Source organism: Crotalus tigris, unplaced genomic scaffold, assembly GCF_016545835.1.
Source record: "Crotalus tigris isolate CLP2741 ecotype Arizona unplaced genomic scaffold, ASM1654583v1 scf7180000019840.826796, whole genome shotgun sequence".
Taxonomy (NCBI): domain Eukaryota; kingdom Metazoa; phylum Chordata; class Lepidosauria; order Squamata; family Viperidae; genus Crotalus; species Crotalus tigris.
In genome coordinates, this window is record NW_024097735.1 from 18,094 (window position 1) to 151,156 (window position 133,063).

Genomic DNA, 133,063 nt, shown 5'->3' on the forward strand with positions numbered 1-133,063 from the left:
CAGGTGGATTGCCAATGGGTGCAAAGTAGTGGGCCAGATTTAATGCCTGTATTAAAGGATCCTTGAGAAAACCAGGTCGTCACTGGGAGACGAAAATGACTCGAATCAGAATCGGAATCAAATTAGAGCTGGAAGGGACCTTGGAGGTCTTCTAGTCCTGCCCCCTGCTCAGGCAGGAGACCCTATATACCATTTCAGACCAGTGGCTGTCCAGTGTCTTCTTTAAAACCTCCAGTGATGAAGCACCCGCCCACATCTGAAGGCAAAGCTGTTCCACTGGTTGATCCTCGCTGTTAGGAAGTTTCTCCTTAATTCCAGGTTGCTTCTCTCCTTGATTAGTTTCCATCCATTGTTTCTTGTCCTGCCGTTTAGTGCTTTGGAGAAGAAGCTTAATGGAACATAATCAATTGAAAACTCCTGTTGTGAACTCCACGTGGTGTCAGCAAGGGCGTCTGACTGGCAAATGCTCAACTCCACCCAGTTGCCCCCGACTCTAACCTGAATGAAGGGATTACATGGTTCTAAAAGGGAGTTCAGCTGAATCAATCGAAAACCCCGTTGAAAAGATCTGTGCGGTTGCCAGTTGGTTTTGTGTAGCTGCCAGCAGCCTGAAAACACAGCCAAGCCACAAATCCAGGCAGGGAATCTCAGCGTTTTGGCAAAGCTGCATCTCCTGCGGTCACGGTTCCGACAGATGAAATGCTTCAAAAGAACTTTGAGGCATCGTTTACCTTAAAGAATCTTTATTTTGAGTAGCACAACATCGGCACTGCATAATGGAAGTCAAAAACTAAATTCCCCTCCTCTGAATACATAGTATCAAAGCACAGTTCCCTCCTCCAATTAACTGTCATAAATCACATTCCCCAATTAGCCTGAAGTGCGGGCTTCCTCTCCAGTTCTCCAGCCAATTCCTTATCAACTCTGGTTACAATAACCTTGATTCTCACACTAGGTTTAGTGTTGCTATGTTTATCGCTCACATCCCCCCTCCCAGCATCATCTAACTCTAAAAGCAAAAGGTAAAAGATGGCTATATTTCCCTCTGTTGTCGATGCAAAAACATCTGATGTTAGCAGCGTTGACACCTGCCTTGTTATCTAATCGGAGCTGGGAAATCCAAGCGCTGAACGTGAGTCATTTTTCCAGCTAAGAAGGGGAATTTGGGTTGGTAGGGAGCCCCGAGGCCGTTCCCCGTGCCACGCTTGGCATGCAGCATGGCAAAAGTCTCTGCGTGCCTGTTGTGGCTTTGCATGGAATTTTACAGTGTGCAGGCTGGTGGAAGGTCCAAAGATCAGCTTTATCGGTGACTTTGCAGCTTCCTTATGGCCAACACAGCCACCCACTGAAACCGTTTTCAGAAAAACCCAGCAGTATTACTAGTCCTCGGCTTATGACTGTCATTGACCCTCAAAATTTTCCTTGCTAAGTGAGACGGTTGCTAAGCGGGTTTTTGCCCCATTTTACTACCTCCCATGCTCCAATTATCTTTTTTAAATAATATTTTATTAATTTTCCAATTTTACATTTAAAAAGCAACGTGGTGACTGGGTTAATCAATAGTTCAGTAACAAAATCTTTAGTGCAAATCTCAGGTTACAACATCAGATATTTCTTCTTTTTTTTCCTTAACCTTTATTGTCTCGTATTCAAGCTAGTACAGTTCTAATTACATCAACTCAATAAAGACACCATTATTACATTTATCAATAATTTTTAGCTTACACATATCTTAATTAGATTCAATCTTCATAAACAATCCATATTCTATTATTAATTTTTACCCAAGTTTTGATCCCTCATCAATATTCCAATTTAACCTTTGATATTTATAATTTTCATACTTTGGGTAACCAAGATTTCCTTTCTCTCACTTCATAACAAAATATAATATCCAAAATACACATTTTATCTATTTGAATGTAATCTTGTTCTATTCCCTAAAAGTTATCTATTTCCCACCATATTAAATCATCTACTTAATAATACAATGTCCCCTTTAATAAATCAAAACCATTATATATATATATATATATATATATATATTACCTGGGTTAATCAATAAATCAAGCATCTTCATAATAATTAATTTTCTTTTCGCTTTTAGCTCTAATGCCCCAATTGTTCAGCGAATCACCGCAGTTATGAAGTTAGCACAGGCACAATTGAGTCCCAAATTTACACCACTAAGTGAGACATTTATGATTTATGAGGTGAATTTTGCCCCAGTTAAATGAATTTTTGCAGTTGTTAAGTTCGTGACATGGTTGCTAAGTCCGATTTTCCCACTGACTTTGCGGGTCAGAAGGTCGCAAAAGGGGAGGACATGACCTTGGGACACTGCAGCCGACGTAAACGTGAGTCAGTTGCCAAGCATCTAAGCCAGTGGTTCTCAACCTTTTTAATGCTGCGACCCCCAACCGGTCATAAGTCGAGGTCTACTCAACCGGTCGTAAGTCGAGGACTACTCAACTGGTGCAGCACCGTTTGCAGAATGGGATTTTGGTGGGCTCAGCAGGGCAGAGACAGCCTGGACAATTCCTATTGGCTTTTGAAAGCCAATAGAATTAGACTCTATTCAAGAGAGTCTATTCTATTGGCTTTCAAAAGCCAATAGACTAAAAGGGAGTAGCACAGCTAAGGAAAAGGGGGAAAAAATGGCGGACTGCGTTGTTTGGCGACCCCCGTGAAATGGTCGTTTGACCCCAAATGGGGTCCCGACCCACAGGTTGAGAACCACTGATCTAAATTTTGATCACATGGTGGTGGGGAATGCTGCATGTTTGAAAAAACGGTCGTGTCGTGTCGTTTCTTTTCTCCAATGCTGTCGTAATTTGAACAGTCACTAAATGAACTGTAGTGAAGTCGAGGACAAGCTGTCCTTGCAGAGAGCCGTTTGTGATAACCAGGGCAGACCGTTTGAGCGACAGGAGAGTTACATTCATTTCCTGGTGGTGCTTCCTCCCCTCCCCCACCGTCTCCCCTACTCTATTTTCCAGGCTTTCGTGGAAGTAGAATCCCCAATAAGAGCTTCATGCTGAGCCAGAAGCAGGAGAGGACCCCAAAGGCTTAGATCTATTGCAGGGGTCCCCAATCTGTGGGCCGCAGCCCGTTAACAGGCCGCAGCCGCTTGGCAACTGGGCCACATGAAGGGATGGCCAGTACACGTGCACATGTGTATGCACTCAAATCCCCACACTTGTGCTAGCGCCCCCCTAAGTGTCCCACCAGCACTAGCACCGCCCGGAGCATCCCACCGGTGCTAGCGCTGCCCCATTTGCAGTACTCGCGACCGCACCCCATTTGCATGTGCGCATGCGCTCATGTGTGGCTGTTTGCATGTGCTTGCACACAGCCATTTGTGTGTGTGCATGCGCTCACATGTGGCCCATTTTTGCACACACACACGGGACTCGTTTTTGCGCACGCACGCAGCGGTGCCTGCCTCCCTTTTCAGGCCGCCAAATCAAAAAGTTTGATCTATTGTATGCAAAACTACATCTTCCACACCTAGTTACAGGGATCCTACAGGGAAGCAAATTACGCAGACAAAATCACACACACCCCTGCAAGAATCATCCCACCACCACCCCATGGAGCTCCCTCCCAGTAAGGATATCAAATATTAGCAGTCTGCTCACTATCCACCATCACAATGGTAAATTTCAGTATAGGTAGTCCTCAAAGTCCCAGCCAATTGCTTCTTGTCTGTTTTATTCAGGTGCTATCAACCAGCTGGCCTACCTTATAGGGTTGTTGTGAGAGGAATGGAATGAGAGCATTTTGACCCTGCAGAAATGGAGCTCAACCAAGGCCTAATTATGGTTTGTAGAAAGATGGAACCTGGTACTAACCGGCCACCAGTGCTTAAATAAATACCATACAGGTAGTCCTTGAACTTACGACCACAATTCAGCCCCCATTTTCTGCCGCTAAGTGAAACATTGGTTGAGTTTTGCCCCATTTGACGACCTTCCTTGCCGTGGTCGTTAAATGAATCATTGTTAGCTGTTAAATGAGTCACGCGGTTTGTTAAGCAAATTTGGCTTCCCTGTCCGCACTGCTCGTCAGAGGGTCGCAAAAGGGGATCACGTGACCCGGGGACACTGCGGCCGTCACAAATACGAGTCAGTTGCCAAGCGTCTGAATTTGGATCATGTGACCCTGGGGATGCTGCAACGGTCGTTAAGTGTGAAAGCTGGTCTTTATTGGAAAAGCATAACTTCGACACTTACATAGTCGAAGCCAAAAACTGGATTCCCCTCCCCTGAGCACATAGTATCAAAGGACAATTCCCTCCTCTGATGGACAGTCATAAATCACATTCTCCAATTAGTTTGAAATGCAGGCTCTCCCTCCAGTTCTCCAGCCTGCCAATTCTTATCATCTCTTATTTCATTAACCTTTGTTCACAGCTGGGTCCAGTTTTATTATGTCTAACTAAACCCCCATGCACATTCCTCCCCCCAGCACCATCTACCTGTAAAAGTAAAACATAAGAAGAAAATGGTTGCATCTCCAACTATTGTCAGAGCAAAAACATCCGATGTTAGCAGCGTTGACAACCGCTCTAACTTTGAACGGTCACTAAACGAACGGTAGTTAAGTCGAGGATTACCTGCATTGTTTTATTTGCATAATTTACAGTTAACACACTTAAAGCACTGGTTTGTTTAGATCAGTGTTTCTCAATCTGGCTGTTCTCCCCGGAGGGCCAGATTCAGTTCTGCCCAGATGGTGCTGGGTTGTGACTGGGTGTGACAAATCTTTAGTGAGGGAGACAAGCTTGCTCCTTCACATTAGAAGGCCTCCGGGGGGGGGGGGATGGGAAATCACTCCAAGCGTGGGCTGCCCATCTTCCAGCCTCAGTTTCTCCATCAGTAAATGGAGTCTCCTGGTTACTTCACGGACATGTCGGTCCTCTTTTGGGGGGGAAGCAGAAGGAAACTCCTTTTTTTTCCGACTGCCTCAGTCTGGGATTTTCTGATGGTCTCCCATTTCCTTTAATGCAGTGGTTCTCAACCTGTGGGTCGGGACCCCATTTGGGGTCAAATGACCATTTCACTGGGGTCACCAAACCATGCTGTCCGCCATTTTTTTCCCTTTTCCCTAGCTGTCCTACTCCCTCTTATTGGTGGCCACACCCACTTGGGGGTCACCGCAACATGGGGAACTGTATTATGGGGTCACGGCATTAGAAAGGTTGAGAATCACTGCTTTAATGTATGCTGAATAGTGTATATCTAAAGTGACAATAAAGTAAGTCAGTCTGTCTGTCTGTCTGTCAGTCTACCTACCTACCTACCTATCTATCTATCGGATGATGCCAGATTTTCTGTAACACCTGGAGCTTTGTGCTTCTAGAGCAAGTGGGATTGACTATTTTGGATGGATAGATAGATAAGATAGATAGATAGATAGATAGATAGATAGATAGATAGATAGATAGATAGGTGGGTAGATAGATAGATAGATAGATAGATAGATAGATAGATAGATAGATAGATAGATAGATAGATAGATAGATAGATAGATAGATGCAATTTATATCTATCCATTCATCCATCCATTCATCCATCCATCCATCCATCTATCCATCCATCTATCTATCTATCTTTTTATCTATCTATCTATCATCTATCTGTCTATCTATTGATCTATATCTAGCATCTGTCTCTCTATCTCTCTATCATTATCTATCTATCTATCTATCTATCTATCTATCTATCTATCTATCTATCTATCTATCTATCTATCTATCTATCGGATGATGCCAGATTTTGTGTAACACCTGGAGCTTTGTGCTTCCAGAGCAAGTGGGATTGACTATTTTGGATGGATAGATAGATAAGATAGATAGATAGATAGATAGATAGATAGATAGATAGATAGATAGATAGATAGATAGATAGATGGGTGGGTGGGTGGGTGGGTGGGTGGGTGGGTAGATAGATAGATAGATAGATAGATAGATAGATAGATAGATAGATAGATAGATAGATAGATAGATAGATAGATAGATTGATAGATAGATAGATGCAATTTATATCTATCCATTCATCCATCCATTCATCCATCCATCCATCCATCTATCCATCTATCTATCCATCCATCTATCTATCTATCTTTTTATCTATCTATCTATCATCTATCTGTCTATCTATCTATTGATCTATATCTAGCATCTATCTCTCTATCATTATCTATCTATCTATCTATCTATCTATCTATCTATCTATTGGATGATGCAGATTTTGTGTGACACCTGGAGCTTTGTGCTTCCAGACCGAGTGGGGTTGACTATTTTGGATAGATAGGTAGGTAGATAGGTAGGTAGGTAGGTAGGTAGGTAGGCAGGCAGGCAGGCAGGCAGACAGACAGACAGGCAGGCAGGCAGGCAGGCAGGCAGACAGACAGAGACAGGTAGGTAGGTAGGAGGTAGGTAGGTAGATAGATGTAATTTATATCTATCCATTCATTCATCCATCTATTGATCTATATGTAGCATCTATCTATCTATCTATCTATCTGTCTGTCTGTCTGTCTGTCTGTCTGTCTGTCTGTCTGTCTGTCTGTCTGTCTGTCTGTCTGCCTGCCTGCCTACCTACCTACCTACCTACCTCTTTCTATTTAGCTATCTAGCTATCTATCACTCTATCATCTCTCTTTTCTCTCTCACCTACCCTACCACCTATCTATCCCTCTCTTTTTCTCTCTCTGTCTCTCTCTCTATCCCTGCTTAGCTTTTCTCATGTTGCCCACCCCGGTGTTGCCGTAACCATTGCACACAAAAAATGGGAGCAGCTGTGACTGGCGGGCGATTGCTCAGCCAAGGTTTGCTTTTCAGGCCAGATTCAGCCTTGCAAGCAGAAAGCAAGCCCTTCAGGTCTCTTGAATTCAAACCGTCTGCCCGACGCAACTTCCTTCTTTGGCCGGCGAGCCCCCTTCCTCTCCGACGCCCCACCTTCCCTTCCTGCTGCAACGTTTGGGGGACCCTGGAGGCTGAACCCCCCCCCCTCCTCTCCTTCTGCAGAGCCACTCACCCCGGTGCTGATCTTGGTTACCCCGCGGTGGTCCATCGCGGCTCCTGTCCCCGAAGCGCTTCCGTGAAAACCCCGGCTTTGAGATCGAAAGTGATAGCGGAGATTCTCCGGGCGCAGCGCCTCCCGCGGACACCAGAGGGCGCCCCGACCTGTCAATCCGTCCCGGAAGAAGCGCCGCGACGGCTGGCGCAGAGCGGGCCTTGAACTACAGCCACTATTATCCCCAGCCGGTTAACCCCAAGGAAGGGAGCGGGGGAAGGGGGCTCGGCGTCGCTTCCCCACGCGCGGGGAATCCGCTTCAGGAAGCTGGCTCCCTGCCAAGGCGGCCTTTTAGAGGAAGGAAAGAAGGCTGAGCCAAGGAGCGCTTTCCAACCACTAGGAAATACTACACGCCTTGCTCCCTGCATAAGTGTACAGGTAGTCCTCGACTTACAACGGTTCGTTTAGTGACCTTTCAAAGTTACAAAGACACCGACAAAAGTGACTCATGCACCCTTTTTCACAGTTACCTTGCAGCATCCCCACGTTCAAAATTTGGACGTTGGGCCACCGGTTCATATTTATGATGGTCGCAGTTTCCCGGGGTCATGGGATCGTCTTTTGCCACCTTCTGACGAGCAAAGTCAAGGGAGGGGGGAGTCAGATTCTCTTAACAACCGGGTGACTAATTCACTTAACAGCTTTGGCAAAAAGGTCGTAAAATGGGGCAAAACTCACTTAAATGTCTCACTTAGCAGCATGAATTCTGGGATCAATTTTGGCTGTACGTCAAGGACTACCTGTACTGATATTAGATGATTGGCATCACCCCCGTGTCGGGCGTGCAGTATCTGGGATCCCTGCCAAGGATGTGAGCCAGCAATCAGCATCCGCTGCGTTCACATGACCCATGTACCCGATTGGCGATTTAACACTTTCTTAAAACAAGAGTTTGAATACGCTGAGCCCCCCCCCCCAAAGGACGAAGCTCAGTACAGCACCATACTTTGGCCTGGTTTGTGCACATGCAACCACAACATTAATGATCTTTACCCGACTTGTGTGAATGCGACCATGATGTAATTCTTGCTCACTTGGCAGAAGCTCATTCAGATTTGGCCTCCTTCTTGGGCAGGGGTGTCAAACTGCCGGCCCGCGGACCAGATGCTTCATAGCGAAACCACGCCCATCCCATTGCCGGCAATGGAAAAAAAGTCACGATACGTCACGTCACATCATGTAACATTGCGAGTTTGACACCCCTGTTTGGGGGGCTGGGTGAAAATGTAAACCTCCTGGCTACATTTCTCCATCCCACCCCTCCCAGTAGGTAATACATTACATTTCTCCTTTCTTTGTATAAGAGTAGATCCTTCTTTAGTCACAGATTTTATCTTCCTGGGCTCCAAGATGACTACAGATGGGGACTGCAGCTCTTCTGGATTAGTAAAAATAAATTGAGGGATGGGTTTTAATCACGTTTAAGAAGTTTAAGAAATTATGGCTAGGTATGGTGAAGAGAATAGATGGGGAAGAAATGGAGGTAGTGACAGATTTTATTTTTCTGGGCTCCAAGATCACCGCAGATGGGGACTGCAGCAAAGAAATTAAAAGATGCTTGCTCCTGGGGAGGAAAGCTATGGCAAATCTAGACAGCATACTAAAAAGCAGAGACATCACCCTGCCAACAAAAGTGGGTATAGTCCAGGCCATGGTTTTCCCAGTTGCAATGTATGGCTGTGAAAGTTGGACCATAAGAAAGGCTGAGCGCCAAAGAATTGAGGTCTTTGAACTATGGTGCTGGAGAAGACTCCTGCGAGTCCCCTGGACTGCAAGATGATCAAACCGGTCAGTCCTAAAGGAGATCAACCCTGACTGCTCTTTAGAAGGCCAGATCTTGAAGTTGAAACTCAAGTAATTTGGCCACCTGATGAGAAGGAAGGATTCACTGGAGAAGGGCCTAATGCTGGGAAAGATTGAGGGCAATTGAAGAAAGGGAGGACAGAGAATGAGATGGCTGGATGGAGTCACTGAAGCAATAGGCGTGAGCTTAAATGGACTCCAGAAGATGGTAGAGGACAGGAAGACCTGGAGGAATGTTGTCCATGGGGTCGCAATGGGTCGGACAGGCCTTCGTAACTAACAACAAAGCTCCCTCTTTTCTAGCAGGTTTTTTTTTTTTTTGCCTTCAAAAAGTATTGATTCCTGACGGCTACCAAGCCTAGTCTTTGCAGTTTTCCAGAAGTGGTTTGCCATTGTCTCCTTCCTAGGGCTGAGAGAGAGTGACTGGCCCAAGATTGCACAGCTGGCTTCCTATCTAAGGCTGGATTAGTCTTCAGAGTCTCCCACTTACTATCAGGTGCCTTAACCATTACATCAAACTGGTTCTAGGCAATTCTTTGGATCCTAACAAAGATCCTGTCTAACTGGCAACTGTGGTGAGGGGGAGGGGGCAGGGATGTCCTTGAGGTGCGGGCAAAAGAGTCAAAATGGCGGCCTCGCCTTTCAAAACTTTGCTTTTTTTCAACTGAGGCTTTTCCGTCTTTGAAGCCAAGGTGCTGCTTAGCTTTTGTTTTTTAAAGGCATCCCATCTAACTCTCCTGTTGATGCGGGAAGACAAGAGTGTCTCTGAGCGGCTACAGAGGGCATAGAAATTCCTTACCGAAGACTTGACCTGGAAAGTTAGGAGGAGGAGGAGGAGCAGCAGAAGGAACGTGTGACTTGGGGGGGGTGGCCAGCACACGCAAATAAGAGGGCGTGGATAGCGGGCCAAGATCTGATACATGTGGACACGTGTGTATGCGCAGGGGTAGGCAACCTTGGCTCTTTTATGACTCGTGGACTTCAATACCCAGAATTCCTGAGCCAGCCATGCTGAGGGGAAAGGGAGAGGTTTCCAAGCTGAGCCATGCTAGCTCAGGAATTCTGGGAGCTGAAGTCCACGAGTCATAAAAGAACCAAGGTTGCCTACCCCGATAGATTGTAGTCTATAGAAAAAGGGGGATTCCTTCCTTGGGTGTCATCACTAGAATACAGACAACAGAACGGTCCAATAAATTGGCCCGAAGAAATCCTCAAAGAATTTATTGCTTCCATATTGATTTAATAATCTATCAATTTGATGGACGGATGCCTGCTCTCCAGCTCTTTCCTTTCCTCACATTTGCGGTGTCCTTTCACAAGTCTTCCCCCTCCCGCTTCCTCTCCCTCTCCGCCTCTCCCCGTTTTTCCTCGACCGCATTCCCCCATCGCTTTCACTTTGCCCAACTTATTTTTTAGCGGGACGAAGCTACACCGGTTGAGCAACCGCCTGCCCGGAGCCAGACTTCCCTGGAAGTCGCCCAACATCTCCTCGCTCCTTCCGCCGCCTCTCTCCGCCTGCGGCTGCCCGCGTTTGTTTTCCCCGACTTTTTACTTTCACTTTCGGCTTCCGCGAAAGCAGCTGCTTGTAGCGAAGCGCCGCGGCTGGGGTGGTTTCCAGAGCCCGGCCGGGAGATGTGCCAAGACTCGCCTTCCGGTCCCCGCTGCCAGCGCCCTCCGTTCAGTTTGAGCCGGCTGCCGTCCGCGGAGGAGCTCTCTTAAATCCGTTTCTCGAGTTACTCGCCGACAGCTGCTTTCTCCACCGGCTTCGCGCCGCGGCTCTGCAAGCCGGGAAGCGCCCGGCGGCGGCTGGACTCCGCGAGAGAAGCGCCTCCAAGGGCCCGTAAGTCGGTTCTTAGCAAAGCCGCCCCTTCTTCCTTCCGCTTCGCTCCAATCTCTCTCTCCGTTGCTCTCATTTGTTTTCTTTCTTCCCTTTCTCGCCAGGGCTCCTTCCAGCACCGAGGCGCTGCTCGAGCGAGTTTGCGGCAAGCTCCCTTGGCCCGTCTAGAACCGGCGCGATGAAGCCGGGCATGTGGTCTTGGGTCGCCTTAGGGATGCTGCTGGATTTCCTGGCCCTCCACTTGGCTTGGAAGTGGAGGCCCTCGCCCTCGGGGAACCCCGTGGCTTTCTTGTGGGCCGTCGCCATGGGGCGCTGCGTGTCGCTCGCCCTCGCGGGGGGCACCCTCGCCCGCTCCGGAGAGGCCAAGCTTCCCTGGAAGCTGTTGCTGCAAGGCGCCTTGGTCCTCTCCTTCCAGATGCCCGGCTACGTCAGCCTGCAGTACCTCTACCAGCCGGAAGGGGGCGCCCTGGAGCTGGCCTACAGCTGGGGCAGGATTGAGGTCCTTGTCCTCAACTACCTGGTGTTGGGGTTGGGGATGCTGCTGTTCCATCTCCTCCTCCCTTCGGGGGCCACAGGAACGGAAAAGAGGACCTCGGCTTCCTTTGGGCGCCTCATCGCCTGCCTGAGGCCAGAGGTGCTGCGGTTTGTGGCCATCACGGGGCTTATAGTGATCTCCTGCATGGGTAAGTTGGACCTTTGGAGGGGGCCGATGTGATCCTTCCCCTCACTCTCACAATCAGCATAGAGTTTCAACAATATCTTATGTAGAGAGTCCTTGAATTACAGCAGGGATAGGCAACCTTGGCTCTTTTATGACTTGTGGACTTCAATTCCCAGAATTGGCTGGCTGGCTCAGGAATTCTGGGAGTTGAAGTCCACGAGTCATAAAAGAGCCAAGGTTGCCTACCCCTGGATTACAGCTATTCATTTGCGAACATTTGAAGTTGCAAATAGCACTGAAAAAAGTGACTTAGCAGTTGGTCCTCGCACTTACGACCATCGCAAAGTCAAAATTTGGGTGCGTGTCAACCAGACGTTGTGGGTGCTTCATCACTAGAGGTTTTTAAGAAGAGACTGGACAGCCACTTGTCTGAAATGGTATAGAGCAGGGTAGGCAACCTTGGCTCTTTTATGACTCGTGGACTTCAACTCCCAGAATTCCTAAGCCAGCATGGCTCAGCTTGGAAACCTCTCCCTTTCCCCTCAGCATGGCTGGCTCAGGAATTCTGGGAGTTGAAGTCCACGAGTCATAAAAAAGCCAAGGTTGCCTACCCCTGGTACAGGGTCTCCTGTATGAGCAGGGGGGCTGGACTAGAAGACATCCAAGGTCCCTTCTAGTTATGTGCTGATTCTGATTCTGATTCAGCCTGTATTAACAGTGACTGTAACATGCTGAGGTCATTTGATCATCATTTATAACCTTCCCAACCAGCAAAGTCAATAGCAGAAAAAAAGTCAATAGCAGAAGCAAGCTGGTAAAATCTGGTGCGACTCATTTAACTCATTTAACCACACCTTGCTTAAAAATGGAAATTCTGTTCGCTGTTGTGCTTGTAAGTCAAGGACTACCTATGTTAAGGATTTGTTGCAAGGAGACTCAAAAGAGTCAAAATGGCAGCAAACAATATATGATCAGAGTCCTGCCCTCTCCTTTTTTTATTTTTATTTTTTTTAAGAAAAGTTTATTGATTTTCTGGTTTTAGATTTAAATATTTAAAAAGCAACGTGGCGGCTGGGTTAATCGATAATTCAATAACATACAAGTATCTTTAGTACAGATCTCAAACTATTACATTAAATATTTCCTCTCTTTTCCCCTTAGTATTTACTGTCTCATGTTTAAACTAATACAATTCTTATTATATCAATAAAATAAAAATAACTTTCTTACATTTATCAATAATTTTTAGTTTAGACATATCCTAGTTATTTTAACATTCATTCTTTATAGACAGTCAGTGTCCTAATTAGTTTTTCCCGATTTTTAGTTTCCCATTTATATTTAAATTTAACATTTGGTATTTATAATTTCCAAGTTTTAAATAACCCCAATTCCTTTTATCTCTTTTCTTCTATTGATATTTAGGAATGTCCAAGAGTTGTGGGAAACTTGAAATGGGTTCTTTCAAAAAAGGGGGGGGGGCTAGAGAGCTAATGGAGTCTGAGGTGAAGGTAGAGGTGTCCTATTGTTGTTGTGTCTTTTTAGGCCCTCATCTTGATTTTTTTTCCCCCGTACTATAACAGATTTTGAATTTCTTTCGTTTTTATCTTGGTTGCCTAGGGCAGAGGCCCCCAACTTTTTGGGTACCAGGGACCAGTTACGTGGAGAGAGTTTTTTCCGTGGACCAGAGGGCGTGTGATTTTGTGTGCTGCCTGCATCCTCCGGATGGGGCTTTGCTTGTTTGTGTCGGCCCAGTTGCTGGCCTGCCGCAGCCCAGTACTGGTCCACGGACCGGGGGTTGGGGACCCCCGGCCTAAGCACATGAGCAGCCATATAAATGTGGCTTTATAAATAAGTAAATAAAATTTAGAAGTGGGATTTGGGAGAGAAAAGAAACAGCAAATTCCTATAGTCCCACTCGGAAGTAGCAAGCATATAAAAATGATTGCCCTCGGCAGAAATGTCTCATCAAAATGAGAAAAACATTGATTGTCTCATTCCAGCCCAAGCCCCGCCCCTTTCGCTCATGCACATGATGTCATTGTGCACCTACTTCCGTTGTGACAATGCATTGTTACTTTTAGGCCTTCACAACTGGTCACTTAATAACAGAATAACAGAGTTGGAAGAGACTGTGGAGATCTTCTAATCCAGGGATCCTCAACCCCTGGTACATGGACCAGTACCGGGCCGCAGCATCCCAAAATCCAGTCTGCACAAACAAGTGAAGCCCCATCCGCGGATGCAGGCAGCATACAAAACCACACTCCCTCCTGTCTGCAGAAAAACCTCTTTCCACCAACAGGTCTCTGGTGCCCAAAAGGTTGGGGGGGCACTGTATCTAGTCCAACCTCCTGTTCAAGTAGGACACCCTATACCAGGGGTATCAAACTGCCGCCCCGCGGGCTCGTGGTATCATACGGAGGCCACGCTCACCTCAGCTCCGATAATGCAAAAAAAGTCGCGATATTTCGTGACATGTCACATGACACGATGAGTTTGACACCCATGCCCTATGCCATTTCAGACAAGTGGTGGTCCAATCTCTTCTTTAAATACCCCAGTGATGGAGTACCCACAACTTCTGGAGGCAAGTTGTTCATGACTGTTTGAAGTTATGACAGATTCCCCCGAAATTATTCGCAACCCATCCTGGAAAATTACGATTGCCACCCGCGCACATGTGCACAGCCACACGACCGCATTTCAGGTGGTTGGCAACAAGCTTGCATTTACTGTGTTTCCCCAAAAATGACCCAACCAGAAAATAAACCCTAGCACGATTTTTCAGGATGCTCGTAATATAAGCCCCACCCCAAAAATAAACCCCAGTTAAGATCATCAGCCAGATGACTGTAGTACCGTATTTCCCTGAATATAAACCCTAACTGGAAAATAAGCCCTAATGCGCCTTTTTGAGCAAAAATTAATATAAGACCCAGACTTATTTTCAGCACAGGTACAACTGATTGCAGCATCCCATAGTCACATGTTTGTCATTTGCTACGTATTTTGCAGTTTTGGGGCAAAAAAAAGTCCCATTATATATCCTAGATTTCTACAACCCCACGGTTCATTTAATAACCACACGATTCACTTCACCATCATCAAAAATTGTCATGAAATCGAGAGGTCACATGATGACCCATCTAACGATCATGACTCGTGACCCAAATTCCTGTCTGAATTGTAGCGGTAAGTTTAGTATTTAATTCCTCCCCTCCGCTCTGCTTATGCTACGTGGGGATTTCTGAACATATGGAGGCGACTGTTCCCGGAATCCATAGCTGTTTATTTGTTTATTTTATGGAGGACTTTAATCCAAAACCCCAATAAAAAACAGCCAGAGTGAGTCGTGGCTGCGGAACTGGTTCTTACAATCGTGCAATAAAGATAATAGAAAATCGTTTTTCTCTTTTTACACTATGGAACATGAGAATCCACAAAAACACACCGTGATGGTGTGATCATTTTTTTTTACTTTTTTAAAACCACATTTTACATACATCCCTGCGCATAAAGGTAGTCCTTGACTTACGACCACAATTGAGTCCAAAATTTCTGTTGTTAAGTGAGACATTTGTTAAGTGAGTTTTGCCTCCTTCTACGACATTTCTTGCAGTTGTTAAGTTAGAAATCCGGTTGTTATAATGAATCTTGTTTCCCCATTGATTTTGCTGGTTAGAAGGCTGAAAAAGGGGATCAAGGAAGACCGTGGGGGTGCTGTCAAAGCTGTAACTGAAAAATGGTTCGTAAGTCAGGTTTTTTTTAGTGCTGTTGTAACTTTGAACGGGTCACTAAGTGAACCTTTGCAAATCGAGGAACCGTCTGTATATGCAGAAACTTGAAATAATGGTATTCGAAAGATAGCTTTTGTTGTGTTGAATGGAGAAAATGGTGCTTTTTTAGGCATAGCAAAACCAAAAATTCTTTTTTTTTAAGTTTTATTGATTTTCTAATTTTACATTTAAGTAGTAGTAGTAGTAGTAGTAGTAGTAGTAGTAGTAGTAGTAGTAGTAATAATAATAATAATAGGCGCCTTGGGTGCAATCCCAAAACAACTGGAGCACCACTTGAACACCATTGGCATTGACAAATTTGCCATTAGTCAATTGCAAAAGGCGGTCTTACTAGGAACTGCTTCCATCCTGTGACGATATATGTAATACCATCAAACATCCACATGTGCCTATTCCAGGTCCTGGGTAAGGACTCGATAGGTAGACCAAAATGCCAAATCCAGTCTGAACATCTGGCTGACTGTGTGATGATGATGATGATGATGATGATGATGATGATAATAATAATAAGTTGGAAGGGACCTTGGAGGTCATCTGGTCCAACCCCCTGCTCAGGCAGAAAGCCCTATACCATTTCAGACAAATGGCTGTCCAGTCTCTTCTTTAAAACTCAGTGTTGGAGCATTTACCATTTCTGGAGGCAGGTTGTTCCACTGGTTAATTGTTCTAACTATCAGGAAGTTTCCCCTTAGTTCTAGGTTGCTTCTCTCCTTGATTAGTTTCCATCCGTTGCTTCTTGTCCTGCCTTCAGACATTTTGGAGAAGAGCTTCACTCCATCAATAATACAACAACATACAAGTATCTTTAGTGCAAGTCTCAAGCTGTTACATTAAATTTTTCCTCTCTTTTCCCCTTAGTATTTACTGTTTCCTATTTAAACTAATACAATTCTGATTAAATCAATTAAATAAAAATGACGTTCTCACATTTATCAATTTTTGGCTTATACATATCTTTATTATTTTAATATTCAGTCTTTATAGACAATCAGTGTCCTAATTAGTTTTCCCCATTAATATTTAACTTAACATTTAATATTTCTAGTTTCCAAGTTTTAAGTAACCAAAATTCCCATTATCACAATACATCACAAAATCTAATATTCAGAATACACATCTTATCTATTTGAACATATTCTATTTCTCCCCATCTTACCTCAGCTAATTAATAAACGATATAACATTCTTATTTTCTATTAATTTCCAAACGTCTTGAATTAAGCAACTTTTCTCTCCTTTCAGCATCAAATACTTCCTCTCTTCTTCTCTTAATATCTATTATCTCACATTTAAGCTAATGCAGTTTTTATTATATCATCTAAGTAATTTATCGATATTACATTTATCGATATATTTTAGCTTAAGTATATCTTCATTAGCTTTACATTTAACCTCTATAAACAAATCGATATTCAAATTTAAGTTTTAATATTTATACTTCCAAATTTTAAAATAACCAAAGTTTTCTTTATCTCAGTTAATAACAAAATCTAGTGTTCAAAGTACGTACAGAAAATTCGAACACATGGCAGAAATCACTCAAGGAAAGGACACTTCTAACGGGTGTCTTTTTGTTTGCTGACTTGCAATCTTGCATGTTTGTAATGTGCCCTTTGCTATTTCTGACCTCATTCTCATCCGAGAATAGACTGGGGGGGGGGGGAAATGCTGGGGCATGCTTGTATAGACAGGCCTCGTTTCCACATTCCAAGGCATGGATGGTTGAAACGGAGCCAGAAACTTCGGGAACAGTAAAGGCAATTTGCTAAAATGGCTCTCGCGGAAAACGAGGACTTTATAAAGAATAATCCGGGTTTTGTAAAGCAAAAGAACTTTCCTACCAGATGAATCCACTTCAGGGCTTCTCTTCTCCGCTTTCTTTCAGAAAAGCCGTTTTAGTCAGCTGCCCTCCCAGCGTCTTTGTTTTAATTTTTCGGTTACTCCCCACCTCCTCTGAATGTGTCAATTCAAAAATGGACAGATGTCCTCTAATTGCGGGCATTTTTCCTGTACTGCATTACTTCTGAACGGTTTGCACAGAGTTATCTCCAATTTCCTTTTTATTTTCAACTGGAGTTTTGGGAATGTCATTTTAGATGTCACTAGGCCAGGCCTCCAATTTTTTTTTTTTTAATTATTTCAAAGTAACAATTATAAGCATCCAGGGGGGGGGGGATGGGATTTTTAACCAGGATTTATTTCTGCTTTTGTTGGGAAAAAGAAAGGAAATGGGATTTTAGTTTGAGCAAAATAAATTAATTAAAAATAGCAGTAAAAATGTTCAAGTATCCATGTCAGGCTGGCAGGAATTTACTTAACGTGGTGCACATTTCAAACAAGTATTTTTAAAATGCTTTGAGGCTCACAATGTGGATGAAGCCAGCAGAATTTTGTTATTAATTAGAGCAGCCTGTTACTTTTGACCCTGCTACTGCACAACACTGAACGCTGTAGTATAGTTGTTTTCAGCAGTCCACACAATTCATTCCTTAGTCTTTGCTTAATATTGTCTTCGTTCAGGATTGCTGGTTTTTTTGAATACTGTGTGGGTTGTTTATTCCGTTTGGGAACCAAGAATATCTCTCTCTCTCTCTCTCTCTCTCTCTCTCTCTCTCTCTCTCTCTCTCTCTCTCTCTCTCCCCTCTCTCTCTTTCCCCTCTCCCTCTCCCTCTCCCCCCCCCCCTCTTAAATTTAGAATAGCTGGTCTACAGGTTCCTGAATCTACTACCCTTCATTTCTCTAAGACCTCTTTTTCTTTCTTTCTTTCTTTCTTTCTTTCTTTCTTTCTTTCTTTCTCTTTCTTTCTTTCTTTCTTTTTTCTTTCTTTCTTTCTTTCTTTCTTTTTCTTTCTTTCTTTCTCTTCCTTCCTTCCTTCCTTCCAACTTTCTTTTCTTTCTCCCTTCCTCTCTCTCTCTTTGTCTCTCTGTCTCTCTCTCTACTCCCTCTCGCTCACACACATACACACATACACACAATCACTCAATCTCTGTCTTTCAGGGGAGATGGCAGTTCCATATTATACCGGGAAAGTGATGGACTTGCTCATAAGCAAGAAGGGAGCCTCGGCCTTCAAGGATGCTCTGTACATGATGACTTTTTTCACTCTGGCCAGGTATGATGGGGTTTGTTGTTGTTGTTTTTTCAATGCAAATTTGCACCAAACTATTTCTTGCCCATTTCTAACCACTGCGCAAATCAACCTGCGGTACGGTTGGAAATCAGCAAATTTTGCAATGCATTTTTAAGTCACAATAGCAGGGAAAGGTTGGATCACAAACGAATACATTTGGAAATGCCTCGTGTGTGTGTGTGTGTGTGTGTGTGTGTGTGTGTCTGTGTGTGTGTGTGTGTGTGTGGAGAGGGAGTGGGAGAGGAACAGTTTATCAGCGGGGTGCCCCATTAGACCAGGCAGAGAAGGCATACTATGGATACCATCTTCCAGGGACTTAATGTTTTATTTATTTAATTTAGTTATTAAATTTATATGCTGCCCATCTCGCTATTTAAAGTGACTCTGGATGTTTTACAATGCCGATGAACAATGTCCACCATTCAACTTCCTGAATTCTGCAGTCAGCAAGGTGGCAGGGGAATTCTGGGACTGGAAGTGATATACATAACTGAATGAAAGCTCTAATGAAATTTTGTGTTTTGAATCCTGGGTTTAAAATGAAGATGGCGTTTTTAGCCCTATGTATATAATACTTTATTGTTTAAAGTTTAGTCAAGTCCATGGTTTTCCCAGTTGCAAGGTATGACTGTGAAAGTTGGATCATAAGAAAGGCTGAGCGCCAAAGAATGGAGGCCTTTGAACTATGGTGCTGGAGAAGACTCCTGCGAGTCCCCTGGACTGCAAGGCGATCAAACCGGTCAGTCCTAGAGGAAATCAACCCCGACTGCTCTTTAGAAGGCCAGATCCTGAAGTTGAAACTCAAGTACTTTGGCCACCTAATGAGAAGGAAGGACTCACTGGAGAAGAGCCTAATGCTGGGAAAGATTGAGGGCAATAGAAGAAGGGGACGACAGAGAATGAGGTGGCTGGAGTCACTAAAGCAGCAGGCGTGAACTTAAATGGACTCCAGAAGATGGTAGAGGACAGGACGGCCTGGAGGAACGTTGTCCGTGGAGTCGCGATGGGTCGGACCTGACTTCGCAACTAACAACAACATACATAACTGTAGTTTTGTGTTTTGAGTCCTGGGTTTAAAATGATAGCTTTTTTCGCCCTTTATATATAATACTTGAGTATTGTTTAAAGTTAGTAAAATATCCAAACTAGAAAAAGTATTTTCTCCCTTTAGGGTTAAAAAAAAAAGAAATAATAGTAGATTCTCTTCATATGAATTATGATAAAGATGAATGAGTTAACAGAAGCATATATTATTCTCCACAGCAAAGAGAAGCAGATTGATTCTTTTATCCAAGGAAGAGAATATATCTAACCCTGTTTCTATTTTGAAATTGCTTCCACATTTTATGCTTGGAATTAAAAAAAAAATACATGAAACTTTGATTTTGGTTTTCCTAATGAGATAAGTTTATTTTTATAGAAATGGCTTGTACAGGCTGTTGTATAAAAATAAAAAAGTTGCGGTCATAACGTTGCTATCTTCTGTGCTAAAGAGAGTCGGACGTTGGTGCCTTTTTCTCGTCTTTTCCCTCTTTACACCATTTTTTTCCTTCTCCTCCTCCTACTTTTCTATTATTTTTTTGAATTCCTCTTCGTATTTTATATTTTGATGAGCCAATAAAACCAGGAGAGATTAAAAGAACATTTATCCTGAGGTAACGATCCCTGTGATGAATTTTGCATTTTGCGAAGTTTTGCAAAAAACGGTGACCCTGGGATTGAAAAAAAAAAAGGAAACCAAGGCTGTCGGGTCTTTTGATGGCAGCAGAGGATGAAATGTGTAATGGGGGAGGGGGGGAGATAGAGGAAAAGAGGTGAAAGGTGAAGCAGATAGGAGAAAAGAATGGAGAGAGCTAAAGATGGAGTCATGAAAGGTAACGGCTTTTCTGATTCCTCTCAGTGCTACAACGGAGTTTCTCTGCGACTTCCTGTACAATACAGTTATGAACCGATTTCACACCCGCTTCCAGGGCTCCGTCTTCAGGTCCGTCCTGCGCCAAGAGATCGGCTTCTTCAACGCTAACCGAACAGGTAGAGAATCCGCAATTCCCTTCATTGTTTCTCTACTTAGGACAGGGGTCGGCAACCTTGGCTCTTTTATGACTTGTGGACTTGACTCCCAAAATTCTGGGAGCCAAAGTTGCCGACCCCTGACTTAGGAACTGTCTTTCTGGTTCAACACCCACCCAACTCCCCAGGCTGCAAGCCAAAAATACAGGAATAAAAATGCTACCCCCTGAAACACTTCAGTAAATAATTTAAAGATACTGTGTGTTATAATACAATTCAGCTACTCTAGCTTTGAGTCAGGGCACAGACCTCTTTCAAAAGCAACTTGAAAGAAAAGGATTTTGCACATGTAACCGCTTTGAAGAATATCAGAAGCTGCTTTGTATCCCTTTTTTTTTCTTTTTTTCCGTTTTTTAAAAACTTTTTATTTCTTTCCTTGCCTTTTTGATTTCCCTTTGCTTTCTTTTTCTTTTTTCTCCTTTATTAGTTTGCATAAGTTTTTGTCTTCTTTTTTAAGCTTTGATAGTACCATATTTTTAAAAATACATTTTAAAAATCCTTTTTAAAAGGATACTCAGTGTTATACAGATCTTGCACGAAGGGGAATTGTCTTAGGGGAAAAAAAATTACTTCTCCCACTTCTACTACAGAGAGAACTGTATAGATTTTAAACTGCTTCCACTACCTGATCAATTAAAGTCTGAGCACTTGCAAGAAAAAAAGAAGGAGAGAGAGACGGAGAGGCAAACAGAGAGAGAGAGAGAAAGAAGAAAGAAAAATAAAAAGAAAGACAGAATAAAAGAAAGAATGAAAGGAAGGAAGAAGGGAGGAAGGAAGGAAGGAAAGGAAGGAAGGAAGGAAGGAAGGAAGGAAGGAAGAAAAAAGAGGGAGAGAGGGAGGAAGAAAAAGAAAAAAGAAGGGAGGGAGAGAGAGAACAAAGAAAGAGAAAGAAAAGAGAAAGAAAGGGAAGAAAGAAAGAGGGAGGAAGAAAGAAAAAAAGGAAGGAAGGAAAGAAGGATTTAGAGAAGGGGAGGGTAGTAGATTCAGGAACCTGTCACTTCTGGAAGTCTGTTCTAGGCCTTGGAGGCCAGGAGGAGGCCTCCTAGGCCTAAAACAGCGCACAGGAAGTGCGTTGATGTCACTGCCAGAAGCCCGTTCTAGGCCTCGGAGGCCCAGGCCTGCATTCATGCAGAGAACCGGATGTTAATGTATTTGAATCCCACCACTGGTCGAGTGATCTCTCCATTCTCAAAGTTGGTTCGGTCCCACAGATGGGTACCAAAAGAACAGGGGAGGTAAAGGCCGCAGCTGGTGTGGGCCTCCCCCAATTGACATCTTTTCCGATGGGCTTGTCCTGCTTGGCCTTCTCCTCAGGTGACATCTCTTCCCACATCTCGTCTGGCATCGATGCCATGAGCGAAGCCCTCTCGCACGATCTGAGCCTTTTGATGTGGTACCTGCTCCGAGGCGTCTGCTACTACGCCATGATGCTATGGATCTCTGTGCCTTTGACCTTCTTCATCACCGTAGCCCTGCTCTTCATCCTGCTGTTGCCAAAGCTCACGGGGAGCTACTACCAGGTGATCAAAGAGTGGGACGGTTCAAAGGTCCCTTCCAGCCCCGCTCGAGGGGTACTGCGGGGGAGAGGCCCAAGGGCCACTTCCCCAGAGGCCGCTGAGGAGAACTATTGCTTATTTCTTTTCTTTTTTTAAAAAAAAAATCTATTTTGTTGATTTTTTGGAATAACAATCTTTAGCACTTAGTAAACAACGTGTTGTCTGGGTTCATATATTTAACAACAAGCAATAATAATTAATTTCTTATGATTTCATAATCAACATACTAATTAGGAATACATTTCCTTGATCTTCTCTTCTTACAATAGCGTTCTCCTTTTACCAGCCTTGAGCCAATATAGTTCTTAGTACTTTTAATACATACAAAAATGAATATAAACATTTTTCTAGTATTTATGCGAATGATGATAACATCAATATATAGCATCTTTTCTAATCAGCTTATGTTACAGTTGCATTTGCAAAAAAACCAAAAACATCTTGTGTAAATCACTACAGGTCCTGTTTTCAGAATTTAAGCTTAATTTCCCCTTGGTGTTCAAAACATTTCTTATCGGTTGTAGTTTTCTCAGAATTGATTACATCTAAATATCCAAAACATTTCATTCACTTAAAATCATCCCAATATTTTTACATTTCCCATATCATAAAAAAAAATACTATACTACTTGTAAATCCTATCTTTCTTACTATGGAACCCATTCATATCCAAAATTTAACTATTCTTTTAACCACATTCAAACAAGTGTTTAGAAATGCTGCTTATTTCTACCAGCCTTTCCTGGGGACGAAAGCCCTAATGCATCTGGTGGGTGCTGAAGTGGGGAAAGATCCCTATTTAAAAGGGTTCTTTTTTTAATTGCTTTGTGAAGCCTTCTTGGAACTGTTGAAAGGACCGTGTTGTAGACTGGAGATAGATGATGTCGGATGCCTCCCCCTCTGTTGAGAGAGAGTAGTTCAATTTTGACATAGATGGCCTCTTTAATAAGTCAAAGAGGCTATTTATGTCAAAATTGAACAGCCCTCTCTCAACAGAGTGGGCGATATACAACATCAGTTATGTCCAGTCTACAGCACAGTCCTTTCAACAGTTTCAAGAAGATTCCACACCCATTTGCACTACTCAGGTGACCTTGGAGACACAGAGAAGCCTCCAGGTAACCGTAACAACTCGCTAAAAGAATGCAAGTGACCAGCTGTCTGCAAGGAGTATAAATCCTTCCATTCCCCAACATCCAGTCAGAACTGAAGAAGCTTCTTGGATGAGAAGCGAAACGTCTTCAAAGAAAAACAAGAAAGTCCCGTTGCCTCTGGAAAAAAGCATCTTTGGGATGGTTTCATTAATTTTCCCCTTGGCTCACTTCCAAAGTTGCAATAGAGTTGATTACAAAATTTGGGGGTTCAGATCGAACATCTTTAGCCTAATCCCATGGTGGCGAACCTATGGCACGCGTGTCAGAGGCGGCACTCGGAGCCTTCTCTGTGGGCACACGTGCCGTTGCCCCAGCCTTGCCTCCGCCTATGACCGCCTTCTCACCAGCAGGCTCCCTGGAGGAGAGTTGCCTCTGAGCATGGCCCATGCAGAGCAGCCACAGCCAAGGACATGGCAGCTTGGCAGTGTAGACAAGACTCATGCCCCAACGTGGACAGTTGATGCTGTGGGGCGTGGTCAGAGGGTGTGGCTGCCATGGCGCTGCTGGGTGCCTGGGTGATCTGTGGTGGGCCCTGGAGGCCATGAGTGGCCCTGTGGGCAGACAGGGTGGGGCGGAGCGGGGGCGGGGCAGGGGGTGGAGCAGGGACGGGGTCACTTTTGGGGCACTCGGTCTCTAAAAGGTTCGCCATCACTAACCTAATCCATTTAGGACATGCCTCTTTCTCTTTTCTCTCTCTCTCTCCTTCCAGAATTTGGCCATGCAGGTCCAGGAGTCCTTAGCCAAGGCTAACGAGGTCGCAATGGAGACCTTCCAGGCCATCTCCACCGTCCGCAGCTTTGCCAACGAGGACGGCGCGGCTCAGCGCTATGAAAAGAAGTTGGAAGAGACCTACCAGCTCAACAAGAAGGAGGCCGTGGCCTACGGTGCCTCCCTGGGGGTTCCTGAGGTAAAGATGCAGACCTGGGTGGGAGAGACTGAGAGAAATGCTTGGGGCTCCTTGGAGGGTGAGGTAGTGCGGGCTGCACAACTTCCGACACCCAAAGGATGATGCCAGATTTTATGTGACACCTGGAGCTTTGTGCCTCCAAAGCAAGTGGGGCTGACTATTTTGGATAGATTTAGATTTAGATCTACTGTCTGTCTGTCTGTCTGTCTACCTACCTACCTACCTACCACCTATCTGTCTGTCTATCATCTATCTATCTACCTACCTATCATCTATCTGTCTGTCTATCTATCTATCTATCATCTATATCATCTATATCTATCTATCCATCTATCCATCTATCTACCTATCATCCATCCATCTGTCTATCTGTCTATCAATCTATCTACCTACCTACCTACCTATCATCTATCTATATCTATCTATCATCCATCTATCTATCTATCTATCTATCTATCTATCTATCTATCTATCTATCTATCTATCTATCTATCATCTATCTACCTACCTACCTATCATCTATCTGTCTATCTATCTATCATCTATATCATCTATATCTACCTATCTACCTATCATCCATCCATCTGTCTGTCTGTTTATCTGTCTATCAATCTAAATACCTACCTATCTACTTACCTATCATCTATCTATATCTATCATCTTTCTATCATCTATCTATCTGTCTGTCTATCTGTCTGTCTATCTATCTATCTATCTATCTATCTATCTATCTATCTATCTATCTATCTATCTATCTATCTAATTTACCAGCTGCTCATTTCACTCTTGGGGGTGGGGGAAAAATATTCCAAAAGGAATGCGCCTTCACTTGGCCAACTAGAATTCCCTGGCCGATGAGGCCCGCATCATGCTTCCTCTGCTGTCCCAAGTGGGGTAGACCAATCCCGTGTTTGGGACCGGAGTGTCTGCAGCATTTGTTCAAAAATGTCAAAAGTGGTTCTGGTTGCCATCTTGACTTGTTTTACCACACTGACTGGACCTAGCAGTGAGGATTTAGTTAAGGCACTTACTTTCTCTCTTAAACCTACCGGGCTATGCTAAAATCTCTGGGCACTGTCTCTGATGTAGGGCAGGGGTCCCCAAACTTGGTAGCTTTAAGACTTGTGGACTTTAACACCCAGAATTCCTCAGCCAACATGGCTGGCTGAGGAATTCTGGGAGTTGAAGTCCACAACTCTTAAAGTTGCCAAGATTGGAGAACTCTGGTGTAGGGGATTAAGATACCGGGGTAGAAAAATTAGGAGACTGCAAGTGTTAGTCCTGTCTGAAGTCCCAGTTGGGCCAGTCCCTCTCTCTCAGCACTAAGAAGACGCAGGCAATGGCAAAGAAGACGTCTGGAGCTTGTTAGTTGCCAGGAATTAAAACTGACTCAAAGACACAAAAAAAATCTCAAAACTGTGGGAGCCTGGGAAGATATGGAAGCAGGCAGCATACTGACATACCGTATATTCCGGCGTATAAGACGACTTTTGAGAGCGTTGAAACAGCCTCCAAACTCGTGGGTCGTCTTATACGCCGAGTCGTCTTATATGCCGGAAATAAGGTAGTTTCTGGCGTATAAGACGACTTTCTAGGCATGCGACTCAACGTCGATCGTCTTATACGCCGGAAATAACGTAGTTTCCGGCATATAAGATGACTTTCTAGGCATGTGACGACTCGGCCGGTAGTTTCCGGCATGTAAGATGACTTTCTAGGCATGCGACTCGGCATCGATCGTCTTGCGACCTGGCATCGAACTCGGGGGTCGTCTTATATGCTGGGTTGCCCTATACACCAGAATATACGGTACCTTTGCTTCCCTGAGGACGTAGGAGAGAGTTTCACACTAATAAAGGAGAATATTGGTAGCTCAGGTTGAAATGAGGAGTCCCTGGTGCTCTCTGAGCTTGGTTGTTTTCTTGCAGACGTTTCATTACCCAACTGAGTAACATCATCCAGTCTAGTGATCAGTGCTAGTACTGATGACATCACCTAGTTGGGTAATGAAATGTCTTCAAGAAAACAACCCAGCTCAGAGAGCACCAAGGACCCCACAGTCCTCCTCCTCCACTATCTCCTCTACCACCTCCTCCTCCCTCTCCTCTCTGCACACCCCACTCCCTTCTAGTACTGATGACGTCACCTAGATGGGTAATGAAACGTCTGCAAGGAAACAACCCAGCTCAGAGAGCACCAAGGACCCCACAGTCCTCCTCCTCCACTATCTCCTCCACCACCTCCCTCTCCTCTCTGCACACCCAACATCCTTCCAGTACTGATGATGTCACCTAGTTGGGTAATGAAACGTCTGCAAGGAAACAGCCCAGCTCAGAGAGCACCGAGGAGTTTCATACTAATCCCCCCCCCTTTTTTTTCTCCTGCAGATCTTACAGCTGATCCTCAAAGTGGGGATTCTCTATTATGGGGGACACCTGGTCACTCAAGGGAAGTTGAGTGGTGGAGCTCTTGTTACCTTTGTCCTGCAGGAGAGTGAGCTGTCCACAGTGATGGAGGTAAGTTTTGTGACTGTGACTGGCCCAGCACCGGGGGAAGAAACCCGGCCTCGTGCCTGGAAGCAAGGAACGGTGTGAAGACCCTTCCTCAAAATATGTCCCACAACACCTGTTTCCTGTGTCTCCTAGGTCCTCATTAGGTCTTACCCCTCTGTGCAAAAAGCCGTAGGTTCATCAGAAAAGGCTTTTCAGTATATGGACCGGACACCCCAAATCAAGGCCTCGGGAACTTTGGCGCCCGCAAATTTAAAAGGACACATGAAGCTTGAAAACGTTTGGTTCTCCTACCCCAGCAATGGCAACTCTCCAGTCCTGAAGGTTGGTGATGGGGACTGGATTCTGAGAAGGGTGTGGGATCAAGAATGGATATGAGGAGAACTGCCTATGACCGAGTCCCTACTATCCTACGATCACTTAACTCTGTTACTGAATAACCCTGATAATCTGGGTTAGGCCAATTCACAACAGAATAACAGAACTGGAACAGACCGTGGAGATCTTCTAGTCCAGCGGTTCTCAACCTTTGTGTGACGGCGACCCCCGCGCGGCGCGGTGCGCATGCGCGGTGGCGCCCCCTGAGGGGGAAAATGGCGGATCACGTTGTTTGGCGACCCCCGTAAAATGGTCGTTTGACCCCAAATGGGGTCGCGACCCATAGGTTGAGAACCGCTGTTCTAGTCCAACACTCTGCTCAAGCAGGAGACCCTACAGCAGGGGTAGGCAATCTTGGCTCTTTTATGACTCGTGGACTTCAACTCCCAGAATTCCTGAGCCAGCCATGTTGACTGGCTCAGGAATTCTGGGAGTTGAAGTCCACGAGTCATAAAAGAGCCATGGTTGCCTACTCCTTGCCCTAGACCATTTCAAACCAATGGCTGTCCATTCTCTTCTTAAAAACTAGCGACGGAGCACCCACAACCTCTGGAGGCCAAGATGAAATTACAAACCAGTCAAATGGGTTGAATTCACGCAACTTAACTAAGCCAAGTTTAAAGGGAACCGAGGTTTTCATCTTGTGGGTCATACATTGACTCGGTCAAGGATGTTGTGTGAATGCAGCCAGAGAAAATCAGAATGTAGCTGAGGTCAGGAGATGAAACTCCAGTTATTTCTCTCCAGGAGAGTTGATGAAACCTGTATGGAAATCTGTAGGGCAGTGGTTCTCAACCTTTTTAATGCCGCGACCCCCAACCGGTCGTAAGTCAAGGACTACTCAACCAGTCGTAAGTCGAGGGCTACTCAACTGGTGCAGCACCGTTTGCAGAATGGGACTTTTGGCGGGCTCAGCAGGGCAGAGACAGCCTGGACAATCTCCTATTGGCTTTTGAAAGCCAATAGAATTAGACTCTATTCAAGAGAGTCTATTCTATTGGCTTTCAAAAGCCAATAGAATAAAAGGGAGTAGCACAGCTAAGGAAAAGGGGAAAAAAATGGCGGACTGGGTTGTTTGGCGACCCCCGTGAAATGGTCGTTTGACCCCAAATGGGGTCCCAACCCACAGGTTGAGAACCACTGCTGTAGGGTCTGTAAAAAAAATAAATAAATAAAGCTTCCTTAAAGGTGAACACAACTCATGGTGATTTTAAAGATGCATTTGTAGTGTTATCTTGGCAACCATATGGGATGTTTTGTCAATGTTCCAGTCCTAGTCTACAGCCCTTGGACTTCCTAGTAGTCTCCCGTCCAGGTATTGGCCAGAGCCAACCTAGATTAGCTTTTTGAGGTCACCCAAGTCTAACTTGGCTTAATGGGATTTAACTCAGTTTCAACGGTCAGAGATGCTCAGTGCCCAATCTGGGAGCCCAAGGCCATTTTGTAGTCTTATTCATCTCCGTGTTCAGATTCTAGCCAAATAATAATAATAATAATAGTAATAAAGTTGGAAGGGACCTTGGAGGTCATCTAGTCCAACCCCCTGCTCAGGCAGGAAACCCTACACCATTTAGGACAAATGGCTGTCCAGTCTCTTCTTAAAAACTTCCAGTGTTGGAGCATTTGCCGCTTCTGGAGGCAGGTTGTTCCACTGGCTAATTGTTCTAACTGTCAGGAAGTTTCTCCTTAGTTCTAGGTTGCTTCTCTCCTTGATTACTTTCCATCCGTTGCTTTTTGTCCTGCCTTCAGGCGCTTTGGAAAATAGCTTGACTCCCTCTACTTTGTGGCAGCCCCTGAGATATTGGAAGACTGCTATCATGTCCCTCCTTGTCCTGCTCTTCATTAAACTAGACATACCCAATTCCAGCAACCGTTCCTTATATGTTTTAGCCTCCAATTGACTCCGTCATCAGTGCTGGCCAAAGGAGAGAGCATCCAGCAATACATATCAAAGCCGAAGACTAACTTAGGAAGCAAAGGGGAAGGAGGGACAGATCTTAGTCGTCTCCTTGTTAATAGTTTCTGCTCAGAGAAAGAAATAAGCCAATAGGCAGCCCAGCAAAGGTGAAGAGAACTATTCAACGATGGGGGTCTACCGTGAGCTTGTTGCAATACTGTCCCATCCATCCCAGCCATTGCCGGAGCCAAAACTGCAGTCTGAAAGTGAAGTGTTAATACCATTTTACAATGCCTTGGTAATGCCACGCTTGGAATACTGCATCCAGTTTTGGTCACCACGATGTAAAAAAAGGTGTTGAGACTCTAGAAAGAGTACAGAGAAGAGCAACAAAGATGATTAGGGGACTGGAGGCTAAAACATACAAGAAACAGTTGCTGGAATTGGGTGTGTCTAGTTTAACGAAGAGAAGGACAAGGGGCGACATGATAGCAGTGTTCCAATATCTCAGGGGCTGCCACAAAGAAGAGGGAGTCAAGCTATTCTCCAAAACACCTGAAGGCAGGACAAGAAGCAACGGGTGGAAACTAATCAAGGAGAGAAGCAACCTAGAACTAAGGAGAAACTTCCTGACAGTGAGAACAATTAATCAGTGGAACAACCTGCCTCCAGAAGCAGTAAATGCTCCAACACTGGAAGTTTTTAAGAAGAGACTGGACAGCCATTTGTCCGAAATGGCGTAGGGTTTCCTGCCTAGCAGGGGGTTGGACTAGATGACCTCCAAGGTCCCTTCCAACTTTATTATTATCTCTTAAGTTGGATAGAATTGATACCCGGTGTTTCTCTTCTTCCAGGGAGTGTCTTTAGAGCTGATTCCTGGTACTGTGACTGCCTTGGTGGGCCCCTCTGGGTCCGGGAAGAGTACGGTGGTGGCCTTGCTCCAGAGGTTTTACGAGCCCAACCAAGGACAGGTGGTGCTGGACGACGAGAACTTGAGCGAATACGAGCATCACTTCCTGCATCAAAAGGTAAAGGATGCCATCTAGTAAAGGCAGGTGGCCGAGACAGGTGGTCCTCATTTTTACAACCATGACTGAGCCCAGCATTATTGCCACTAAGCAAGACAGTCCAGTAAGCTGCGCCCCATTTTATGACCTTTTTGCCACCATCGCTAAGTGAATCGTGCAATCATTAAGTAAACCGGGCTTACCCCCTTTGGCTTTGCTTTGGGTCGGTATATTCCGTGTTTCCCCGAAAATAAGACCCAGCTGGAAAATAAGCCCTAGCGCTCCTAATATAAGCCCCACCAAAAATAAGCCCCCAGTTCAGATAGTCAGCCAGCCAGACCGCATTTAGTACCGTATTTTCCCGAATGTAAGCCCTAGCCAGAAAATAAGCCCTAATGCATCTTGTGGAGCAAAAATTAATATAAGACCTGGACTTATTTTCAGGAAAACACGGTACGTGTATTTGTGTATGTGTATGTGTGTGTGTATGTATATGTGTGTGTGTGTGTGTGTGTGTGTGTGTGTGTATGTTTTCTGAGGTTTTCGCGGGTGTTTGTATGTAGGTCTTTGGTTATTCGGGTTTTCTCCCACGTAAAATTGGAAGTGTCTTGGCAACGTTTCAACAAAGTCCCATTCGTCATCTTCAGGCTGGTGTTTTCAGCTTTGTGCTTCGAGGAGCAAGTATGTATGTATGTATGTATGTATGTATATGCAGGGCTTTTTTGTCATAGAACAAGAATGGAGTTCCGGCACCTTTTTTGGATGGACTCTTGTATGGTAAGCAAGGCAGGTTGTATGACGTATGTGAGTTCCGGCACTTTTTTTTTTTTTTCAAAAAAACCCCACTGTGTATATGTATGTATGTATGTAGGTCATCTAGTCCAATCCTCTGCTCAGGCAGTAAAAAACGTTACTGAACTCCGGGATAAATATAAAGACAAACTGTTTTATTACTAAGCTTTCATCGGTCCTCTGCCAAAGGTTTGGCTAGCCTGCTTATATCGATCTCCTCATGAAACAAGTAATTGGTCCCTCCTCCCCTCGCCCCCCCAGTCTGTCTTATTGCTCCTACTTGCGTGGCATCTGCCTGTTCCGCTCGTATGCAGCTGCTCAATCACGGCAACAACTTAACTGAGACTACAAGACAAGAAAGTCCAGAGGATGATTCGGCAATGACGTTGAGCAGCTGCATACGAGTGGAACGGACAGAAAGAAGGAGGGCAGGCGGGGGGGGAGAAAAAGCGCCAGGATTTAAAAGCACACAGGCAGACGCGACGTCGGCAGAGGACCGTCGAAAGCTTAGTAATAAAACAGTTTGTTTTTATATTGATCCGGAGTTCAGTAATGTTTTCTATTGCTAGTATGAGTATACCTGGGATTCGAGTTTTTAAGATTATCAGAGACGTGTGTGTGTGTGTGTGTGTGTGTGTGTGTGTGTGTGTGTGTTTCTGTGCGTGTTTGTGCGTGGATGCTTGCATACCTATAGCATGTGTATATGTGTGGTACATATGTGTATAGCAGTGGTTCTCAACCTTTCTAATGCCGCGAGCCCATAATACAGTTCCCCATGTTATGGTGACCCCCAACCACTTATACATCACCGGGTGCCAGGGGCGTGGCCAAAGAAAAGGAGAAAAAATGGCGGACAGCCTTGTTTGGCGACCCCCATGAAATGGTCGTTCGACCCCAAATGGGGTCCCGACCCACAGGTTGAGAACCACTGGTGTATAGGTATATATATTTTTTCTTCCAAAAGCAGGCAACAGAATTTCATTTTTAATGTGGGCCAGTATGCTCATACTGATAGGAAAAAAATGAAGGTTATCTTACCTTGTCAGAACCTGGCTGGGAAGTTAAAAATGATGTCCACATGACCCCAGGACAGTGCAACTGTCATAAATACATCCCAGTTGCCAAGCACCTGAATTTTGATCACGTGACCATGGGGGGGATACCGCAGTGGTCACAAGTGTGAAAATTGGTCATAAGTCATTTTTCTTCAGTGCCATTGTAACAAATATTTGTAATTTGAGGACTTACTTATATTACAGTTTCCAAAGTTGGGGAAATGAGTGTTGCTTTGATTGGGATCGCCGTAAACTAGATAAAATAACATTTATTGTCTTTTTTTTTTACCATGGGCACCCTGGCACACATTAAAAATGAAATTCTGTTGCCTGCTCTCAAAAGTGTACACCCATATAAACATGCTATATACATACATACATACATAGATACATAGATACACACATACACTTCTGTCAGCTGACAGAAGTGAGGCGAGCCTGTGGCCTAAAGCAGAGGTGGCGAACCTATGGCATGCGTGCCAGAGGGGGCCCTCAGAGCCGTCTCTGTGGGCACGCGAGCCATCACCCCAGCCCTGCCTCCCCTTGCAGCCCCCTCCTCACCATCAGCCCCCCGGAGGAGAGTCACCCCCAGGCGCAGCCCATGCAGAGCAGCATAGCCATGGACATGGCAGCTGAGCAGTGAGGACGAGACTCCACCCTTGCACCCCATCACTTATAGATGATGCTGTGGGGTGCAGGTGGAGGGCGTGGCCACCATGGTGCCACTGGGCCGCCTGGGCAATCAGCTGTGGCGGGCCATGGAGGCGGCGGGTGGCCCTGTGGGCAGACGGGGGCGGACGGGGGAAGGTTTTGGGCACTCAGTCTCTAAAAGGCTTGCCATCACTGGCCTAGAGGTTAATACAGCTGCCTAATATGCAAGGAGCCCAAGTTCGAATCTCAGAAGGGTATGGCTAGCTGATAAGAGCTAAATAACTCGAAATAGCTATACTAGTCTCCCTTTAACTTTTTGTCGGCAAAATACAAATTGAATACATACATACGTATATACCTACACCCTTACACATAAATAACATATAAATATTAATCCTTTTCCATCTTGCGTACGTAGCGGAAAGAGGAAGCTTGAGAGTTCACAAGGTTGATAACTGTATGGAACAAAACTGGGACTGAATCGGGAGCTTCTGCTTCCAAACTCCGCTTGGAATAATCAAGCGCCTTGTTTTTTTTCCCCTCCTGGTAGGTGGCGCTGGTGAGCCAAAATCCCATACTCTTTGCCCGATCCTTGCGTGCCAACGTCGCCTATGGCTTGGAAGACCAAAGTCAAGAGAAGGTGATCCAGGCTACTCAGCGAGTGGGAATCCATCGATTCATCTCCACAATGAGCCACGGCTACGACACAAGTAAAGGAGTCCACGTATCTCTGGCAAGGGGTTGACTGCAAGGGTGTCCGTGGCTGATTAAAGAGGGTCACGTGGCAGTTGTCAAGGAATGGAAAACATCTGGGGTGGGGGGGTCCTTGGCGCTTTCTGAGCAAGGTTGTTTTCTTGCAGATGTCTCATTGCCCAAATTACAGGTAGTCCTTGACTTACAAGTTCGCTTAGCGACCGTTCAAAGTTATGACGACACCGAAAAAAGTGTCTTATGGCCATTTTCCACACTTACGGCCTTTTGGAGCATCCCCATGGTCACGTGATCAAAATTCAGACAACTTGGCAACTGGCTCATATTCAGACTCTTATTTATTTATTTGTATAGATTGTATTAGTTTTTATGGGGTTAGGAATAAGGTGGGGCCGGGGTTGGGGTTTTTCCAAGTAACATTCTCAATATTGAGCAAACAGCATAATGTCTGGGTTCGTGTGTTTAACAAACAATAATAGATAATAGTTAATGATCGTCAATATGTTAATTAGTCACTCAGTAGCCTTCTTCTTGCTAATATGTATTCAAAGTTACATACCACATTCCTTTCTCTGTAACTCACCTTTCTAGCCATTGATAGAAATTATCCCATGTTCGAAAGCACACTAAGTCTTCTTTCTCTTTTATCTTTAAAGTCAATCTGTCCATTTCTGCACACTCTAGCACAGTGGTGGCGAAGCTATGGCACGCATGCCAGAGGCGGCACTCAGAGCCCTCTCTGTGGGCACGCTCGCCATGCCCCGGAGATGGCAACTGTCCCTCTTCAACCAGCCGCCCACTAACTCACTGAGGTCCTACATGGCTGGATGCATCCCAGCTGTAAAGCGTTATGAAGCGGTGTATACATCTTAACTGCTGTTGCTGTGATGGTTGCAGTGTCCTGGGTTCGTGTGATCCCCTTTTGGGACCTCCTGACAAGCAAAGTCAATGGGGGATCCAGATCCAATGGACAACCAGGTTACTACCTTGACAACTGCAGTGATCCATTGTGGCAAGAAAGGTCATAAAATGGAACAAAACTCATTTAACAACTGTCTCACTTAGCAACAAAAATGTTGGACTCAGATGGCCTTAGGTTGAGGACTGTGTGTAGGGTGGGTAGTGGAAACATCTGCAAGAAAACAACCATGCTCGGAGAGTATCCAGGACCCCTCCCATTTCAATCCTGACCCACAGATGAAGAAGATGATGATGATAATAATTAATAATAATAATAAAGTTGGAAGGGACCTTGGGGGTCATCTAATCCAACCCCCCTGCTCAGACAGGAAACTCTACATCATTTCAGACAAATGGCTGTCCAGTCTCTTCTTAAAAACTTCCAGTGTTGGAACATTCACTACTTCTGGAGGCAGGTTGTTCCACTGATCAATTGTTCTTAACGATCAGGAAGTTTCTCCTTGGTTCTAGGTTGCTTCTCTCTTTGGTCAGTTTCCATCTGTTGCTTTTTGTCCTGCCCTCAGGCGCTTTGGAGAATAGCTTGACTCCCTCTTCTTTGGGGCAACCCCTGAAATATTGGAAGACTGCTATCATGTCCCCCCTCGTCCTTCTCTTCATTAAACTAGACATGCCCAATCCCAGCAGCCGTTCCTTATATGCTTTAGCCTCCAGTCCCCTCATCATCTTTGTTGCTCTTCTCTGCACTCTTTCTAGAGTCTCAACATCTTTTTTACATCGTGGTGACCAAAACTGGATGCAATATTCCAAGTGTGGCCTTACCAAGGCAGTGTAAAGGGGGGATTAACACTTCACGTGATCTTGATTCTATCCCTCTGTTAATGCAGCCTAGCACTGTGTTGGCCTTTATTGGAAAAAAAACACATCTGTCTGTGGCTCTGTGGAGCTTTGAGCACAAGGAAGAGGCAGGATTAGGCCTGATGAGTTGCCGTGTTCCACCACCCTGCCAGCTATTGGACCGGATGGCGAAAAAATTGTTCCGGATGTGATGTAAAAAGGGAGAGTCACTATTCCAGAACTAAGCTATTAGGGCAGGGGTCTTCAAACTTGGCCCTTCTGTGACTGGTGGACTTCAACTCCCAGAATTCCTCAGCCAGGCACATGTGCCTGGCTGAAGAATTCTGGGAGTTGAAGTCCACCAGTCACAGGGCCAAGTTTGAAGACCCCTGTATTAGGGGATCAACAAAGCAGTTGTTAGAATTAAAATGGACAAGCGGAAAGTTTGGGAGTGTCCGATTGCAGAATGCCTCCATTTCCGTCTCTTCCTGCAGGTGCCGGGGAAGCAGGCAAGCTGATTTCTGGGGGGCAGAAGCAAGCGATCGCTCTCGCCCGAGCGTTGATCCGCAACCCCACAGTGCTGATTTTAGATGATGCCACCAGTGCCCTGGACGCGGAGAGCCAGCAGCAGGTGAGAAGGCTGGGCACGAGGGGGAGAAACCTTCTGAGAAGACAAATTAGGGACAGACTCTAAGAAGCAAAGGAAAGAGGAAGTGGCCTAACCTTCAGAAGAATTCTGTGGGGTTTCCGTTAAACCACCGCAAGATTTCCGAACAGGAAAAGGCTTGCTGCTTGGCCCAGCTGGGCTCAGGGTAGCAGGTGGAACTGAGAGAGACCCTCCCCAGTTTCCACTGGAATTCTATATTGGGGGCAGAGAGAAGGGAGGGGGTATTGGAGGGTTAGCAGCCCCAAACAAACCTGAAAACAGGAGGAAGAAGAATCTTATGTTCACTGTATCTTAATAATAAATAATAAAAGCAGGAGAGAGAGAGAGAGAGAGAGAGAGAGAGAGAGAAGAAGAGATGATAAATGGTGATGGATGAGAGATGAGAGATATAAAGACAGATGAGAGAGATGATAAGATAGAGAGAGAAAGACAGATGAGCGAGATGATACATGAGAGAAAGATAGATGAGAGAAAAAAGAGATGATAAAGATAGTGATAGACATTAGATAAACATAGAGGATAGATGAGAGATTAAAGAGATTGATAGAGTAAGAGATGATAGAGAAAAAAATGATAGATGGTGATGGATGATAGAGAGGAGATAGAAAGATAAAGAGATGATATATTAGAGAGATAGATAGATAGTGATAGAGAGAGTGATAGAGTGATAGACAGATGAGATGAAAGATATAATAAATTAGAGAGATGATAGAGAGAGATGATACATGAAAAAGATAGATGAGAGAGAAAAGAGAGATGATAGAGAGTGATAGATGATAGACAGATGATAGAGGATAGATGATAGAAAGATAGATGATAGAATGAGACAGATGAGAGATGAAAGAGAGATTGATAGAGTAAGAAATGATAGAGAAAAGATAGAGAGAAAGATGATAGATAGGTGATAGATGATAGAGTGATAGACAGTGGTAGATGATACATGAGAAAGATAGATGAGAGAGAAAACATGATAGAAATAGTGATAGATGATAGATAAACATAGATGATAGAAAGATAGAGAGAATGAGAGAATGAGAGATGAGAGAGAGAGAGAGAGAGAGAGAGAGAGAGAGAGAGAGGATACACAGATCAAGTAAATCTTGATTTTCTTTATATCAGAAGAGCGATAGCTTACTTCCTGTAGGAAAGCTAGCCTGCCTATCCTCCTTCAAGTCTGCCTTCTCTCAGGGTCCTTCTATATACAATTGAGCCCAAAATTTCTGTTGCTAAGTGAGACAGTTGTTATTAAATGAGTTCTACTCCATTTTATGACCTTTCGTGCCACAACGGTTAGGTGAATCCCTGTAGTTCTTAAGTCAATCAAATGGTTGTTAAGTTAGGTGAGGGTTAGTAAGGTTAGGGTTCCCCATTGACTTGGGTTGTCAGAAGGTCGCAAAAGGGGATCACATGACCCGGGGCAGGGGTAGGCAACCTTGGCTCTTTTATGACTCGTGGACTTCATCTCCCAGAATTCCTGAGCCAGCTCAGGAATTCTAGGAGTTGAAGTCCACGAGTCATAAAAGAGCCAAGGTTGCCTACCCCTCACCTGGGGACACTGCAACCTTCATAAATACGAATCAGTGGCCAAGCGTCTGAATTTTGATCACGTGACCACGGAGATGGTGTAACAGTCATCAATATGAAAGCAGTCAGACGTCCCTTTTTTCAGGGCCGTTGCGACTTCAAAACGGCCACTAAACAAACTGTTCAAAGTCGAGGACTTCAGCCTGCCACCTTGGCAGCTTGAAGTTGAGTGGACTTCAACGCCCAGAATTCCCCAGCCAAGATGGCGGTCCACACCTCTTCAAGCTGCCAAGATGGAGGAAGACTTCGTAGGAGAGGCGATGAAGCAAGCGTGGGAGTTGTAGTTAATGGCGAGTGAGGTGCTTTTTTAAAAAAAAATTTTTTTCCCGATGCCCAACTTGTTTATTTTCTCTCTGACCCAGCCTTGTGGGTTCCCCCCTCTTTTTTTCTGCCTTTCTAACCTTTTCTTCTCTTTTGGACACATTTTTGGCCTCACGTAGCTGGAGAAAGAAATCTACGACGGGGAAGCTCGCGGCAGCCGTTCCGTTCTCCTGATCTCGCACCGGCTTCGCAACGTGAAGCGGGCTAATCTCATCCTGGTCATGGAAGACGGGGAGATCCGTGAGAAGGGGACCTACCGGGAGCTGGAAGACAAGAAGGGCCTCTTCTGGCAACTGCTGCAGAAGCAGCCCAATGGGGCAGAGGGGGGCAGGAACAGCAGCCCCAATGGGAACAACAGGCATTGATAACCGGCAGCGTGAAAACAGGCAGGTGTTCCGGTCTGGATCCCGAAACAGCATCTGTCGCTCCTTGTGAGGCTGGTACAATAGAGAGAAGACTCAGCAACACGACACTCTCGTTAAAGATTGACAATTGGTCATTCCGACAATTCTAAAACTGCTGTTTAGAAATCACAGTTTAAATGATGTGACGTCTGTGACAGCAGGAAACATTTTTTTGAGGGGGGGGAGGTGTTCATAGTTTAAGATGGCAGCAGGCACGCTGGCTGAGGACTTCTGGGAGTTGAAGTCCATGAGTCATAAAATGGACCATGTTTGAAGACCCTGCTCTTGATGGTTGATCGTAAAAATCAGAAACTGCTCACCCCTTCAATATCTTCCTTATTCGTTCTGAGGCGGGTTGTCTCAACTGTTGTTATTAGTTTGATGCTCTTTATACATTTAATCTTTTTTCCCCCAGCCTATTGGCTTTGACCTTGACTTTTATTACTGGAACTCACCGATCATTTGTATTTTTGGCTATCAGGGTAGTGTTATCAGCCTAGTGCAGATTATTGTGGTCTCTTCTTCCCTGTTTGAGCCCAAATTTCTTCCGCTGCGACCGTTGGTACCGGAAAAAACCAGCAAATCTTAAGTATTGGATCACCCAGCCAACGGCAGAAGAGAATGTCATTGCGTCAGCAGTTGCTAGGTAGCTTCAGTTGCGGAGGGTTACAGCTAGTGGGATTTCCCTTGACAGCTATGGAGAAGCTTAGAGGCGCCCCCTGGAGGTAGAGAGATGCAACAAAGTGGCCGTGGCGGGAATCTCGGCTTTTTCCAGGAAAAGAGGAGCAACATCAAGCAACGGGGATGGAGTCAGTGGCAATTGGGGGCGTCGTGGGAAGAGTTGAAGCATGAGGCAAGGGACGGATAATCCTGGAGAAACTCTGTGTGGCCCATAAGAGTCAATAATGACTTGATCGCACACAATCAATCTATCAGCTGATAGTAGAATCTATCAATCGATAGATGGATATCTATCCATCGATCGATCGGTGCAGGGGGTCTTCAAACCTGGCCCTTTTATGACTTATTCAAGTTGCCAGTTGCCTCTGAAAAAGCATCTTTTGGGAATCTGGGAGTTGAAGTCCAGAAATCTTAAAATTATAATAATAATAATAATAATAATAATAATAATAATAGTAGTAGTAGTAGTAGTAAAGTTGGAAGGGACCTTGAAGGTCATCTAGTCCAACCCCCTGCTCGGGCAGGAAACCCTACACCATTTTGGACAAATGGCTGTCCAGTCTCTTCTTAAAAACTTCCAGTGTTGGAGCATTTACTGCTTCTGGAGGCAGGTTGTTCCACTGGTTCATTGTTCTCACTGTCAGGAAGTTTCTCCTTAGTTTTAGGTTGCTTCTCTCCTTTTGCCAAGGTTGGAGAACTCTGCCTTAGTGAGGAGACCTTGGTGCTATGACCTTCAGAGGTAAATGCTTCCTTGAGACCAGCTTGGACACTGGGTGTCTTCTGGGAGGATGCCAGCCCAGCTCCTCCTTTTGTGAGCTTGCCTCTAATTCAGGGCTGTCTCTGCTACGGAGTGAGGCAGCTTCCTGATCTGAAAGATTTAGGCAAGTCAGACGTTAGAGGACTTTGCCCTCAAGCCAGGCAGAGAGGATTAAAACAGGCAAGATGGCATTCGCGCATTTGAAGCCTGTTCTCTCTCTTTTTTGGGGGCATGGATGCCACTAAACCTTGGGCACAGCTCCTCCACTGCCAGCTTCAGCTCTAGCAAAAGATGTCAATGCCAAAGTTATTAAGTCAGACTACCATCTTCAGAGTTAGTCCGCGTCTTTTCTTCGCCTAAAAGTTGTAAAATGGTTTGGATTCCATTCTTTTTTACCTTTGCTTTCCTCCTCTCCTAGCTGACCAGATCACATATTCGTATTTTGGGACCTTCTAATTTTGTGGCTCACGTGGGAGTTGTAACCCAGATTGGGGAAGGGTTTTCCATTGGTCCAAATTTTGAAAGCCAAAAGAGGCTCCTGCAATGAAGGGGCTGGTCTGGGTTCAGACTTAAATCAACAAGTTCACAATTGTTTTCTAGTGCACAAAAAAAAATGTATTTGTATATTTTAAAATAAATGCATGTCTAACATTTGCTGGTTTTTTTTAACTGCATCTATCATTGAATTTAATGTTTTTCACACTAATACAGTGGTTCTCAACCTGTGGGTCAGGACCCCATTTGGGATCGAACGACCATTTCATGGGGGTCGCCAAACAACGCAGTCCGCCATTTTTTCCCCCTTTTCCTTAGCTGTGCTACTCCCTTTTATTCTATTGGCTTTTGAAAGCCAATAGAATAGACTCTCTTGAATAGAGTCTAATTCTATTGGCTTTCAAAAGCCAATAGGAATTGTCCAGGCTGTCTCTGCCCTGCTGAGCCCGCCAAAAGTCCCATTCTGCAAACGGTGCTGCACCAGTTGAGTAGTCCTTGACTTACAACCGGTTGAGTAGTCCTCAACTTACGACCGGTTGGGGGTCGCGGCATTAAAAAGGTTGAGAACCACTGCACTACTAGGACGATTATATCAGAGTTCCCCAATCTTTCGGGATTGGTGGCCCTGGGAAGGGGGAAAGAAGGGATGGTGTTGTGATGATGGTGTTCTCAGTCATCCAGGTCACGGTTATGCCAAAGGTGCTTTTTCAGGAGGCAAAACTGGGCTTCCTTGTTAGTTTATTTTTAAGACATTTCGCTTCTCATCCCAGAAGCTTCCTCAGCTCTAACTGGATGGTGGCTTCAACCTCTCAAAAGCGAGGCAAGTGACCAGCTGTCTGCAAGGAGTATAAGTCCTTCCACTTCCCCACGATCCCAGTCAGAGCTGTAGAAGCTCCTTGGATGAGAAGCGAAATGTAATAATAATAATAATAATAGAAGAAGAAGAAGAAGAAGAAGAAGAAGAAGAAGAAGAAGAAGAAGAAGAAGAAGAAGAAGAAGAAGAAGAAGAAGAAGAAGAAGAAGAAGAAGAAGAAGAAGAAGAAGAAGAAGAAGAAGAAGATCGCACAGACTGACTACAAGCTGCGGCATGACAAAGTAGCAACAACGATGCATTGGAAGATCTGCAAGAAATATCATTTGCCTATAAGGAAGAACTGGTGGGATCATAAAATAAAGTCATAGAAAATGATAAAATGAAACTGCCCTGGTACTTCAGAATTCAAACAGACAAGCACCTGCAACATAACACCCCAGACTTAACAACTGTCGATAAGAAAGGCAAAAAAAGTTTGGATAGTGGACATGGCAGTGCCTGGAGACAGCAGAATAGACGAGAAAGAACTGGAGAAGATAACAAAATACAAAGACCTACAAATAGAAATAGAAAGACTGTGGCAAAAGCAAGCAAGGGTAGTACCAATAGTGATAGGCTCCTTGGGTGCAATCCCAAAACAACTGGAGCACCACTCGAACACCATTGGCATTGACAAATTCGCTATTAGTCAATTGCAAAAGACGTCCTTATTAGGAACTGCTTCCATCCTGTGATGATATCTGTAATACCATCAAACATCCACATCTGCCTATCCCAGGTCCTTGGTCAGGACCCGATAAGTAGACAAAAATGCCAAATCCAGTCTGAACATCTGGCTGACTGCGATGATTAATAATAATAATAATAATAATAATAATAATGCCGCCTTTTGCAATTGACAAATTTGCTATTAGTCAATTGCAAAAAGCGGCCTTACTAGGAACTGCTTCCATCCTGCGACGATATCTGTAATACCATCAAACATCCACATCTGCCTATCCCAGGTCCTGGGTAAGGACTCGATAGGTAGACAAAATGCCAAATCCAGTCTGAACATCTGGCTGATTGTGCGATGATCCATAATAATAATAATAATAATAATAATAATAATAATAATAATAATAATAATAATAGGACTTGATAGGTAGACAAAATGCCAAATCCAGTCTGAACATCTGGTTGACTGTGTGATGATCGATAATAATAATAATAATAGTTGGAAGGGACCTTGGAGGTCATCTAGTCCACCCCTTGCTCAGGCAGGAAACCCTATACCATTTCAGACAAAGGGCTGTCCAGTCTCTGCTTAAAAACTTCCAGTGTTGGGGCCATTCACAACTTCTGGAGGCAGGTGGTTCCACTGGTTAAAAAAAAACAAAAAAACAAGAAAGTCCAGTTGCCTCCTGAAAAGAAAAAAAAAAGCACCTTTGGGACACGCAGGAATGCACAGACGTGAGGATCTGCCCGGATGCAGAACGCGGGCATGAGAGGCAATTCCCCGTGGGGGGAACACCTCACTTTAGGTCCCTCGCCCACCCACCCACCCACCCCCGGCTCCTTTCTCCTTGTGGGCGTGCCCAGTCCTGTCCCCCCTGAACCGCGTTGGGGTGGGGGGGGCAGAGAGGGTCCTTCCCCTCCTAGCCCCGCCCTTGGAAAGGGGCGCGGAAGGGACCCAAGTTCTACTTTCGCTTTCACCGCGCCGGAGAGGAAGAAGCGGCAATGGCGCTCCTGGATGTCTGCGGACGCTCCCGCGGGGAGTGGGACTGGCCTCTGCCCGGAGGGGTCGCCGCCGCTGCCGGATCTCGCCAAGGATCCTCGCACTACGCTTTCGGGGTGCGGGAGCCCCAGATGTCGGTGCTCCCGGGGATCCAGGTGTGGGGCGCGGAAAGTGCCGGGCTTGGAGGCGGCCGGGCTGAAGAGGGAGGGAGGGAGGGGCGGAGTGGCTGGGGAGACCTGCGACAAAGGGCACCTGAGCATACGCAGAGTGCCTCCCCCACTTCCCCCTCCCACACCACCCCATCCCGTTGCGTTGTTTGGCTTAGTGCCCAAAACGGGACGTCAATTTTCTCTGCATGACTGTGGGGCAAAAGTGGCGGGGTGGGGGGCTTGGGCTGGATTCCGAGCCCCGGGGAGGGCTGAATTTGGCGCAAAGTTTTGGCCCGGGTGATGTGTCTGTGTGGTTGTGCGTGGTGGTGTGTGTGTCTGTGATTTGTGCGGCTGGGGTTGGGGGGGGGGAGAAGGAGGGAAGGGGGGAGGGAGGGCACACCTTTGAAGAAAGACGACAAAGTGCCTCTGAGCCTATGCAGAGTGTCCTCCCCTCCCCACTCTCTCTCCCCCACCCAACGCTGCATTTTTTTTGGCCCGATGCCCAAAACGGGACATCAACCTCTTGGGGGCAGCAAATTTCCACACACACACCCCAAAAAACTTTTAGCGTCCGGATGAGGGGGGGTGAAGGAGGGAGGGGGGGCTTGGGCCCGATTCTGAACCCTGGGGAGGCCTTTGCTTGGTTGCCTCCTTGCCCTCTTCCCCACTGGAAGGCAAAGAAAGGGCCAAACGTGGCTCAAGTTGTGTGTGTGGTTGTGTGTGTGTGTGTGTGTGTCAGAAGAAGCCACTGTTCTTCCCGCTGGTAAAATGGAGCGGTGGACGGTTCCCCCACCTCCACTCTCCATCCTCATCAGGACCCCTCCTCACCTCTCTCGCCTTCCCTCCCCGCAGCCGTCCGAGGTCCTCAACAGCCTCTCCGAGACCAGTGGCTCCCGGTTTGCACCAGTCCACGGCACCACAACCCTGGCCTTCACCTTCCAGCACGGGGTCATCGTGGCTACCGATTCCCGAGCATCGGCCGGCAACTACATCGGTGAGCAATTCTGTGATTTGGGAAGGTGTTGTTGTTGTTGTTGTTGTTAATTGCGAAGTCGTGTCCGACCCATCGCGACCCCATGGACAATGTTCCTCCAGGTCTTCCTGTCCTCTACCATCTTCTGGAGTCCATTTAAGTTCTCACCTACTGCTTCAGTGACTCTATCCAGCCATCTCATTCCCTCTCGTCCCCTTCTTCTATTGCCCTCCATCTTTCCCAGCATTAGGCCCTTCTCCAGTGAGTCCTTCCTTCTCCTTAGGTGGCCAAAGTATTTGAGTTTCAACTTAAGGATCTGGCCTTCTAAAGAGCAGTCGGGGTTGATCTCTTCTAGGACTGACCGGTTTGAATGCCTTGCAGTCCAAGGGACTCGCAGGAGTCTTCTCCAGCACCACAGTTCAAAGGCCTCAATTCTTTGACGCTCAGCCTTTCTTATGGTCCAACTTTCACAGCCATACATTGCAACTGGGAAAACCATGGCCTGGACTATACGCACTTTTGTTGGCAGGGTGATGTCTCTGCTTTTTAGTATGCTGTCTAGATTTGCCATAGTTTTCCTCCCCAGGAGCAAGCGACTTTTAATTTCTTGGCTGCAGTCCCCATCTGCGGTGATCTTGGAGCCCAGAAAAATAAAATCTGTCACTACCTCCATTTCTTCCCCATCTATTTGCCAGGAATTGAGGGGGGGGGGCGGATGCCATGATTTTGCTTTGGGAAGGTGGGGCTGGGTCAAATCCATCTGTCGGTTGTTAACTTTTCTTCGGAGCAGACCAGACGGAGAAGTCAAACTCTCTGGAGAGAAGCCAGATCCGCTGGGGGGGGGGGGACTTTACTGGTACTTGATACAGGTAGTCCTCAGCTTATGACTACAACTCAGCCCCAAATTTCCGTTGTTAAGCGAGACGTTTGTTGTGTGACTTTTGCCCTATTTTCTGGCCTTCTTTGCCGCAATGGTTTAAGTCAGGGGTCTTCTTCTGGCTGAAGAAGGACTGAAGGGCTGAAGAAGCCCTGAAGAAAAACTGAAGCACTGGAGAACAGTCCTCCACCATCCAGTTAGAACTGAAGAAGCAAAATGGATGAGAAGCGAAACAACTTCAAGGAAAAACAAAGCAATTTAGAACTAAGGAGAAACTTCCTGACAGTTAGAACCAGGGCTTTTTTTATCATAGAACGCCCAGAACGGAGTTCCGGCACCTTTTTTGGATGGAACCTTGTAGGGTAGGCAAGGCAGGTTGCATGACATGCATGAGTTCCGGGACCTTTTTTTTTTTTTTTTTTTTTTTTACAAAAAAAGCACTGGTTAAAACAATTAACCAGTGGAACAACCTGCCTCCAGAAGCTGTGAATCCTCCAACACTGAAAGTTTTTAAGAAGAGACTGGACAGCCATTTGTCTGAAATGGTACAGTAGTGGCCAAAATTGTGGAAACCTTTTGGGGAAAGTGTATTTTTGAGGGTTGATGGCTAATAACACCACTACCATAAAATCAATGGAAAGATAACTTAATCAAGAACGTAATGCAACAGAGTTTGTTCAATTATATGTATTGTATTCTATAAAAAGTTATAGCCAAATAACCAGAAAAAGGAAGCACAACTTGCTTAGGTTGATATCAGGTAGTTTGCCTTCATCTGGTTGTAGCCAATAAGCATGAGTGTTTAGAGAGCCAATCTGGTGTCATCTTGTTTTGGCAATGAGCCAATCAGATCACAGCAGGATTCAGTTATTGATGTCATGCATTGAAGCTGAGAGGAGAACATTTGTCAGGGTGTTATGTGATGGCTATCAAGTTGGTTGGGTTTTTTTTTGTGTTCTTTCCTTTAGTGAGCTTGTAAAACGTAATAAAAGTGAAGTAATGGTGCAGAGAGTTGACTGGTCACCCAGAAAGCCATGTAAAATAGTATTATGAAGTGAACAAGGCTACAGTTATAAAGAAATTAGAAGAAAAATTGGTGGAAACTTAACCAAAGGTGGCATTTCTACTGTACACTTTTCCCAAAAAGTTTCCACAATTTTGGCCACTACTGTATAAGACAGTGGTTCTCAACATTTTTAATGCCGTGACCCCCCAACCGGTCGTAAGTCGAGGACTGTTCAACTGGTCGTAAGTCGAGGACTACTCAACTCGTGCAGCACCGTTTGCAGAATGGGACTTTTGGAAGGCTCAGCAGGGCAGAGACAGCCTGGACAATCCCTATTGGCTTTTGAAAGCCAATAGAATTAGACTCTATTCAAGAGAGTCTATTCTATTGGCTTTCAAAAGCCAATAGAATAAAAGGGAGTAGCACAGCTAAGGGAAAGGGGGGGGGGAAATGGTGGACTGCGTTGTTTGGCGACCCCCGTGAAATGGTCGTTCGACTCCAAATGGGGTCCCGACCAACAGATTGAGAACCACTGGTATAAGATTTCCTGCCTGAGCAGGGAGTTGGACTAGATGATCTCCAAGGTCCCTTCCAACTTTATTATTATTATTGTAAGTCCAGGTTGCCTTTCGAAAAAGCACCTTTAGTCTGGTAGAGTTTTTTTTTCAGGCTAACACATGTTACGAAAAGGCAACCCTGCAGCTCACTCCCTCCGATGCAGCCTGACTATTCCAAATGCAGTCGCCAAAAGCAGATAAAACGCCTTATTATCAAATCTGTTCTTATTATAAGATCAGCTTCCTTCTGATCTATGTTGTTGTTGTTAATTGCGAAGTCATGTCCGACCCATCGCGACCCCATGGACAACATTCCTCCAGGCCTTCCTGTCCTCTATCATCTTCTGGAGTCCATTTAAGTTCACACCTACTGCTTCAGTGACTCCATCCATCCAGCCATCTCATTCTCTGTCGTCCCATTCTTCTATTGCCCTCCATCTTTCCCAGCATTAGGCCCTTCTCCAGTGAGTCCCTCTTTCTCATTAGGTGGCCAAAGTATTTGAGTTTCAACTTCAGGATCTGGCCTTCTAAAGAGCAGTCGGGGTTGATCTCTTCTAGGACTGACCGGTTTGATCGCCTTGCAGTCCAAGGGACTCGCAGGAGTCTTCTCCAGCACCATAGTTCAAAGGCCTCAATTCTTTGACGCTCAGCCTTTCTTATGGTCCAACTTTCACAGCCATACATTGCAACTGGGAAAACCATGGCCTGGACTGTACGCACTTTTGTTGGCAGGGTGATCTGATCTATAGCGGGTGTAAAAATCTTTGGTTAAAGCTGCCCAGCAGCTGTGCCGACTGGGGCTGAACTAGTGTTCTTGTCTTCCTTTCCTTTTCACATACAGATACTTTCCAGTGCAACAAGGTGATTGAGATCAACCCTTACCTGCTGGGCACCATGTCTGGAAGTGCAGCCGATTGCCAATATTGGGAACGTCTCCTGGCCAAATACTGCAGGTAAGAGATCCGATGCTGGTGGCTTGATTGGCTGCACCTGCCAATAATCCATTGCCAGCTTTCTTTGGGTCGTCAGTGACGAGATGGAGTTACGGAAATCGAGCACAGTCAGCCCAAGTAAAAACTGGGCAGGCAATCAGGAATGATAATGTTCAAATGAGGGTGTCAGGGTTCCGATAGAGCAGGGGTTCTCAACCTTTTTAATGCCGCGACCCCCAATCGGTCGTAAGTCGAGGACTACTCAACCGGTCGTAAGTCGAGGACTACTCAACTGGTGCAGCACCGTTTGCAGAATGGGACTTTTGGCGGGCTCAGCAGGGCAGAGACAGCGTGGACAATTCCTATTGGTTTTTGAAAGCCAATAGAATTAGCCTCTATTCAAGACTCTATTCAAGAGTCTAATTCTATTAGACTCTATTAGACTTCTATTAGACTCTATTCAAGAGTCTAATCCTAAAAGGGACTAGCACAGCTAAGGAAAAGGGGGGGGAAAATGGCAGACTGCGTTGTTTGGCGACCCCCGTGAAATGGTCGTTCGACCACAAATGGGGTCCCGACTCACAGGTTGAGAACCACTGCGATAGAGGAAACCAATTAAAAGAACTTCAAGGCAAGGATTTGTTCCTTTAAGACTTTTGAAAGCCAATAGAATAGACTCTCTTGAATAGAGTCTATTCAAGAGAGGGGGAGGGGGGAGGGGAGAGTATGGGTAGTATGTTCAATAGTTCAGATTTTGGTGATAGAGGATTGCTCGGGCATTTTCCCGCAGACCGCATCCGATTGAGAAGAAGAGGAGAGGGACAAGTAAGTAGAAAGATGGAGGAGAGAGAGAGGAGAGGAGGAGGTAGAAGGAAGGGGGAAGTGAAGAGATGAGAGGGGGATGCGGTCTGGGGGGAAATGGGTGAGCAATGTCGGAATTTGCGTGTTGTATTTTAATGTATCTGAATTTTTTTTCTTATGATTGTAATGAAAATAAAATAATAAAAATTGGGGGAAAAAAAGAACATTTTATTCAGGAAACAAAGTATCGGCACTTACATTGTTGAACCCAAGATTGAGATTTCCTCCGCCCCAGATACAAAATAACATTTCCCACCCCCAAAAGATGTCATAAATCACATTCTCCAATTAGCACATTCTTGGGCTTTTCTCTCTGGCTCCTCAGCCCATCAAAGGTTTAGGTCTCTCTTTGGGCAACCTTGAATAGAATAGAGCTGGAAGGGACCTTGGAGGTCTTCTAGTCCAGCCCCCTGCTCAAGCAGGAGAACCTATACCATCTCAGACGAGAGGTTGGCTCAACCAAAAGGATCCTGGGACCCTTCCCCTTACACAGGGAATCCGATGGGTCCATTGTGGTCAGGCAGAGACTGGAGACCGGGGACACGGAGTAGGAAGATGGACCCTCTCCCTCTGACCTTGCCTTCCTTCTGCCCTCCCAATGCAGGCTCTACTTCCTTCGGAACAAGGAGCGGATCAGCATCTCAGCTGCCTCCAAGCTCTTGGCCAACATGCTGGCCGAATACCGGGGCATGGGGCTCTCGGTGGGCAGCATGGTGTGCGGATGGGACAAGAAGGTAATGGCTGGCAGGGAGGAAAGGAGGGAGAAGAGATGGGCCAGGGGGACTTGGGGAAGGGAAGGGGAAGAGAGAAGAGAAGAGAAGAGAAGAGAAGAGAAGAGAAGAGAAGAGAAGAGAAGAGAAGGAGGGGAGGGCAAGGCAGGGCAAGAGAGGGAAGGAGGGGAGGGGAAGAGAAGGAGGGGAGGGCAAGGTATGGCAAGAGGGGAGGGGAGGAGAACAAGAGAAGGAGGAGAGGGCAAGTTATGGCAAGAAAGGGGGAGGGGATGGGAGGGGGAGGAGGGAAGGGGATGAGAAGAGAGAAGAGAAGGGGAGGGCAAGGTAGGGCAAGAGAGGAGAGGAGGGGAGGAGAGGAGAACAGAAGAGAAGAAGGGGAGGGCAAGTCAGGGCAAGAGAGGGGAGGGGAAGGGGAGGAGAACAGAAGAGAAGGAGGGGAGGGCAAGGTATAGCAAGAGGGGAGGGGGAGGGGAGGAGGGGAGGGGACAAGAAGAGAAAAGAGAAGGGGAGGGCAGGGCAAGGGGAGGAGGAGAGGAGAGGAGAACAGAAGAGAAGAGGGCAAGTCAGGGCAAGAGAGGGGAGGGCAAGTCAGGGGAGGGCAAGTCAGGGCAAGAGAGAGGAGGGGAAGGGGAGGAGAACAGAAGAGAAGGAGGGGAGGGCAAGGTATAGCAAGAGGGGGAGGGGAGGAGGGGAGGGGACAAGAAGAGAAAAGAAGGGGAGGGCAAGGCAGGGCAAGGGGAGGAGCGGAGGGGGAGGGGAGGTTAACAGAAGAGAAGGAGGGAAGGGCAAGGTATGGCAAGAGAAGGGGAGGGGAGAGGAGGGGGAGGAGGGAAGGGGAAAGAGAAGAAGGGGATGGCAAGGCATGCCTAAAGAGTAGGTGGAAGGGAGAGGGGAGGGGAGGAGCAGCTGGGAGGGGAGAGGGAGGAGGGAAGGGGATGAGAAGAGAAGAGAAGAGAAGACGGTAGAAGGATAGCTATTCTAGCAGAAAATCAAAAAAGAGGAAGGCTGGGTGTTTAGGCATCAGCTTTGGAAGGAAGCGTTGACGGTTATCTGGTAGGGCAGAGTTGCCCAGAGTGTGGCCCACATATAACCTAAGTGATCCTCCCTTAGGGTCCCTGGAGTGAAAGGGTGGGCCTTTTCAGTTTTAGGAGGGGGGAGGGTTACAGGGTTTTTTTTTTTAGAAGGATAAGATGGCTTGTCCAGGTAGCTGTCTTGGCAGCAGTACAGAAACGGTTTGCATTGGGGGGGGGGGGTTGAACTATTTTTCCTTTTTAGAATGTTTTATCCCACCATTATTTTTTTTATAGAAACATAACTAATACTCCTTTCTTCTCCTGTTTTCCTCACAACAACAACCCAGTGAGGTGGGTCCAGTTGAGAGAAAGTGACCGGCCCAAAGTCACCCAGCTGGCTTTCATGGCTAAGGCGGGACTAGAACTCACAGTCTCCTGGTTTCCAGCCTGGTGTCTTTGCCACTAGATCAGTGGTTCTCAACCATTTTAATGTCGCGACCCCCAACCGGTCGTAGGTCGAGGACTACTCAACCGATCGTAAGTCGAGGACTACTCAACTGGTGCAGCACCATTTGCAGAATGGGACTTTTGGCGGGCTTAGCAGGGCAGAGACAGCCTGGACAAGAGAGTCTATTCAAGAGAGTCTATTCTATTGGCTTTCAAAAGCCAATAGAATAAAAGGGAGTAGCACAGCTAAGGGAAAGGGGGGGAAATGGCGGACTGCGTTGTTTGGCGACCCCCGTAAAATGGTCGTTCGACCCCAAATGGGGTCCCGATCCACAGGTTGAGAACCACTGCTCTAGATCAAACTGGCTCCGCTTTCACTTTTACTTCTTAGACTAGCCTGGGAATTTCTTGGTGGTCTCCCACCCAGAACTAATCGGATCTAACTGCATCAGCCTAGATTGACCAGGCACTGCGATGGGTTACTGTTAAACTGAGTTGTGACCTGCCCATGTCTGGAGTGTAGCCCTCAACCACAAGGAGCAAGGAGTGAGGCTACTGCGCTCTGGACAGGGCTGGGCCGCCCAATCCCACAGGGAAGGTAAACGAAGGCAGAGCTGCAGAGAGTCACAATTTCCTCCCTTTTCAGGGCCCAGGTCTCTACTATATTGATGACAGAGGAGCCCGGCTGAAAGCCCCCCTTTTTTCCACGGGAAGCGGAAACACGTATGCCTATGGAATCCTGGACAGTGGCCACCGGCCCGATCTTAGTGTGGAGGAGGCCTACGAGCTCGGCCGAAGGGCCATCTGCTATGCCACCCATCGTGACTCCTACTCGGGTGGGGTGGTAAACAGTACGTTTCCCCAAGCAGCCACTGGGTTCTTTAGCCCATGGGGGGGAGGGGCAGAGGCTAGTTTTGCACTGTCCCTTACTGACCTTCTGCTGGCGTCTCGATCCTCCAGTGTACCACATGAAGGAAGATGGCTGGATCCGTGTCGGGAAGACGGATGTCAGTGACCTGCTCCACCAGTATGTGGAGGAGAAGAAATGAGATGGGCAGATGACTGCAAGCACGGAGATCTTCTGACACTCAGGGCTGACAGAGAGGAAAGGGATGGGGGACTGTTCCCCCTGTCTTTTTACGGGGCAACAATAAACCACATTTGAACTCGTTTTTCTTTTGGCTCTGATTTGTAATTTAAAAGTGATCCAGATGTCTGAACGAGAATATGTCTCTTTGATAGTGGAAAATAAAATTGGTACTATTGGAAGCTCCCGTTCTGAATCTTTAGAACAGGGGTCCCCAACCTGAGGGCCGCATCCCACTACACAGTCCGTGTCCTATATATGCAACTGGGCCGTGTGAGTGGCTGGCTGGTGTGCAAGCATTGAGGGTGCTTGCACTCGTGCAAGCATTGAGGGTGCTTGCAGCCCCACTCACATTAGCATTGGGGTGCTCGGGGCCTCCTTCACACAAAGGTCGGGGGCCACGCGGCACTCCACTCGTGTGAGTGTCGCAGGCACTTGCCTCTCTTGTGAGCGTTGTGGGTGCTGGAGCCTCATGCAAGTGTTGTGGGTGCTTGGGGACTCATGAGGCCACTTGGGACTTCACTTGCATGAGCGCTTGGGGCTTCTTTCATGTGAGTGTTGCAGGCACTCCCAACTCCATTTATGCAAGTGTCGTGGGTGCTCGGGGCCTCACTCGTGGGTGCTTGCTTGAGGCCTCATTCACGCAAGCAGCATTGACGTGAGTGCACTTGGCCCCACTCACATGAGCAATAGATGCTCTTGCACCTGCCCCTCCCAGAAAACCATTCCCTCTTTCCACCCTCCCCCTCCAGGCTATCAATCTGGAAAGGTTGGGGAACCCTGCTTTAGAGCAATGACCCCCAACCTTTGGGGCACCAGGATCCGGTTCTGTGAAGAGAGGTTTCTCCACGGACCCAAGGAAACATAGTTTTGCTTGCTGTCTGCATCCTGTGTGGATGGGGCTTCATTTGTTTACACAGGTATGCTGCTGTTGAAGGAAAAGTCTTCATCATGGTTCAGTCCAAGCTGGGAATAAACAACATGGCGACTGCTTTAGAAAGAAGGTTGCAGTTTATTGAAGAGGAGAGCCAGAGAGAAAGATGGCTCTGGAAGAAAAGAGAGAGCACATGTAGGGAGTGGGTTTTTATACCCTGTGGGGCTCTTGAGGTTGTTTCCTGTTCCTGTTTGAGGCTTTGTATTTCCTGTGTCATGTATTTTGACCTGAGTCTAAGTGTGCCCCTTTGGCATTTCTTATGTTAATCCTATTATGTCCTGTCTTAGAGTTTGGGTGGGGTATGTAGATTTTAGGTGTCTTTGTCTTCTTAATCTTCTAGCTTCAACCTTCCTAAATGGATTATTACATCTGCATTTCTACAGAGTTAGTTTCTGGTTGGGGGAGGGAAACTTGGGGCTGTTAAGAAAACTGGCCATGCTTTTCTGCCTCTTTAAGATCCTTTGAGGAAATATGTTTTTCTGCCCTTTTAATATTTCCTTCTCTGGGGGGGGCTGACTTTCCACACTGCGAACCGATGCGGGTCCACAGACTGGGGGTTGGAGACCCCTGCTTTAGAGGGAACTCAAATTTTATTCCTGCCATGTATACACATACCACTCCCAACTGCACTAGATAGGGAGTTTTCTACGCAGATTCTGCCCACAGGGATTTTTTTGGCAAGTTGCTCAAGCGGCACTCCTGACAAATTCAAGCATGCAAGGAAACGCTGGATCGCAACTTAAAATAACCCATGTTTAAAAATGGAATGCAGGTTTGCAGGATGTTGGCAGTCAGAGGGTAAACAAGTGGTCAAAGAACACGAGGCAGAGAGCAGGAATCTCTCTTTGGGGAAAAGTAAATGCGAATCCCTCAAGAATTATGATTATAAAGATGCATTTTTAATTGTGTATAATTTGTTCCTCACTTCTTGTTCTTTAAGAGGATTCAAGGGATGCTTTAATTGAAGGCGGGCAGAGTTAATACTTACACCCAGAAGTATAATAATAATAATAATAAAGTTGGAAGGGACCTTGGAGGTCATCTAGTCCCCCTGCTCTGCCTCAAGGAAGTCATTTATCCTCTAAGTAACTATCCCTTTTCTTTGATTATGGATTGCCCAAAACAGTTAGTTTTCAGAAGTCATGGGAAAAAAATCAATTATATAATAATAAAGTTGGAAGGGACCTTGGAGGACATCTAGTCCAACCCCCTGCTCAGGCAGGAAACCCTATACCATTTCAGACAAATGGCTGTCCAGTCTCTTCTTAAAAACCTCCAGTGTTGGAGCATTCACCGCTTCTGGAGGCAGGTTGTTCCACTGGCTAATTGTTCTAACTGTCAAGAAGTTTCTCCTTAGTTCTAGGTTGCTTCTCTCCTTGATTAGTTTCCATCCATTGTTTCTTCTCCTGCCTTCAGGCGCTTTGGAGAATAGCTTGACTCCCTCTTCTTTGTGGCAGCCCCTGAGATATTGGAACATGCTATCATGCCCCCCCCCTCGTCCTTCTCTTCATTAAACTAGACATACCCAATTCCATCAACTTTTCCTTATATGTTTTAGCCTCCAGTCCCCTAATCATCTTTGTTGCTCTTCTCTGCACTCTTTCTAGAGTCTCAACATCTTTTTTGCATCGCGGTGACCAAAACTGGATGCAGGATTCCAGGTGTAGCCTTACCAAGCATTGTAAAGTGGTATTAACACTTCAGGTGATCTTTGATTCTGTCTCTCTGTTGAATTGTGACAGGATGCCTGAATGGAGCAAACAAATAAATTCACCCCGGGTCCTTTTTTATGTTTGGAATTTTAGAAGGTTTTAGTTTAATGAGGGGATAAAACAGATGCCTGAAGCATAGTGACTGTCTCACTTCCTTCTGAGCTCCTCCCCAAATTGTCTTTGGCTCCACCCCTTTTGTGAAAGCTGGGGGGGGGACATGAAACACACCCCGGTTGTGCTCCTCAATTTACAGCTGAAATGGAAGAGCAGGTGTGATCGTTGTAAACATCCACCAAGGAGTTAGGATAGTAGAGTTTGGCAAAAATATGGAATAATAGGATTGTTTCTGGGCAGGAGAAGGTGATCAAAACTTTTGGTTCATTTATTTGTTCCCAAAAGAATGGGCAGCATACGATGTGTAAAAGGATGCTTTTAAACATTAACTGTCTGGATAAAACTACCGGTAGTCCTGGACTTACGACCACAATTGAGCTCAACATTTCTGTGGCTAAGCAGGAGAGTTGTTAGTCAGTTTTGTCCCATTTTATGACCTTATCGTTCAATTACTCTGTAAAATAAAATCAAAATAAGAGAGATCGGGCGTTTACTAGGCTTGCATAGCGGAACGCGGGCGCTATCTGGTGGTCACCGGGCTGGTAGAATAGCTTAAAATTTTATTTAACGGGTTAAGGAGATTTTTAGAGATATTGATTGATTTAATATTTAGGACCTAGATTTATAAAGGAAATGAAAATTAATTGTTAGATTATAGTTTTGAATTGTAATATGGAAATTATTTTAAGATATTTTATTAGCAAATGAGGAGCTACCAGGATGAGAAATAGAATATATTTGTGAAATAAAGTAAGAATCTAATTTTCGGAATAATATGTGTATTCTAGACACGATAATTATTTGGTAATGAAATGAGGGAAATTAGGGTTACCAAAGTTTAGTAATAGTAATAGTACAGCTGGAAGGGACCTTGGAGGTCTTCTAGTCCAACCCCCTGCTCAGGCAGGAAACCCTATACCATTTCAGACAAATGGCTGTCCAGTCTCTTCTTAAAAACTTCCAGTGTTGGAGCATTCACCGCTTCTGGAGGCAGGTTGTTCCGCTGGTTAATTGTTCTCACTGTCAGGAAGTTTCTCCTTAGTTCTAGGTTGCTTCTCTCCTTGCTTAATTATTACGGTTATTAATGGCTAAATTGGAACATGGTAATCGGAATTAAGTAAAACTTTAAAAACAGGATTTGGATATGTATAAGTAAAATTTTACTGGTACGTGTATTGATTGATTGAGCTCTATCTGGAAATATATTAACTTGAATATGATATTAAAAATTAAGGGAAATAGAGAGGGAACTTTTAATGAGGTACTCTGAGATATATATGAATGATTCTGTTATTGGATTTTTGATTTACCCTATCACCACGCTGCTTCCTAATTACTTGGATGTAACAATTGAATAATTAATAAAATTTGTTTTTAAAAAAAGAGAGAGAGCGGGCGTTTACTAGGCTTGCACAGCGGAACGCGGGCGCCATCTGGCGGTCACCGGGCTGGTAGAAGCGGGGAGGAATTCGAAACGAATCGAAAGCGAAAGCGCCGCGTTGGGGGATTTTCGGCTCTGCACAGGCGGCAGTGGGTGCGGCGAATTTGGGGGAGAGAGAGAGAGAAGCTCAGCCCGGCTCGGCTGAAACGAGGCTTCGGATCGAGAAGGACCAAACGCCCGCGACGGAAGGGCTTTCCCGGCCGCGGCAGGAAGGTGAGAGGCTGGGGAAAGGGCGGAGGGTTGCATTGATCTGGGCGACTGAACGGCTGCGGAGGTGCGGGGGACTCCACTCCCCATCATTCCCATCCAGCACGGCTGCTCATTGTTGGCTGCGGATTACGGGGAATGCAGCCCACTGAAGTAGCTGCGTAGTCCGCTCCGATTTCCTGCCTTCTTAAGAACTAACCCGGACGCGTTTCCTCCTGCTTTGCGCGGGATCTAAACTTTTGGGGTCCTCTTTTGCGTCGCGCCTCTACTCCGGAGGATGGGAGCGGGGTTCAAATCTTTACTAGCCTAAACCAGGGGTAGGCAACCTTGGCCCTTTTATGACTCGTGGACTTCAACTCTCAGAATTCCTGAGCCAGCTATGCTGAGGGGAAAGAGGTTTCCAAGCTGAGCCATGCTGGCTCAGGAATTCTGGGAGTTAAAGTCCACGAGTCATAAAAGAGCCAAGGTTGGCAACCCCTGGTATAGGGTTTTCTGCCTGAGCAGGGGGTTGGACTAGAAGACCTCCAAGGCCTCTTCCAACTCTGTTAGTCTGTTATTATTTTGAAAAGGCAACTGGACTGGTTGTTTTGTTTTTTTGAGGAAAAACAAGACGTTTCACTTATGCTGGCTCAGGAATTCTGGGAGTTGAAGTCCATGAGTCAAAAAGAGCCAAGGTTGCCTACCCTTGGCCTAAACCAGTGTTTCTCAACCTTGACAATTTTAAGGCATGTGGACTTCAACTCCCAGAATTCCACAGCCAGCAATGCTGGCTGTGGAATTCTGGGAGTTGAAGTCCACATGCCTTAAAATTGTCAAGGTTGAGAAACACTGGCCTAAACGAACCGACCTGGATATTCAAACGCTTCTGTCACAGTTCTGGGGTTTCTTTGCCAAGGAAACGAAACAAAGAAGCAATCTAGAATTAAGGAGAATTTTCCTAACGGTGGGAACAATTAACCAGTGGGAACGGCTCGCCTTCGGAAGTTGTGGGTGCTCCATCACTGGAGGTTTTTTTAAGAAGAGACGGGACAGTCACTTGTCTGGAATGGTATATAGGGTGTCCTGCTTGAGCAGGGGGTTGGACTAGGTGACCTCCGAGGTCCCTTCCAACTCTTGTTATTCTGATTTCAGTCTTCCTGAGCAGTGCTGGGGTGCCTGTGGGAACGGAGAACGTGAGGCAGAGCGGAAAAGTGTCTCGTAACCAAAGAAACCTAAATGACTGTGAATTTGATCTTTCTCAAAGTTGCCACCTGACCTGCTGCACTCAGAATAAATATTTAGGGCAAGGGATCTGTTGCTGGGAAGTCAGCTGATTATATGTAAGATCTTGGGTTGTACAGTATTGGGAGACAGATTAACTGAATTCTTTCTCCTTTCTCTTTCTCCTTCTCATTCCCTTCTCCTCCTCTTCTTTCCCTCCTCCTCCACCTCTCCCTCCGTCTCCTCCTCCCTCTCTTCTTTTCCTCCTCCTCCTCTTCTTTCCGTCCTTCTCCATCTCTCCCTCCTTCTCCCCCTTCTCGTATTCTCCTCCTTCCCCCTTTCCCCCTCAAAGGTCTTCTGCAGTGATCCTCCTCTTAAATCCATTATCCTGGATTCCGATAAACAGTAATATCTCCCTCCCCCCCTCTCTCTCTCTCTCTCTCTCTCTCCCCCCCCCCCAAGAGCCCATCAGCAAGATGCTGGTCCCTGTCACGTTTCAGGCAATTCTCCTGCTTTTCTGTGACCGAATCCTGCTCTCCTTGCTGAATGGATGGAGCCCCTCCCTGGTCCCCCTGGGGGTCTCAGCGGCTTGGCTGGAGGCCGCTCTCCGACTGCTGGTTCTCTTAGGGGTCAGGGGTCTGCTCTCCATGGGTCGGACCTCGCCAGTGTCCTTCTCCACGGTGGCTGCAGTCAGCATCCTGCCCCCTTTGTACCTGTTGGTGGGACACTGGCTTGGGGACCCTCCCCTCCTGGTCTCTTCGGCCGCGTGGTCTTGGTGGCTGGCAATCTACGGGGCAGTGGGCTTCTCCCAGCTCCTCTGGGGGATCCTGGCAGAAGGGCGAAGCCCAAAGGAGTCCCGGAAAGAAGACAAGGCCACCCTTTGGAAGATGCTCCATCTTTTCCGTCCAGACAAGCTGTATCTCACTGGCGCTTTCTTGTTCCTCGTCCTGGCGGTGATTGGTGAGTTGGTAGTGGATTAAATCATTCTCTGTGTCACAGGATAAGTGAAGAGAATAGAATAATAACTTTATTGTCACCTTGAATGTACACTAATTGGCATACATTAAATGAAATTGCATTGCGTACAGCTCTCAAAGAGTCACCACCTCCGATAGACACTACATAAATATGCTATAAATAAATAAATACAGAATTATGCATAGACCTACATATATTATATGACATAGAGAAACAACAGCCTAGTTCGGGTTATGCAAACGTGCATGGCGAGAAACGCGAATCTTGTGAGAACCACAAATAATCACCAGGGCTGCAATCACACCCTACACCAGTGGTTCTCAACCTTTTTAATGCCGCGACCCCCAACCGGTCGTAAGTCGAGGACTACTCAACCGGTCATAAGTCGAGGACTACTCAACTGGTGCAGCACCGTTTGCAGAATGGGACTTTTGGCGGGCTCAGCAGGGCAGAGACAGCCTGGACAATTCCTATTGGCTTTTGAAAGCCAATAGAATTAGACTCTATTCAAGAGAGTCTATTCTATTGGCTTTCAAAAGCCAATAGAATAAAAGGGAGTAGCACAGCTAAGGAAAAGGGGGAAAAAAATGGCGGACTGCGTTGTTTGTCGACCTCCGTGAAATGGTCGTTCGACCCCAAATGGGGTCCTGACCCACAGGTTGAGAACCGCTGCCCTACACTAAAGAAAATAAAATAACTCAGTCGCACCAAAAGGTCACCAAAAGGTCTTTAATAGACCTGACCTCAGTCTTTGAAATTCTGCTGCTCCTTTTGACATTCTCCCTGAATCCCCTCTGATTCCCTTCTTGGTTGCCTCCTGCCACGGAGCAGTTCCTGCCCATGTAAAATGTGGCGTTCTGGAGGCTTTGGCCGTTGGCTCTGAACTCGCTTTCACCAGGGTGTGTCCTGTTTTTCAAACTCTCCATTCAGCCCATTCAGTGTCCAATTCGAGCATCTTTTCTCCCATCCTGAGGGGCTGCCCCGTTCTTTCCATAGTTGGGGCGGGAACCCTGGAGCAAAAAGCTCATGGTTTCCTTCCATTTCACAGAACAAGACGTACAATTTGCAGTGTTTGTATGTGTTTGTGTGTGTCTGTCTCTGTGTGTGTGTGTGTGTGTGTGTGTGTGTGTGTGTGTGGATTAAGCTGCCTTTCCTGATAGAGGTCCTACATCACCTCCTCTGTTCTTCCCCCCCCCCCTTTGCAGGTGAAACATTCCTGCCCTATTACATCGGGCGTTTGATTGACATCCTGGGCACCAAATACGACGCAGAAGCCTTTTCCACAGCCATCTCTCTACTCTTCCTGATCTCATTTGCAAGGTGAGCTTATTCCAGGCCCCAGCAGCATCTTTGCTGCAGCTGCCCTGAAATACACACCCAGGATTACGGTTCTGTTGTCTCCCGGCATCTTGTTCACAAGGCAGTACAAGGGGTGATCACGTTGGATGAAGTTGCCTTCATGGAGATACTGGGGCATTTTTTTCCCCTTGCCAGCTGTAAGGAAGCTATTGACTGTTGCCTTCTTTGGGGATGGTTTTTTGTTTTACTTCCTAGTGTAACCTCTGCTCTGGGATTTCCTAGTAGCCTCCTGTCCCAATGCCAGCCAGCTTTGATGCTGCTTCTCTTTTTGAGATCAAGTGAGCTCAGCCAGATCTCTGCTGTAAATGTGGTTTTGATCTTGGCTTCATCATTTTGGATCCCAAAGCTGCTTACTCCAGAGGAGGTGCCTTTTCCCTCCTGGCCTGCCAGTGAAAGGCAGAGTGAGGCCTAAACGTTACGGTCCCCGCCTGATGTTTTAAGACTTCAAGAAAGATCTGAAAATGAGGTTGTTTTCTGGAATCCTCCTGAAGCAAACCTTAGCCCTTGCTTTCTTTTAGCTGCTTGTTTTGCAACCTGGCAGAAGTCTAGCCAATTAAAACTTGTGATCTATTCCTAGCTTTCACTTGAATGCAAAACTGAAAAAAAACAACAACAAAAAAAACCTTTCTAAAGGAACATCCATTCTTGGCTGATATCAGGGATAATTTAACTGATTTAAATTCTGATTTAAATTCAACCTGAAAATGAAAGCCGTTTCAAAATGGAGGGAAGAGCATCAGAAGTAACTTATTCTTAAACGGTGGGTTAGATCTGTTTGTGTGAACATTTCGTTCTCTTTGTACCCGGGTCAAATCCGGTACGTGCTCATATATGGATCTGTGACTCAGTTTCCATTGATGAAGCAGGAACCAACCCACCCACCCCTCTTGCTGTTTTTCTTTTCTAGCTCCGTGTTTGCCAGCTGTCGTGGGGGACTCTTCATGTTCACGATCTCACGGATGGTTATCCGGACTCGCAACTTACTCTTCTCTTCTCTGGTGAGGCAAGACCTGGCCTTCTTCCAGGAGGTGAAAACAGGTGAGGGCCCAAACAGGCAGCTGCTGTTTCTGGAACTGTCTAAAGGAAAAGAGTCTCTTAAATGAAGCTTGACTGATGACTTAGGCTGACCATTCATTTAATATTTTGGAGGGAAAAGATGGAAATTCTTCACCAGTGCCAATTTCTGTTCTCTCTCCCTCTCCTCTATCTCTCTCTCTTTCTCTCTCTCTCTCCCTCTCCCTCCCTCTCCCTCTCTTTTCCTCTCTCTCTCTCTCTCTCTCTCTCTCTCTCTCACACACACACACACACACACACACACACAGGATTTCCTGGTGGCCTCCCATCCATGTATTGGTCAGTTCTCATCTTAGCTTTTCAAGCAAAACTAATGCCACAGCAGTTAGAGTGCAGTACTGCAGGTCACTTTAGGTGACTGTGTTCAGCAGGTCAGCGGTTCAAATCTCACCGGCTCAAGGCTGACTCAGCCTTCCATCCTTCCGGGGTAGGTAAAATGAGGACCCAGATTGTTGGGGGCAATGTAAATATATATATACATTGCTTACTGGTATACACCGCTTAGAGCAGTGGTTCTCAACCTTTCTAATACTGCGACCCCATAATACAGTTCCCCATGTTGTGGTGACCCCCAACCACTTATACATCACTGGGTGCCAGGGGCGTGGCCAAAGAAAAGGGGGGAAAATGGTGGACAGCCTTGTTTGGCAACCCCCGTGAAATGGTCGTTCGATCCCAAATGGGGTCCCGACCCACAGGTTGAGAACCACTGGCTTAGAGAGTGCTTGCACTTAAAGTGGTATATAAGTATCATAAATAAATAAATAAATAAATAAATAAATAAACTCTGCTCCCGGGGACAACATGGTTACAACCGTGTTTTTTCCTTTCCGGCCCTAAAGACTTGTTTTGATTTGACTTTCTTCTGGGATATTCTTTTTCCCCCTACCTTTTCAATCCAGTCTGCTCTCCTAGTGGTTTCCCATTCAAGTACTAATCAGATTTAGGCTTAATCGGTTTTTTTTAAAGATCCGCAGAAGTTGGCCGGGAAGGAGTTTTTAACCTGCCCAAGAGAATGCAACCTTTGGCTGATGTAAAACAACAACAACAAAAAAACGAACCTCGGTTGTCAGTGGGACAACTTGCCTCTGGAGGTTGTGAGTGCTCCAACACTGGAGGTTTTTAAGAAGAGATTGGACTGAAATGGATTTGTCTGAAATGGTCTAGGGCAGGGGTAGGCAACCTTGGCTCTTTTATGACTGGTGGACTTCAACTCCCAGAATTCCTGAGCCAGCCATGCTGAGGGGAAAGGGAGAGGTGTCCAAGCTGAGCCATGCTGGCTCAGGAATTCTGGGACTTGAAGTCCACGAGTCATAAAAGAGCCAAGGTTGCCTACCCCTGGTATAGGGTTTTCTGCCTGAGCAGGGCGTTGGACTAGAAGACCTCCAAGACCCCTTCCAACTCTGCTTTCTGTTATTATTTTGAAAAGGCAACTGGACTGGGTTTGGGGGGGGGGATTTTTTGAGGAAAAACAAGACGTTTCACTTCCTATCCTGGAAGCTTCATCAGATGTATGGAATGTTGTGGGAGATGGAAGGACAGTGATTGACAGTTGAGATTAATGGGGGGGCAGAAATGATAAATTCTGAGAGGATGGTGATGGTGGGGGAATGGAAAGATTGTGTTTTTTCTTTGCCGTCAATTGGTCATAACACTCTCTGAGAGCCATTGTGGTCATTTGGAGTTTTATCTATGACAGTGGTGGCGAACCTATGGCATGGATGCCAGAGGCGGCAGTCAGAGCCCTCTCTGTGGGCACACGCACCATCGCCTCAGTCCTAGGCCTTCAGCTGGGTTTTATAAAATCTTTTCACTTTAGGCCTCTATCGCCATGTGCAAAAAAAAAAAAAAAGGTTCGATCAGTCAATTTCAACTTCTCACAGGGGAAAAAAAACATCTTGCAAAGTTGGAATTGATTGATTGAACTTTTTAGTTCCACCCAGTCTGCCGTTACCATCGCAGCCATGTCCACCCAATGGGCCACACTCACCCAAGGGGCCACGCCCACCTGGCACTCGACGATACATAAATGGGTTTTGGGTTGCAATTTGGGCACTCAGTCTCTAAAAGGTTCGCCATCACTGATCTATGACCTCAGGGTCACCTGAAACAGGGAAGTGGAATCTCCTTGGAACAGTCAAAAGGATTGCATTGTAAATTGGGGATAAATGGTGTCTTATCCCTCCTCCTCTGTTGAGGGAGGGCTATAATGTTTACATAAATGGCCTCTTTTTTTGTTACAATCTTATTAACTTTTTCCATACAAACAATAATAATTTTTCAACCACCGTGCTGTCTGGGTTTACATATGCTAATACATATTTAATTCCTAATCCTTTATTCTTTCCTCTAGCCAATAGTAAAATAAATTCCAGGTTTGATAATAGTCCGTTTCTTCCTTTTCTTTCAGTCTCATAGTTAATCTGTCCATCTGTGTGCATTCTAGTTTTTTTTTAATTATTTCTTCTTCTGATGGTATTCCTTCATTCTTCCAGTATTGCGCAAATGTAATTCTGGCCACTGTTGTAACGTGCAAACTCAAATCTAAGCTTTGTTTATTGATCTTTTCTGGCATTATACCTAATTTTAAACGTTCAGGTTTAAAATCCACATATTCTCCTAACATCTTTTCTAACCAAGTATGTATCTTTTCCCAATAGTTCTTTGCTTATCACATGTCCACCAAACATGATAATACGTGCCTGACTTGTGTTTACATTTCCAACATCTGTCTGGCATATTTTTAAACATTTTCACTAATCTTGCTGGTGGCAAGTGCCATCTATAAAACATTTTATATAAATTTTCTTTATAGGAAGTTGACATTGTCAGTTTATAATTTCTTTCCCATAAGTTTTGCCATTATTCTGAAACATATGTAACCCTAACTAGAGAGCAGGTATCAGCATGTTAGAATATCTGGCAGTTATTGGGTTAAATGCTAGGTATGTTGATAGGTCAGTGGGAGGAGTCTAAAAAGGTCATTAGAGACTTCCTGGACACAAGCCACATGGGAAGGTCTTTGTCTGTAAGAAGCAAGGGCCATGGAAAGTCACACAATAAGCCTGAGCCATTATGAAGATGGTATGGAAGAGCATCATACTTTTACCTAAAGATATAGTCTGAAGAAATGGACAAAAGATGTATTTTCCAGGAGTATCAACCACAGCGTGAATGCAAGTAATCCTCATTAAAATATATTTTTGTTTATTATAAGATCGTTTCTTTTGAGTTATCTGTCTGACTTGATAGGCGTTTTATATCAGAGTCAGAATAGCCATCTTTCTAATTCTATATTATATCCAAAATTTTTCACTCATCATTGTTTTTTTAACTTGTTTGTCTTCCATTTCCAAAATTTACCCTCCTTTCAAACCAATGGTCTTCCACATCAGGGGTCCCCAACCTCTGGTCCGTGGACCATTACCAGGCCGCAGCATGCCAGCAACTGGTCCACACAAACAAGCAAAGCCCCATCTGTGGGATGCAGGCAACACACAAAACTACATGTTCTCTGGTCCGTAGAAAAACCTTTCTCCACGGAACCGGTCCCTGGTGGTGCCCAAAAGTTTGGGGACCTCTGCTCTATCCAAGTTGTGGACTTCGTTGTCTTCAAAAGAATGACCCTTATATTTCAAATGCAGATGGGTCCTGAATCCAGTCCAGTGTTATGCCATAGGTTTATGAAGTGGTGGTTTTGTTTCCCCAATGTACAGATCTGTTTTTGTATGCCTTGTTTTACCTCAAAAACCAGTCCAGTTGCCTTTTCAAAATAAAAACCACTTTTGATACAACTATGTTCTGGATAACTGAGAATCTTCATAGACAGTTATTCTGATACGTTCCTTGAATAGGAGGCTACCCTGAAATCCTAGGGGCATAGCCTGGACTTAGGTGGAAATGGTGACTTGTTACAAAGAGGATACTATATCGTCCGATGCCACATCAGTGACTTTGCCCTCTCCTTCCTGTGGGGATTGTTCCCTATAATCTCCCTCCCTGTGTTGCCAGTGTGGCATTTGTTAAATAATAATCTCTTTGCCCACAGGAGCGCTGGCGTCCCGCCTTTCCAAAGACACAACTATGATGAGCCGCTCGGTGCCACTCAACACCAATGTCTTCCTGCGATCCCTGATTAAGTCCATTGGGCTCTACATATTCATGATTCGCCTGTCCTGGCGCCTGACACTGCTAATGCTGATCGAGACCCCACTCATGATGGCCGTCCAGAAGTTCTATAATGTCCGTCATCAGGTATGGATCAGGGAGGCAGATGGCGGCCTAGAGCAGGGGTAGGCAACTTGGCTCTTTTATGACTCGTGGACTTCAACTCCCAGAATTCCTGAGCCAGCCATGCTGAGGAGAAAGAGAGGTTTCCAAGCTGAGCCATGCTGGCTCAGGAATTCTGGGAGTTGAAGTCCATGAGTAATAAAAGAGCCAAGGTTGCCTACCCCTGGCCTAGAGGGAATGGTGGTCACTTCTGGGTTTCTGAGACCAATTGCATGTGGGGAAGGAATCCCAGCTTGGGTGAGGGAGGGAATGGGCCAGCTCAGAGAAAGGAAAAACAAGCCAGAGAGGGGAAGAAAAAAACTTCAAGGGAGCTGAGCAGCGCAGAACACAGTGCTGTTTCCAGAAGGTCAGAAAAGGCAAGATGGCAGCCGTGTGATCAAAATCCACTCCTTTGTCTCTGTGGCTTATACAGAAGGATTGATTGTTGGTTGTGTGGCCTGGTTTCCTCTTTTCCTGGGCTGAAAGCAGGGATTGTGTGTGTTTGTGTGTCCCTGGCCATGTCTTCAGGTGAAAAGAGGATGAGAGCGCCACCTGCTGGCACCTACAAGGACAGATAGAGAAGGAGTTGGGGAAAGACAAAGAAGAAAGAAGGCCGAGACAAAAATATAGAGAAAAAGCAGAGGGAAATCCTACACATTTATCCTCAACTTGTGATCACAGTTGGGACCAGAATCTTGGTCATTGAGTAAAATGGTCATTAAGCAAGATGCCCACATGATTGTTTCGATTATGTCTGCAATCCTGGGATTCCCGGTTGTGGTCATTAAGTGATTTCCCAGGTCATTAAGAGGACGCAGCAAAAATGCTGCAAACTGCAGCTGAAATGTGTGCAGATTTTTGTGCGGAGTTGAAATCTTCCTGGCAGGCAGCCCTTTCATTCTCATATGCTCCTGCGGCCCACGGAAGAATTTCAGCTGCCCTCCAGGTGTGGAGGGGAAATTGCAACCTTTCTTACCGGTTCCCCATTTTTGCAGTTTTCTGCCCAAGCTGGCAGAGAAGTTCTCAAATGGTGATCACATGATCATGGGGAGTTTGACAACCAGTTGTAAATGTAGTCATGTGATCACAGGTGGGGAGCAATGTTTTATGACAGCCAGAAATTCTTTAAAGCAGGGGTTTCCAACCTTGGCAACTTGACTTGTGGACTTCAACTCCCAAAATTCCTCAGCCAGCCATGGTTGCCAAGGTTGGAGATCCCTGCTTTAAAGGCAGAAAGCACCGTTTCCAAAGCTACCGTGACTTTGACCAATCATTAACTGACTGGTGTTAAGTTGAGGGCTTACCTACAATAGGACTACAGAAATAGTTCTGAGAAAGAGACAAGAGTTGCTTAAATAAATGACGATGATGATATAACAACAACAAAACAACAACAATAATAATAGTAATAAAATTGGAAGGGACCTTGGAGGTCATCTAGCCCAACCTCCTGTTCAGGCAGGAAACTCTATACCATTTCAGACAAATGGCTGTCCAGTCTCTTCTTAAAAACTTAAAAACTTCCAGTGTTGGAGCATTCACCACTTCTGGAAGCAGGTTGTTTCACTGATTAATTGGAAGTTTCTCCTTAGTTCTAGGTTGCTTCTCTCCTTGATTAGTTTCCATCTGTTGCTTCTTGTCCTGCCTTCAGGCACTCTGGAGAATAGCTTGACTCCTTCTTTTTTGGGGCAACCCCTGAGATACTGGAAGACTGCTATCATGTCCCTCCTCGTCTTTCTCTTCATTAAAGTAGACATACTCAATTCCAGCAACCATTCCTTACATGTTTTAGCCTCCAGACCTCTAATTATCTTTGTTGCTCTTCTCTGTATTCTTTCTAGACTTTCAACATCTTTTTTACATCATGGTGACCAAAACTGGATGCAGTATTCCAAGTGTAGCCTTACCAAGGCATTGTAAAGTGGTATTATAGGGATCCAGAAATAAGATGTAGAACAATGTTTGTTAGAAATAACAGGGCTGTAAAATGAGCAGGACTAATTTTTTTTTATTTGTAAAGGCAATAAATGATATATAACTAATACATTGTAATAAAATTCCTTTTCTGAAAGGAAACAACATGGAAAAAATGGATGATGCTGAATTTCTTGGACTCTTGATGCAATCCAACTCTTATCTCAGAGATGGTTTTTCCAAAAGGCGATTGGACTTTTTTTTTCCTTTTGAAAATGTTTCACTTCTCATCCAAGGAGTTTTATCCTGCCCATGCAGATCGAATGCTTCCCTCTCCACTTTAGACAGGCAGTATTCACTTAAATGAATAGATTAGAAGATTACTTTATTCACAGGTATTCTCAATCAATAATTCACAGTTACAGCTGAGATGCGTCCGGAATACTGTGGCAATCTGAATCCATTTCATTAGGTAAAAGGTTAATGGTTCTTTGTCAACCTGTATACAATCACATGTTTGCAGAACAAAGCTTCCAACACATGCATCTGGAAGCCATGGAAGAGAATGAGCGAAAACTAGGCACAAAGCCAGGAAGTACAGTCGTAAAACTTTGCAACTCCTCCCACATAGCATTAACTAACAGCTAAGACTACATTACCTATAAGCCATCTCTTAAGGAAACAGCGTTTAACCCTATAAATGCCAAACATTCTAACATACAGTTCATTCAATAATATATCATTAATCTTATAAATACTAAACACAATAACACAATTCTCAAGTATATACTGTGATCAAATGATTACATAACTGGTCCAGAACAAGTTTCTTCAGTTCTAATTGACTGCTGGGGAATGACCTACCAGTCAGAACTGAAGAAGCTCCTTGGATGAGAAATGAAATATTTTCAAAGGAAAAAAAAAAACACAAGAAACCCCAGTTGCCTATTGGAAAAAAGCACCTTTGAGACAGCCGTGATCTGGATGATTGAGAATCTCCAGAGACAACCCAACTTTTAATTTGAGTAAATGAAGCCCCCCTCCCCAGAAATAATAATAGGAGGGTATACCTCCTTCTCTGTCAAGCTTGAAGCGTGTGTGTGATATTGCTACCATTACTGCTTCTCAGCTTGCCAACGCGCTAGGGCACGGATCAGCAGTCCACGGCTCCAGAGCCACATGTGGCTCTTTGAGCCTCCTGCGGCTCCCATCCGGCTCCCATCCTCCTCTGCCATTTGCAGAGAGAGAGGCACTTGCGCTTCTCTCTCTCTCTCTCTCTCTCTCTCTCTCTCTCTCTCTCTCTCTCTCTCTCTCTCTTTATGTATGTATGTGTGTAAAAAAGAGAGTGGCCTCACGCTGTTCTCGGACATGCTGACAAGCTTATTGGGTGGGGCTCCTGCCTTTGCTGCATCTCAGCAGAAAGCAGCAGCTCGCTCTCTCTCTCTCTCTCTCTCTCTCTCTCTCTCTCACACACACACACACACACACACACACACTGAGTGGGGGAAGAGACTGGCAGACCAAGGGAAGGAGAGAGCCAGCCCAATAAAAATGTGTGTCAGCTTGTCGGAGCACAGTGTGAAGCCAACTTGCTAGGTGAGCAGAAGATTGGAGACAGGGAGAGAGGGGGGAGAGGGAGAGAGACAAAGACGGAGAGAAAGAGAGAGGAAGATAGAACTCATGCACAGCAACCTCTATTTCTTTTTAATTAAACTCTTCAATCAAGCTCCCCCCCCTTGCATGTGCACGAATGCACACAAGTTTTGCGGCTCCCAGTGTTTTCTCTGGGAAATGGGTCCAAGTGGCTCTTTGTGTTTTTAAGGTTGCCGACCCCTGCACTAGGGGAAAGGAGAGAGGGGTATGGAATGCAGGCTCCAGACAAGAAGTCAAGCCGTGTGAACCAAGGACGTTTCAGCAGGTGTTGGCCAACCCACAGAGACACTTTCTCATAACAATATTTTGACAACTGCTTGGACAGTGTGACCTGCACTAATAGGGGGAGGCAGAATTCTATATTTTAATTATCATGGTTTGCATAGGAAGTAACCAGAGCTGATTTTTGTTTTCATTCGTGCCAAAATGATGTACGCAATAAAATTTTGCATTAAGAGATTGGATTGTCTCGTCGGTGCGTACTTAGTTGGGTTCGTCAGTCGGAACCTTGACATTCTGGCTTGCATCCGGTCGCCTGCAAGTGAGAAATAATTGAAATAAAATAGAGGGAAGGGGAGCGAAGCAGTTTTGGAGTCTCTCCCCTCCAAATGAGGCCCCTGGATTTGGGTTTGGGTATCACCACCACCAGCAAGATGCCTGATCCAAGGTTGCTTTCAGGAGGCTCACTTTGCCACTTCCTTCATGATCCACCCAGGCATTACTGAAGGCGATCCAGGACTCGGTGGCCCGCTCAGAGGAGGTGGTGCGCGAGGTAATCTCCTCCGTGCAGACGGTGCGCAGCTTTGCCACTGAGGAGAAGGAGTCGCAGCGCTACGAGGCGTCCTTGGAAGACACCTGCCGGCTGAGGAACCAAAGGGACTTGGAAAGGATCGTTTACTTATTCACTGTACGGGTAAGTCTGCTAGGACTCAGGGATCTTCAACCCTGGCAACTTTAAGACTTGTGGACTGCATGGTTGGCTGAAGAATTCTGGGAGTTGCAGTCAAGTCGTAATGTCGCCAAGGTTTTTTTGAATCCTAGCAACCACATAAAGTTTTTCCAGGGTGATCTATCTCTAGCCTGTTTTTTCAAGTCTCCTAATGGTGCATTCATCACCATTTGTCTGAAATGGTACCTATTCTGTTCTGTTCTATTCTGTTCTATTCTATTCCTATTTCTATTCCTATTCCTATTCTGTTGTGTTCCTATTCCTATTCTGTTGTATTCCTATTTCTATTCTATTTATATTTCTATTCTTTTCTATTTGTATTCTAATTCTATTCTATTCTATTTCTATTCTTTTTTTCTATTTCTATTCTATTTCTATCCTTTTCTATTTCTATTGTAATTCTTTTCCTAGTCTATTCCTATTCTAATTCTATTCTATTCTCTATTCTCTATTCTCTGTTCTATTCACTATTCTATTCTACTCACTATTCTGCAACTGAATCCATTTACCTTGCTGCTGGTCATCCTCTTCCACCTTTCCTGGCATTGGAGCCTTTCTCAGGAAGCAGGGTGCCCACATAATGTGTCTGAAGTAGGATAATTTGAGTCTGTCATTTGTGCCTTGAGTGAGAACACTGGTTTCATTTATTCAATGACCCATCGGTTTGTTTTCTTGACTGTCTGTGATATTCTCAGGAGTCTTCTGTGACTCCACAGTTAAAAACTGTCAATACTTTTCCTATTCTTCCTCTTCAAAGTCCAACTTTCGCTTCCATAGAGTATCACAGGGAATACTACTGTGCTGGACCAGTTATGTAATCATCTGGCCAGAGTATATACTTGAGAATTATGTTAGAATGTTTGGCATTTAAAGGGTTAGGCGTTGTCTCCTTAAGTGATGGCTTATGGGTAATGTAGTTTAGCTGTTAGTTAATGCTATGTGGGAGGAGTTTCAAAGTTTATTGCAGTACTTCCTGGCTTTGTGTATGTAGAAGCCATTGTGAAGACAGACACGAGGTGATGTGTCCCAAAAGAGCCACGGGGTGAGTCTACCATTAATTTTTTACCCGAAAGAATGGAGAAGGTTATGATATGTTCATCAGAAGAACTCTTCTTGACTATAAGTTATTGATTGAGATTCCTGACGAATAAATAATCTGAATATTATCCCATTCTTTGGAGTTTATCTGCCTGAGAAGAACAGGATTAAAGCAGATATCTTGTTTGGATCAGAACAACTACGCCTTCACAATCTTTGTGGGTTTAAATGCATCATGGCATTTGAATATCTTTTCCATTCATGGCTGCGCTACCGTTTCTCCCACTCCAGGTCCTCCAGTTGGGCCTGAAGCTGATCCTGCTTTACTGTGGCTACCAGCAGATCTGCAACGGCCTCATGACCAAAGGAAACCTGGTCTCCTTCATCCTCTACCAGGCAAATGTGGGGTTGTACGTGCAGGTTGGTAAACATACAGATTTGAAAATGTTTTCTTCTGTATTATTTCCATCCCTTTAAGTTACGTGTCCTCAGAAATGCTGTTTTTCCAAAAATAGCACTTTGGGGGGCAGTTACCTGGGGATTTAATTGTGTTGGGAATCTCCATAAGGAGGGGAAGGCGTTCCAGATTTCAAATCGGATGTCTTTTCTCTTTTAAAAGTAATTTATTGCCACTTTAAACCATTGGGAACAGAAACCAGTAATTTGCACAAAGTTACAAGCTGAAAATTGCAGATAAGACTTGGCTGAAACTGGAGGCTCGTCTTCAAGAAGCAAACAATTATTTTCTACAGTTCGGTTGCTTTCAGAAAGTGCTTGAAACAACATGAGATACACTATAAAAAAAAAACTTTTTTCCTCCCTCCCCTCCTTTTTCTTCCTGGACTTTCTCACCCAGCAGGAGGCAGCATCTGCTCTGTAGGTTCAGAAAGCAGGGGTTGGCCTGGTTAGTTGGATAGGAGACCACCTAGGGATCCCGAGGTAGTGAATTGGACTACAAATCTCCCACCAAAGGCCCAGGCCAGGTTCTTCTGCATTGTTGCCAAGAAAACTGCAGAGACACATCTGTGTGGTCAGCAGGAGTCAGGCTGGACTTGAGCATATCATTAAAGTTGATCCTCTCCCCAAGGCAGCTTCTTTCAAGAACTTCCAAGTTTAGCTTTCAAAGAGATCATTAGTTATTGCAGGATCCAATCTGGGTCTGGTCCTGGTGATTGACCCAGATTGGATCCTGCAACTTTTATCCTGGGACACATATCTTCGCCTTCATTTGTGAGATCATTAATATCCGTAAGATATTCTATGCATAATGTTCTGGACCAGTGATGGCAAACCTTTTAGAGACTGAGTGCCCCAAAACCTTCCCCCCGCCCGCAGGGCCACCCCCCGCCTCCACAACCTGCCGCAGCAGTTCGCCAAGGCAGCCCAGCAGTGCCATGTGGCCATGCCCTCTGCCTGCACCCCGCAGCATAATCTGTGTGCAATGGCGCGAGGGCAGAGTCTTGTCCCTGCTGCCTGGCTGTCATGTCCTTGACTGTGCTGCTCCGCGCAGCCCGCGCTGTGGGGTGACTCTCCTCTGGGGGGCTGTGGATGAGGAGGGGACCATGGGAGGAGGTGGGTCTGTGGCTCTGAGTGTCCCTCTCTGGCACGCATGCTATAGGTTCGCCACCACTGCTCTGGACAAATGCACTGAGATCCTTGGGAGGAAATTCAGTTCTCATTCCAACTGGACTTTTTGAGTGTTGCTTTAGACAAGGGCTTTTCAACGGGTGGTACGTGTTCCACTTCTGGTACTTGGCCACATGGTAGGTGGTACGCCAAGTGTAGCAGGGGAGGGAAATGAACCAAAGTGAGCCAAGCCTGAGGGAGAGGCAGCTCCAGCTGATTGGCTCCAGAAGCAGCTGATTGGCACTTCCAGAAGCAGCTGAGAACTGGAGGTGAACTGAAGAAAAAGAGGGGGGAAGAGAGGAGAGGCTATAAAAGAACGTGGTTTGGGTGGGGGAAGGAGAAAAAAGACAACAGGAAAGGTTTAATCCCTTTAAACAAATGTAATTGGTTTTACCACTTTTAATTGAGTCTGTCTGTGGCTTTTAGAAGGTTTTTTTTTTTTTAAGGTAAACTGGCTTAGTTTAAAGGTAAAGCTTTCCGCAATTGCCAGAGCTTTTCAGTCTAGAATTGCAACATTGTGACATGTGACATGCCTGAGACAGCTTAAAGAGGAAAATAAACCAAAGTTTGTGTTTCTTTATTTTCTTGCTTTGCACTTGATTCCTGTGTCTTTAAGGGTACAAGGAAGGGATTGGGGGGTGCATTCTTACTACACCGTGGAAGAGCTCAGAAGGGTCAACCAGCTAGCTCAGGAGTCGACAAACTTAGCAACTTTAAGACCTGTAGACTTCCAACTCCCAGAATTCCTCAACCAGCCACAAGGGCTGAGGAATTCTGGGAGTTGAAGTCCACAAGTGCCAAGTTTGAAGACCCCTGAACTAGCTGGTAATGGTGCATATTAATAAACATGGATAAATGCATCATACATTTGTCAGGGCAAAGGGAAAGTGATTCAGCAAAGGAACAGCCACCGAAGAAATTAAAACTGGTTCTTTTTTTCTACAGTTTGTAAGATTTTATTAGATTATAAAATAAAATACAAAAATACAAAAGCAAATAGTAGAACACGGGGGGGGGGGGAAGTGAGGGGGGGAAGGGAAAAAGAACAGGCTTCCTCTGTTGCAGTAGAAGAAAGCGTTAACATTGAATGTCAACTTTTTACTTTTCCATAATATTATAAACTAGCTATTTCTATAACAACAAATGAATCTAATCAGTAAAACCCACCCACCTCCTTTTTTTTAGTCATTAAGTTTTTGACACTTTGCTAAGCACTGGTGGTACTCAAATATTGTCATGTCCTAAAAGAGGTACAATCTGTGAAAAGATTGAAAAGCCCTGCTTTAGACAACCAGTCAGAATAGAGCTGGAAAGGACTGTGGAAGTCTTCTAGTCCAGCCCCCTGCTCAAGCAGGATACCCTATACCAGGGTGTCAAAACTGCCGGCCCACGGGCCAGATGCATCCTAGCAAAACCGCGTCCACCCATTGATACGTCGTGACATGTCACGTGACATTGCAAGTTTGACACCCCTGCCCTATATCATTTCAGACAAATGGCTGTTCAGTCTCTTCTTTAAAATCTTGAGTGATGAAGCTCCCACAACATCTGAAGGCAAAGCTGTCCACTGGTTAGTTGTCCTGACTGTTAGGAAGTTTCTCTTTAGTTCCAGGTTGCTTCTCTCCTCAATTAGTTTCCATCCATTGTTTCCTGCCCTCTGATGCTATGGAAATTAAGTTGAGCCCCCTCCTCCTTGTGGCAGCCCTTCAAATACTGGAATACTACTCTCGATGCTCAAAACACAGTAGCCAGCTGTATTCCTCCCTTCGCAGATGTTCTCATGTCTTAACATTGTTGCCCCTTCCTTTTCCTCCCACAGACCTTGATTTACACTTATGGGGATGCCCTAAGCAATGTGGGCGCAGCAGAAAAAGTATTTGAATATATTGACCGGAAACCTTCTGTCAGCACAGAAGGGACGCTGTCTCCAGAAACCCTCTCTGGACACATCTCCTTCCAAAACGTTACCTTCTGCTATCCTTCCCGCCCCGAGATCCAGGTCCTGAAGGTATCTTATGGGAAAATGGGAAGCACCCGGGTTACTTTGCATGACACCCTAACACAGTGGTTCTCAACCTGTGGGTCGGGACCCCATTTGGGGTCGAACGACCATTTCACGGCGGTCGCCAAACAATGCAGTCCGCCATTTTTTTCCCCCTTTTCCTTAGCTGTGCTACTCCCCTTTATTCTATTGGCTTTTGAAAGCCAATAGAATAGACTCTCTTGAATAGAGTCTAATTCTATTGGCTTTCAAAAGCCAATAGGAATTGTCCAGGCTGTCTCTGCCCTGCTGAGCCTGCCAAAAGTCCCATTCTGCAAACAGTGCTGCACCAGTTGAGTAGACCTCGACTTACGACCGGTTGAGTAGTCCTCGACTTACGACCGATTGGGGGTCGCGGCATTAAAAAGGTTGAGAACCACTGCCCTAACAGTACATCATTCAAATGCAGTTGCTAAAAGCTTTAAGTAACTCAGTTAAATGGGTTGTGTGTTCTACAAACGTCATCGCGATCATTTAATTTTGATAAAGAACGTTGGAAGGAAGAATGTTGAGACTTTAAAGGTCTTTAAAAAGACAAAGCAAGTTTCTCTACAGGCACCCCTTAACTTTACGACAGTTTGTTTAGTGACTGTTCAGAGTTAGGACAGCAGTGACAAAGGGGACTTAAGACAATTGATCATGCTAACGACATGCAGCATCCCCATAGTCAGGTGATCAGTATCCAGACACTTGGCGACTAACTCATATTCATGACGGTTGCAGTGTCCCGAGCTGCAGCCTTCCGACGAGCAAAGTCAATGGAGAAGCCAGATTCACTTAACAACCATGTTATTAACTTAACAACTGCAGTAATTCACTTAGGAACTGTGGCAAGAAAGGTCGTAAAATAGTGCAAAAGTCACTTAATCACAGACTCACTTAGTAGCAAATATTTGGGGCTCAGCTCTGGTGGTAAGCTGAGGACTATTTGTGCTGTATGAGACTGGGACTATGGCATCTAAGTATGACATTAATTAACACAGCACATTGCTGCTGCATTTCGCGTTTTATTTGCATCTCATTGTGCCCTAGAATGTCTCCTTTGAGCTCTGCCCTGAGAAAGTGACGGCGCTGGTGGGCCCGAACGGCAGCGGAAAGAGCAGCTGCGTCGCCCTCCTGGAGCACTTCTACGAACCCCAGTCTGGGGAGGTCCTGCTGGATGGAGAACCAATTGGGAAATATGAGCACAAGTATCTCCATAAGCAGGTGAGATAGGACTATCACCTGCAGGAAGAGGCTTTGGGAAGGGAGGGGGTGATACATGACATTAGGATGATATGGTTGGAATTGTCTGGGCTTTAAGAACATCTATATCATCCGTCCGTCTATCTATCTATATATCTATCATCTATCGATCGATCAATTGATAGATTATAGATAAATGATATAGGTAGGTAGGTAGGTAGGTAGGTAGGTAGGTAGATAGATAGACAGACAGACAGACAGACAGACAGACAGACAGATGACAGATAGAGATAGATAAGAGCTGTGGTGGTGCAGTGGTTAGAATGCAGTACTGCAGGCTACTTCTGCTGACTGCCAGCTGCCAGTAGTTCAGCAGTTCGAGTCTCATCAGCTCAAGGTTGATTCAGCCTTCCATCCTTTTGAGGTTGGTAAAACAAGGACCCAAATCGTGTGGGCAATATGCTGGCTCTGTAAACTGCTTAGAGAGGGCTGTAAAGCATTGGGAAGAGGTATATAAGTACTGTTGCTATTGCTAGATAGATCACAGATGGATGGATGGATGGATGGATGGATGGATGGATGGATGGATAGATAGATAGATAGATAGATAGATAGATAGATGATAGATAAATAGACAGATAGATGATATAGATCAGGGATGTCAAACTCAATTTCATTGAGGGCCGCATCAGCATTACGGTTGCCCTTGGGGGGCTGGGTGGGTGTGGTCAGGGTGGGTGCGGCCTACTGGGTGGGTGTGGCTGGAGTGGGTGTGGCCTACTGGGTGGACATGACCAGCTCTACATCGTTCACATCAAGGGTGCCTGTCAGGGCCTGGGCAGGAGTGGGACAGATCTGAGGGTCTCTGGAAGAAGGGGGTGGGACCAGGGCAAGCGCCAAGGCATGGTGCATTTCTTCATTCCTCACAAAGGGTGACACCTCCCCAGCATGCACCTAGGGGGTGGGGCCAACATGGCAGGGGTTGGTTCCTTGCTGTTTCCAGACGGCCTTGTGGAGCTAAGACTGAATACGTTTCCACATAGATGGCCACCACAAAATTGTACATTGGCTCCCTCCCAGCCGGCCAGGACCAAGGCAGGGGGGCCGTTCTCTCACTGTTTCCAGGCCGCATCCGGCCCCCGGGCCTTGTGTTTGACATGTCTGATATAGATGAGATCGATAGATAGATAGATAGATAGATAGATAGATAGATAGATAGATAGATAGATAGATAGATAGATAGATACCGTATATGCCGGCGTATTAGGCGACCCGGCGTATAAGACGACCCCCGTCTTTATAGCCGGGCCGCATTCCTAGAACGTCGTCTTATACGCCGGAAACTACCAGTATTTCCGGCGTATAAGATGACCCCCGTCTTTGGCGCCGATTTCAGTGCTCGCGGAAGTCGTCTTATACGCCGGCATTTACGGTAAATAGATAGATAGATAGAAGTCATCCATCTTATCACATGCATTGCGTTTTTCTTTGTGTGCTTGTTTTAAAATGCTATTTTTTATGGCATACACTGCATTTTTTATGCTGTTTCTTCCTCAAAAAAGTGGGAAGAGCCTCTGATTTTCAGAAATTGTGTGGCTGACATCCACAATTCCCATAGACAAAAATGAACGCAGTGCCACTAAGGCAATTTTGGAAGCCACAAAATTGGGGCTTGGAATGTCCAAAGTTCCTCAGATCTGCTCTAGTGCAGAAGATAGTAAAAGATGCCTGGGATGAAAGGCTTTTGATTTCTTATGTTCCTTGATAAGTAAAAAGGTGCTGCATTCAAGAAATTCTGCACATGTGGTTCATATCCTGAGATAAAAGATTAGAATCTCCTTTGGTCTCTGATTGTGGCTATGCCATTTCTCTGGCGACAGTGTAAAGGTTATGATATGTTTTGGTGACCTTGAATTAAATCCAGGTGCCAACAAAGTTTGATCCTACTTAGCTTTTCAAAATCAGGTGAGGTTGGCTGGGTGCCACCACTTTGCCTCCAAATTAAAAAGAGCAGAGAACAGCACAAGCTCTACAGTTGGGAGTATTGAATCATACAACTGCACGTAAGATTCACTATAAGAAAGATTAGGGGTGAACATGATAGCAGTGTTCCAATACCTTGGGCTGCCACAAAGAAGTGGTCAAGCTTTTCTCCAAAGCATCTGAAGTCAGGACAAGAAACAATGGATGGAAACTAGTCAAGGAGAGACCCAACCTAGAATTAAGGAGAAATTTCCTGACAGTGAGAACAATTAATCAGTGGAACAATTTGCCTCTAGAAGTTGTGAACGTCCCAACACTGGAAGGTTTTAGGAAGAGATTGGGAAACCATTTGTCTGAAATGGTAATAGGGCTTCCTGCCTGAGCAGGGGGTTGTACGAGAAGATCTCCACGGCCCCTTCCAACTCTTGTTATTCTGAATTCTGCATATTGAGCATCAACCTTGAGCATCAACCAGCCCCACCTTGGAAAAGTGTTTGATGAGGAAGATCAATAGAGTTTCTCCCTCAGTTCTGATAGGCCTCCCTGTCCAATTGCAGGTGGCCCTGGTGGGCCAGGAGCCCGTCCTATTCTCCGGGTCCATCTGGGACAATATCACCTATGGCCTGCAAGGCTGCACTGAAGAAGATGTGATCAGAGCAGCGAAAGAAGCTGATGCCCTGGGATTCATCAATGAACTGGAAGGAGGCTTCACTGCAGGTGGGCAAAATCCGCTCTCCCCCTTTGATTCATCCCAGAAAACCCTATGTTCCTCCCAAAAAACCCACGAGGCCTGATTATTGGCTTTTATAAAGTGAAATCCTCATTACTTTGTTGCAATATATACAGTAGTGTTAGGATCATTCCATTGTTCCAAATTACAGTGGCGCTGAAAAAAACAGAGGTGGCAACTAGTCCTTGACTTTGCCCCTCCCCTGCAGTCATGGGATCGCAATCTGGGTGCTTGGCAACCCTTGCACTTACAACGGTTGCGGTGCCCCACGATCAAGTGAGCACCATTTGCAACCTTCCTTGCCAGCTTCCGACAAGCAAAGCCAGTGGGGAAGCCGCAAAGTAGGTGACGAGTCGCTGGGATAAATCTCTCCCACCTGGCAGGAGCTACTTCAGTATCTAGTATCCGCAAAGATAGGCACGACCTGCTCCGACACCCGCTCTCCTTTGCCTGGCAGCAGACACTTGGGGGCCCCAAAAATGTAGTACATCTCTGAGAGGTGTGGCTGCCTATGTACCCTCCCACACCAATTCCCGCATCCAAAAAGCCGCACCCAGAGTGCTGGAGCCACCCACACACCCTCGCCCCCCTGACATCAGCCACTTATTGCCTGCCAGCCTTTTTGTGAGCCTCCTGGGATTTTGAAATTCCTGTAGCCAACCCTCCTGACTTTGCTTGTGAGAAGCCAGCAAGTAATGGCAGGGGGATCCTAGCCTAATGACCAGTGGGGTTAAGTTAACAATGGCAGTTAGGACTGCATGCATGGATTGCCTTCACCAAGCAAAGCGGTCACACGATGTCCCATTTTACGCGTAGCTTGCTTAGCAACAGAAACCCCAGTCGTACTTACTGGTGTGTAACCTGAGGCCTACTGGTAAAGCTCTGGGTTACACGGATGGCTCCAATTGTAATGATGTCATTGAAAGACTAAGATAGGAAAGAACATTCCAAGAGCTGATTGCACTCTTGCGCCATTTCCAAAATCACGTGTCCTAAAATCTCTTCTGCCGTTGTTAAAAGTACAAGGAGTTGGTTTTTCTCCTCCGGACTTTTTGCACTGAAATTACCGTAAGAGAGCCAGCTGTCCTGATTGCAGTTTCCCCCTCCCACTTCAGAGAGTGTCGGGCTTCAGGGTTTGCCTGGGTCTGCAGCTCATTGCTTTGCCACCCCTTAGGGCAAAAGATGAATAGGAGTAGGAGTAGAAATGGTGTGGTGTGTGGAGTGGAGTGGAGTAGAATTCTTTATTGGCCAAGTGTGATTGGACACACAAGGAATTTGTCTCCAGTGCATAAGCCCGGGGTGGCGAACCTATGGCACATGTGTCACAGCTGACACAAAGAGCCCTCTCTGTGGGCATGTGCGCTGTCACCCCAGTCCTAGGCCTTCAGCTGGGTTTTATAAAACCTTTTCGCTTTAGGCTTCCACCGCCATGTGCAAAAAAAAAAAGGGTTCAATCAATCAATTTCAACTTCTTCTGGGGAAAAAAAGATCTCGCAAAGTTGGAATTGATTGATTGAACTTTTTAGTCCCACCCAGTCTGCCGTTACCACTGCAGCCACACCCACCCAATGGGCCACGCCCACCCAATGGGCCACATCCATCCAGCATCCGACAATATATAAGTGGGTTTTGGGTTGCAGTTTGGGCACTCAGTCTCTAAAAGGTTCGTCATCACTGGCATAAGCTCTCATACAAGCAACAATTGATAAATCACGATTACAATCTTTGGACGACCTTGACTTCGCTCTTGATTGCTTCTGTCTTTCTTGTCTTCCTGCAGAGGTGGGGGAGAAGGGAGGGCAGCTCTCCATCGGGCAGAAGCAACGATTGGCCATTGCCCGGGCCCTGATCCGTGACCCGAAGGTCTTGATACTGGATGAAGCCACGAGTGCCCTCGACACCAAGAGTGAAGCTGCAGTGAGTGCAAGGGATCTGTGAGGAGGGCTGGGGATGGACTTTAGCTGGGTTAGTTCAGGGACCCTGAAGAGCTTAATCTGAACGTTTGTGTGGTGACAGCATAGGAAAACTGGGCTTATTTGACCAGAAGTGTCATAATTTCTTCCTAGGTGATAGACTTTAAACTCTGGTGCCATCCCAATATGGTAAATTTAGAGTTTTATATTGAGTTGTCTTCTCTTTTATCAGCTTGTCTTCTGGGGGTTATTGTGATTTGAATCTCAAGTCCTTAGAGGGCTGCTGGCTTATGTACAGTGAAAACTATTTAACAATAGTTTGTAAGCAGATATGAATCAAGGTGGCGCAGTGGTTAGAAGGCTACTTCTGCTGACTCCTGGCTGCCAGCAGTTTGGTAGTTCTATTCTCACCGGCTCACGATTGACTCAACCTTCCATCCTTCCGAAATTGGTAAAATTGTTGGGGGCAATATACTGTAAACCACTTAGAGAGGGCTGTAAAGCACTGTGAAGCGATATATAAGCATAAGTGCTATTGCTATATGGATCTAAATGTTTGAGATGTTGGGTTGGTGGCTTGATCCCTGAGCTTGGCGATTTGGCTGCAAACGTTTCATTTCCATTCGGAGAGGCATCTTCCGCGCATTATGAATTGTGCTCATCTGTCAGAGCACTGGCCTTTAAATACCTTTTTGTGCAATGTAAATTGGTGTGGATGCTGTTTGTCTGGATTTTGTCCAGATCCGACCATTACTCAGCAAAATCCAGACAAACAATACCCACACCAATTTACCTGACACAAAAGGGTATTTAAAAGGCCAGTGCTCTGACAGATGAGCACGATTCAAAACGCACTGAAGATGTCTCCCCGAATGGAGACCAAACGTTTGCAGCCAAATCGCCAAGCTCGGGGAACAAACCAACAGCCCATCTAAATGTTTATTTGTACAGATGTAAATATGTTTATTCACTTTACCAGCCTGACATGCCCCTCTGGTTTTAAACTAACTTGGAGCTGCTGACACACTTAACCATGCGTAAAATTAAAACAACAAATACAGCCAAATGGCAAACAGTATTGCAGGAGAAAATCAAATATTGTGAATATTTTGCATCAGTAATTCTCACCGGATTGTGATGCTAGGAAGGGAAGTGAAAATGGTGGGCAGCTTCTCCTCTGTGGTACTTACATTCTGGTGAGAGAGAAGTTCCCTGAGGATGGGCTCCAACATGAGTCTGAAAGCTCAGAAGGCTAAACCTCTGGTCCTGGTGACTGACCCAGATTGGATCTTGCAACATTATCCTGGGACACACATATTTGCCTTCATTTGGGTGGCTTTTATTGTTTTCCAGACTGCAAAACATTTGGGGCCAAACTCTATTGCAGAGCTGGAGAAACCCTTTTCGGTGGAAATGTGAGGGAGATTCTAGCTAGTGCTTCTAAGGAACTGAGGATTTCCTTTGGATCACTGCTTCCTTTTCCAGATCCTGGAGTCTCTGCAGAAAAATAAAGCTCGGACCGTGCTGGTGATTGCTCACCGGATGCAGACGGTGGAAAACGCAGACAAGATTGTGGTGCTGGAAGACGGTGTTGTGAGTCTGTGCCAGCCAGTGGACCCAGCAGCTGAGTCCGTGAAATCAGAGGAGAAGGAGGAGGGGTTTGCAGAGCCATCAGAGTCGAAGGAAGGCTCTGATGAGTTACAGGACTCACAATCGGATGAAGAGCGTGGCCCCTCCAGTCGTGCTCCGGATGAGACTCAGCTGTGTGGGGAGGATGAGTCAGACTCTGAGGACTCACAGCTGGAAGTCATTAGAGATGCTTGTAAGGCAGTTAACTAGAGCAGGTCAGAGGGAGACAATACAGCAACTCCAAGGGAGGAGGAGAAGGCATTGAGAAACCACGCCTTGGGGCTGTTTAATAAAAAGGGAAGGTATGGGCGGTGCTGGTTGCTGAAGGCAACCATTGCAAAGTACTTCCTGGGATCATGTTCTGTTGGTATTGCTAGTGACTAATTCCGTTTTGCATTGTGTTTCGTGTGGACAATTTCCTCCATTTGGATTGTATTTTGTTGCTTTTGTTTTTGGACCATTTGGCAGGTTTGTTACCAATATTAAAAGGGTTTTTTGTTTTCTTCTGAGTCTCCAGCCTATTTCTCAAAAGGGGTTTTGTCCTTGTGCATTTAACAAGGATGGCCATAGGCTGGGACAGAATAGGTAGAGAGGTTGTGGAGGAGTAGACTTACATGGAATTGATGGACAGGAGAGGCCTCTTGTACAGACTGGTGGAAAGGACCCAGGCGGAGTGACTTCCGGCATTGCAACGGAGATGCTTGGCCACGGGATCCACTGCTTTTGTAGATGCCAAATGCATGATTGGCCGGGGAGATAGACAACAGCACCCTTCTATGGAAAGAGAATGACCCAGAAGGCCACCTGTCCATCAGCTCTTGATCAGTCAAGAGTTGATGAATGGCAGCCATTTAGAAGAGGCGGTTGTCTTTCTTATCTGAACACAATTCATGTGGTGTTAAGTAGTGACTTGGACCCCGGAAACTCTTATGAAAGATGCACAATCCTGTTTCAAACACACCAATACCCCAGTTTTTCCTTTGTTTGAATTTAGCGTGAGAGGCTTCTCTTTTTTTGGTACAACCTGCCTTTTTTGTCACACTTTTTAATATTGGTTGCGGTAACTTGACCTCTTGTTTATTTAACAAAACAAAGTCTGTGTGTGATCCCTTTTAGTTCTAGCAAATCTGCTTGTAGATGGAAGTCACATAAGTAGCTCTCAATTAGTACGGTTAGAGAATCCCACAAAATGGCTGCATTATTTGAATTTGTACTACTGGAAATGATATTGAATATATTATGCAAAGAGCCAGCTCTCTAGAGAACGGTCTAACACTGGGAAAGAAAGGCAGAAGGAAAGAGAAGTGGATGACCAATGCAAGAGGAATGGATTCAGTTTCTGAAGTGATGGGGAATCCTGAAGATCCAGGTAGATATTTGAATGCTAAGAATTGACACGGAAGACACTCAATCAGTCATTAGTCAAACATCTATACCAGGGGTAGGCAATCTTGGCTTTTATGACTCGTGGACTTCAGCTTCCAGAATTCCTGAGTCACTGGCTCAGGAATTCTGGGAGTTGAAGTCCACGAGTCATAAAAGAGCCAAGGTTGCCTACCCCTGATCTATACAATAGAATAGATAATTCAAACAGCAGTTTTTCTCAGCAACAACATAAAAATGGGTTAACCATTACCCCTTTCACAGGTTTTCAGCTTGCCAGTGAAGCTCAATTTTGAGGCAGCAAACTGTGAGCAAGGGATTCATGGATTCAAAGGCAATGAAACAGCGGATAGTTGAAATAATATATTGAGCAAAGCAATAATTACTTTAATCATACACTGTATTCAACAAGAAAATACAGTAGTTGCAAGCAAGGCTGTAAAATAACTGAAATCTGCACTGGAATAAAAAATAAGAGCAAAATATGGTCTGTTGCATCTTTTAGCTTCATTCTGTCCCTGCGAGAGAATACTGCAAATCTTCAATTCTGGCAGCTGCTATGGTATTAAATCAGCCAAACCCATTTTAATCTGTATTATGACAAGTAAATGAGTCTGTCAAGGATCTTCCACATTTAATTTGAGTGGATTCCTCATTTGGGCTCTTGATTTATAAAACAGGCAGGGAGAATTTATCAGTTAACTGTATGTATTTTATCTCCTATTGGACTTGCTATCTAATCAGACTCAAATATTTACTTTCTAAAGATCCCAGCTTATCATTAACCATGTCCCAGTGTAATTAATGCTTGGAGGATAAATAAAATTCCAGCTCAAAGCATCATTCTTTGGCCCACACGGTAAGCTTTCCCCCCATGTTTGAATCCTTTAAAGATGAGTAACTTGTTTTGAATTAATTGCATGGCTTTACGTGGTTTCTCCTGTATGGATCCATTTTGTAAAAAAAGCAAATGTGCTGCAATCATTAAAACTATTTTCACACTCCATACGTTTATATGGTCACACCTGTGTGGATCTACTTATGAGAGTCAAGTTGTCCTTTCTTAGCAAAGCTCTTTTCACACTGCATTTATGTGGTTCCTCCCTTGTGCGGATCCTTTCATGACCTGTAAGATGTCCTAAGTCAGTGTTTCTCAACCTTGACCATTTTAAGGCATGTGGACTTCAACTCCCAGAATTCCACAACCAGCAATGCTGGCTGTGGAATTCTGGGAGTTGAAGTCCACATGCCTTAAAATTGTCAAGGTTGAGAAACACTGTCCTAAGTTAACTTCCCAGGATTCATACATTTATATGGTCACTCCCCAGTATGGATCCTTTTATGAGAATTAAGGTGTCCTTTCTGAGTAAAGTTCTTCCCACATTCCACATTGCATCTATCATGTTTCTCCCCTGTGTTGATCCTCTTGGCTTTTTCTGCCTTTTGTGCTTGGTTGTTCCTGGTTGGTTGAGTCTTCAAAAGTTGATTGGGTTTCAAGAGGCTGCATAACCTTAAAAAAAAAACAAACCCAGAAGTTTACTCCTTGTGCTGTTTGTCCCCCTGGCTGGGCTGAAAAGTGGGTATTGCTGACCACAGTGGTCGGGTTCAGACACCAAAAAGGGAATACAGAAAGCAAACCAGGTGTCAAAGTTCCAACTAATGGGACGCTTCAAAGAACCAATATTAGCAGTGTTGACACCAGGATTACAGTTAATAATGTATTAATAAACTCCCAAGATTGCAAGTTTGAAGATTTTGTTCCTTGAAACGTCTCCAGAAGCAGGAGTGATAAGGAACAATTGCCATGGCAACTGTTCAAACAAAGGTTATTGCCTTTATGGGGCTGATCTATCTATTCCCTCCCTCCTTCTCCCACCCCATGAGAAGGTAACAAAGGGAAATGACAAGCTTTTTTTTTAAACCTTGCTAAGCCCCTGGAGGACCAAAAGCAATCCTCAATTAACACCTTAAGGTCTGGCTGGGGTGCTTCTCAGATCATAACAATAGCTGCACTTGACAAGCAAAGGGTAGAGCTCTTTGTGTAACCAGTCCTGTTTCTGAGGTGTTAATTAAATTGTGGATCACTTTAAGGAGCCTATCCTTAAAACTAATAATAATAATAAAACATTTAATCAGTGGTGAACCTTCCAAGATGGAAAGTGGCAGCACTTGGTGGCTTCCTAGCTGAGAAGGTAAGTGTGAGGTGGGAGATAACATACTTTCTTGGCTATGAAAGCAATGCCAGTTCTTTATCACATCCTAATAAAAAGGTGGAATCCATGGGAGCAAATTCACTGGTGCCAAGGATGTCAGTGTTAGCTATTTCGTATTTTACAGAGTGCGCTTTTCTATGTTGACACTTCCTATGTTCCAGGTTCCCACTATAATTCTGCTTTGGGTTTTCTTTTCCTGCATGGGACCATCAGCAACAAGACTTCCTGAGGTTTTAATCTAGCAATTCTTGAAAAGAGAGCTCCGTCCATATTCTCTGTATATATAAGGTTTCTCCTGTGTGAATTTATAATTTATTTATTCCTCATATTTATAGGGCTCTCCAGCTCTCCAAAATCTCTAGACCAGGGGTCCCCAATGCCACGGAAATGGCTGGCCAGTGGGCGCGCGAGTGGGCGCGCATTCACCCTCCACTTGCACTAGAGCCCCTGGCCGCTTGCACGTGTGCGTGGATGCAAACAGAGACGCTAGCGCAGGGTGGGTGTCTGCGGCCCTTACATGCATATGTGAATGGGGCTGATAGCCGAGGTGAGTTGCACAGCCTGTTTGCACTTGTGTGAACCGGGTGCTAGCTGCCGTGAGCCTGGAAAGGTTGGAGACCTGCTTTAGACGGTGTATAATAAAAAAACAGAACAAATAATTAACAATATTAAAAACAGTATATGACAGTGGTTCTCAACCTGTGAGTCGGGACCCCATTTGGGGTCGAACGATCATTTCACGGGGGTCGCTAAACAATGCAGTCCGCCATTTTTTTCCCTTTTTCCTTAGCTGTGCTACTCCCTTTTATTCTATTGGCTTTTGAAAGCCAATAGAATAGACTCTCTTGAATAGAGTCTAATTCTATTGGCTTTCAAAAGCCAATAGGAATTATCCAGGCTGTCTCTGCTCTGCTGAGCCCACCAAAAGTCCCATTCTGCAAATGGTGCTGCACCAGTTGAGTAGTCCTTGACTTAACGACTAGTTGATTAGTCCTCGATTTACGACCGGTTGGGGGGTCACGGCATTAAAAAGGTTGAGAACCACTGGTCTATGATTTTAAAAAATTATTCACGTTAAGGAGAAAGGATTCAATATTGTAAACAGTTCAACTCCTCACTAGTTCACTATTTATTTATTTATTTATTTATGAGACTTATATACCGCTTTAAGTGCAAACACTCTCTAAGCAGTGTACACCAGTAAGCAATGTATATATATATATATATATATTTACATTGCCCCCAACAATCTGGGTCCTCATTTTACCTACCTCAGAAGGATGGAAGGCTGAGTCAACCCTGAGCCAGTGAGATTTGAACCGCTGACCTGCTGAACACAGTCAGCTAAAGTGGCCTGCAGTACTGCACTCTAACTGCTGCGCCACCTCGGCTCTACTTCCTTGAGCTTTCTTGAGCTCCAACACAGCCATGTTTTGAGTGATTTCCAGAAGGGTATCAAGAATGGGTGCCACAGCAAAAAAGGCCAGTCATGTACATCTCACCAAATACAACTCCTTAACAGACAACCTTTCCTGCCAGAACTGATGTGATGGACAGATGCAATTAGGAAGAGAGTCCCTCAAATTACTTAGCTCCATACCATTAAAAATGGAAAGCACTATCTTGAACTGGATCTGGGAGCAAACTGGCAATCAATGCAGCTTGCAGAGTAGAGGTGGGATAGATGCATCACCATCAGATGAATGGTGTAACTGGCTGACAAGCCATACACAACGAGTAATCCTTAATGGTATTAGGTCTACATCAGTGGCTCTCAACCTTTTTAATGCCGCGACCCCCCCCAACCGGTCGTAAGTCGAGGACTACTCAACTGGTGCAGCACCGTTTGCAGAATGGGACTTTTGGCGGGCTCAGCAGGGCAGAGACAGCCTGGACAATTCCTATTGGCTTTTGAAAGCCAATAGAATTAGACTCTATTCAAGAGAGTCTATTCCATTGGCTTTCAAAAGCCAATAGAATAAAAGGGAGTAGCACAGCTAAGGAAAAGGGAAAAAATGGTGGACTGCGTTGTTTGGCGACCCCCGTGAAATGGTTGTTCAACCCCAAATGGGGTCCCGACCCACAGGTTGAGAACCATGGTCTACATGGAGGGAAGTAAGCAGTAGGATACCACAAGGTTCTGTCTTAGGCCCAGTACTCTAACATCTTCATAAACAACTTAGATGAGGGAATAGAAGGGGAACTTGTCAAATTTGCAGATGATACTAAGCTGGCAGGAATAGCCAACACATAGGCTCAAGATCCAGATGGATCTTGACCGACTTGAATGCTGAGCCCTATCCAGCAAAGTGAAATTCAATGTAAAGAAAAACACTACACTTAGGCAAGAAAAACCAAAAGTACACATATAGATTGGGTGAAACCAGGCTTAATAGACCTGTGAGAGGGATTGTGGAATCTTAGTGGACAATCAATTAAATATGAGCAAAGTGTGTGGTGGCAGCTAAAAAAGCCAATGCAATCCTAAATTGCACCAACAGAGGGATTAAATCAAGGTGTAAAATATGCTGTTCTCCTGCCTTTTGTATCAGCTGAAGTTTTCATTTACTCAAGGGCAGACTCATATAGAGCACATTACAGTATTTCACCTGGGGGATGTCCAAGGCAGGAGACTGTAAGCAGAGGCTGCTGATCCAAGGATGGGCATAACTGATACACATGAAGCTGTGCAAAAACCCTCTTAGACACAGCTGCCATTTGAGCTTTGAGCAGGAGTTGGAATCTTTAAGAGTACCCCAGATCGCACAGAAAGTCTTTCAGCAGTAAGTTATTCTTGGAATGAAAGACTATTTGTATGGTTTCTCACCTGTGTGGATCCTTTGCTTGTGAGTAAACCAGGGGTTCCAGATGATATTCCAGGGGGTGTGAAAACTTGGGTTTTCAAAATTAGTGTATATGCATAATTTGTTGCCATTATTTCAAATGTTTGTAAGGGGTAGATGGATAATAAAAAATATTATTTAGCTTTTTAATAATTTATATTGAAAAGCCAATTTTCTTGAAAACCCAAACTTTTTTTCCCTTTTTTTATTATTATTTTCTTCTTTCTTCTTTTCTATTTCTCTTTTTTATATATATATTACCTTTAATTATTTTATAATTTGTTTAAGTAATGTATTTAGATTTGTTTATAGTTTTATAACTTATATTGAAAAGTTAATTTTCTTTTCATATTTTTTATGTATTTTTTTTCTTTTTTGGTATTTATGTTTTTCTTTTTATATATATATATATTGTTGTTAATTATTTAGTAATTTGTTTAAGTAATGTATCTAGATTTATTAATATTTTATACTTTTCTTAAGATTTTTTGAAGAAATTCTAATTAAGCCTATATCCAGCTCTGGGATAGTCGGGGGAGGGAAGGGGAGGGTTGGGGAGGGACGGGGAAAATTGTTTTGTTTTTGTATTGTAAAATCTTATAGATTTTCAATAAAAAAAATGTTTGTAAGGGGTGTGAGAAGATATCAAAGCGTTTTAGGGGTGCGAAGTATAGAAAAGGTTGGGAGCCACTGGAGTAAACCTACTGTCTTTAATTACATTCCACAATTTACATGGTCTTCCCATGGTTCCCATCTAGATGAAATCTATGGTAGAAATTACCTCTTCAGATTTAAATGCTTTATGAAGTTTAAAAGGTTGGTATGTTTCATATAATGTTTAGGTAAATTAAGAGGGAACTCAAGGAAGTCATTCATCCTCTAAGTAACTATCCCTTTTCTTTGATTGTGCATTGCCCAAAAGAGAGTTTTGAGAAGTCATGGGGAAAAAATCATTTATATAATAATAAAGTTGGAAGGGACCTTGGAGGTCAACTAGTCCAACCCCCTGCTCAGGCAGGAAACCCTATACAATTTCAGACAATAATAATAATAAAGTTGGAAGGGACCTTGGAGGTCAACTAGTCCAACCCCCTGCTCAGGCAGGAAACCCTATACAATTTCAGACAATAATAATAATAATAAAGTTGGAAGGGACCTTGGAGGTCATCTAGTCCAACCCCCTGTTCAGGCAGGAAACCCTATACCATTTCAGACAAATGGCTGTCCAGTCTTTTCTTAAAAACCTCCAGTGTTGGAACATTCACAGCTTCTGGAGGTAAGGAGTTCCACTGGTTAATTGTTCTCACTGTCAGGAAGTTGCTCCTTAGTTCTAGGTTGCTTCTCTCCTTGATTAGTTTCCATCCGTTGCTTCTTGTCCTGCCTTCAGGCGCCTTGGAAAATAGCTTGACTCCCTCTTCTTTGTAGCAGCCCCTGAGATATTGGAAGACTGCCATCATGTCCCCCCTCATCCTTCTCTTCATTAAACTAGACACACCCAATTCCAGCAGCCTTTCCTTATATGCTTTGGCCTCCGGTCCCCTAATCATCTTTGTTGCTCTTTGCACTCTTTCTAGAGTCTCAACATCTTTTTTACATCATGGTGACCAAAACTGGATGCAGTATTCCAGGTGTGGCCTTACTAAGGCATTGTAAAGTAGTATTAATACTTCATGTGATCTTGATTCTATCCGTCTGTTAATGCAGCTCAGCACTGTGTTGGCCTTCTTGGCAGCTGCAACACACTGTTGGCTCATATTTAAGTGATTGTCCACTAGGACTCCAAGGTCCCTCTCACAATTACTACTATTGAGCAAGATACCCCCTATACTATACCTGTACATTTGGTTTTTCTTGCCTAAATGTAGAACCTTACTTTTTTCACCATTGAATTTCATTTTGTTAGATAGTGCCCAGTGTTCAAGTGTGTCCAGATCCTTCTGTATCTGAAGCCTGTCTTCTGGAGTGTTGGCTATTCCTGCCAGCTTGGTGTCGTCTGCAAATTTGATGATTTCCCCATCTATCCCTTCGTCTCTTTTCTTAAAAACTTCCAATGTTGGAGCATTCACTGCTTCTGGAGGCATGTTGTTCCACTTGTTCTGTCAGGAAGTTTCTCCTTAGTTCAAGGTTGCTTCTCTCCTTGATTAGTTTCCATTCATTGCTTCTTGTCCTGCCTTCAGGTGCTTTGGAGAATAGCTTGACTCCCTCTTCTTTGTGGCAGCCCCTGAGATATTGGAACATTGCTATCATGTCCCCCCTCGTCCTTCTCTTCATTAAACTAGACATACCCAATTCCAGCAACTGTTCCTCATATGTTTTAGCCTCCAGTCCCTTTTTTTGCTCTTCTCTGCACTTCTTTCTAGAGTTTCAACATCTTTTTTACATTGTGGTGACCAAAACTGGATGTGTAAAAGTGTAAAAAATAAAAGCGCAAAATCAGTGGGAATATGGTTTGGACCAGTGCTTTTCAACCAGTGGTACGGGTACCACCTGTGGTACATTGGCACCTGGCAGGTGGTACGCGACCATCCTAGAAAAGTGGTAACGGGGGAGGGGAATGAGCTGAACCAGTGGCAGCACCGCACAAGCCTGAGCAAGAGACGGCTGGAGCTGCAGGGCTGTCAGGGCTCAGCGGAAGTGCCAGGATCAGTGACGCTTTCCAGCTGATCGGTGCTTCTTCGGGGCTTTCAGGGCTCAGCGGAAGCACCAGGATCAGCCCCATGCTCCAGCTGGAGCTCGGCACTGATCCTGGTGCTTCTGCTGAGCCCAGAAGAAGCACCGATCAGCTGGAATGTTGCAGCCTCTCCAGGGTCTTGTGATTTACATTCAGATGCTTGGCAACTGATTCATTTTTATGACGATCAGTGTCCCAGGGTCATGTGAAGTGACCAAAACCTGCAACCACCCAACAGACGGGGGGGGGATAAAAACCAAACACCCCCCCCACTGCACCCCCACTGCCAATCCTCAACAGAAATGCTCACAATGAAAACCTTGGACAAGATGAAGAGCTGGCAGGCTCATTTTGGATGTGTGCCGTTGTGCCCACAGTAAAAAAAAAATGACAATAAAGGTTATCTTATTTCCCTACCTAAACGATAAATGGAGAAAGAATGGCCAGTGGAAGTCAGAATATCAATGGGAGAAAGCAATTTTGGATTTCCCGCTGGCTTCCCCATCGATTATCCTTGTGAGAAGCTGACAGCAAGCGTGGAAATCTTTTCTGCCTTCTCCCTTTTGTTCCTGCTTCTTTTCTTCCCCTCCTCAAAGCCTTCTGGTGAGAATCCACTAGCAATTACAGGTGTATATTTTAGTCTAGACCAGTGGTTCTTAACCTTTTTGAATGAATCGCCCCCTTGAGCCAATGAGGAAGTTGTCATCGCCCCCCTCCCCCCAACATAACCTCCCAATCACAACATGGGAAATAATTCTTCAATTTATGCAAACACTTTTTTTGTTTTCTTTAAAATTGTTCATCAGGACATATTGATGCAAATAATTTATTTCCAGTCTTTCCCCCCATATCTCCCATATTCTGGCTAATGGCGCATCACTGTATGGGTAGAGGCTGCTGCGCAACACACATGAAGATAGGCAATGCGTATTTACATATGTACGGCGTTCTGTACTGAAGCTAGCTGGAGGAACATTTGAAAACACTATTTGATCCACTAATAGCGAGTGATCTGATGTTTTTGTACGACAGATATACAGCCATTCACTGTACGAAAAAGTCTCAATAGCGTCCCCATAACTTGTCGCTCCATCGCCTCCATATCGCTCCCTTTTCGTTCCTTCGCCCCCACGTCGCCCCTTTTCATTCCATCGCCCCCCCTGAAAAATGAAATCGCCCCCTGGGGGAGCAATATCACCCAGGTTAAGAACCACTGGTCTAGACCAGTCAGCATAGCTGACTCAGGAATTCTGGGAGTTGAAGTCCATGAGTCATAAAAGAGCTGAGGTTGCCTACCCCTGGTCTAGACTGATGTGTGTTACACATCTAAAATCTTCCACATTCAATTCTTACGGATCTCTGCCTAAAATCTTCCATAATCAATTCTTATGGATCTCGTTTGGGTTCTGGTTTTATCATGCAGAGAGAATGTATCTGAACTTTCTACACCACACCGTACATAGCTATACATTTTTTATTTCCCAAATCCCAGACTTGCTTTTTGATCTACGAAACCTCAAATTCTTTCAAAAGACTAACCACATTTCAGTGCAACTAACAGGCAAACCCAACTCAGCGGCAAATTTTGGTCCAGGTTGTTGTTAGTTGCGAAGTTGTGTCCGACCCATCGCAACCCCATAGACGTTTCTCCAAGTCTTCCTGTCCTGTACCATCTTCTGGAGTCCCTTTAAGCTCATGCCTACTGCTTCAGTGACTCCATCCAGCCCCCTCATTTTCTCTTGTCCCCTTCTTCTATTGCCCTCCATCTTTCCCAGCATTAGGCCCTTCTCCAGGGAGTTCTTCCTTCTCATTAGGTGGCCAACCCCTCAAAATTAGATTGAGTAACATCAGAAGACATCTGCACAGAAAGGAAGGCAGGAGAAACAGAGAAAAAGATGGGACCAAAAAGGAGGAAAATAAGCAAAAAACAGAGGAAAGTCTCCTTGACAAGACCCTTTTTGGAGTTCTCTGAGCTTAGGAATATCGACACCCAAGCACAAATGTTTTTACCTTGTGTTTTGGCAAGGTTTGCTCAGCACAGCGGTTCAGACGGGAATTGTCTTGCTTAATCCCCAGTCTGTGTGCAGTTTGAACTTTATGGGGCTTTCTAGGGCGCATCCAGTGATTGCATGAACAAAACCTTGCTACAATGACTTAGATGAGGGAATAGAAGGGGAACTCATCAACTTTGCAGATGACACTAAACTGGCAGGAATAGTCAACACCCCCAGAAGACAAGCTCAGGATTCAAAAAGATCTTGACAAACCGGAACAATGGCCCCTATCCAACGATATGAGTTTTAATGTGGAGAAAAGCAAAGTTTTTACATTTAGGCAGGAAAAATCAAAGGTACAAGTACAGATTGGGCGAGACCTGGCTCAAAAAAAGTAACTGTGAGAGGGACCTTGGAGTCCTAGTGGACGATCACTTGACGATGAGCCAGTAATGTGCAGCAGCAGCCAAAATACAATCCTGGGTTGCATAAACAGAGGCGTAGAATCAAGATCACGCAAAGTATTAGTATTGCTTTATAAAACCCTAGTGAGACCACACCTGGAATACTGCAACCAGTAATCCCCATATTACAAAGATGCTGAGACCTTGGAAAAAGTTCAGAGAAGAGCAACTAAGATGATCAAAGGCCTGGAGACTAAAAGATATGAAGAACAGCTGCAGGACTTGGGTTTGGCTAGTCTAAAGAAAAGAAAAGAAATAGGGGTGACATGGTAGCAGTATTCCAGTATTTGAGAGGCTGCCACAAAGAAGAGGGGGTCAAATTATTTTCCAGAGGGAAGGACAAGAAAATGATCAAAGAGATAAGCAACCAGAATTAAAGAGAAACTTCCTGACAGTGAGGATAATTAACCAGTGGAACAGCTTGCCTCCAGAAATTGTGGACACTCCACCACTGGAAGTTTTTAAGAAGAGACTGGACAGTCACTTGTCTGAGAAGATATAGGTTTTCCGCTTGAGCAGGGGGCTGGACTAGAAGACCTCCAAAATCCCTTCCAACTCTGCTATTCTATTCTATTCTATTCTATTCTATTCTATTCTATTCTATTCTATTCCATTCCATTCCATTCCATTCCATTCCAATTCTGCTCTACTCTACTCTACACTACTCTATCCTTATTCCTAGATAGTTAATATCTCATTTCCAATCTGAATTCCTGACTATTTTTCTGATCAACTGCCAAGGATAAAGTACCTGAATGCTTTTGAGAAATCATGGAACAAATTTATTTATATAATTTATACAAACCAAAAGTCTCTGCTGGTTCCATGCGATAAAAAATTTCCTCCTATGTCTGCCTCCTTTGATGATGAAAAAGTTGACTGTTTGAATTAACCTCATTTCATGGAGTTGCAGGTAATCCTCAATTTACAGCCATTATTGAGCCCAAAATTTCTATTGCTAAACAAAACATTAAGTAAGTTTGCCCCATTTTGTGACCTTTCTGGCCACAGTTAAGTGAATTGCTGTGTTAAATTAGTCAAACTGTTGTTAAGTGAATCTGGCTTCCCCACTGACTTGGTCAGGTCACAAAAGGGGATCACATGACCCCGGGATACTGCATCCATCATAAATATGAGTTAATTGCCAAGTGTCTGACTTGATCACATAACCATGGGGATGCAACAATGGTTGTGCAAAAATTGGTCATAACTCACTTTTTTCAGTGCCGTTGTAACTTTGAACCATCATTAAACTGTTGAAAGTCGAGAACCACCTGGTTTTTACCATATACAGTGGGGTAAAAAAGTATTTAGTCAGCCACCAATTGTGCAAGTTCTCCCACTTAAAAAGATGAGAGAGGCCTGTAATTGTCGTCATAGGTAGACCTCAACTACGAGAGACAAAATGAGAAAACAAATCCAGACAATCACATTGTCTGATCTGGAAAGAATTTATTTGCAAATTATGGTGGAAAATAAGTATATGGTCACCTACAAACAAGCAAGATTTCTGGCTCTCACAGACCTATAACTTCTTCTTTAAGAGGCTCCTCTGTCCTCCACTCATTACCTGTATTAATGGCACCTGTTTGAACTTGTTATCAGTATAAAAGACACCTATCCACAACCTCAAACAGTCACACTCCAAACTCCACTATGGTGAAGATCAAAGAGCTGTCGGAGGACATCAGAAACAAAATTGTAGACCTGCACCAGGCTGGGAAGACTGAATCTGCCATAGGCAAGCAGCTTGGTGTGAAGAAATCAACTGTGGGAGCAATAATTAGAAAATGGAAGACATACAAGACCACTGATAATCTCCCTCGATCTGGAGTTCCACACAAGATCTCACCCCGTGGGGTCAACATGATCACAAGAACGGTGAGCAAAAATCCCAGAACCACACAGGGGGACCTAGTGAATGACCTGCAGAGACCTGGGACCAACGTAACAAAGGCAACCATCAGTAACACACTACGCCGCCAGGGACTCAGATCCTGCAGTGCCAGACGTGTCCCCCTGCTTAAGCCAGTACATGTCCAGGCCCGTCTGAAGTTTGCTAGAGAGCATCTGGATGATCCAGAAGAGGATTGGGAGAATGTCATATGGTCAGATGAAACCAAAGTAGAACTGTTTGGTAGAAACACGTTGTGTTTGGAGGAGAGAGAATGCCGAGTTGCATCCAAAGAACACCATACCTACTGTGAAGCATGGGGGTGGCAACATCATGCTTTGGGGCTGTTTCTCTGCAAAGGGACCAGGACGACTGATCCGTGTACAGGAATGAACGAATGGGGCCGTGTATCGTGAGATTTTGAGTGCAAACTTCCTTCCATCAGCAAGGGCACTGAAGATGAAACGTGGCTGGGTCTTTCAGCATGACAATGATCCCAAACACACCGCCCGGGCAATGAAGGAGTGGCTTCGTAAGAAGCATTTCAAGGTCCTGGAGTGGCCTAGCCAGTTTCCAGATCTCAATCCCATAGAAAACCTTTGGACGGAGTTGAAAGTCCGTGTTGCCCAGTGACAGCCCCAAAACATCACTGCTCTAGAGGAGATCTGCATGGAGAAATGGGCCAACATACCAGCAACAGTGTATGCCAACCTTGTGAAGACTTACAGAAAACGTTTGACCTCTGTCATTGCCAACATATAACGAAGTATTGAGATGAACGTTTGATATTGACCAAATACTTATTTTCCACCATAATTTGCAAATAAATTCTTTCCAAATCAGACAATGTGATTGTCTGGATTTGTTTTCTCGTTTTGTCTCTCGTAGTTGAGGTCTACCTATGATGACAATTACAGGCCACTCTCATCTTTTTAAGTGGGGAGAACTTGCACAATTGGTGGCTGACTAAATACTTTTTTGCCCCACTGTACATCTTTTTGTGAGAAGTGCACCCTTCTCAAATGAAGTTTATTCCACATTCCATGCATGTATAATTTCCTCCTGTGTAGATCTTTTCATGACAAATAAAGGTCCTGTAGTCATTAAAAAGTTTTTTTCATCCTCACTGCATTTGTAAGGATTCTCTCCTGCGTGGATCCTTTGGTGCCGAATAAGGTCTTTGTTGTCGATAAAGCTGTCTTTACACGCCATACCTTTATATGGTCCCTCCCCCTTATGGATCCTTTTATGAGAATTAAGTTTTCCTTTTTGAGTAAAACTCTTTCCACACTCCAGGCATTTATATGGTCTCTCTCCTGAATGGATACTTTTATGAGAAATAAGTTTTCCTTTCTCAGTAAAGCTCTTTCCACACTCCAGGCATTTATAGGGCTTTTCCTGTGTGTGAATCATTTGGTGACGAATAAGATCTTTGTTACCAAAAAAGCTCTTTCCGCACTCCAGGCATGTGCAGGGTCTCTTTCCTGTGTGGACCCTTTGATGGGAAGTTAGCTCTCTATTCTCAATGAATCTTTTTCCACATTCCCTGCAAGTATACGGTTTTTCACCCGTGTGGATCCTCTGATGACGGTTTAGGTAAGAGTTTCTACTGAAGCCCTTTCCACACTCTGTGCACTTATAAGGTTTCTCTCCGGTGTGGACCCTTTCATGACAAGTAAGATGTTCTTTCTGAGTAAAGCTCTTTCCACACTCTATGCACTTGTACGGTCTTTCACCTGTGTGGATCCTTTTATGAGAATTAAGTCGTCCTTCCTCAGCAAAGCTCTTTCCACATTCTCTGCATTTATACGGTCTCTCCCCGGTATGGATTCGTTCGTGACGAGTAAGATGTCCTTTCTGAGTGAATCCTTTCCCACACGACGTGCATTTGTATGGAGTCTCTACAGGGAGGATCTTTTCATGAAGGGTAAAGTTATCAGCAAAGGTTTTTTCACACTCGATGCACCTATATCGACTCCGGTCTATATTGATCCTTTCATGGCAAGTAAGGTCTCTGTTCTCAATAAACCTCTTTCCACACTCGATGCATTTATACAGTCTCTCGCCTGTGTGGGTCCTTCTATGAGAGCTAAGTTGCCCTTTTTGAGCAAAGCTCTTTCCGCATTCCGTGCACGTATATGGCTTCTCCCCCGTGTGGATCCTTTTGTGATGAGTAAGATGTCCTTTCTGACTGAACTGCTTTCCACACTCCACGCATTTGTGTGGTTTATCACCGGTGTGGACCCTCTGATGGCGATTGAGATTACTTTTGCTACTGAAGCTCTTTCCACACCTCATGCATAGTTTTATCTTTCTGCTCAAAATGAAATCCCTCCCAAATTTTACAAAGGTATGTGCTTTGTGTTTCCCGTAGAGTTTTGCATGTAAAGCAAGAGAGAAGAACTGGTTGACATATTTTCCACACTGTTTGGAGACATACTCTTTTCCTGTAGTCTGACTTCTGTCATATTCCCCTAAATCAAATTCATTTTGCTCTCTTTGGCCATATTTTCCTTTTCTCTTCTCTTTCTGACCTGGCTGAGTAAGGAAGCCATGGATTTCGATAGGGAGAGAAATGGAGGACATCTCCTCTCCATTTTCTGAGGGGCTTCTCGCATGCACTTGTGGGTCCTCTTGATGGCCAAACATCATTTTTCCCACTTCATGCTTTGCTGTTTGCATTGGCATTAACCTTGGCTGCTGGTCATTCTCATTCTCCAGCCCATCACCTGGTGAAGAAAAGAAAATAGAAATTCCTATTAGGATTTAGATGTCAAGCACCAGGGAAATCAGAAGATCCAGGCAGTTCAAATGGGTATAAAGATTTCTTGCAAACCTAAGCTCTATACAAGAACCTGAACTACTAACGGCTAAAGCAAATTGGCAGTAGATTACAGTCAAAGGAATTCAAGGTGAGCTGGACTTAAGTCTCTTGTGGGCTCAACGGGACTCATGACTGATGACACGTTTGATCCTTCCCTCGGGCACAGCCTGGTCCTCTGCTACATTACAAATGTTAAGGACAGGCAATTCCTTTTCTCAAAAACATGGTTGGCTGGCTTGGAGATGTTGGATGCAAGATGTTATCTAGGAATTTTAATGGAATCCAAGGAATTTTTAGTCAGGAGTCCAACTGACCTGTTATTCTGCCCAGGCATTCCCATGGAGTATCTAAGGCCTTTCCCAAAGTTACGGTCAGTGTTTCTGCCAAGGCCTTGGCTGTGACGAGAACCTTGGACAAAATTATCCCTGAATTGTCTTTGCCCTTGAATTGTGATCCAGCAGGATCCTGGCAGTTGAAGGGAATCAAGGAGAAGTGGATAGGGCTATTTTCTGCTAACTGCGAAACATGTGTCACCCTGCTTGTTTTCTTGAGATTAGGAAAGGTTTTAAAGATGTGCTATTATTCAGATGGTGGCCAGGTAAGAGTCCTCACACCCTAAGCAAATGAGTGAAGGTATCTTCACTGTTTACCTCCCACTGCAAACACCTTTCCCAATGAATGGAACCCAGAGCAAAGAGAGTCCTTACCCATGGTGGCCATATTACTGGAAACTTCCAGCATGACTTCCTTGCACAAGGCCTTCTGGCCAGAATCCAGCAGTGCCCACTCCTCCTCTGTGAAGTCCACAGCCACCTCCTCAAAGGGAGTAGAACTCTAGAAAGAGAAACAATATCTTCATTAGTAGACAATCCCAGGAAACACTTGTATGCTTCGGGCACAAACCAGAAAACACAGATTTACAAGACACCAAATGGATATTTTATGGAAAAGAAGGCTTAAATCTACTTCTCGCCATAATTCTTGTTGCTGTGAAGCTTCAAGTTCAGGCTGTTGCTTTGGCTGTAACAATCTTGGCGTAAGTGCATCTAAGAAATAGAATGTCAACATTGCTCTCACTGGGGAGCCTCTCTCTAGTCCAAACAATTCAACAAAGAGGTTGGGGAGACAGTATCCCTGGCCTCACCTGTCAGGTTCAGCAGATTCCTTAGAAAATAGGATAGGGGACTGCAACACATTTTTAGTAGATATATTTCTGCAGTAGTTTTAATCTAATAGATACTGTTTCACTTCATGGTTTTTATTTTTAACTTGTTTTGAAAAGCGTTTGAAGAACATTAAGAAAGATGAAACTCTTCTGACTCATAAATTACATGTCTTATTATGGAATAACAGAGTTGGAAGGAGGTCTTCTAGCCCAAACACCTGCTCAAACAGGAGACACAATACAATTCCAGGCAAGAGGCTATCCAGTCTCTTCTCAAAAGTCCCAGTGATGGACCACCCACAACTTCTGAAGGCAACTGGTTAATTGTTCTTAACGCTAGGAAATTTCTCCTTAATATCATGGCCCCTCAGAGGTCCGTTCGAAGGAGGAAGAGTTGGAGCTGGGACTGGACAACAGGGAAGGCATTAAATATGAGCTAGCAGTGTGCTGCAACTGCCAAAAAACTCAATACAATGCTAGGCTGCATTAACAAAGGGATAGAATCAAGATTACTTGAAGTGTTAATATCACTTTACAATGCCTTGGTAAGGCCACTCTTGGAATACTGCATCCAGTTTTGGTCGTCACAATGTCAAAAAGATGTTGAGACTCTAGAAAGAGTACAAAGAGCAACAAAGATGATTAGGGGACTTGAGGCTAAAACATATAAGGAACAGTTGTTGGAATTGGATATGTCTAGTTTAACTAAGAGAAGGACGAGGAGGGACATGATAGCAGTGTTCCAGTATCTCAGGGGCTGCCACAAAGAAGAGGGAGTCAAGCTATTCTCCAAAGCGCCTGAAGGCAGGACAAAAAGCAATGGATGGAAACTAATCAAAGAGAGAAGCAACCAAGAATTAAGGAGAAATTTCCTGATAGAACAATTAATCAGTGGAACAACCTGTCTCCAGAAGCGGTGAATGCTCCAACACTGGACGTTTTTAAGAAGAGACTGGACAGCCATTTGTCTGAAATGTTATAGGGTTTCCTGCCTGAGCAAGGGGTTGAACTAGCTGACCTCCAAGGTCGCTTCCAACTATTATTATTATTATTATTATTATTATTATTATTATTTGCATTTTTTTGCACTTTCCTGAGTCCCAACATTTTTATAACATATTATTACCTTACCTTACCTTATTGTACTATATTATTATTTTGAATAGTCTTTTGTTTGCATTCCTAGAACAATCTTAAAAGGTGAATGAATGTGACTCAGTGGGCCATTCTGGGGAAACCCCATGTTCAAATGCACCCAGACTCAGCATTTGGTTGTAAGAGCAGCTCATGAATGGAAGGAATTTAAACTTCTCACAAGAAACCCACACTTACCTGGCAAGGTGGTCTCATTTGGATTCTTCTGAAAAGCTCTTTAGAAGGAATGGATGGATCTCCTGATCCCTGAAGGTCTGCTGAAATATCTCCCATCAATGGCTCCTGCAACTGAAAGAACAGCCTGGTTTATGATCCATTTTCAAATGACTGTAACCATATTAGTTAGCATGCTTTACTTTTTTCCTCTCCACTTGTATTTCCCCAACCCAAGTCATCAAACTTGAAAACTCCAGCTCTATGGTGTTCTCCTCCCAGTAGGAAAACCACCAATCAAGAAGTTCAGGAATAGACCTTAGAATAAAAATAGAGATGCTTTCAGGGGTAAAATGCATCCCCTGAAAACACAGACTGTCATTAAAAAGAAATTTGAATAATTCCTTCTTTCTCACCTCCAATTCCTAGTCAGGTTTAACTTGTAATGAGAATTAAGAATGAAGACAATTTTGAAAAAAATAGAAAAACAAAAGTTGAATAGGGAGAATCTCTGTTGGAATGAAGCGTAACCTTTCGGCAGATTTGCCCAATAAACCACTTTTGCAATATGATTTTGAAGGGTATTCAACTTTAATGAATGATATGTTCTCCATATCAAAGCACAGGGACACACAGAGAGCAATAATATTCCAAAATGGACTAAAAGAATGACATGCCACAAACTGGGAATAGATCATACTAGAATTAGTAACAGTAATAATAATCACTATAGGAACTTTCAAAACGTGCCTACACAATCTTTCCACTACATTAGTTGGGGAAAACATGTAAGTTTGGGATCTGCACCTCTACTTATTTTTGCTGAAAGTAAGCAATGTAAAAATGGTAATTAGACTGTGATTTGGTAAATTATTTTACTGAATATCACTGCTTTCAACGGTGATTGTGCTCATTACAACAAAAAAGCTTGGGGGGAAGGGAAAAGTGGTTTCTGTGCTTTTTCCTTGTAACAGCAAACATAGGGTTTGAAATATGCAATCTAAATACTATTTGGTCCACCTAAGCACAATTTTCATTTTTTATTTCATAACTTTTTATAATCCTGTTCATTCCTTGTACTAATTTGCAGCTGTGTGAAATCCCTTTGCTTTCGTTTTCCTGCTTCTTGCCAAATATATTATCTAGGACAGTGTTTCTCAACCTTGACAATTTTAAGGCATGTGGACTTCAACTCCCAGAATTCCACAGCCAGCTGGCTGTGGAATTCTGGGAGTTGAAGTCCACATGCCTTAAAATTGTCAAGGTTGAGAAACACTGATCTAGGAGAAGAAACACTACTTTCCAAAATCAATTAACAGGCCCTGTTCACGAGAAAGAGGATTCACTTATCTTAAGTTCACTGCTAATGGTACTGACCAAGATTTCTAAAAGGACCAGAGAACCGGGAGGATCCAATTGATATATACATATAGGATGGGATTTTTGGGGAAGAACTATCATTGGATACAGGAACCCCCTTAGATTCAGGATTGGGGTCTGTGTTTTCGGTCTGGGAATCCTGATTGGAAGAACCATTTCTCAATCCTTAGAGCAGGGGTCCCCAACCCCGGGTACCAGCAGCATACCAGCAAATGTGTCCGCACAAACAAGCAAAGCCCCATCAGTGGGATGCAGGCAGCACACAAAACCATGGTCCGTGGAAAAACCTTTCTCCATGGAACTGACCCTGATGCCCAAAAGGTTGGGGATCTCTGCCTTAAAGGTAGTCCTGAAACAGTGGTTCTCAACCTTTTTAATGCCGCAACCCCCAACCGGTCGTAAGTCGAGGACTACTCAACCGGTCGTAAGTCGAGGACTACTCAACTGGTGCAGCAGAATGGGACTTTTGGCGGGCTCAGCAGGGCAGAGACAGCCTGGACAATTCCTATTGGCTTTTGAAAGCCAATAGAATTAGACTCTATTCAAGAGAGTCTATTCTATTGGCTTTCAAAAGCCAATAGAATAAAAGGGAGTAGCACAGCTAAGGAAAAGGGGGAAAAAATGGCGGACTGCGTTGTTTGGCGACCCCCGTGAAATGGTCGTTCGACCCCAAATGGGGTCCCGACCCACAGGGTGAGAACCGCTGTCCTGAAAAGAACCATGACAATGAATATTAGCTCCATCTTTATGGTAAAGCAGTGGTTCTCAACCTGTGGGTCGGGACCCCATTTGGGGTCGAACGACCATTTCACGGGGGTCGCCAAACAACACAGTCCGCCATTTTTTTCCCCTTTTCCTTAGCTGTGCTATTCCCTTTTATTCTATTGGCTTTTGAAAGCCAATAGAATAGACTCTCTTGAATAGAGTCTAATTCTATTGGCTTTCAAAAGCCAATAGGAATTGTCCAGGCTGTCTCTGCCCTGCTGAGCCCACCAAAAGTCCCATTCTGCAAACGGTGCTGCACCAGTTGAGTAGTCCTCGACTTACGACCGGTTGAGTAGTCCTCGACTTACGACCGGTTGGGGGTCACGGCATTAAAAAGGTTGAGAACCACTGTGGTAAAGCCACTTGAATAGGACACTGCAATTCTGAAAGTATCGTCCCCATCCTTTCCTTTTCCTTGCAGCAAAATTAGGAAGAGTTTTATGCATTTATAGGCGTTTTTTTTCATCCCCTCTACCTCCATGTGGAAATGGAGGTATCTTTTCAAAATTATTCCTGTACAGTCAATGACATGTTCCCATCTCCCCAAAGTTTATTTCCACATACACCCTCCCGGGTTCTCTGTACATCTTTTCTCTGTAACTGTTTCGCAAAGTGGCGTACAAAAGGCTGAAATTCTCTCTCACCTGCCGGCCCTCTCCGGGGGGCTCCCGCGGGGCGGAGGAGGGCGGCGGGCCGAGCAGGCAGCCCTCGGCCAGGGCCACCGCCTGGGCGCAGCTCTCCGCCCCGCACTCCCGCAGCCAGCCCGCCAGCTCCGGGGGCAGCAGGGCCAGCAACTGCTCCAGCACCACCTGGTCCAGCATCTCGGCTTTGCCGCTCCGCTCGGGCCGCAGCCACCCGCGGCACAGCCGGTGCAGGCGGCTGCAGAGCGCCCGGGGACCCTCGTCCTCCCGGGGGCGGCAGCTGCGGAAGCGCCGGCGCTCGGCCTCGGAGCTGCGGGGACGCTCGGGGAGGCCGCTCGGGTCGCCGCCGCCGCCGGCGGCGGCGGCGCTCCCCGCCTGAAGGGCCGCGGCTGCTCCCGCTCCCAGACACCCCGGGGCCGCCATCCGGCCTCCCGCTTTGGCGCAGCCTGAACGGGGGAAGCTCCCTCTGAAGCGGCCCTCGGTCAGGGCGGACCCTTCCTCAGCCGCTCCTCCCCTTGCCACGCCCCTTTCCCGGGTTCTTGGGGGACGAGAAGGGGCGGGGCTTCCTCAGAGCTTCTGAGGCGGGGCGGGGCTTCCTCAGAGCTTCTGAGGCGGGGCGGGGCTTCCTCAGAGCTTCTGAGGCGGAGAAGAACAGCTGCAAATTACTCCCGCCTCAGGTTCGCGCGCCCTCCTCTCCCCACAGAATCTCGGTCAGAGAGTGCCGCATCCTAGAGAAGGGAAACGCTACAGCTCCGCCCCCCCCGTCCTCCGTTTAGTGCTCCTGCCTAGAGCGTCTCCTACGGCAACTTTCCCCTCCCCTGTCCTCTGCTGAGCTTCGAGGGCTGGCTAAAGTCCTCTGCGCATGCCCTGTTCCATGCTGCCGCTTAAAGGATACCCGACTTTAGCTGCTGGGAGAGTATTCAGTCGGGAGTGGCGGAGGATGCGAGTGTGGAGAAGCGCTATTGGGGGGGGGCTCTTGGCTCTTTTATGACTCGTGGACTTCAACTCCCAGAATTCCTGAGCCACCCTGGCTCAGCTTGGAAACCTCCCTGTCCCCTCAGCGTGGCTGGCTCAGGAATTCTGGGAGTTGAAGTCCACGAGTCATAAAAGAGCCAAGGCTGACTACCCCTGGCCTAAAATGATAGGTGCAGTGGAGATTTTGCTGGGCAGAAATGAGGAAAGCGCCTTTGGAGGGAACCTAGTGATTATTGCTTCTGGGCAGCTGGGATTTTTCTTCTCTCTCCCTCCCCCCATCCTCTTGGAAAATGTGGATGCGTTCCTGGGACAGGTGGAAGGAGGGGGTGGGGAGGAGACTTGAGGAAGGGCAGTGCAAATGTGAGAAATGGAAAGGACCCCATGGCAGGCGTCCAGCCAGTGTATGTATTTATATATTATTAAATATATAAGCAATTAATGGGGATTCCTTCAGGCCTGCGTATTTGTCCACTCTTGTTGTCTGTATTCCTATGGGGACCTTCAATGAAGGAATGCCACTCCCCTTTTTTCTACAGAGTACAATCTGCTCCACATCTTTTAAGTTGCTCTTTATGTTCTGTTGAAGTCTTGACTTTTTTTATTCATCTTTTCTGCTTGATCTTTCCTTGGCTGACTGATTCTTAAAAAGTTGGTTTCAAGGGGCTGCATTACCTTTAAAAAAATCCCAGAAATTGATTTCCTGAAGTGGGCTTCTCCTCCTAGGTCAGAGGTAAGCAACCTTGGCTTTTATGACTCGTGGACTTCAACTCCCAGAAGAGTTGGAAGTCCGCGAGTCATAAAAGCCAAGGTTGTCTACATATCGCTGGCCGTAACAACTGGGTCAGAGAGTGGTTCTAAGAATACACAGGAGACAGTGGGAGAATTACACGTCGTAAGAGTTTATTAATAAGGTTCCAAGAGTATAAAGAGTTTCTTCTCCAAAATGTGTTGGGAAGCTCAAGCGGTGGAGAATAATTGCCTTGGCAACTGCTCAAAAGTATGCAGTCGTTTTGGGGGGGTTGATCTCACTCCTTCAACTTCTCTTCGTCAGAAGATAACAAAAGGAAATGACAAGATTTCTTTAGGTCGGGGGTCTTCAAACTTCCCCCTTTTACGACTTGTGGACTTCAGTACCCAGAATTCCTCGGCCAGCGTGCCTGGCTGAAGAATTCTGAGAGATGAAGTCCACAAGTCGTAAAAGGGCCAAGTTTGAAGACCCCTGCTTTAGCTAAAGAAAGGGGAGAAACACAAACACTATTTTGTGGGAATTAACATCTGCAGACTGGAATCCTTTCTAAATTTGGCAAATTTATACAATTTCAGATACATGCTCGGCATCACAAATATACCATGCTATCAAGACAGTGTTTCAATATCTCAGGGGAGTCAAGCTATTCTCCAAAGCGCCTGAAGGCAGGACAAGCAGCAACGGATGGAAACTAACCAAGGAGAGAAGCAACCTAGAACTAAGGAGAAACTTCCTGACAGAACAATTAACCAGTAGAACAACCTGCCTCCAGAAGTAGTGAATGCTCCAACCCTGGAAGTTTTTAAGAAGAGACTGGACAGCCATTTGTCTAAAATGGTATAGGGTTTCCTGCCTGAGCAGGGGGTTGAACTAGATGACCGCCAAGATCCCTCCCAACTTTACTATTATTATTATTATTATTATTAGTAGTAGTAGTAGTAGTAGTAGTAATAAACGAATGGAAATGGGCGGGTCACATAGCAAGAACTGATGACGGGTGCACAAAAGCAGTCACACAATGGATTCCAGTTGATAAAAACCATTCACAAGAGACCTACAACATAATGGAGTGACAACATCAGCAAGTATTGCGGGCCCAACTGGCAGAGGAAAGCTCAAGACTATATTGATTGGAAACATGCAGAAGAGACCTTTATACTGTAATGGATAAACAATGGTTAGAATGACGATAATGCAATTTGTTTTGTATAGAGTTTTTCAGTAAACTAAGAGGGAAGTCAAGTAAGCCATTAGTCCTCCGGTTGGAAAAAGATAGTGAGGGGGATGGGCAACGGAGTAAACTGAAGTGCTTAATTCATATCTTTCCACATCACGCGGAGAGAGAAAAAAAATGCAGGTTGAAACAAGCAATGGAAGACCTGGTTGGACTGAATGAAATCCAGTATTTGGGACCAGAAACATAATGAAGACCCTTCAATGGATTTATATGGTTTCTTCTATGGGCATTCTTTTATGAGAATTACAGTGTCCTTCCAAGTAAAGCTTTATCCACTCCCCCTACATTTACATAATTTCTCCTGTGTGGATCCTCTAATGGCGAGTCAAATAGAGTTCCTACTGGAGGCCTTTCCACTTTATTCATTTAGGTTTCCACCCACTGCGGATCCTTTCACAACAAAATGTTCTTTCCACACTCCATTCATTAATACGGAATTTCCCTATGTGGATTCTTTCATGAGTAAATGTGTGATTGTTCAAAGCTTTCTCCACACTATATGCATTTATATGGTCCCACCTCCAGGTGGATCCTTTTATGGGAATTAAGTGCCCCTATTTGAGCAAAGCTTCTTCCACACTCTAGGCATTTATATGGCCTCTCTCCTGTATGGATTCTTTCATGATTAGTAAGAGCATTTTTCTGAGTAAATTGCTTTCCACATTCTATGCACTTGAATGGTCTCTCCCGAGTGTGGATTCTTTCATGACGAATAAGATCTCTGTTCCAGTTAAAGCTTTTTCCACACTCCAAGCATTTGTATGGTCTATCCACTGAGTGGATCCTTTTGTGAGAATAAAGATGTCCTGTCCGAGCAAAGCTTTTTCCACATTCTGTGCATTTATATGGTTTATCTCCTGTGTGAATTGTTTCATGACCTGCAAGACATCCTTTCCGAGCAAAACTCTTTCCACACACCAAGCATTTATACGGTCTCTCCCCGGTGTGGATCCTTTTATGAGAATTAAGATGTGCTGTTTGAGCGAAGCTTTTTCCACACTCCGTGCATTTATATGGTCTCTCCCCAGTATGGATCCTTTCGTGATGTATTAAACCTCTGCTCCAATTAAAACTTTTCCCACATTTTAAACATTTATATGGTCTCTCCCCGGTGTGCATTCTTTTATGAGCATTCAGCTGTACTGTTTGAGCAAAACTTTTTCCACACAATGTGCACTTATACGGTTTCTCCCCCAGGTGAATCCTCTCATGACCTGTAAGACATCCTTTCTGAGCAAAACTTTTTCCACACTCCATGCACTTATAGGGTCTCTCCCCAGTGTGGATCCTTTCGTGACGAATAAGATCTTTGCTCCAGTTAAAGCTTTTTCCACACTCCAAGCATTTGTATGGTCTTTCCCCCGTGTGCATCCTTTGGTGGAAAGTGAGGCGCCAGTTGTCAATAAACCCCTTTCCACACTCCATGCATTTATATGATCTCTCTCCCGTGTGGATCTTTTTATGAGAATTAAGTTTTCCTTTCTGAGTGAAGCTCTTTCCACACTCCAAGCATTTATACGGTTTGTCTGCTGTGTGGATCCTTTGATGTCCATCAAGTTCACTGTGGATCCTTTGATGTCGATCAAGTTCACTGTTCTCAAAAAAGCTCTTTCCACATTCCAGGCAATTATATGGTCTGTCCCCAATATGAATCTTTTTAGGACAAATAACCTCTGTTTTCTCACAAAAGCTTTTTTCACATTCTGGATATTTACCTGGCCTCTCGCCTAGATAGATCCTCTGGTGGCAGTTAAAATTACTCGTGTTAATGAAGCTGTTTCCATACTTCATGCACAATTTCATTTTTTTGCCTAGACTGAAATCCCTTTCATATTTGACAAATGTATGCGGTTTATGTTTCCTGTGCAGTATTTTAGGTAAAGTAAAAGAGAAGGAATGACTCTTGGCAGAGAGTACTCTTTGCAGCATCAATAACCCTGGCTGCTTGTTATTCTCGTTCCTCAGCTTGTCACCATCACCTGCTTAGAAAAAAAAGATAGAAATTCTCATTAGAATTTACAAGAATGGAGAAGGGGAGGGGGGCCTCCCTAGTGAAAAATATGCCCATCTGGACATCATGTTTGACACCAGCCCTGTGTCAACATAGGAGATGTTTGGTTGAAGTTGTTTTCTAAGTAGGAGATTCTAATGCAGACATGTCAAACACAAGGCCCGGGGGCTGGATGCGGCCCATGAAGCCATCCTGGAAACAGTGAGGGAATGGCCCCCGCTGCCTTGGCCCTGGCCCAGGCTGGCCGGGAGCCAATGTACAATTTTGTGGTGGCCATTTATGCTGAAATGCATTCAGTCTTAGCTCCACAAGCCCGTCCAGAAACAGCGAGAAACCAGCCCCTGCCGCGTTGGCTCCGCCCCCTGGGTGCATGCCGGGGAGGTGTCACCCTTTGTGAGGAATGAAGAAATGCACCATGCCTTGGCACTTGCCCCAGTCCCACCCCCTTCTGCCAGAGACCCTCAGATCTGTCCCACTCCTGCCCAGGCTCCCACAGGCACCCTTGGCGCAAACGATGTAGAGCTGGCCATGCCCACCCAGTAGGCCACACCCACTCCATCCACACCCTCCTAGTAGGTCGCACCCACCATGGCCACACCCACCCGGCCCCCCAAGGGCTACCGCAATGCTGATGCGGCCCTCAATGAAATTGAGTTTGACATCCCTGCTCTAATGGAATCCAAGAGATTTTTCAGCCCTGAACCAGATAAAGGCTTTGCTGTTGATAGGTCAATCTGCCTGGGGATTTCCATGGAAAAACCATGGTGAGCATTTCTGCCAAGGCCTTAGTTGTGTTCTAGAAAAGTGGCTTTGATGACCACCTTGGATAAAATTGTCCATGAAGTGCCTTGGCTGGTTTGTCATCCAAAGGGAAGTGTATGGGGCTCTTTGCGCCTGTGGCTCCTCCATTGGGTATTATCGACAAGCTAAACCAGGGGTAGGCAACCTTGGCTCTTTTATGACTCGTGGACTTCAACTCCCAGAATTCCTGAGCCAGCCGGCTGGCTCAGGAATTCTGGGAGTTGAAGTCCACGAGTCATAAAAAAGCCAAAGTTGCCTACCCCTGAGCTAAACATTCTGACTCTGATTTTCCTGAGGTTAGGGAAGGTTTTACAGGCGGTACCCAGATAAAACGTCTTACCATCTTAAGTATTTGAGTGCAGGTATCTTCCCTGTTTACCTGCCACTGAAAACACCTTTCCCAATGAACGGAACCTAGAGCAAAGAGGATCCTTACCCAGAGTGGCCATATTACTAGAGACCTCCAGCATGACTTCCCTCCACAAGGCCTTCTGTCCAGAATCCAGAAGTGCCCACTCCTCCTCTGTGAAGTCCACAGCCACCTCCTCAAAGGGAGCAGAGTCCTAGAAAGAGAAACAATATCTTCATTAGTAGACAGCCCTCTCTTACGTTTTCTTTCTTACTTCCAAAAGAGAAAACAGAGCTTTGCAAGAGATCAAATGGACATTTTCTTATAGGACAGACATAGGCCCTGCAGGTACACAAGGTCTTTTAAAGGGTAGGAAGTCTCCCTCCACTTCCTCCATGCTGCTGTTGTAAACGTGGCTTAGATGCATCCAAGTTGTAGAATGGCACTTCTTGGGAACCCCCACCCCTCCTGAAATAACTCACCATGGTGGTTTGGGGAAGAGAAATCCCTTGGCTCAGCAAAATACAAATTTCTTAGAAAACAGACCAAAACTACTAAGAATTGTTTAACCTGACCCGTTTTAAAATGTTGTAAATGACCCTGGAAATATCAAGTCACTTGACCAACAGACTTACTGGGCACAGCACAGAGGCAATGCAGTCAGCTGGCAATTCTAACAGTTCTTTTATTGCTCCAAATTTTCCCCAAATGCTCACACTTTTGCTGACAAGCCTCCAACAACAGAACACACACACACCCCGACACCCCTTCAGCCGACTCTGGCTGAAAGTAGGTTCAAATACAGTCTGATTAGCATAAGAAAGTACTCAAGGCCATAGAGATAACAAGGAAGAAAACATAAACTTAACCAGTCTGTTTGAATCCTAGCTTGCCTGAGCAGTTTTCCAAAGAGAGAATCCAAAATACAGTCCGATAGCCAAAGTTTCCAGGTTTCCAAACAGAAGTCACAAAACAAGAAATTAGCAACAACACACAACACTCCAAGGAATCAGTGTTTGTTCCCAACAAATACCCCTCCCTACAGCGTCTCCTTAAATCTCAATCTCCAGGTGTTCCTTGTGGAGAAGGGCAGGATGCTCTCCTCCCAAGTAATTGAGCCTGCCTGCGTTCTTCCCTCCTTCTCTCCGTGCTCTAGGACACAGGTCAGCAACCTGCGGCTCCGGAGCCACATGTGGCTCTTTGAGCTTTCCTCTGTCGTTCCCAGCCTCCTCTGCCATTTGCAGAGACAGAGAGAGGCACTTGTGTTTCCCTTCTCTCTCTCTCTCTCTCTCTCTCTCTCTGTGTGTATGTGTGTGTGTGTGTGTGTGTGTGTGTGTGTGTGTAAAAAAGAGAGTGGTCTCACCCTGTTCGACGAGCTGACAAGCGTACTGGGTGGGGCTCCTGCCTTGGCTGCGTCTCTGCAGGAAGCAGGAAGAGCAGGAGAGAGCTAGCTATCCCAGTTATGCTGACTCAGGAATTCTGGGAGTTGAAGTCCACAAGTCATAAAAGAGCCGAGGTTGCCTACCCGAGCTTGTTGGAGAACAGCTTGAAGCCAGCTTGCCAGGTGAGCAGAAGATCGGAGAATGTGGGGGAGAGAAAGAGAGAGAGACAGGGAGAGAAAGAGAGAGAGGAAAGAGAGAGAAAGAAAGAGAGTGGGGGAAGAGGACTGGCAGACCAAGGTCAGAAAGAGAAAGAGAGAGGGGGGAGAGGAAAGAGAGAGAGGAAAGAGAGAAAAAGAGAGAGGAAAGAGACAGAGAAAAGAGAAAAAGAAGAGAGAGAGGGAGGAAAGAGAGAGAAAGAGGGAGGAAAGAAAGAGGAAAGAGAGAGAGAGGAAAGAGAAAGAAAAAGAGAGAGAAAGAGAGAAGAGAAAGAGAGAAAGAGAGGGAGAAGAGGGGGAAAGGAAAGAGAGAGAGAGGGAGAGGAAAGAGAAAGAGAGGGAGGGAGAGGAAAGAGAAAGAGAGAGAGATGGAGAGGAAAGAAAGAAAGAGAAAGAGGGAGAGGAAAGAGAGAGAAAAAGAGAGAGAGAGAGAGAGAGAGAGAGAGAGAGAGAGAGAGAGAGAAGGAAAGAGAGTGGGGGAAGAGGACTGGCAGACCAAGGGCAGAAAGAGGGAGAGGGAGGGAGGGAGGGAGGGACAGAGAGACCCTTTTGACATCTAAAATGAAGATACCATATATCCTTTTTTTTAACCTTTATTATAGGTGTATACACACACACACACATATATACCTATAATAAAGGTAAAAAAGGATATATGCAGTGTTATCTTCATTTAAGATATCAAAAGGGTTTTGTGACTCCCAGTGTTTTGTTTTCGGTGGGAAACGGGTCCAAGTGGCTCTTTGAGTGTTTTGGGTTGCCTACTCCTGCTCTAGGATCAGGTGGGGGTGGCCCTTGCTCATCGCCTGAACTCTCCTCTCCTGTTCCTTCTGTTCCAATCCTGAAGGGGCTCTGGCCTGCCTCGGCCTGCTCTTCCCCAAATTCCTCTGAAGCCACAGACACCTCTCCCTCAACCTCCAGTTCATTTTCCTCTGCAGATTCAGGCTCAGGCTCAGACGGAGGCATGACACTTACCATTAAACGGTGTCATCTTTGACTTAGGAGATTTTATAGGAGAAATTTGTCCTTCCTGTAATTTACTTTTAAGTGGATATGTTGGCCTGCTTCTGAAGCAGTTTTTGTACAATTGATAATTGTTTCCCTTCGTGGTTTTTATTTTTTAACTGCTTTCCCAAAGTCTTTAGAAGAATATTAAGAGAAATTAAACACTTCCAACATATAAATTATATTTGCAAATAGAAGACTCTTCTGAATTGTCCTTCGTTTGCATTCTCAGAACAATCTTGGAGGTTGAATGAGCAAGGCTCACTGGCTCATTCTATGGGGACAGCAGGTTCAAATATACACAGATTCAGCATTTGGTTTTCAGAGTAACTCATGAACAAAAGGCATTTAAACTTCTCACAAGAAAGCTACACTTACCTGGCAAGGTGGCCCCAGTTGAATTCTCCTGAATGCAAACTCTTCAGAATCATCGGATGGATCTCTTTTTCCATGGAGCTCCGCTGAGATCTCCCCAATGAATGGCTCCTGCACCTGAAAGGAAAGTCTGGCTTATGATCCACTTTCAAATGACTTTAACCATGTTAGTTTGCTTGTACTTTTCCAACCCAAGTCGAAATGAGAGCTCTCTGGTTTGCTGTCATTTCTGAATAAATGCCTGCCACTTTTGTAAAATTACTTCATTGCTTCTTTTTTTGTTCCGTTTTCCTTCGGATCAGGAGCTGTTTCTTTATCTCTTCCCCTTTACTGTGGCCTTTGCTTCTTTTTGAATGTATTTATGCCTGTTCTATTTTGTCCTTTTTCTCCTTTATCTCCTGAGGGGGGAAAAAAGGATTACTCTCTCCTTCCTTTTGGAGTGCCTTCTCTGTGCCTCTTGCAGTGATGAGACCATCAACCTGGCAGTTCCAAGAGATCTTGGAATGAACACTGAAATGGTTTTTGAGGTAAAATGCACCCCCTGAAAACGAGATGACTGTCATCAAAAGGCAATTTGGACACTTCATTCTTTCTCACCGCAAATTCCCAATCAGGTTTCACTTGGAATGAGAAATTTTTTAAGACGATTTTGAAAATATAGAAAAACAACACCCGAACAAGGGAGAATCTCTCATGCAACAGAATGTAACCTTTCGGCATATTTGCCCAATAAACCACTTTTACAAAATGATTCCGAACGATATTCAACTTTAATGATATACTCTCCATATCAAAGCACAGGGATACGCAGAGGGCAATAATAGTCTAAGGTAGACTAAAAGAATGACATGCCACAAATTGGGGATAGATCAAACTAGAATTAGCGAGTAACAGCAATGAAAATCATGACAGGTGCATTTAATTTGTTGCTTTCCCTCACTATTGCGGTAGCACTATACAGGATGTAGACTGATAACAACAAAGTAAATATACAATGTAATACCTAGTGCTTTGACCCTGTACCAGAGGTATTTTACATAATCTAAATGCTGGGCTGTATTCAGCTAGAATTAATGACAGGAAACCATAATGTAAACACTGATTTTATGACATGTTAATAATATCAGGAAGGATACACAAGTGTATAAAGTAAGAGAAAGCTCAGTTTAATAGCCTATCAAAACAGTCCAGGAAATAATGCTATATAATTGCATTAGTTACTTTATCTTTTTTTTCTTATAATTCTGTTTGAAATAGTAATGACAATATGTATTTAATCTGAAAAGTAGGTTTGCTCAGGCCTCTTTTCTGCTGTCGACAGCTAGGGAGCCCCATGATCACCGTAAAGCAATATGAATAAGGTATACTTTGTTGTTTTCTTAGGATTTTTCTCACAACTCTATCTGATTTACAGTGGGAACTATGCTTAGAATTTAGGAAACACGTAACCTGTGTTACGTAATAATCCATTTTTCTGCTTACATTAGTTGGGAAAGTCTTATAGTCTTGGGATTTGCATCTCTTAATTAATTGTGCAGAAACTAAGCAATGTAAAAAAATGGATAACTATATTCACACTGTGACTTGATAATGCATTTTAATGTATACCACTGCTTTCTAGGGTGTTTGTACTCACTACAGCCAAAACAGGAGGGGGAAAAAGGGGGGCTTTCAGTTTTTTTGCCTCGTAATATCAAAAATAGGTTTTGAAACATGCAAGTTAAATACCATTTCGGCCACCCTGAACACTATTTTCATATTTTATAAGTTTTTATAATGCTCTGCTCATTCTTTGGGCAAATAGTACTCAACATACATTTGAGCCCAAAATTTGTATAGCTGAGACAGTTGTTAGGTGAGTTTTGCCCCAATTTACGTCCTTTCTTGCCACAGTTGCTAAATGAATCACTGCAGTTGTTAAATTAGTTGAGTCTGGCTTCCCTATTAACTTTGCTTGTTGTTGTTGTTGTTAGTTGCGAAGTTGTGTCCGACCCATCGCGACCCCATGGACAATGTTCCTCCAGGCCTTCCTGTCCTCTACCATTTTCTGGACTCCATTTAAGCTCACGCCTACTGCTTCAGTGACTCCATCCAGCCACCTCATTCTCTGTTGTCCCCTTCTTCTATTGCCCTCGATCTTTCCCAGCATTCGGCTCTTCTCCAGGGAGTCTTCCTTCTCATTAGGTGGCCAAAGTACTTGAGTTTCAACTTCAGGATCCGGCCTTCTAAAGAGCAGTCAGGGTTGGTCTCCTCTAGGACTGACAGGTTTGATCACCTTGTTAGAAGGTCACAAAAGGTGATCACATAATTCAGGGAAACTGCAACCGTCATAAATATGGGACAGTTGCCAAACATCTGAATTTTGATCAGATGACTGTGAGGATGCTGCAACAGTCATTAAGTATGAAAAACAGTCTTAGGTTACTATTTTCAGTGCTGTTTTAACCTCAAATGGTCGCTAAATGAATGGTTGTAAGTTAAGGACTACCTGTACTAATTTGCACCGGTGTGAAATACCTCTGCTTTTGTTTTCCTGCTTCTTTCCAGAAATATTATCTAGAATAGGGGTGTCAAACTGCCAGCCTGCAGGCCAGATGCGTCACGAGGAAACCACGCCACCCCATTGCCAACAATGGGCAAAAAGCTCTGATATGTCGCGTGATGTCACGTGATGTCGCGAATTTGACATGTCTGATCTAGAAGAAGAAATATAATTTTCCAACAACCAGTTTGGTTAATATGAGAAAGAGGTTCACTTAAGTTCAATGCTAATGGTACTGACCAAGATTTCTAAGAGGACCAGAGAACTGGGATGATCCAATTGATATATTGTTTGGATACAGGAGCCCTCTTAGATTCAGAGTTCGGGTCTGCATCCCTGTTTTGTGAATCCTGACTGAGGAACCATTTATCAGCCCTTCGAGGTAGACCAGATAAGAACCATGACAATGAATATTAGCTCTATAGTTATTATAAAGCCACATACATAGAATATTGCAACTCTCAAAGCATTTTTCTCATCTGCTCCTTTTACCTGCAGCAAAGCTAGGGTTTTTATGAAATCCCCCCCACTCCGCCTCCAGCCCCATCACCATGTGGGAATTGACATATCTTTTGCATTATGGTTGTCCAGTCCATGACAAAGTATGTGGTGTAGCGCTAGATAAAATGGAATATGGGAATAACGTCCCACAAAGTTATTCCCACATACTGTAACAACTGCCCAACACATGTTGTCTGGGTGTTTTTTGCGACTCTTTATATCACAGGTCTTCAAACTTGGCCCTTTTATGACTTGTGGACTTCAACTCCCAGAATTCCTCAGCCAGGCACGGTGGCTGAGGAATTCTGGGAGTTGAAGTCCACAAGTCATAAAAAGGCCAAGTTTGAAGACCCCTGCTTTATATAGAAAACAGAGGCGTAGAAGGGGATGAAATTCTCTCTCACCTGCCGGCCCTCTCCGGGGGGCTCCCGCGGGGCGGAGGAGGGCGGCGAGCCGAGCAGGCAGCCCTCGGCCAGGGCCACCGCCTGGGCGCAGCTCTCCGCCCCGCACTCCCGCAGCCAGCCCGCCAGCTCCGGGGGCAGCAGGGCCAGCAGCTGCTCCAGCACCACCCGATCCAGCATCTCGGCTTTGCCGCTCCGCTCGGGCCGCAGCCACCCGCGGCATAGCCGGTGCAGGCGGCTGCAGAGCGCCCGGATCCCCTCGGCCTCCCGGGGGCGGCAGCTGCGGAAGCGCCGGCGCTCGGCCTCGGAGCTGCGGGTCCCCTCGGGGAGGCCGCTCGGGTCGCCGCCGCCGCCGCTTTCCCCGGACTCTCCGCCCCCGCCGCCGCTCCCCTCCTGAAGGACCGCGGAGGCGGCTGCTGCTGCTCCCGCCCCCGGACACCCTCGAGCCTCCATTCGGTCTCCCTTTTCGGCGAAGTCGCCCTCGGTCACGGCGGACCCTCCCCCCCTCGCTCCTTGCCCCGCCCCTTTCCCGGTTTCAGGAGGGGCGAAAAGGGGCGGGGCTCCCCTTCCTCAGAGCTTCTGAGGCGGAGAAAAGCAGCTGCAAATCGCTCCCGCCTCAGGCTCCTCCTTCCTCCCAGACACTGGGTCAGAGAGGGCTGCTTCCTAGAGAGGCAGAACTCTTTAAGCCCCTTGGTTTACTGCTCTTGGCTAGAGCGTCTCCTAAGCCTCAGGCAATTAACCGCCTCTCTTGTCCTCTTCTCGACGTCCAGGACGGGCAAAGTTTTTCTGCGCATGCCCCGTTCCCTGATGAGTTTTGGGTCTGGCGGAATCTTTAGTCGGGGAGTGGGGGGGGGATGTTAGAGGGTGGAGAACGGCCCGGGGGGGGGAGATGATGGGCATGGTGAGGATTGAGGCGGGTCTAGAATGAGAAAAACGCCTTTGCATGGAACCTGATTTGATTGTTGCTTCTTGATATCTGGGATTTCTCTTTTTTTCCCCAGAACCCTTTTATAAATGTGGTTTTGTTCTTGGGAACGGAAGGAACAAGCGGGAGGGGGAACGTCATAGAGATGGTGCTGCAAATGTGAGAAAGGGAAAGTGTCCGAGGACAGTTATCCAGCGCAGTAAACTTATTTATTTTTAAATTGCTATTTAAACAAAAGATGCTTTGGGGATTCCTTCAGGCTAGCTTATTTATCCTCTCTTTGGTCTGTGTGCCTGGCTGAGGAATTCTGGGAGTTGAAGTCCACAAGTCATAAAAGGGCCAAGTTTGAAGACCCCCCCCCCGCCTTTAAGGAATGTAGTATTTTTTTTTTAAATTCCTAACCAGTATTTTTGTGTAGGCTTTGAGCAACTAACCTTGTTCTGTATTGTACTTCATCATTCATGAAGTTTCATTTTGTATACCCATCTGCACCCAACCGCTTTTTCTCCCTCTGGTACCCTGATTGGAGTGAAAACTTTATATTTTTGCATAAGCAACATTTTCTTATCCATAGCCTCTTTCCATTTCTTTTGCTCTGCCATGGGTAAATTTAATACTTCTTGGTAATTTTGGGGCTCATAAAAATATTACATACTTTTACCTCCTCAGGTGTGAATCTTTTTGGAGGAACACCTTTGTTTGCTCTTTCCGACCTCCTTGGAATAAAATGTTCCTCACAAACAAAAGCGAATATAAATGTCCCAGGATAACGTTGCAGGATTCAGTCTGGGTCAGTCACCTCTGGCTCCAGTGATCGACCCAGATTGGATCCTGTAAAATGTTCCTGTTTCACCAGAATCTCACTCTCTATATTCTATGTGAATGTTCATTTATTGGACACCTCTGACTAAGAGGCATAAACATTTCAGTATTGGCATGTACCTTTCCCAATTCTCATGTTCTGAAAAAGTTGCAATGCAAAATAATAACATGTTTATGTCCATCTGTTAACCTATATACCTTTGATCCTGACTGATAACTTATACATTTTAATTTCCTTCACTTTGATTGTCCTTTCCTATTAGTTTTGGGAATGTACAACCATGCACTGCTGCCAAAGATTCTCAAATATGCCAAAGATGGGTTTTATATAACATGTAATATGAAGTTTCATTAATCGTTGAACTCCATAGTCTAGTGACACAAATAATTGGCAGTTAAATTGCCTCACCCCAATATAGCTTACTTATTCCTCCATCTGCTAGGAATGCATCTTTCAATTTGTAACACACCATTCCTGCGTTCAGCAATTCCATTCTTTGCTGAAGTGTAGGGCTTTGTTCTTCTATGGGTTATGCCTTTCTTTCTCAGCCATTGCTGAAATTTATTAGACATGAACTCTGAACCTGTTTGTAGTTGACATACATTTTGATTACACTCCTTCATTACAAATATTACCTGCTCTTAAATTGTTGAAACACTTGTTTTGCTTTTTAGTACATAACAAAACCTGTTATCTTCAGAAATCATCAACCATCAAAAACAATTTGGCCCCTCCTATTGACGGAGATAGAGGGCCAATTAAATCAGCTTATACAAACTGAAATATTCTGTCAGATTTCCTATCACTTCTTTTGACGACAGGGTATACTTTAGATTTTGCCTCTTTGCAAATAGCACAATCCAAATAGTTGGTGCACTCTTTTACATTTTCTGCAATACTTTAAAGCTTGCATGACCCAGCCTTCTGTGTAATAAATGTGCACATCCATTATGCTTTGGTTCATTAGAAAAGATGGTCTGCACACTGGCACCAGTTTCCTTGTGGTTCAAAACATATAAATTGTTCAGTTTTAAACCTTGTGCACACACCCTGTTATTCTTTATGACAGTCATAAAGGACTCAAATGTCTATACACCAATGCACAGAGTATGAACAGCAAACAGGGTGAACTAGAAATTCAGGTTAATGAGGGCAGATATATTGTTCCCGTTACGGAAATATGGTGGGATGTAACCCACAAATGGAACACACAGCTAGAGGGATTTAAATTATTTAAAAGAAACAGACCAAATAAAAGAGGAGGTGGAGTTGCTCTATTTGTAAGAAATAACTACATCTCTACAGAAATAGAACACAACAATGATGAAAACCGTCCTGAATGCATTTGGGTCAATATAAAAGGGGGGGAAATGACATTGCCATAGGTGTATACTATAGGCCACCCAATCAAACAGAGGAAATAGACAAACTTTTTGCTAGATAACTAACTAAGGTATATAGGATAGCACATCACAAGAGTAATGGGGGACTTTAACTACCCTGCCATCAACTGGGAGATAAACTCTTCACCAAGTGGAAGATCAAACAGATTCCTGACAAACCTAGCAGACAATTTTGTCTCCCCAAAAGTAGAGAAGGGAACTAGGGGATTAGCCATATTGGATCTAATTCTCACTAACAGAGATGAAATGATAGAAGGTGTTGAAGCCATAGGAACCTTGGGAGGAAGTGATCATGCAATATTGGAATTCAACATTATGGAAGCACAAGCACTAGAACACAGTCAAACTAGTCTTGGACTTCAAGAAAGCTAATTTCAATAAACTTAGGGCTTGGGAAGGATTCCATGGATGACAATCCTCCAGGGGAAAACAACTCAAGAAGCTTGGGAAATTTTGAAAAGTGAGATAATAAAAGCCCAGTCTAGCATAATACCAACAAAGAAGAAAAATAACAGCTCTCAAAAGAAAGCAGCATGGCTGCATAAAGAACTCTCTGATAAATTGAAAGATAAAAAGGACAAGTATAAAAAGTGGAAAGAGGGGCACATAACTAAGGCAGAATATCAGCAAACAGCCCGAGCCTGCAAAGATGAAGTGAGGAAAGCTAAGGCTCAAAATGAACTAAGGCTTCCAACCAAAGTCAAAAATAACAAAAACATGTAAAAACAAGTACATCTTTTTACATCTTTCAACATGCAAATAATAAGAAAAAAATGAAGGAAATGATTGGTCCATTAGTAGGGGAAAGTGGCAAGAAGGTGACAAGCAACAGAGAGAAAGCAGAACTATTTAACTTGTTTTTTGCATGTCTTTACACTAAGGGAAAAAAACAGACCAACTTATGAAAAATAGTGCCATAAAAAATAGAATAGAAACACAAGATAGGCAAGAAAATGCTAAGTGAGCACCTGTCCAGTCTAGACGAGTTCAAATCACTAGGACCAGATGGATGATGATGATGATAATAATAATAATAATAATAATAATAATAATAATAATAATAATAATTCGCTATTAGTCAATTGCAAAAGGCGGCCTTACTAGGAACTGCTTCCATCCTGCGACGATACCTGTAATACCATCAAACATCCACATCTGCCTATCCCAGGTCCTGGGTAAGGACTCGATAGGTAGACAAAATGCCAAATCCAGTCTGAACATCTGGCTGATTGTGCGATGATCCATAATAATAATAATAATAATAATAATAATAATAATAATAATAATAATAATAATAATAATAAAAGTTGGAAGGGACCTTGGAGGTCATCGAGTCCAACCCTCTGCTCAGGCAGGAAACCCTATACCATTTCAGACAAATGGCTGTCCAGTCTCTTCTTAAAAACTTCCAGTGTTGGAGCATTCACCACTTCTGGAGGCAGGTTGTTCCACTGGTTAATTGTTCTAACTGTCAGGAATTTTCTCCTTAGTTCTAGGTTGCTTCTCTCCTTGATCAGTTTCCATCCGTTGCTTCTTGTCCTGCCTTCAGGCACCTTGGAGAATAGCTTGACTCCCTCTTCTTTGTGGCAGCCCCTGAGATATTGGAACACTGCTATCATGTCCCCCCTCATCCTTCTCTTTGTTAAACTAGACATACCCAATTCCAGCAACGTTCCTTATGTTTTAGCCTCCAGTTCCCTAATCATCTTAGTTACTCTTCTCTGTACTCTTTTTAGAGTCTCAGCATCTTTTTTACATCGTGGTGACCAAAACTGGATGCAGTATTCCAAGTGTGGCCTTACCAAGGCATTGTAAAGTGGTATTAATACTTCACGTGATCTTGATTCTATCCCTCTATTAATGCAGCCTAGCACTGTGTTGGCTTTTTTGGCAGATGCAGCACACTGCTGGCTCATATTTAAGCAATTGTCCACTAGGAGTTCGAGATTCCTCTCACAATTACTACTATTGAGCAAGGTACCCCCTATACTATACCTGTACATTTGGTTTTTCTTGCCTAAATGTAGAACCTTTTTTCACCATTGAATTTCATTTTTAGATAGCGCCCAGTGTTCAAGTCTGTCCAGATCCTCCTGTATCTTAAGCCTGTCTTCTGGAGTGTTGGCTATTCCTGCCAGCTTGGTGTCATCCGCAAATTTGATGAGTTCCCCATCTACCCCCTTGTCCAAATCGTTGATGAAGATGTTGAAGAGCACTGGGCCTAGAACAGAGCCCTGGGGCACCCCACTACACACTTCCCTCCATGTAGATGCAGTTCCACTGAAGACCACACGCTAAGTACAGGTGGTCAGCCAGTTAGGAATCCATCTAGTGGTGATGCTGTCTAACCCACATTTTTCTATCTTATCGAGTAGTAGGTTGTGATCTACTTTATCACATGCTTTACTGATTACACCCCAAGGTTCTCAAGGAACTGGCAGATGTCATCTCAGAACCACTGAACTATATTTTTCCAAGATCCTGGAGCACTGGGGAACTACCAGAGGACTGGAAAAGAGCTGATGTACTTCCCATCTTCAAAAAGGGAAAACATGGACCTTGCATATACCCTTTGCAAAAATTTACTTCATACCCTTCATTGTCTAAGCGAGATATACTCAGCAAATTGTGATCTAAATCTGGTACACCACTACATAATACATATACTGTTCCTTGCCCCTATACAAAAGAATGATTACCATTTGCCAGGCTTTCATATTCTTGGGCAGCTGGTGCTAGACTAAAAAAAAGTTTTGGGTTATTTACAATATGTTCTTTTGCCCCGTCCAACAACTAAATGTCTTTAGTGTCTTTCTTATTTGCTTTCACCACAGAAATCTGTGTCTTCCTTCTTCCCTCTTTGTGCTGTCTCGCTCCTGCTTGTATCTTTTAATCTTCTTAATGGGCAATTTCTCTGGATATCTTGAGTGGATCCATATGCAAAGCAGCATTTCATTACACAGACCTTTATCTCTCACCTTGTTATCTTTCTGGACTGTGGCTCCTTTCTGACTGAGTTTAAATTACTATCATTTCTCTTGCATGCAACCATTTTAATTTTTTCTTCTTCCAAAAGCCTCCAAGTTACATAACTCATAGTTAAATCATGCTTGTTCACAGACTCAAGACTTGTTACTAACACATCTCAAGTATCATCAAGGGGAACTAAGTTTAATATACATTTTGTCTGCTTCTCAAAACATCATTCTTTGCTTTTCTAATTGCATGTTTTCCTCATGAACTGGAGGTGATCCAGCAGACATTCTCCAGACTGTAGCCTTGCTCTATAAAGTTTTCAGGTGAGTTACCTTGCTGCTTGCCATCTCTTACATAAATTCTGTGTAAGGCAAGCCAGCATTCTCTAGCACAGAGGCCCCAACCTTTTGGGCACCAGGGACCGGTTCCATGGAGAGGTTTTTTCCACAGACTGGAGGGTGCGTGGTTTTGTGTGCTGCCTGCATCCCACGGATGGAGCTTTGCTTGTTTGTATGGCCCAATTGCTGGCATGTCGCAGCCTGGTACTGGTCCATAGACTGGAGGTTGGGGACCCCTGCTCTGGCAGATGTAAGCCCATGCACGTATATTACCTGACTATCCTCCAAGCACAAAATTATCCTGGGTAATGCTTTTTCGTTTTGCCTTTGCTATTCCTCATTGAGATCTGCTGGACGATTGCTTTCAACTGTCTACAAATCCTGCCTCTGCAGAAACAGCGCCATCTTTAGGCTCTATGAGTGATAATTTGTCTCATTAAGAAAGACCAGCTAAAGGAAATCCTCATCCCATTTTTGTAACAAAGAGCATTGTGCTGCCTTTAAGGCACAATTGCCCTCAGCCTCCCTTACACTCACAAATAAACTTTTACTTCAGAGAAACTAACTACTGGTGCTTCAGGGTGCTTTTAGGTCCTTAACCTGTCAGGGAATTTTACGGTAGGTATCCAAATGAAGTCATAGACGCTGAGATCTACTTGTAATTTTATATAAATAAATGTATTTTATATCAATATATCATTAGGAGCATCATTGGGTATATCACACAGCACAGAGGGCACACAGAAGAAAAAGGCCGGGAGAAAGGGGAAACTCCCCCTCGACAACTAAAGCAACCAATTAGAGTGCAGATTGCCTCATGTAGTAGCCAGTACTCTTCAACGAATCAACCACAACTGTGTGTTCTGGCCCACTGCCCCAGCCACTAAATTTAAAAATCTTAACAGATAGTTACAGAAAGAATACACGAAAGGAGACTGCAGGCAAATTACAATTATTAAAAGTTTATTAATAAGATTCCAAGATTACAAAACAAGGAGTTTCTTCCCGAAAATAGGCTGGGAAACTCAAGTGGTGAGGAATAATTGTCTTGGAGCCTGCCTTTTTGGGGCTGATCTCACTCCTCCTCTTCCTCCTGGTCAGACTATAACAAAGATTTCTTTAGCTCAGTGGTTCTCAACCTTTTTAATGCCGCGACCCCCAACCGGTTGTAAGTCGAGGACTACTCAACCGGTCGTAAGTTGAGGACTACTCAACTGGTGCAGTACCGTTTGCAGAATGGGACTTTTGGCGGGCTCAGCAGGGCAGAGAAAGCCTGGACAATTCCTATTCAAGAGTCTATTCTATTGGCTTTCAAAAGCCAATAGAATAAAAGGGACTAGCACAGCTAAGGAAAAGGGGGGAAAAAATGGCGGACTACGTTGTTTGGTGACCCTCGTGAAATGGTCGTTCGACCCCAAATGGGGTCCCGACTCACAGGTTGAGAACCACTGCTTAAAGAACCACAATCTTAAAGAGGAATGAAAAGACAACAAGCACCATTTTGTGCGAATTAATACAACTCTGAGGATTGAAATGCTTTCTGAATTTGATATATGTGTGCCACTTCCTTATCATATAGTCTTTAAGTAAATTAAGAGGAAAGTCAAGGAAGCCATCAGTCCTCCGACTAGAAAAGATAGTGAGATGGTAATGGGCAACTGGGAGGAAACTGAAGGGCTTAATCCCTATTTTGTATCCCTCTTTCCGTATCATGGGGAGGGAAAAGAAAAATGCAGGTCAAACTAGGAAAGGGAACACCTGACTGTTCTGAATGAATTCAAGTATTTGGGACCAGAAAGGTTATTCTGAAGTGCCTTCCATGGATTTATATGGTTTCTTCGGTGTGCATTGTTTTATGAATGAGAATTATGGTGTCTTTCTGGAGTAAAGCTCTTTCCACACTCCCTGCATTTACATTTCTTCCCTGTAAGGATCCTCTAATGGTGAGTCAGAAAAGAGTTTCTACTGGAGGCATTTATCCATTTAGAAAGCTTCCTCCCTGCATGGATCCTTTCACAATGACTAAGATGTTCTTTCCCAATAAAATTATTTCCACACTCCATGCATTATATGGATTTTCTCATGTGTGGATTCTTTCATGAGTCTTGTTAGAACTTTTTGCACACTACACGCATTTATGTAATTTCTCCTTCGTGTGGATCTTTTTATGAAAATTAAGTGGTCCTCTTTGAGCGAAGCTTTTTCCACACTCTGTGCATTTATATGGTCTCTCCCCTGTATGGATTCTTTCATGATTAATAAGAGCACTTGTTTGATTAAATTGCTTTCCACATTCCATGCACTTGTATGGCCTCTCCCCAGTGTGAATCCTTTCATGACGAGTAAGGTCTCTGTTCCAGTTAAAACTTTTTCCACACTCCAAGCATTTATATGGTCTCTCCACTGAGTGGATCCTTTTGTGCGAATAAAGATGACCTGTCCTAGCAAACATCTTTCCACAGTCTGTGCATTTATATGGTTTATCTCCTGTGTGAATTCTTGCATGACCAGTAAGACATCCTTTCCTGACAAAACTCTTTCCACACTCCAAGCATTTATATGGTCTCTCCCCTGTGTGGATCCTTTTATGAGTGCTAAGATGTCCTTTCCAAGCAAAGCTCTTTCCACACTCCATGCATTTATATGGTCTCTCCCCAGTGTGGATCCTCTTATGATGAATCAATTCTGAGTTCCGACAAAAGCTTTTTCCACACTCCATGCATGTATACGGTCTTTCCCCTGTGTGAATTCTTTGGTGCATTGTGAGGCGCCCCTTGTCAATAAAGCTCTTTCCACACTCCATGCATTTATATGGTTTGTCTGCTGTATGAATCATTTGATGTCGACTAAGGTCTCTGTTGTCAAAAAAGCTCTTTCCACATTGCAGGCATTTATATAGTCTCTCCCCTGTATGGATCCTTTTATGAGCATTAAGATGTGCTGTTTGAGTAAAGCTTTTTCCACACTCTGTGCACTTATATGGTCTCTCCCCAGTGTGGATTCTTTCATGATGAATTAGACCTCTGCTCCAGTTAAAGCTTTTTCCACACTCCAAGCATTTAAATAGTTTTCCCCCAAAGTGGGTCCTTTTATGAGCATTAAGTTGTGCTGTTTGAGCAAAGGTTTTTCCACACTCTGTGCATTTATATGGTCTCTCCCCTGTATGGATTCTTTCATGATGAATGAGATGAGCTTTCTGAGTAAACTGCTTTGCACAGTCTGTGCAGCTGTATGGTCTCTCCCCGGTATGGATCCTTTCATGAACAGTAAGATGTCTTTTCTGAGTAAAGTCTTTTCTACACACTACGCATCTATACGGTCGCTCCCCAGTATGGATCCGCTTATGACGAATAAATTCTGAGTTCCAACAAAAGCTTTTTCCACACTCCATGCATTTATATGGTTTTTCCCCCATGTGTATTCTTTGATGGAAAATAAGGCTCCAATTGTCAATAAACCTGTTTCCATACTCGATGCATTTATATGGTCTCTCGCCTGTGTGGATCCTCTGATGCCAATAAAGATTACTTTTGCTACTGAAGCTTTTTCTGGACTGCATGCATAGTTTCATCTTTTTGCTTAGGTTGAAATCTGTCTCATATTTTACAAAGGTATGTGGTTTGTGTTTCCTATACAGTATTTTAGGTAAAGTAAAAGAGAAGGAATGACTCTTTGCAGACATTTCTCTTTCCATTGTCAATAGCCTTGGCTGCTTTTCTTTCTCATTCACCAGCCCATCACCATCACCTGCTTGTAAAAAAAAAGGAAAAATAGAAATTATCATTAGAATTTACAATGATGGTGAAGGGGGGGATCCTTCCCAAATCAAAAATATGTCCATCTTATCATCAAGTTTGGCACCAGCTATGTGTCAAGCTAAGAGATGGTGGACGCAAATTGTTATCTAATAGACTCTAATAGTATCCAAGGAATTTTCCAGCCCTGAACCAGATTAAGATTTTGCTACTGATAGGTCAATCTCACAAGGGATTTCCATGGAACATCCAAGGCCTTTCCCAAAGCCATGGTGAACATTTTTGCCAAGGCCTTGTTTTCTAGAAGAGTGGCTATGGTGACAACCTTGGACAAAATTGCCCATGAAGTGCCTCTGCTGGCTTGTGTTCTAGGGGGGCCTTGGTAGTTGAAGGGAATCAAAGATAAGTGTACAGGGCTCTTTGTGGCCATGACTCCTCCACTGGATATTAGCTATACAGTCAACATTCTGACCCTGATTTTCCTGAGATTAGGACAGGTTAAAAAGATGATGACCAGATGGTGGTCAGTAGAGTTCGGACCACCTTAAGCAATTGAGTGCTGACATCTTCCCTGTTTACCTCCCACTTAAAACATTTTTCCCAATGAATGGAACCCAGAACAAAGGGGGTCCTTACCCAGAGAAACCATATTTCTAAAAAGCTCCAGCATGACTTCCCTGCACAAGGCTTTTTGGCCAGAATCCAGCAATGCCCACTCCTCTTCTGTAAAGTCCACAGCTACCTCCTCAAAGAGAACAGAGTCCTAGAAAGAGAAAGAAAATCTTCTCCCGCTGACAGTCCTCTTATTTTTTTTTTCTTACTTCCAAAAGAGAAAACAGCTTTGCAAGAGACCAAATGGCCATTTTCTAATAGGACAGGCATAGCTTCTACAGATCCACATAGTCCTCAGGGTTGTGAATGTCTTAGAAAACAGGACAAACCTACTAGGAAGTTCTTACCTGGCCTATTTCAAAATATTGAAAATGAGCCTGGAAATCTCAGATCGTTGGACAAACACCCTTATTTTTACAAGCAATTAGCGCTGACATAGTGGTTTTTATACAGAAAATCTGTCCTTCGTGTGATTCATTTTTAAGTGGAAATTTTAAACTGGTTGTCCAAAGTTTTTTGAAAATATTCCAACGTATCAATTACATTTCCTAATACAAGACTCTTCTGAATTGTCCTTCGTGTGCATCCCCAGAACAATCCTGAAGGCTGAATCAGTGAGACTCACAGGGTTATTTTCTCACAAGAAACTTACGCTTACCTGGCAAGTTGGTCCTACTTGGATCCTCGAAAAATCAACCTCTTTAGAAGGACTGGATCGATCACCTCTTCCCTGAAGCTCTGCTGAAATGTCATCCATGAACAGCTCCTGCAACTAAAAGAACAGCCTGGTTTATCATCCACTTACAAATGAAGATAAATGTGTTACTTTCCTTGCCTTACATTTTCCATTTATTTGTCCTTTCCCAACCCATCAAACTGAGAGAACTTGGGAAATCCTGTTCTATGGATGGCTGCTATTTCTTGATTAACGCTAGCCACTTTTGTGAAACACTTCATTACTTCTTTTTTATTTTGTTTTTTTATTCCGATCAGGAATTAAGTATTCATTTCCTTCTCTTCACTTGACAGGTATGGCCTTTTCCTGTTTGTAGATGTAGTTATGCCTGTTCTATCTCTTACTTCAGGAGTACTTTGCTTTATATTTGGGGATGTTTGTTGAGGGATAGGAGGCTTCTCTGTGCCTCTTGCAGTGTGGGACAACACCAGCCTGGCAGTTCAGGGAGAGACTTTGGGATAAAAACAGAGATGCCATCAGGGATAAAATGCACCCCTTGAAAACACTGTGATTGTCATTAAAAGGCAATTTCAATACTTATTTCTCCGATTAAATTCCCAATCACAGTTAATTTTTAGTTATAAATCTTTTCAGATAATTTTGACTATCCAGAAAAGAAGAGCCGATCCAGAGAATTTCTACTGGAATGTCTGGGAAGCAAATCACATCCACCCTTCACACATTCTGCCTTCTGCAATTCAAAAGCACAAATCAGAATAGGATCAAAGTGCCCTGGGAAACAACAAAGGTAATAGTGTGAAAACATTCCTCCTGATCTTACCACAAGCTGAGATCTCTTTTATCCTGAGATCTGTTTGATGAAATAAGTAAATAGACCTTTCCCCCCTCAAGATTATCACTTTCAGTGAAAAAAAAATGCTAAACCACCTCTCAGCAGAATGCCTTGAACTGTAGCCATTTGTGTCCTGAGGGCTAACCAGATGCGTGCCCTAATCTCTTAATGTTTGACATTTCTTACAAAGTCTGCTACATACATCAACATCCCATGGGATTTTTTTTACCAGTGTGGAAACAGAAGCATTTGCTTCAAGATAAAATGAGTTCCCAAATATTAGAAGCTGCTGAAAACCTTGCACTGATTTCTTCTTCATATCTGTGATTTCTTACTGAGAGGCTGCTAAATCTATCAGCGTCCCCCCCCCCTTATGCATCCCTCGGGATGAAGTCGTCTCACCTGCAGGCCCTCTCCGGGGAGCTCCCGCGGGGCGGAGGAGGGCGGCGGGGCGAGCAGGAAGCCCTCGGCCAGGGCCACCGCCTGGTCGCAGCTCTCCGCCCCGCACTCCCGCAGCCAGCCTGCCAGATCCGGGGGCAGCAGGTCCAGCAGCTGCTCCAGCACCACCCGGTCCAGCATCTCGGCTTTGCCGCCCCGCTCGGGCCGCAGCCACCCGCGGCACAGCCGGTGAAGGCGGCTGCAGAGCGCCCGGGGCCCCTCGTCCTCCTGGGGGCGGCAGCTGCGGAAGCACCGGCGCTCGGCCTCGGAGCTGCGGGGTCCCTCGGGGAGACCGCTCCCCGCTTGAAGAGCCGCGGGGACCGCTGCTGCTCCCGCCCACGGAGACCCTCGAGCCTCCATTCGGCCTCCCGCTTCGGCGAAGCCCGAACGGGGAAAACTCCCTCTGAGGCGACCCTCGTCACGGCGGCACTCCCCCGCCCGCTCCTCCCCTTCGCCCCGCCCCTTTCCCGGTTTCTGAGGCTCCGCTGCCTCAGAGCGTCTGAGGCGGAGACGAGCAGCTGCAAGACGCTCCCGCCTCAGGTTCCCGCGCTCTCCTATCCTCACAGAATCTCGGTCTTCCTAGAGAGGCAAAACGCGATAAGCCCCTTGGTTTACTGCTCTTGGCTAGAGCGTCTTCTAACGCAATTATCGCTTGTGTACTCTGCTCAGTACTGAGGGCCAGCAACGGTCTTCTGCGCATGCCCTGTTCTTTGCAATCGCTCAAAAAAATCTGTAGAAGTCGGATAGGCTGGGTGCCGGGGATGATGGGCATGGAGGAGATACAGTAGTGGCCAGAATTGTGGAAACCTTTTGGGAAGAGTGTATTTTTGAGGTTTGATGGCTAATAACACCACTTTTTTGGAGTAGTACCATAAAATTATATATTGATGGAGAGATAATTTAATGAAGAATGTAATGCAACTTAGTTTGTTCAATTATCTGTACTGTATTCTGTGAAGTTATAGCCAAATAACCAGAAAAAGGAAGCACAACTTGCTTAAGTTGATATCAGGCAGCTTTCCTTCATCTGACTGTAGTCAATGAGCATGAGTGTTTAGAAAGCCAATCAGGTGCCATCTTGTTTTGACAATGAGCCAATCAGATCACAGTAGGATTCAGTTATTGATGTCCTGTATTGAAGCTGAGAAGAGGACATTTGCCAGTGTGTTATGTGATCGCTATCAAGTTGGTTGGTTTTTTTTGTGTTCTTTAGTGAGCTGTAAAACGTAATAAAATTAAAAGAATGGTGCAAAGAATTGACTGGTTGCCCAGAAAGCGATGTAAAGTAGAATTATTAAGTGAACCAGGCTACAGTTATAAAGAAATTAGAAGAAAAAATGGTGGAAACTTAACCAAGGGTGGCATTTCTACTGTACACTTTTCCCAAAAAGTTTCCACAATTTTGGCCACTACTGTAGAACAGGGCTTGGAATGAGCAAAGTGCATTTGAATGGAATCTGGTTTGATTCCTGGTTCTGGACACCTGGGATGTCTCTTTACTTCCCGCCAGTTAATTTATTTACTATATAATTATATGTTATAATATAAATGTTATATATTGTTAAAATAAGTAAGCAATAACCATTTTGGGGATTCCTTCAAACCAGTTGGCCCTCTCACTGTGGTGACACTCAATGAAGAAACCCCTCCTTTTTCTGCAGCGTGCACATCTGCCCGTTTTTTTTTAGTTTCTATTTCTGCTGGGTTGAAATCTTTTGACTTTTTTTCTGCTTGATCTTTCCTGGCTTATTGATTCTTCAAGAGTTGATCTGGTTTCAAGGGGCTGCACTACTTCAAAAAGTTGTCCGCCTAAAATGGGTTTGTCTCCGTATCAGAGTTTCTTCTCCAAAATGTGTTGGGAAACTCAGGTGGTCAGGAATAATTGCCCTGGCAACTGCCCCAAAAGAGGTTGCAGTGGCTAAGTGAATTTGGCTTCTCCATTAACTTTTCTTGTCAGAAGGTCACAAAAGGAGATCACGTAACCCCTGGACCAGGGGTAGGCAACCTTGGCTCTTTTATGACTCGTGACTTCAACTCCCAGAATTCCTGAGCCAGCATGGCTCAGCTTGGAAACCTCTCCCTTTTTCCTCAACGTGGCTGGCTCAGGAATTCTGGCAATTGAAGTCCATGAGTCATAAAAGAGCCAAGGTTGCCTACCCCTTCCCTGGACATCGCAATTGTCACATACACGAACCAGTTGCCAAACATCTGAATGTAAATCACATGCCCATGGGGATGCTGCAATGGTCCTAAGTGTGAAAAATGATCTTAAGTTACTTTTTTCAGTGCCGTTGTAACTTTGAATGGTCACTAAATGAACTGTTGTAAGTCAAGGACTATCTGTAATTGCCCAGAGTTACTTGGAGTTGGGCAGCATATAAATTTAATCAGTATTACTTATTTGGAATCAATGACGTAGTACACGAGTGTCAAACTCAATTGTCAAACTCAATAATGTCACGTGATGTATGGTGACATTCTTTGCTTTTGTGGAGCCAGGGCGGGCGTGGCCTGTGTGTGACGCATCCGGCCCACACAGGCCCCGCCAGTTTGACACCCCTGACATGTGTTATGCAAAAGAATAGCACGAGGAGGAAAAAAAAGGCAGTATTTTGGAAATACCGTTCTTTCTAAGGAATTGCTTTTCATTTTACAATGACAATATATTTTCCTCTTAACATATTCTTATTTTTTTTCCCCAATATTCTTGGCTATCTAAATAAAGTCTAGGTAGAACTGGCCACGGGATGATCCAATGCTGTATTCATCACTTTGTTCATCACTTTTATTATTGGTGAGAACATGTCATCGTCAAAATTATTGTAATAACTTTTGTATTTTGGATTGTTCTGTGGCAAGTTGTTCCATGGTGAGTTGCCCATGATTAGTTCCATTCTAAGTGTTTATGGCTGAATTGACAAGCTTTGTTGCTCAGTTCTGTGGGAAGGTGATTTAACGGGGAGAATGATTTCCTTTTCCAAACCAAGGAATTGTTTTATTTTGTTCTGCCTCATCCTGGCAGAATCCGTGTTCTTGGACGGGGTGAGTGAAGCACTCCAGGAGCATTTGCCAAAGAAGATGAACCCTCACAGACTCCCTGGAGGTATGAAGTTAAAGCAAGCAGGAAGCATCTGTCTCAGGCAACTATAAAAAAAAAAAAAGATCTTTTCAGAATCAGCTGAAAGCAATCAAGGAACCCACAGGCAAAACTGTGTTTCAGATTGGCATTTGGTAGAAGAGGGATGAAGACTTTGAAAAAAATATTCAAATGCTAAGATCAAAAGAGAGTAGGCAATTATTTTCTTTGTGAAACTTTATGGAGGCAAAAATGGAAGAAGCAGGGTAGAAAGAATATTGGAGCTATGCAACAAAAGGAACTGAAGAAATAGGGGAGACATGATAGCAGTGTTCCAGTATCTGAGGGGCTGACACAAGGCAGAGGGTGCCAGGTTGTTCATCAAAGCACCAGATGGAAGGACGAGAAACAACAGTTGGAAACTGACCAAAGAGAGAAGCAACCTGGAACTCAGGAGAAATTTCCTGAGAGTGAGGACAATCTACCAGTGGAACAGCTTGCCACCAGAAATCGTGGGCGCTCCATCACTGGAGATTTTTAAGAAGAGACTAGACATCCACCTGAGACGATATAGTTCTCCTGCTCAAGCAGGGGGCTTGACTAGAAGACCTCCAAGGTCCCTTCCAGCTCTATTCTATTCTAAGATGCAGTTCAGTAGTGAGAAAGATCCTGCATGTCAGCAGGAAAAACCAGATGCACAGGGTTACCTGCTTCAGCACTAGTGCCTGTGATAAGATCTTGGTGTCCCGGAGGACCATCACTTAACTACAATAAAAGCCAGCAATGTGCCATAGCTGCCAAAAAAATAGTTCTTGTTTGGATCAATAGAGGGATAGCACCAACATCACAAGAAGTCATGGTACTACTCTATATGGCAGTACTGAAGCCATGTGATCAAGGTATTATTCAGTGTAACAAAAAGGGTTAGATGAAGTGTTGCAGATAGTGCAGTCACTTGTGCTGGACAACAGCCACACGTTGGGCATAAGGTTGTACTACAATATCTCAAAGGTCCCTTTTAGTCATATGATTCTATGATGCTTTTCAACTTTGGAGAAGGCTCTTGAAAGCACCAGGGTTACTCAAACAACTCCAACAATTAGAGCACAGAATGGAGACAATTGGGACACAAATGTACAGAGAACTTTAAACGAAAACCAAACTCCACTGAGGAATCCACAGAATTACCAAGATGAAAGGAAAGAGGAACAGAACAAGACAGATGCATTCCATCAGAGCAGCAATGAGCATAGCAGCAGGACTTCTGAAGCTCAAGATGTATCCTGTCTCTAAGCAGAACTTGCCGTGCTTATTTAGACAAAATTAGCCAGATTAGAAATGAAGGATCTGTCCATCAGAAGGTCATACATTTTTGACTATTCCTCATTTGAGTTCAGGAAGAATTTACCTGATTTTTCTACATCAGACATGTAACTGTACATTTATTTATCAAAATGATATGCTACTCATCTTGTAGTTTAAGGCCACTCTTTTACCTCCCAATCTCAGGCTTGTTTTGTAATGTGTAAAGAGCTCCAAATATTTACTTTGTAAAGATCCCAGCCCGTTATTAACCACATTTTGGTGCAACCAATGGGCATACGCAGCTGAGGAGCATGGGTGTAGTTCAGGAAATTGTGGAACTCCTCAAAAATGAATTGAGTAATCTGGGAAGGCAGCGCCATAGAAAGGGAGGAAATAAAGAAACGGAGGGGGAAAGAATGAGGGGGAAAGAATGAACATTCTTCCAGTCTAAATTCCTAACCCTTTTTTCCAACTGTTGGATAGCCAAGCCTGACACTTCTGAGGAATATGTGCAGAAAATGTAATTATGCATTAGTCAAGTTTCACTGAATTATCCAATCCGTCATGTTTCTATAACGCACTTGTGTAGTTAATCCCACGAATAGTAAGGTCACCACTCCATCTTCAGCTGTTTCTTTATTTGGACACTTATAGCTTTTCTCCTGCGTGGATGCTTGAGGAAGCAAAGCTACCATTACTATCTGTGCTTGGGCAAAACAGTTGCAGCCAGGCAGAAATGCTTCCCATCCCTCTTCCCCAGGGCTCAGCACACCTCAAAGAAATTTGAGATAGGCTCATGCAATCATTAATTCACTCACTCATTTACTCAGTTTACTTAAAGGATCCATGCTGCCATGCCAGTTCCTGGCTAAATGAACCACAATTGTCATTTTCAAGAATATTTGAAAATCCAGAAGTAACCTCATCCCAACGAGGCCCTTAGTGTACAATACCAAAGGGTAAGAAAGAGCAAAGAGCATGTGTGGGTGCGTAGGAGAAAAGGAAATAAGAAAAAAAG

General features: G+C 44.7%; 7 protein-coding genes across 12 annotated transcripts in view; 3 read left to right on the plus strand and 4 right to left on the minus strand.

Annotated features, from left to right (window-relative positions):
* LOC120317833 (proteasome subunit beta type-9-like) overlaps positions 1 to 7,149 on the minus strand; it is a 19,471-nt gene extending 12,322 nt beyond the window's left edge. For all 3 annotated transcript variants that reach the window (XM_039364744.1, XM_039364742.1, XM_039364743.1), the window contains exon 1: positions 7,044 to 7,149. In XM_039364744.1, coding sequence (XP_039220678.1) covers positions 7,044 to 7,079 — 36 coding nt within the window. In that variant the 5' untranslated portion in view covers positions 7,080 to 7,149. The remainder of the gene's footprint in view (positions 1 to 7,043) is intronic.
* A 3,090-nt stretch (positions 7,150 to 10,239) lies between these two features.
* On the plus strand, positions 10,240 to 38,151 carry TAP1 (transporter 1, ATP binding cassette subfamily B member). The gene is made up of 12 exons (XM_039364733.1): positions 10,240 to 10,725; positions 10,827 to 11,405; positions 18,181 to 18,295; positions 20,214 to 20,344; positions 21,698 to 21,903; positions 23,803 to 24,000; positions 26,388 to 26,516; positions 26,646 to 26,834; positions 29,640 to 29,813; positions 32,841 to 33,000; positions 35,251 to 35,387; positions 37,448 to 38,151. The coding sequence occupies exons 2-12, from the start codon at positions 10,901 to 10,903 to the stop codon at positions 37,691 to 37,693; spliced, it is 2,190 nt and encodes a 729-aa protein (XP_039220667.1). The 5' UTR covers positions 10,240 to 10,725; positions 10,827 to 10,900; the 3' UTR covers positions 37,694 to 38,151.
* A 4,000-nt stretch (positions 38,152 to 42,151) lies between these two features.
* PSMB8 (proteasome 20S subunit beta 8) lies at positions 42,152 to 50,913 on the plus strand. The gene is made up of 6 exons (XM_039364728.1): positions 42,152 to 42,351; positions 43,198 to 43,339; positions 46,600 to 46,711; positions 48,156 to 48,285; positions 50,389 to 50,593; positions 50,703 to 50,913. The coding sequence occupies exons 1-6, from the start codon at positions 42,199 to 42,201 to the stop codon at positions 50,789 to 50,791; spliced, it is 831 nt and encodes a 276-aa protein (XP_039220662.1). The 5' UTR covers positions 42,152 to 42,198; the 3' UTR covers positions 50,792 to 50,913.
* Positions 50,914 to 55,065: 4,152 nt separating this feature from the next.
* Positions 55,066 to 99,548, plus strand: TAP2 (transporter 2, ATP binding cassette subfamily B member). Of its 2 annotated transcripts, none has more exons than XM_039364712.1 (12): positions 55,066 to 55,243; positions 56,790 to 57,397; positions 58,621 to 58,735; positions 59,682 to 59,812; positions 63,897 to 64,102; positions 68,400 to 68,597; positions 69,963 to 70,091; positions 73,117 to 73,305; positions 74,371 to 74,544; positions 77,064 to 77,223; positions 79,017 to 79,153; positions 99,416 to 99,548. In XM_039364712.1, the coding sequence occupies exons 2-12, from the start codon at positions 56,914 to 56,916 to the stop codon at positions 99,431 to 99,433; spliced, it is 1,941 nt and encodes a 646-aa protein (XP_039220646.1). In that variant the 5' UTR covers positions 55,066 to 55,243; positions 56,790 to 56,913; the 3' UTR covers positions 99,434 to 99,548. The 2 variants fall into 2 exon arrangements, with proteins under 2 accessions (XP_039220646.1, XP_039220645.1); XM_039364711.1 differs by lacking the exon at positions 99,416 to 99,548 and adding an exon at positions 80,635 to 82,644 and having other exon boundaries at positions 55,067 to 55,243.
* Positions 94,871 to 102,851, minus strand: LOC120317813 (zinc finger protein 436-like). 2 transcript variants are annotated; one of them, XM_039364710.1, is made up of 4 exons: positions 102,327 to 102,851; positions 99,562 to 99,666; positions 97,772 to 97,898; positions 94,871 to 96,969 (listed from the first exon to the last, which is right to left on the minus strand). In XM_039364710.1, the coding sequence occupies exons 1-4, from the start codon at positions 102,744 to 102,746 to the stop codon at positions 95,270 to 95,272; spliced, it is 2,352 nt and encodes a 783-aa protein (XP_039220644.1). In that variant the 5' UTR covers positions 102,747 to 102,851; the 3' UTR covers positions 94,871 to 95,269. The 2 variants fall into 2 exon arrangements, with proteins under 2 accessions (XP_039220644.1, XP_039220643.1); XM_039364709.1 differs by having other exon boundaries at positions 99,562 to 99,672.
* A 2,325-nt stretch (positions 102,852 to 105,176) lies between these two features.
* Positions 105,177 to 115,360, minus strand: LOC120317825 (zinc finger protein 2 homolog). Its single transcript, XM_039364730.1, has 4 exons — positions 114,869 to 115,360; positions 111,425 to 111,538; positions 108,532 to 108,658; positions 105,177 to 107,262 (listed from the first exon to the last, which is right to left on the minus strand). The coding sequence occupies exons 1-4, from the start codon at positions 115,316 to 115,318 to the stop codon at positions 105,779 to 105,781; spliced, it is 2,175 nt and encodes a 724-aa protein (XP_039220664.1). The 5' UTR covers positions 115,319 to 115,360; the 3' UTR covers positions 105,177 to 105,778.
* Positions 115,361 to 123,413: 8,053 nt separating this feature from the next.
* On the minus strand, positions 123,414 to 128,095 carry LOC120317812 (zinc finger protein 345-like). Of its 2 annotated transcripts, none has more exons than XM_039364707.1 (4): positions 127,629 to 128,095; positions 126,356 to 126,469; positions 125,722 to 125,848; positions 123,414 to 125,077 (listed from the first exon to the last, which is right to left on the minus strand). In XM_039364707.1, exons 1-4 carry the CDS (start codon positions 128,022 to 128,024, stop codon positions 123,456 to 123,458), a joined length of 2,259 nt encoding a protein of 752 aa, XP_039220641.1. In that variant the 5' UTR covers positions 128,025 to 128,095; the 3' UTR covers positions 123,414 to 123,455. The 2 variants fall into 2 exon arrangements, with proteins under 2 accessions (XP_039220641.1, XP_039220640.1); XM_039364706.1 differs by having other exon boundaries at positions 123,414 to 125,080.
* Between the last annotated feature and the right edge of the window lie 4,968 nt (positions 128,096 to 133,063).

Excerpts from the sequence above, each read along its gene's own strand:
- LOC120317813 (XM_039364709.1), bottom strand. The coding sequence starts at position 102,746 with ATGGCGGCCCCGGGGTGTCTGGGAGCGGGAGCAGCCGCGGCCCTTCAG. Across the intron at positions 99,673-102,326 it reads CCCCCGGAGAGGGCCGGCAG|TTGCAGGAGCCATTGATGGG; the intron begins GTGAGAGAGAAT and ends CTGTTCTTTCAG. Across the intron at positions 97,899-99,561 it reads AAATGAGACCACCTTGCCAG|AGTTCTACTCCCTTTGAGGA; the intron begins GTAAGTGTGGGT and ends TTCTCTTTCTAG.
- TAP1 (XM_039364733.1), top strand. The coding sequence starts at position 10,901 with ATGAAGCCGGGCATGTGGTCTTGGGTCGCCTTAGGGATGCTGCTGGAT. Across the intron at positions 24,001-26,387 it reads CCTCCCTGGGGGTTCCTGAG|ATCTTACAGCTGATCCTCAA; the intron begins GTAAAGATGCAG and ends TTTCTCCTGCAG. Across the intron at positions 29,814-32,840 it reads ATCACTTCCTGCATCAAAAG|GTGGCGCTGGTGAGCCAAAA; the intron begins GTAAAGGATGCC and ends CCCTCCTGGTAG.
- LOC120317825 (XM_039364730.1), bottom strand. The coding sequence starts at position 115,318 with ATGGAGGCTCGAGGGTGTCCGGGGGCGGGAGCAGCAGCAGCCGCCTCC. Across the intron at positions 111,539-114,868 it reads CCCCCGGAGAGGGCCGGCAG|GTGCAGGAGCCATTCATTGG; the intron begins GTGAGAGAGAAT and ends CTTTCCTTTCAG. Across the intron at positions 107,263-108,531 it reads TAGTAATATGGCCACTCTGG|GTGATGGTGACAAGCTGAGG; the intron begins GTAAGGATCCTC and ends TTTTCTAAGCAG.
- LOC120317812 (XM_039364706.1), bottom strand. The coding sequence starts at position 128,024 with ATGGAGGCTCGAGGGTCTCCGTGGGCGGGAGCAGCAGCGGTCCCCGCG. Across the intron at positions 125,849-126,355 it reads AAGTAGGACCAACTTGCCAG|GACTCTGTTCTCTTTGAGGA; the intron begins GTAAGCGTAAGT and ends TTCTCTTTCTAG. Across the intron at positions 125,081-125,721 it reads TAGAAATATGGTTTCTCTGG|CAGGTGATGGTGATGGGCTG; the intron begins GTAAGGACCCCC and ends TTTTTTTACAAG.
- PSMB8 (XM_039364728.1), top strand. The coding sequence starts at position 42,199 with ATGGCGCTCCTGGATGTCTGCGGACGCTCCCGCGGGGAGTGGGACTGG. Across the intron at positions 43,340-46,599 it reads ATCGGCCGGCAACTACATCG|ATACTTTCCAGTGCAACAAG; the intron begins GTGAGCAATTCT and ends TTTCACATACAG. Across the intron at positions 48,286-50,388 it reads TGTGCGGATGGGACAAGAAG|GGCCCAGGTCTCTACTATAT; the intron begins GTAATGGCTGGC and ends CTCCCTTTTCAG.
- TAP2 (XM_039364711.1), top strand. The coding sequence starts at position 56,914 with ATGCTGGTCCCTGTCACGTTTCAGGCAATTCTCCTGCTTTTCTGTGAC. Across the intron at positions 57,398-58,620 it reads CCTCGTCCTGGCGGTGATTG|GTGAAACATTCCTGCCCTAT; the intron begins GTGAGTTGGTAG and ends CCCCCTTTGCAG. Across the intron at positions 73,306-74,370 it reads CCGAGATCCAGGTCCTGAAG|AATGTCTCCTTTGAGCTCTG; the intron begins GTATCTTATGGG and ends ATTGTGCCCTAG.